The sequence below is a fragment of the Oncorhynchus clarkii genome, chromosome 13 (assembly GCF_045791955.1).
Source record: "Oncorhynchus clarkii lewisi isolate Uvic-CL-2024 chromosome 13, UVic_Ocla_1.0, whole genome shotgun sequence".
In the NCBI taxonomy this organism is placed as follows: Eukaryota; Metazoa; Chordata; class Actinopteri; order Salmoniformes; family Salmonidae; genus Oncorhynchus; species Oncorhynchus clarkii.
The window spans coordinates 10158033-10266843 of NC_092159.1; the positions used below are offsets into that span (position 1 = coordinate 10158033).

The window sequence follows — 108811 nt, forward strand, 5'->3', positions numbered from 1 at the left end:
ACGGGCCGGCGTCACGGCACCCACGGGCCGGCGTTACGGCACCCACGGGCCGGCGTTACGGCACCCACAGGCCAACTGGTACGGTGCCAAGCTAGATAACAGGCAGACCTGTCTTCTAGCTAAAGGCCCTTTAGAAGTCCTGGGTCGTATTCAAAGGGGCGGGCAGTGAAGAGAAACTGCTCCTCAGCTCAGAACAGGGTGACTGTGTCCTAAATGGCACCCACAGGCCGGCGTTACAGCACCCTGTACCCTGAATAGTGCACTATCTTTGACCAGAGTCCTATGGCACTACAAAAGGAATACACTGCCATTTGAGACACAGAGAGACAGTGACACACCTTGTAAAAAGGTCCCAGCAGCAATGAGGAAATGGTTATTTTGAAAATCTATGGAGGAAACAGCGAGAGATGGGAAGGAAGGAGCGCCAACACAAGTTCCTTTATCTGTCAGAGCACCGTTTCAACAAGGCAGGACTCCGGGCTGGGAAATCAACCAGATCAAATGAGGAAGTGGTAGTCTAACTATCCCATGAACACCAGTATCAGCCTTACAACAACCCAATGACTTGAAACATGTCCCTAGTAAATGAGTGACAGGAAAGTGTGCAACAGTCAAGATTGATTCTGAAAAGGTCAGAACAGTGAAAATACAGTGCCTTGCCTTCAGACAGTATTCACACCCCTGGACTTTTCACACATTTTGTTGTACTACATCCTCAACTTAAAATCGATTCAAATGTAGATGTTGTGTCACTGGCCGACACACACAATATCCCATAATGTAAAAGTGGAAATATTTTTGAAAAGTTTACAAATGACTCAAAAACGAAACGCTGAAATGTCAAGTGAATAAGTATTCAAACCCTTTGTTATGACAAGCCACAATACATTAAGGAGTAAAAATGTGCTTCAGTCACATAATAAAGTTACAAGGACTTAAACAATGTGCATAATAGTGTTTAACGTGATTTCTGAAAGACTACCTCATCTCTGTACCCCACACATACAGGTGTAAGGTCCCTCAGTCGAGCAGTGAATTTCAAACACTGATTCAACCACAAAGACCAGGGAGGTTTTCCAATGCCTCGCAAACAAGGGCACCTATTGGTAGATGGGAAAAAGAAAAAAAAGAAGCAGACATTGAATATCCTTTTGAGCCTGGTGAAGTTGTTAATTACACTTTGGATGATGTATCAGTAGACCCAGTCATTACAAAGATACTTCCTTCTCAGTTGCCGGAGAGGAAGGAAACCGCTCAGGGATTTCACCATGAGGCCAACGGTGACTTTAAAACAGGTGCAGAGTTTAACGGCTGTGATGGGAGAAAACTGAAGATGGATCAACAAACTTGTAGTTACTCCACAATACTAAACGAAATGACAGAGTGAAAAGAAGGATGCCTGTACAGAATTTAAAAAATAATCCAAAATATGCATCCTGTTTGCAACAAGACACTAAAGTAAAACTCCACAAAAATGTGGCAATGAAATTAACTGTATGTCCATAATATAAAAAGTGTTACGTTTGGGGCAAATCCATCACAACACATCCCTCACTGAGTACCACTTATTATTTTCAAGCATGGTGGTGGCTACATCATGTTATGGGTATGCTTGTCATCGGCAAGGAACAGGGAGTTTTTGGGGGGATAAAGCTAAAGCTGAATAGAGCTAAGTACAAGCAATAACCTATAGGAAAACCTGATTCAGTCTGCTGAGAGACCAATTCACCTTTCAGCAGGACAATAACCTAAAACACAAGGCCAAATATACACTGGAGTTGCTTACCAAGATGATATAGAATGTTCCTGAGTGGCCTAGTTACAGTTTTGACTTAAAAATCATCTTGAAAATCTATGGCAAGTCTTGAAAATGGCTGTCTAGCAATGATAAACAACCAATTTGACTGAGCTGGAAAAGTTTTTAATAATACATGCTTTTAGAGACTTACCCAGAAAGACACACAGCTGTAATTACAGCCAAATGTCAGTCTAACATTTATTGACTCAGTGGTGTGACTACTTATGTAAATGAGATATTTATGCATTTCATTTTCAATAAATTTGCAAACATCTCTAAGAACATGTTTCACTTTGTCAATATGGGGTATTGTGTGTAAATGGGTGAGAATAAAATGATTAAATACATTTTGAATTCAGTCTAACAACAAAATGTGGAATGAACCAAGGGGTATGAATTATTCCTGAAGGCACTGTAAATGACGGGCCTTATGGTCGGCCAGGGCTCCAAAGCTTTCAGCCATTAATAACTGATTTAAAGCAGACTGCCCAGAGCCAAAAGCAGAGACCACGGTATACAGTGGTAGTATGGGACAGTGGTATTCTAGACCAAAGGGTATGTATGGGTGTACCATGGTTGCACAGGACAGGGGTATTCTAGACCAAAGGGTATGTATGGGTGTACCATGGTTGCACAGGACAGGGGTATTCTAGACCAAAGGGTATGTATGGGTGTACCATGGTTGTACAGCACAGGGGTGGAAGCTTGAAGCCTGTGGAAGTCAGACTCTTACAGGATTCTTTATTAAAGGGCCAGTGCAGTCAAAATATTTTGTTTCCCTGTGTTTTACATCATATTGTACAGCAACTGATGAAGTTATTTCATGATAGTTGCTGGTTGAAAATACATTCTAGCATTAGAATGTACAGTACTAGAGGCCACCAAAGTAGGCAGAAATAAAAAGCTTAGCACCCCGAGCCCGGGGGAGCCTGCCTTGTTACTTTTTCTATCTGGCTGGCTACTCCATGTTCTTTCTGAAAACACTAGGTATTCTAGACCAACGGGTATGTGTGTATCATGATCGTATGGGGCGGGATTATAAGGTAACAGAGGTTATAGGTGTTCAGTTGAGGTTCTCATTCTCACCCTACAACCTATTAATCTGTCCAGGTGGTGAGAGATCAGGGGTGAGGACAGCCAACAGGTGCCAAACCCTGTTTAAACTCAATCTAGTTGGATCAGTCAGTGGCTGGACAAAGTTCAGATACACAACCTAGCTATGCAAATAGGGCATAGGATGAACCAAAAACTCCATGTTGAGTTGAGAATCAATGGCATCCATTCTATAAAATAGCTACATGTATCTGCAGTTCTGTTTCAGCGAACCCTCCAGCGGTAATAACTCAAGTAAAAGCTTGTAATCATGTGCAACAACAGCAGCCCAGCTGACATCAGTGAGTAGACAGAGGAGTCTATTGAGTATCTCCAATCCAGGGCCTTGTGACCAACATACACTTTAACCAACACTAACCAAATACTTTCCCTTCTCCTTGTGGATTATGAAACAAAGTGGTGATTATGCAATGATCTAGCCTAGCTTGGATACAAATATGGATTTGATGACAGCCATAACAACTATGTTCCTTTATAGCTTTTAGCTAGTATTACTGCTACAAAACAAACCTGTGTCATATAGTTCGATTGACAAGCTTCAATGCATTATAGTTTGGAGACTAGGAATGTATACAGTGTGAGGCAAGTGTGTACAACTAACTAGGCCCTACATGGGTACATAAGAGCACTTTGTGTGATACTTGGTTCCTCTCCTGTCGGTCAGCTAACTAACGCGAGTAATGATTAACCTTGGCTTAAAAGTACGACTACATTTTAAAAATAACAAACGAGCAGCCTAGATCATTATTTGGCGACATGTCACTTTCACCTTCGCTAGTTAGCAACCTACTCGAGCTCAGGCTTGGGCCTACCAACGGGATGTATGTCAACAACGGCTGAGATTCTGAATAACACCGTTAGCTAACAAACTAACTTAGTTAGCAATTTAAACAACTGCTGGTGGCTCCTCTGACAACGTACATGTCACCGGGGAATGTGTATATGTGTTATTTTAGCAACACTTGTGTGCAGACGTGCTGTATCTACACAATTAGTTAGCTAACTATTCCTCCCCTTTCCATTCTGGAATAATTGTGAACAGCTAACTAGCCTCAGACACCGGTAACTGACGCTACAAGCGTAGCTACATATTAGCAATCAAGCGCCTGGCTAAAGACTAATTCATTAATGTTGACTAGTTAGTTTTTTATAGTTTTTTTTATTTAACCTTTGTTCTTTTACCTTAACACAGTCGATGGGATACATTAGGCAGTGTTCCATGATGCCAGCCACGGCGCCGGCTAACATGTGTGTACTGGTGGCTACACCCTGGGGGAGCCCCTCGTAGTCTATTTCGGTCTCCGTAGCAGCCACCGTGGGCTCTGGGGCTGCTCGAAGTTGCAACACCGCAGTAAAGTCCGGTTCCGCTGTTATCCGTGGCGGTGACAGACCACCAACAAACCCCTCCGTAGCATCCAAAATCCTCCCGCCGAGCCATCGAATGTCTGCCCCTGCAGCTCCAGCAGCAACCCCGGCATCGACGCTTGGTGTGTCCACCCGCCTGGACACGAAACCATTCGCTTCCATGCAGATACGATATAGTAAAGTCCAAGCTGCGCGGTTATTCCTCGGTTTCGACACTTTCGCCGCCAATCTCTTGAGGGTTGTCGAGGATAGCTCCAGCCGATAACGGGCCCCACCAGACCGACACTGGCTCAAGGGGAGGCTAAAGTCGGCAAGGGGAATAATGCACTTGGCGGACTGGAGAGGGCTTGTCAGTGAGTCACGCCGGAAACGGTTACATGATTGTGTATTTCACCGGTCAAACATTATGAAATATGGAATGAATCCCAGCGATTGGCTGATTTGCAGTGTAATTATTCATAAAATAAGGCGGGAATAGACCAAAGGGGAGGGATGTGGAAGGCTGGCAGTGACAATTTTATAATCTCCATTTTGGTAACCACAGCAGTCACATGTTTTACTGTAGTTGTTTCCGAATCCAGGGTGTGTGTAATCACCACCAAGGTCAATCATTTGATTCAAATGACATGCATCGGCGCTTACTGCTCATTGGGTTTAGTTATATTAAAATGTGTCCCCAACATTGGCTTCGAAGGTCATCACTGTTCTGTCTACTGTGAAATTACTGCTTGAAATGATGCATGACAGGCTCACTGTGCATGCAATGGAAGCAATGCAAGAATGTAAATGTATGCAGATAAATAATATACATCAAAAGATACACAACAGCTATAGATTTTAAACTGACCAATATCAATATGCATTGGTCAAACATGAATGTACAAATCGCACGCACCACACGGGGGCATCATTCAGCACATTGGACAGCGACGTGTTCCGTGACGTGTCCACGTCGGCTACCGGAAGGTACGTCATCTGATGGATTTAAAGCTTTTTATTTTATTTTGCTGTATAAAGATTAATCTCGTTCGAAGAAAATTGATTTTTGTCGTTAATCTGTGACTCGGGGGTAGGATCCACCCGTGATTAAAACGACTGGTATGACGTGACGGACAGTGTTAATTTGTATCAAAGTGAGTTTGGAACGGTGACAATGTCACAATGTATGACTATATCTAGCCACCTGGCTACAGCTGTAACATTCACCGGAAGCCGGTTAGTTATCAGTATTGTTGTTCTAGTTTTAGTCAATCCAAATCGCTATGTTAATACAAATTCTCTGCACAGGCCACATATTCATTATTTGTTAAATTGCAGTCAGTGGGTGAATTGAGATTAGTTTAGCTTGTAGAGCTAACAATTTACTGGCAAGTAATACATCTTGCATAACGTAAAACACTGTTTAAATAATATATTAACTCGTTGGCAGAGCAACCTGGACTCAGGGGTAGACGTAACATGTGGGGGGGATGTATTAATGTGTGGATGCCCATCATCCATTTCGTATGATATGTTACGAATTGCAATTCGTTAGCTAGGTGGCTAACGTTAGCTAGGCTAGAAGTTAGGGTTAGGCGTAAAGTTAAATGGTAAGTGGAAGGGTTAGCTAACATGCAAAGTAGCTAATGGTAGTAAGTACTTGCAAGGTTGCCTAAACATCAAACTGTTGCCCGGGTTTCTCCATGGATATTCAGTTTGAAAGAAGTCGCTGTAAAAAAGACTCCATAGTCTCTACAGGCCAGAATGTTGATAAAACATGTATCTGAGGTTACTTACACGTTGTCCTTTTGTCGGAAAGTAGTGGGGATCAAATGTACACAGTAAAGTATTGTTAAATAAATAAAATACAATTGTTTTGCGGCACTGGTAGGTTCTGTCATGTGTATTTTCCATCTCCTGACGCATTTCATGTGATGCACAAAAATGTAACAGTAGCCGAATGTAACGTAAACATAGACCAAAGCACATTCCCTCACACTCAGCTGGAAGTGCTTGTGAAATTTGCCAGCTGATTGCGCGGGACAACATTCGGTCTGTGCTTGACATTCGGCCATTGTTGACATTTTGTGCAAGTTGCGTGCGAATTGCGTCTGCATTGAAAATACTAACTGATATACAGACCAGCGTACGGAAAGTCTAGTTAATAACACTACTTTGTACATATTTAGCCTCAGATTACCTTCTACATAAGGATACATCAGCGGACAACAGGTAATGTACATTCAAATTAATTTTTTCAACATTCTGACTTCTGATGGGACTGTTCACAAAAAGTGAGCCTACATGTTAACGTCAAGAAAGGAGTTGTCCGTGATGAGATTCGAACACGCAACCTTTGGGTTGTTAGAAGTTCGCGTTCTACGCCCACCCTGACCAACCACACTCTCTTCATTTTTTCCTTATGTGACCATGCCAAACGTAACATATACTAATTTGAGTTGCCCGGATTTTTGTTTACTATGTTACGTCTAGTCTATGAGACCAGTCTGTGCAGAGGTAGGAGGGTGCGTTTCTATTGCACATGAATGTACTGTATCTATTCCTGTTGACACTGCTTTGAACTCAACACATCTAGCTACTTGGCTGTTCCTTGGTGCCTCTGTGATTTACGAATGATAGGCCTAGCTACTTTTCTTCCGACGTGACTATCTCTATGTCCTTCTCTCCATATCACCAGGGGAAAGCAACACCTGGGTCCACGTAGTACGTTCCCAACCATGAGGAGGTGACAGCCAGATAACTCTGCTGCTAGGTCTTGCTGCTTGGACATATGGCAAGGTAACACACTCTTTATTTGTGGGTTGTATTATTAGCCAATCTAGCTCGAATCTCCACCCGCGTAGGATAACCATCCATCGAAATACAGGGATATGTCTAGAGCTGGACCAGGGGTGGTGTGTCTAGAGCTGGACCAGGGGTGGTGTGTCTGGAGAGCTGGACCAGGGGTGGTGTGTCTGGAGAGCTGGACCAGGGGTGGTGTATCTGGAGAGCTGGACCGGGGGTGGTGTGTCTGGAGAGCTGGACCGGGGGTGGTGTGTCTGGAGAGCTGGACCGGGGGTGGTGTGTCTGGAGAGCTGGACCGGGGGTGGTGTGTCTGGAGAGCTGGACCGGGGGTGCTGTGTCTGGAGAGCTGGACCGGGGGTGCTGTGTCTGGAGAGCTGGACCGGGGGTGGTGTGTCTGGAGAGCTGGACCGGGGGTGGTGTGTCTGGAGAGCTGGACCGGGGGTGGTGTGTCTGGAGAGCTGGACCGGGGGTGGTGTGTCTGGAGAGCTGGACCGGGGGTGGTGTGTCTGGTGAGCTGGACCGGGGGTGGTGTGTCTGGAGAGCTGGACCGGGGGTGGTGTGTCTGGAGAGCTGGACCGGGGGTGGTGTGTCTGGTGAGCTGGACCGGGGGTGGTGTGTCTGGAGAGCTGGACCGGGGGTGGTGTGTCTGGAGAGCTGGACCGGGGGTGGTGTGTCTGGAGAGCTGGACCGGGGGTGGTGTGTCTGGAGAGCTGGACCGGGGGTGGTGTGTCTGGAGAGCTGGACCGGGGGTGGTGTGTCTGGAGAGCTGGACCGGGGGTGGTGTGTCTGGAGAGCTGGACCGGGGGTGGTGTGTCTGGAGAGCTGGACCGGGGGTGGTGTGTCTGGAGAGCTGGACCGGGGGTGGTGTGTCTGGAGAGCTGGACCGGGGGTGGTGTGTCTGGAGAGCTGGACCGGGGGTGGTGTGTCTGGAGAGCTGGACCGGGGGTGGTGTGTCTGGAGAGCTGGACCGGGGGTGGTGTGTCTGGAGAGCTGGACCGGGGGTGGTGTGTCTGGAGAGCTGGACCGGGGGTGGTGTGTCTGGAGAGCTGGACCGGGGGTGGTGTGTCTGGAGAGCTGGACCGGGGGTGGTGTGTCCATAAACACTCTTCCCAGGTGATGGATCAGAGAGGATTAAAAAAAAATAGAACAAAAAGTGAATCGGCACACTGGTATAATAGTGTTTTCAAAGGACAACATCTGGACCACAAACTGGTTGTTCTTCAGAAGGACCACGAGGCAACACTAACTGGACTGCTGTGTTCACGTGATGGCAGGATGTGAACTTCAGCATGTGTTTAGGTGAAGAGGTCTAATGTTTATGATTGATTGAAATGTTACCACAGTGTTATGTTATACAGAACTAGTAAAGTAATAACTGTGCGTGTCTATGCGTTATGTTGTAGTAGGCTATATCTATGAAAGTAATGCAAACCTCCTCCTCCAGGATCACTTTCTCATGCCTGCCAGCCTCCTGGTACTGCAGTGTGTCCTTGCTGTCTCTGGGTTGTGTGCCCAGGCAAAGGGCCTTCTTCCTGGTGTTCCTCACCTGCTCTGCCCTGGTTTTCTTGGGGGTCTACCAGACTGAGCTCTGGGGGCCCCAGCGCCACAGGGGACACGTCAACAAGTGAGTGAGACGTCAGATGAACGGACAGACAGAATGACAAAGAGAGAGCGAGAGACAAACAGGCACACACACACAAAAACACACACACACACACACACACACACACACACACACACACACACACACACACACACACACACACACACACACACACACACACACACACACACACACACACACACACACACACACACACACACACACACACACACACACACACCAGGCAAAGTGTTTGCACTGCACTACTACTAAGTCAACCCAGACTCTGCATTCATAGTGTATGGTGTCTAACATGTTTCTCTCTCCATCTCCCGCTATCACCCCTAGATACCTCTCATCTGTGGAGACCATGGAGGCGACTGATGTCACCAACGCAGCTCTAAACTATGGGATCGTGGTGGACTGCGGCAGCAGTGGCTCCAGGGTGTATGTGTACTACTGGCCCCCCCACCATGGAAACCTCCACACCCTGCTGGACATCAGGCAGATGAGGGACCACGACCGCCACCCTGTGGTCAAGAAGATCAAACCTGGTGAGGGGGGTTAGGTGAGGAAAGAGTGGGGGTGGGGGAGAACAATGTAACTGTTGAATGACCAGGAGAAAAGGATGTTATCCTCTCCAATGCCGTTGCCACATTACAGCAGAAACGATTTGTCTTTACTCTGTCAGATGCCCCTCTACCTCTTTACCTCTGGTATAGGGAGAGCTAACATACAGTAAGTAGCTAGTTACCGGTAACTGCCAAAATACAGGAAGCGCCAACAGAAAGTGTCTTAGTAGGGCGTTGAGCCGTTACAACTGCCAGAACAGATTCTACAATCTGTGTCTGGAACTTTACTAGAGGGATCTTCCATTAGAAATTCCTTCATTTGATGTTTTGGGTAGTGGTGGAAAATGCTGTCTCAGGTGCAGCCCAAGAATCTCCCATAAGTGTTCAATTGGGTTGAGATCTGAACACACACACTTTCAACGCACTAAGCTCCTTTTGGACCCCTTTTTCAATGTCCCTGAGATCCTCTTGTTCTAGCCATGGTAGCCAAAATAATGAGCAACTGGGTGTTTTTCTACATGACCCTAAGCATGATGGGTTGTTAATTGCTTAATTAACTCAGGAACCACACTTGGGTGGAAAGCACCTGCTTTCAGTATACTTTGTGTCCCTCATTTACTCATGTCTTTCCTTTTTATTTTGGGAGTTACCTACATGTTCACCATGTAGGGGCGTGGCACCCCAGAAGAAGTTAGTTGTTGTCATACAGTGTGGAGGGTTTCTACCTGTTTTCCCATGTTGTCAGGCCACATGTCCTCAACCTGCTCCTTATCGCAACATTCTTTCCATTACCCCCTATTGGCCTGATACCTGAACACTGGGACTGAGTGGGACTGAGTGGGACCGGGGACTGAGTGGGACCGGGGACTGAGTGGGACCACAATTGCTAAGCAGTTAACAGCTGCTTTGTTCCCACTAAATGAACTGTAGAATTGCCAGAGAAATAGTGAATCTGCCTCTCTCTCGCTCTCTCGCTCTGTATTTCCATCATGGCGCTGAGCCATGGCAAGGCCACTGCCTCGTCCTCAACTCAGCTATCGCTAACCTCTCTCGCTTTTCTCTCTCTCCTTCCTTTCTCCCCTTTCCTCTCCAGGTATTTCCACCATGGCGCTGAGCCCAGCCAAGGCCAGTGACTACCTCCACCCCCTCCTTTCCTTCGCTGCCACCCATGTCCCCAGGAAGAAACACAAGGAGACTCCTCTCTATATCCTCTGTACTGCTGGCATGAGACTGCTGCCTGAGAGGTAGGCCTCAGCCCTCCACCTCCACTTTGTCAGGGTCCAACGGTCAGCAGGGGGTCAAGCACAGGATCCCCCCCCTAGAGATCTGTGGGAGGTTTAGAGCATTGATTTATACATCTCTAACAGTGGTTTAAAAAGTGTTTTTCTCCCCAGTCAGCAGGCTGCTATCCTGGAGGACTTGGTAAGAGATGTTCCAGTGGAGTTTGACTTCCTGTTCTCCAGCTCCCATGCAGAGGTGATCTCTGGGAAACAGGAAGGTGAGACAGAGAGCTGTGAGCCTGATGGGAATATGGTGCAGTTATACCTAGACACTGGTCGGTTCCTGGGATCACCCAAACATAAACTGCATGCACCACTAAGTGGCTTTGGATAAAAGTGTCTGCTGAATGTGTATATATTGGTGTGAAAAGGCCAAATGGTGTAATTGAACTAATATACTGCACCTGTCCTCTGTGTGCTTTGTGGCGTTAATGTTAACACTGCCTTTCTGCCCACAGGTGTGTATGCATGGATTGGTATTAACTTTGTGTTGGGACGCTTTGACCATGCAGAGTACGGTGAGTGTGAGGTTATGGCTTCGTTGATGATGTCGCTTGTTTGTCCACTGCAAAGGATGAGGCTGGATTTTGTTATGGCTTAGCTGTAGGCCTGAAACATGTCGCTAGCCACCATTTTATAGGGCGTTAGATGCCGTACATGGCGGCTATACCCATGTCTCAAGGCTAGGTTAAGGCCTTCGCAAACGACCATTTTGAGCCATGTTATGACACCATTTTGCCGTCCCAAACCAAATGTCCACGTCGTGGGCAAATTCTTAGGTTGTAAACGATTATCGTCCGTCTTGGCTCATTCAGTGCGACCGGGTCTAGTGAGTAACGCCACGTGCGGTCGTAGGCTCTGACAAAGTTCTAGCAGTGTCAGAATTGATTTGCCTTTATCGTATAGTGTGGCTGGTGTTACGAGCCGATCCCGGTGACTGACCAATAGGAACGCGGCCGGCACGGAGTATGCACACAACACGGTTATTGTGAATGTTCAGATGAATATAATAGTTTGATCTAAACGTTTAGCCTACATGCGCTGCAAGAAGAACGGTTTTCCTGATCATCCTGTTTACATGGACACATCTGAAATCAGGCTACCTGATGGCCATTTTCAGCATTTATCAATCAAAATAAACGTTCTACCACAGTGACCATGTTATTTTGGGGAAGCCTATTTGATTCTGAGTTCGGACATATAAAGTTTGTATGTGAAAAGTATTTCTAAGATGCATAGGGGGAGAGCCAGGGTGAAAGTAACGCACCCATTTGCTCAGATAACACAGAATTTAGAACGACGTGGTAAAGTCCGCATGTTCAGAGGAAAAAAACAGCCCGGTCCGAACATGTTTTGCCGAGTTATTAACAAAAAGTGGTTTTGAGTGACGTTTAAAAATACCGACCCGGAAGTGTTTTCCGGCTGTGGAGTTGTTTAGGAGTTTTACGGTTCCAAACATATTTATTTTTCTTCATCAATCTAGTGACTAAATGACATCACAGGTTCCAAGTATCATGCTAGCTAGTCTTGTGTGTACGCCTGGGAGAAGTTACAGGAGAGAAGGGTGGGACCAAAGTAACACAATGTAAACTGATGACCTGGAATAAAATCAACTCAACTTCTAAGCACGGGGCCATTGTCTCATTTCCCTCTAGTTCATATTGCTTTTATAATGTCAGAAAAACATTGACATGTGACGGAATGTTTGCAAATGATATGACATCATTACAATTCTGCCTTAATCAATTGACTTGACAGATCATCTTTTCAAACTTTTATCGGCAGGTTAGTGGTTAAAAATATATCTTATATATATTCTGGTGGTCAGTTATCTTCTGTCAAGCCTTGGAAATGTGATGAGCAGGATGATTTTGCCGTTTTGTGAAGAGAATGAAGTCGTTTATTCTATCAAGACACGAGAAGCGCCTGACAAGGACCGCTGCAGCGCACCTGATTGGTAGAGCTAATCATGAATAGTCAGTGATTATTGTGAACAACATCTCCTACTATGTACCATTAAAGTGAGATGAGAAAATGATGGTTAATATTATGTGATCCATTTTAGTCCCATGTTTAGTATTGTGGTTGGTTAATTTTCATAAATTACGAGCCTATAGCATTAATTATTCAAATTGACACAAAGATGAAATGATGACTGATGGTACATTTGTTGAAAGTAACGAGCATGACAAACTAGGACCATGGCGATACTGTAGATAATGTGCACTTCTCGCCAGCTGTTGTTTCCATCCCAAAGCTGTGTTCATCCCTCTCTGTTGGCAGGTACAAAAGTAACGTTGCCGTAGTTCTGTGTTCTCTTGTCTATTTCATTTCAACTCATTTACCCTAGAAGTGCTATTACCGTTGCTAATGGTAGAGGACATGTATAAGTTGTGTGTCATAAAATATGGTGTCTTTGGCTCTGTCGATCTCTGAGTAATTAGGGAAAAAACAGCGTTCCTTTCGTCCCGGTTCTCCCTTTCAGTTTTCACTGACTCACTTCACTCACATGCGCAGATCAAATCCAGAACTGAAGCAAGTTGTCAAATCTGGCCAGGATGATCAGTATTTTTATTTGGTAACATTGCGCAGTGTGACATGATAATCGTAAAAGACTGAATCCGACTAGTTAATTATGATGATGAACCAGATTTGACAGCATCTGATGGCTTGTTTGCCAAAGGGTGATGCCGGGGTTTGTGTATATGGACATGCATTTTTGAACAGACTGTTGGTTACCCATCGTTGACCTGACACTCAATTCTCCATTTTCCTAGAAGATGATGCAATGGTGGAGGTCACTACAGGGTCACAGAACCATCACCCAATTAGCCGGCGGCGTACAGTGGGCATCATGGACATGGGCGGAGCCTCGCTGCAGATAGCCTATGAGGTGCCTAGCGCGGTCCACTTCAGTTCACCTGAACAGGTAAGGAAGGATCCAGCTGAGCGCTCATATTCTCATTGTATTTGTGTGGTATGACTGGCTGTTGTGTATACTGGTAGGCCTGATGTTAGGGTTTAGTAAACCACACCATGTATTGGAGATAATGTCTGCGTCCTGATTCTCCACACCAGGGTCGTATTCATTAGGGCACACCATAGAGAAACGTTTTGTAACGGACAAAAGAACATGAGCATTTCTTATTGGACACATTCAGGTAGTCCTTCCCTGTTTCCACGTGAATTCTTCCATTTGGTGCCTTTATGAATCTCCCATTTATCGCAAATAATAATAACGGCAAGATCTTTACAAAGCTATTATTCAAGGAGTAGGGTAGTTGCTACTGATCGTGGGCCAGTTTAGCATTTAGCATGTATGTGGTTCTCTGTCTCCCTCTACAGGAGGAGTCGGGTAAGAGCCTGCTGGCAGAGTTTAACCTGGGCTGTGATTCAGAGCACACGCAGCACGTCTACCGTGTATATGTCACCACGTTCCTGGGCTTCGGGGGGAACATGGCTCGACAGCGCTACGAAGACCAGCTGGTCAACTCCACCATCACCAAGAACAGGTAGGACCGGCAGGGACACACACACGGACGCAGAGAGTGCGAGACACACACACACACACACACACACACACACACACACAGTGCCTGTTCAGACCCCTTGGCTTTTTTTCTTCATCAATCTACACACAATACCCCATAATGATAACGCCAACAGGTTTTTAGAAATGTTTGCTAAGTTATAAAAAACCAGTGGTGTAAAGTACGTAAGTAAAGATACTTTAAAGTACAACTTAAGTCGTTTTTTGGGGTGTCTGTACTTTACTCTACTATTTACATTTTTAAACTACTTACACTTTTATTTCACTACATTTCTAAAGAAAATAATGTACTTTTTACTCCAAACATTTTCCCTGACATCCAAAAGTATTCATTACATTTAGAAAATGGTCCAATTCACACACTAATCAAGAGAACATCCCTGGTCCTCCCTACTGCCTCTGATCTGGAGGACTCACTAAACAGAGAACATCCCTGGTCCTCCCTACTGCCTCTGATCTGGAGGACTCACTAAACAGAGAACATCCCTGGTCCTCCCTACTGCCTCTGATCTGGAGGACTCACTAAACAGAGAACATCCCTGGTCATCCCTACTGCCTCTGATCTGGAGGACTCACTAAACAGAGAACATCCCTGGTCCTCCCTACTGCCTCTGATCTGGCGGACTCACTAAACAGAGAACATCCCTGGTCCTCCCTACTGCCTCTGATCTGGAGGACTCACTAAACAGAGAACATCCCTGGTCCTCCCTACTGCCTCTGATCTGGAGGACTCACTAAACAGAGAACATCCCTGGTCCTCCCTACTGCCTCTGATCTGGAGGACTCACTAAACAGAGAACATCCCTGGTCCTCCCTACTGCCTCTGATCTGGAGGACTCACTAAACAGAGAACATCCCTGGTCATCCCTACTGCCTCTGATCTGGAGGACTCACTAAACAGAGAACATCCCTGGTCCTCCCTACTGCCTCTGATCTGGAGGACTCACTAAACAGAGAACATCCCTGGTCCTCCCTACTGCCTCTGATCTGGAGGACTCACTAAACAGAGAACATCCCTGGTCATCCCTACTGCCTCTGATCTGACGGACTCACTAAACAGAGAACATCCCTGGTCATCCCTACTGCCTCTGATCTGGAGGACTCACTAAACAGAGAACATCCCTGGTCATCCCTACTGCCTCTGATCTGACGGACTCACTAAACAGAGAACATCCCTGGTCCTCCCTACTGCCTCTGATCTGGAGGACTCACTAAACAGAGAACATCCCTGGTCCTCCCTACTGTCTCTGATCTGGAGGACTCACTAAACAGAGAACATCCCTGGTCATCCCTACTGCCTCTGATCTGACGGACTCACTAAACACAAATGCTTCATTTGTAAATGATGTCTGAGTGTTGGAGTGTGCCCCTGGCTATCCTTAAAGAAAGAAAATGGTGCTTCTCTGGTATGCTTAATATAAGGAATCTGAAATGATTTATGTTTTTACTTTTGATACTTAAGTATATTTAAAACCAAATAATTTGAGACTTTTCCTCAAGTAGAATTTTACTGGTTGACTGAACTTTTACTTGAGTCATTTTCTATGAAGTTTTCTTTACTTCTACTTAAGTATGACAATTGGGTACTTTTTCTACCACTGTAAAAAATAAAAAAACATATCACATTGAATAAGTATTCAGACCCTTTACTCAGTACTTTGTTGAAGCACCTTTGGCAGCAATTACAGCCTTCTTGGGTATGACTCTACAAGCTCGGCACAAATGGGAGTTTCTCCCATTCTTCTCTGCAGATCCTCTCAAGCTCTGTCAGGTTGTCAGCGTTGTTGCGCAGCTATTTTCAGGTCTCTCCAGAGATGATCGGGTTCAAGTCTGAACTCTGGCTGGGCCACTCAAGGACATTCAGAGACTTGTCCAGAAGCCACTCCTGCTTTGTCTTGACTGTGTGCTCAGGGTCGTTTTTATTTAACCTTTATTTAACTCAGTCAGTTAAGTCAGTTAAGAACAAATTCTTATTTACAATGATGACCTACCCCGGCCAAACCCAGACGACGCTGACCTACCCCGGCCAAACCCAGACGAAGCTGCCCTATGGGACTCCCAATCACGGCCGGATATGATGCAGCCTGGATTTGAACCCGGTACTGCAGTGACTCCTCTTGAACTGAGATGCGGTGTCTTAGACCACTGCGCCACTCGTTGTCCTGTTGGAAGGTGAAACTTCGCCCCAGTCTGAGGTCCTGAGTGCTCTGGAGCAGGTTTTCATTAAGGATCTCTCTGTACTTTTCTCTGTTTATCTTTGCCTTGATCCTGACTGGTCTCCCAGTCCCTGCTGCTGAAAAACATCCCGACAGCATGATGCTGCCACCACCATGCTTCACCGTAGGGATGGTGCCATGTTTCCTCCAGATGTGACGCTTGGCATTCATGCTGAAAAGTTCAATCTTGGTTTCATCAGACCAGATAATCTTGTTTCTCATGGTCTAGAGAGTCTTTAGGTGCCTTTTGGCAAACTCCAAGTGGGCTACTGAGGAGTGACTTCCGTCTAGCCAGTCTACTATAAATGCCTGATTGGTGGAGTGCTGCAGAGATGGTTGTCCTTCGGGAAGGTTCTCCCATCTCCAGAGAGGAACTCTAGAGTTCTTGGTCACCTCCCTGACCAAGGCCTTTCTCCCCCGGTTGCTTAGTTTGGCGGGGAGGCCAGCTCTAGGAAGAGCCTTGGTGTTTCTACGTTTCTTCCATTTTGAGAATGATGGAAGCCACTGGGTTTTTGGGGACCTTCAATGCTGCAAAAAAAATGTTGGTACCCTTCCCCAGATCTGTGACTCGACACAATCCTTTCTCGGAGCTCTGCTGGCAATTCCTTGGACCTCATGTCTTGGTTTTTGCTCTGACATACACTGTCAACTGTGGGACCTTTATATAGACAGGTTTGAGCCTTTCCAAATCATGTCCAATCAATTTAATTTACCACAGGTGGACTCTAATCAAGTTGTAGAAACATCTAAATTATGATCAATGGAAGCAGGATGCACCTGAGCTCAATTTCGAGTCTCATAGCAAAGGGTCTGAATACTTTTATGTGAATAAGGTATTTCTGTTTTTTATTTTTAATACATTTGCAAACATTTCTTAACCTGTTTTCACTTTGTCATTATGGGGTATTGTGTGTAGATTGCTGAGTTTAAAAAATAATAAAAATTAGAATAAGTCTAATGTAACAATTTGGAAAAAGTCAAGGGGTCTGAATACTTACCAAAGGCACTGTACATACATGCATACATACATACACAAGGCACACGCATATACAGACACATTCACACTTGCATAAACAGAGGGTCACATTCTTAAATTCATCACCTTCCTACAATTTCATCTCAACACCTTGAGTCTGAGAACTCAATGATTGATTGATCAACTGACTATCCCTTCCTTCGTGTCACTTCCTGGTTGTCCTCCAGGCTGACAGGCGATCAGACAGGCATGATGGAAGCCACACCCCTTGCGGACCCATGCCTCCCTGTCGGCCTATCAGACGTGGTGCGTCGGGACGGCCGTGCGGTCCACCTGAGAGGGCAGGGGGACTGGGCGCGGTGCCAGGGGGCAGTCAGGCCTTTCCTGGGTCTCCACAACGGCACCATGGGATCCCCCAGGGGGGTGTACCAGGCCCCCATCGACTACAGCAACTCAGAGTTCTACGGCTTCTCTGAGTTCTTCTACTGCACCGAGGATGTACTGAGGATGGGGGGACCGTACGACAGCGCTAAGTACTCCAAGGCTGCCACGGTAACCACAGCTCATCATTCTAGAACTTATCATGATCAGATATTCTAGACCTGGGTTTCCTCTGTCATTACCTAGGCAGGTTAGGTTTCTCCTCACTTAGCCCTCTTGTTCCCAATTTTTATTTATTTATTTTAAGTCTGGTTTCAACAAAAAAAAATCATTTGAAGATGCCTTTTTTTTTTCTTACTGCCTAAGAAATCTAAGGGAAAATATTGGTTTTGTGAAAGGCAAGAAAATTACTTTTGTCATTCTCTTCAAGTTAGCCTGGTGCCAGTCTGTTTGTGTCGTTACGCCACTCCTTGTCAGGTTTGGCATGACGAGGAGTTGGAACGATAGCACAAACAGATCTGGGAACAGGCTGTCACGCCACTCCTTGTCAGGTTTGGCATGACGAGGAGTTGGAACGATAGCACAAACAGATCTGGGAACAGGCTGTCTTTTAAGCTCTTATATCGCCAAGAGATCTTTCCAGGAGGTAACTCCGTTCTCTCCTGTCTGTCTGTCTGCAGGACTATTGTGCCACCAAGTGGTCAACACTCACCAAGCGTCTGGACAGCAAGCTGTTCTCTAAACAAGCAGACTCCTCCAGACTGAAGTAAGAAACCCTTCAACCCAGTTACCCAGTCTACCTCTGTACTCAATATGTCTAATAGATATTCATCTGTAACCCCAGTTACCAGTCTACCACTGTACTCAATATGTCTAATAGATATTCATCTGTAACCCAGTCTACCACTGTACTCAATGTCTAATAGACATTCATCTGTAACCCCAGTTACCCAGTCTACCACTGTGCTCAATATGTCTAATAGATATTCATCTGTAACCCAGTCTACCACTGTACTCAATGTCTAATAGATATTCATAATTAACCCCAGTTACCCAGTCTACCACTGTACTCAATATGTCTAATAGATATTCATCTACTACCATCTGTAAACCCAGTTACCCAGTCTACCGCTGTACTCAATATGTCTAATAGATATTCATCTGTAACCCCAGTTAACCAGTCTACCGCTGTACTCAATATGTCTAATAGATATTCATCTACTACCATCTGTCTGGAAATGCCTATCTAATAAAAATGGAATGCGTATTGTGCATACCTTACCTCAGCATACCTCACCTCATCAACCACCTCTCTCCCTGTCCAGGTACCAGTGTTTTAAGTCAGCCTGGATGTTCCAGGTTCTCCACTCAGGCTTCAGGTTCCCTAAGGACTACCCCAGCCTGAAGACTGCTCAGCTGGTCTATGACAAGGAGGTGCAGTGGACCCTGGGAGCCATCCTGTTTAAGACACGCTTCCTGCCTCTCAGGTCAGTAGGCACTTCTTGTGTGTGTCTGTCTGTCTGTGTGTCTGTCTGTTATTAATCCATCTCTCTCTCTCCTCTCTAACAGGGACCTCCAGGCAGAGTCATTTAAACAGGGCCACTCCAACTGGCTGCGTTCCTCCTTCGTCTACAACCACTACCTGTTTTTTGCCTGTATCCTGGTGGTCCTGCTGGCCATTCTGCTGTACATCCTCCGCCTCCGCAGGATCCACCAGCGAGAACAGAGGCAGGCAGAGGCCCTGGACCTGCTCTGGGTGGAGGAGGGGGAGGCTCTTCTGGCCTGATCCAGGATCAGTTTAGACTCTGAATCTTTCTTGACCTGAGGCCTTGGGTGTGGGGGGGTTACTGATCTAGGATGAGTCGAGATGCTCTCAGTAACTGGTGTTCATAGCCTGGTATGCACAGCTCTAGGATCAACCTTTCACCCTCTGAGTTGTAGGCTTGACTGGTGCTCTATTTGTTAAGAGGCACTGATCTAGGATCAGATTATCAACCCGCAAATCATGACCTTGACTGGGACCAACGCCCTGTTGGGACAATGATCTAGGACCAGCTTAGTCACGCTGAATCATAACGTTGACTATTGGCTAGAAATGCAATAGCAACGTCATCATACAACGGTTTTAATTACGGGGGTGCTGGACACTGCCGCTTTTTACAAATCTTTACACCCCAGATACAGATATCAACGTTGACCTGACCGTGAGCATCCTCGTAAAACAGAAAATATCAACCAAGGTCCAAATCACTATTTATAGTAACCTCTGACCTAGAGTGTTGATGTAAACATAAGTAGGAGGGGCCATGGAACTGGAACCTTCAAAAGGGGGAGGAGAATTGCAGGATGTGGGCGAAACATCATGAAGGGAGAACTAGATCGTTAAAACAACGAAACAGGAGAATCCCAACAGGTGAAAGCCTGAGGACCGAGCCATTCTATTTCTATTGTAGATAATTCACTGTTGCAGAGGGACCACTGTGTTGGCCTTTTTGTGTGAAGGAAGGTGAAGCTTGACGTTTGAGGCTGAAGTTGCCCTTAACCACAGATCTAGAATCAAGTAACCTACTCCTAATCCTAACCTTAACCATGAGGGGGATGCAAATAAAATCTGACCCTGTATCTGTGGTTAGTGGTAACTTCTAGCTACTCTTTGATGAAAAGGGTGCCTCTATGATTGTCTGTTTTGGACAGTATTGTAACCATGATGATAGTTTCTATCTGACCAGTATACTTCCTGTAAATCTCACAAACAGGAAGTGCATTAATTCCTTAATAATCCCACTGTGGGAATGCTTTTGTATTGAAAAACTACAATGAGGAATCAAACATGGGGTGGCAGGTAGCCTAGTGGGTTACAGCGTTGGGCCAGTAACCGAAAGGTTGCTTGATCGAATCCCCGAGCTGACAAGGGAAAAATCTGTCGTTCTGCCCCTGAACAAGGCAGTTAACTCACTGTTCCACAGGCGCCGAAAGACGTGGATGTCGATTAAGGCAGCCCACCCGTACCTCTCTGATTCAGAGGGGTTGGGTTAAATGTGGAAGACATTTCAGTTGAATGACTGGGACCACTGACTAGGTATCACCTTTCCCTTCTCAAAACATTTATTACAGGGGTTCATTGAATGTCCTTAACGTTTTTAAACTGTTTGTGTTGGTGCTGGGAACAGATTGTTCTGAGCCAGTTATGTTGATGACAAACTAGGAGTGAAACGGGTTGTCAGTGTTTAATGGATTGAAGTTGATGCCTTCTGATTGCATTGTGTTGAACTGTGGTACACACATACACACACACACACAACTGAACTCCCAAGTTGTGTGTTACGATGGGTCTATGTCAGACTGTCAATGTTAGTTACCCACCAGCTCCTCACCTGCCCTGTACTGTAAATATCCAATCAGACATCACTATCAGTCTGCTCTACTCCTCTTGATAATGTTGGGAGGTATTGCTGTTGTTAAATGAGATGCATTGAATTGCTAATCAAAGGAGCTATCTTGTTATTTTGAAGCTGTAGAATTTGAGTCGTCACAGTGCAAGTGGAAGTGTAGCGTCAGTGATTTTAATGTCAATTCATCACACTTCCTTTTCGCTTTGGACTCTTTCTCCGGCTGAAACCTTCAGGGCAGCATTTGAATGGGGTCTAATACCTTCCCTCGGTTTGACCTGTCAGGGCAGCATTTGAATGGGGTCTTATACCTTCCCTCGGTTTGACCTGTCAGGGCAGCATTTGAATGGGGTCTAATACCTTCCCTCGGTTTGACCTCTTGTCAGTGCAGCATTTGAATGGGGTCTAATACCTTCCCTCGGTTTGACCTCTTGTCAGTGCAGCATTTGAATGGGGTCTTATACCTTCCCTCGGTTTGACCTGTCAGGGCAGCATTTGAATGGGGTCTTATACCTTCCCTCGGTTTGACCTCTTGTCAGTGCAGCATTTGAATGGGGTCTTATACCTTCCCTCGGTTTGACCTCTTGTCAGTGCAGCATTTGAATGGGGTCTTATACCTTCCCTCGGTTTGACCTCTTGTCAGTGCAGCATTTGAATGGGGTCTTATACCTTCCCTCGGTTTGACCTCTTGTCAGTGCAGCATTTGAATGGGGTCTTATACCTTCCCTCGGTTTGACCTGTCAGTGCAGCATTTGAATGGGGTCTTATACCTTCCCTCGGTTTGACCTCTTGTCAGTGCAGCATTTTAATGGGGTCTTATACCTTCCCTCGGTTTGACCTCTTGTCAGTGCAGCATTTGAATGGGGTCTTATACCTTCCCTCGGTTTGACCTCTTGTCAGTGCAGCATTTGAATGGGGTCTTATACCTTCCCTCGGTTTGACCTGTCAGTGCAGCATTTGAATGGGGTCTTATACCTTCCCTCGGTTTGACCTGTCAGTGCAGCATTTGAATGGGGTCTTATACCTTCCCTCGGTTTGACCTGTCAGTGCAGCATTTGAATGGGGTCTAATACCTTCCCTCGGTTTGACCTGTCAGTGCAGCATTTGAATGGGGTCTTATACCTTCCCTCGGTTTGACCTCTTGTCAGTGCAGCATTTGAATGGGGTCTTATACCTTCCCTCGGTTTGACCTGTCAGTGCAGCATTTGAATGGGGTCTAATACCTTCCCTCGGTTTGACCTGTCAGTGCAGCATTTGAATGGGGTCTTATACCTTCCCTCGGTTTGACCTCTTGTCAGTGCAGCATTTGAATGGGGTCTTATACCTTCCCTCGGTTTGACCTGTCAGTGCAGCATTTGAATGGGGTCTAATACCTTCCCTCGGTTTGACCTGTCAGTGCAGCATTTGAATGGGGTCTTATACCTTCCCTCGGTTTGACCTCTTGTCAGTGCAGCATTTGAATGGGGTCTTATACCTTCCCTCGGTTTGACCTGTCAGTGCAGCATTTGAATGGGGTCTAATACCTTCCCTCGGTTTGACCTGTCAGTGCAGCATTTGAATGGGGTCTTATACCTTCCCTCGGTTTGACCTGTCAGGGCAGCATTTGAATGGGGTCTTATACCTTCCCTCGGTTTGACCTCTTGTCAGTGCAGCATTTGAATGGGGTCTTATACCTTCCCTCGGTTTGACCTCTTGTCAGTGCAGCATTTGAATGGGGTCTTATACCTTCCCTCGGTTTGACCTGTCAGTGCAGCATTTGAATGGGGTCTAATACCTTCCCTCGGTTTGACCTGTCAGTGCAGCATTTGAATGGGGTCTTATACCTTCCCTCGGTTTGACCTCTTGTCAGTGCAGCATTTGAATGGGGTCTTATACCTTCCCTCGGTTTGACCTGTCAGTGCAGCATTTGAATGGGGTCTAATACCTTCCCTCGGTTTGACCTGTCAGTGCAGCATTTGAATGGGGTCTAATACCTTCCCTCGGTTTGACCTCTTGTCAGTGCAGCATTTGAATGGGGTCTTATACCTTCCCTCGGTTTGACCCGTTTGTTTTGTTGTTAAAATCTACAAGAGGAAGGGGCCTCTAATTGTTGCAGCTCTATTTTGAATTTTGACTCTTCCTAAAGAAGGACCAATGATCAACTGGACCAAGTTTGTGTTCCAAATGGCACCCTATTCCCTATATAGTGCACTACTTTAGAGCAGGTCCCATAGGGCTTGGGTTAAAAGTATTGCACAATGTAGTAAATAGGGTGCCATTTGGGACGTAATCCTAACTGTCTTGTCGGTCTCTTATTGAGGAAAAATAACTACATGGATGTGGAAAACAAACATCTGTTTTAAATAAATCAATGTTTTAAAACATGTTGCTTCTCTCTGGGTACTTTCTCTTGGTATATGTTTAGGGCCAGGGTCGTATTCATTAGTGCACATAGTAGCAAAAATGTTTTGCAACGGAAAACCAAGTTTTCTTATTGAACAAGTTGAGGTAGTCCCTCCCTGTTTCATTCCATTTCTTCTGTTTGGTGTCTAGTGTATATGACTGAGCTGGTTTAGCAGGTCTTGGTAACGTGTGTCAATGTGCCCTGACATGAACCGAGGTTGGCAGCTGGCACTTTCCAGGGCATTCTGGGTGTTTATATCATCCAGGTACGAGAGACGGGTGCAGGTCGATGTGCCAACGGACCAAGGCTGACTCTCCCCGTTTTACTTTCTTCAGGGATGGAATTATCCAGAATAAAACTCTTGTGTTTGGCTTTCTCTCAGTTTGCTAACAATGTAGGAAAGGAAACAAGGAAAGGAAATAAGAAGGGGAAGCTTTAAGAAGATTTGGCCACTGTCCAAACAAATTCTTCTCTAGGGGAAACAAAAAGAGCACCCTTACCAACCTGTTTTCTTAAAAATAGACTTTAATACAACAGCTGCATATAAATATTAAAATATACATTATAATGGTGTACAGTACACTCACACAAAACAAAAAACAAATATTAGGCTTCTATTTGTACGGCACTTAGTACTCTTTTTTTTCTTGCTGCTTTTTAATGTTTTTAAAAATGTTATTCCATTCTGTATTTTGCCAATCCAAAGCGTTTATTGTACTATTGTAGGTTATTGAAAACAGAGGGGGGCTAGAGTTGTGAAGGGATATGGGGGGTGCTGTACATGACATGATGACACTGTGTTCTGGAATGTATCCTGTTTGTAGTCCAGAAGAGATTTTTGCAGTTCCAAAAGAGCTCCTTTTGTCCTAGAATCTGTGTTCTAGAATGTCCATTCCTCTTCTTACTTCGCTCTGTTAGAAAATCATTGGTTTGGGTATCATTTGTCTTCCTCTGTCTAAACCCCATCAGGACTGTCAGGGTAACAAACCCAGAGTCTCCGAGCTCTCCTGTCTCGGGGCGTCACGTCATCTTTGAAAAAGGAGAGGGCCTCCAGTCTCTGGGAGGACAATGTGTGTGTGTGTGTGTGAGAGAGTCTTCATTTCAGGACCAGTCACTGAGGGGGTCACTGTAGTCCCACCAGGGTCATCTTACATCCAAGCCCATTCAGGCTTTAAACAAAGCACACACATGCCTTCTTCGGCTCTCTCACACACACACACACACACACACTGATTGAGCTAAGGGGGAATTCACCTCCTTAGTTTCATCCATTTCAGACAGTGAATGGAGAGAATCGTGTTCTCCACCTACAGAAGACCAACTAGATTAGAACACGAGGTAATGCTCCATTCTTCCTGGTATGAACATGGAAAAAGTAGCAAGAATACTTTGTATTGTTGTCAACCTCGTTATAACATACTACAGTATAGGCCTAGACATTTGGCAGAAAAATGCATCCTACACGTGTAATACAGTGCTCAAACTTGTTGAACCATTTGTCAGTTCAAACTGGATTCAGCCCTTGTTGTCGATTGCTCAAAGGCATTCTAGAACTGGGTTTCTAAAGGCAGTATTATCAGGAAGGATCCGTCTCTGGGATCGGCTAGCTCTCCCTTTTGGTATGTCAGAGCCCACTCGTTTAGTTTCCCTTTAGTGTGAGGCTGTGTTAGACCAGGGAGCTGGGTAAATGGCTGGTCTGAAATGGGACCCTATTCCCTATAGGGGACTACTTTTGACCAGCGCCCTACAACCGGAGTCCTATGGGCCCTGGTGAAAAGTAGTGCACTATATCTTGAACAGGGAGTCAGTTCGGATGCACCCAATCTGTGATCGACCAGATGGCTGGCTTCTTGTCGTCCCCCCCCATATGCCAGGTGGCAAATCGGGCTGAAGGTGGAGCTCTGACTCGACTACTTTCCCCTGGCACCCCCCTTCTATTCAAGGTAAAACATAAACAGTGTTCTGAGAAGCAGAGTGAGTGGGAGGAATGCTAGCAGAGTGTAGAGAGAGTCCTTGCCAAGACCTCGCCGCCACTCCCGCTCCATCAAAGTTAACCCAAAACACAACCCATGAAACGGTACATGAACAGGAAGGGAAAAAACACATCCAGTTAGTGTAGGCCTAAGTGGGAGGAAAAAAACAGCAGTTTGTTAGTTATTTCTACAGTTGTTGTTGTTGTTGCAGAAAGCAGCAGGAGGGCAGTGCTAGTGCTCCTGCCAGAGAAGAGATCGTGTGACTATTCTGGCACGGTGTGTGTGTGTGTGTGTGTGGAGAAGAGAAGCCTCCCAGAGAGAGAAATATATAACCACAGTACAGTAACACTCACTCTCCACCATTTTACCAACACAGAGCGAGGCAATCAACCAAAGCTTGCATTCCAATTTCAATACTAACCAGCTTGAAAGACATGATAGAAATGACTTTATCAGGATCAGATTACAACCAGTTCTGGTAATAAACTAGTTGTAATTATTACTTCAACCAGCTTTTGCCCACTGGGTACACAACACTATATGCCCACTACATTGCTCCATAATACATAGTACAGTAGTATGCTAGTATGGACATTTGGAACACAGAAAGTCCTAACTTTGAGTCGAATTGACACTTAGTCATGTATTGAAATCAATGGGAAAATGTCACTTACGCGGAAGTTACTGTTCACCCCTAAAAGAGATGATGATTATCATACTAGCCACTGTGAGCTCAAATCACAACGTGTGTTTGTGAGTTCATCATGATACACATTATGAGTAACGTTAAAAAAACCATTCAGAGAGCATTGTGTTGTTTTGGGTTGATTTGGAAGAGGCCTGTCCCCTAGTAAAAGGTGTCTCAACGTAATGTCAGACCTGCCTGTCCATTTGGTCGTCCTCTCCAGTGTCTCTTCTTTTAATCCAGCCACCATCTGTCTTTGGCATCGTGTTCCCTTATAGTGCTCCGGGCTGCATTCAGGACTACCAAAGTTACACGGAAACGTTCCAGATTGAAGCCCGATAGGAGTTTTTCCGTTTTTGTACTGTGTAATAACCATCCTGTGTCCTCTTGCTCTGTTTTAAACTTTTTTTAAATGCTGCATTCCTTCTTTCCTCTCCTCCTTGAAAATCATATTAGTGATAATGTCAAGGAAGAGAAGGATGTTTTTTAAAAGTATTGAAACAGGACATTGGTGTTTCTATGTATCTTCACACCTCAGTATTGAGGACCAGCAGCAGCCGGTGCACCTGAGCACCAAATAGTTGAAGGTAAATTACCCTTTAGCCCGCTGGAGCGGCGTTCTAATGGATGGAACTTCCATAGGTGAGAATGGAATATTGGCTCTGGAGCGGCGTTCTAATGGATGGAACTTCCATAGGTGAGAATGGAACATTGGCTCTGGAACGCAGCCCGGGTTTCTCAAGCTTGGTTCTCTTTGAAAAAACAGAAGAGTATTGCTTAACATCGCCATGGCGATCTGTCTCTCCCACCTCTGAAATTGTCCTGCCGTGAATGTATTTATTTCTCCTCTTGTTTGGTTGCTTTGACTGTGTACATCGTTGGGGAAAACCCCACTGGGCACAGACGGCAATTCAATGTTTATTCCACGTTGGGTCAACATAAATTCATTGAAATGAAGTGGAAACAACGTTGATTAAACCAATCTGTGCCCAGTAGGTATGTTCATTGCTAGGTTGTTTTGTTCAGGCATACTGTACTGTAGGTTATGTGGCTCATAGATCTAGTAGGCACTACAAACACAACATTTGCCTTTCAACTTGAACACAACATTCCACTCTCTATGTTAACACATTTCCCTTTCAACGTTAAAGGCCCAGTGCAGACAACATTTTGATTTCCTGTGTTTTATATATATTTCCACTGCACGGCAAGAGGTACAGGAGCGCCAAGTCTAGGTCCAAAAGGCTCCTTAACAGCTTCTACCCCCAAGCCATAAGACTGCTGAACAAATTCAGGTACTTCATTTTCACTCAGAAATACTTGATATTAAGATAAAATGGCTGCATTGGACCTTTAACAAAGTTTCAACTTCAGCACAACATTGCCCTTTCTAGGTTAACACAACATTGCCCTTTCTAGGTTAACACAACATTGCCCTTTCTAGGTTAACACAACATTGCCCTTTCTAGGTTAACACAACATTGCCCTTTCTAGGTTAACACAACATTGCCCTTTCTAGGTTACCACAACATTGCCCTTTCTAGGTTAACACAACATTGCTCTTTCTATGTTAACACAACATTGCCCTTTCTAGGTTAACACATTGCTCTTTCTATGTTAACACAACATTGCCCTTTCTATGTTAACACAACATTGCCCTTTCTAGGTTAACACAACATTGCCCTTTCTAGGTTAACACAACGTTGCCCTTTCTAGGTTACCACAACGTTGCTCTTTCTAGGTTAACACAACATTGCCCTTTCTAGGTTAACACAACATTGCCCTTTCTAGGTTAACACAACATTGCCCTTTCAAGGTTACCACAACATTGCCCTTTCTAGGTTAACACAACATTGCCCTTTCTAGGTTAACACAACATTGCCCTTTCTAGGTTACCACAACGTTGCTCTTTCTAGGTTAACACAACATTGCCCTTTCTAGGTTAACACAACATTGCCCTTTCTAGGTTAACACAACATTGCCCTTTCAAGGTTACCACAACATTGCCCTTTCTAGGTTAACACAACATTGCCCTTTCTAGGTTAACACAACATTGCTCTTTCAAGGTTAGCAGAATGTTCTGCCACGTTGTTGCTCAGGTGAGAAGTTACATTTCACCAAAGCACCGTATAGTATACTGAACCAGAAACCATATTCACCATTTACAGACCCAGACAACAGTTTCTGTTGCTGAAAACCATGACCAAATACAACAAATAGGCTGTCAATCAATAATCATGTTTTTTTTTAAAAAGGTGCAGATACATGACTCTTTAGAAGGTGTTTGGTTGTACCCACCGCAGTGCAAATAGGTTTTGTGACTGGCGTGACCAACGACACTCTCTGGCCTTTAAAACACAATGTTCTCTGGTCTGCATCACGTCGGACTTCTGCTACAACACCACCTTTGGATTGGCCAACAAAGGCAGCACCATAGAGTTAGAAAGAGGGCTGTAGAAAAAAAAGGAGACCCTCTTTCTAACTCTATGGGCAGAACAGAACTCAGACACTCTAGTCGCTATAAGACCATCCCCACTTTGTGGGAGCATGGCTTTGTGAGTAAACAAAGCAACAAAACAGAAACAACTTTAAAGACAAATGTAACAAAAACGCTCCACCACAATAGCTGTTGACTCTTGTTGCCTTTAAGAAAGGAAGGTGCACTACAGGTTCACATTAGGAGTCGGACGAAGCAGAAGGCGTGGAGAAGGCGTGGAGAAGGCGTGGAGGACAGACACATCCCTTTGTGTTTTCTGTTTATATCGAACACAAACACCCAGACAGCGTTATGCTGTAGCGCTAAAGGCAGACCGATAGGAGCTTTCAGTCACTTCCATAGAGATGGGAAAGAGAGAACACCTAACTTTATGGGAAGTGCACCCTCTATTCATCTCTATGGGCATGTCCTGTATACGCTAGCCTTACCCAACACTCCTCTCAGATTGAAATGTTAACAGTGATTTAATGAATGTCTGATTGATGTATCAAATCAACCTTTTTTTGGCAATAATACAGGTAGCAAAAGACATCTTTTTCATAAAGGATGTGTGAGGGTAAACATTAAAACGATCAACGTTTTTTTTAAATGAATCAATTCAACATCATCTTCAGATTGATGATACAATGATTGGGTAACGGCAGTAGTAGGAGTGAGAGGGTTGGGTAACAGCAGTAGTAGGAGTGAGAGGGTTGGGTAACAGCAGTAGTAGGAGTGAGAGGGTTGGGTAACAGCAGTAGTAGGAGTGAGAGGGTTGGGTAACAACAGTAGTAGGAGTGAGAGGGTTGGGTAACAGCAGTAGTAGGAGTGAGAGGGTTGGGTAACAGCAGTAGTAGGAGTGAGAGGGTTGGGTAACAGCAGTAGTAGGAGTGAGAGGGTTGGGTAACAGCAGTAGTAGGAGTGAGAGGGTTGGGTAACAGCAGTAGTAGGAGTGAGAGGGTTGGGTAACAGCAGTAGTAGGAGTGAGAGGGTTGGGTAACGGCAGTAGTAGGAGTGAGAGGGTTGGGTAACAGCAGTAGTAGGAGTGAGAGGGTTGGGTAACGGCAGTAGTAGGAGTGAGAGGGTTGGGTAACGGCAGTAGTAGGAGTGAGAGGGTTGGGTAACGGCAGTAGTAGGAGTGAGAGGGTTGGGTAACGGCAGTAGTAGGAGTGAGAGGGTTGGGTAAAGGCAGGAGTAGGAGTGAGAGGGTTGGGTAACAGCAGTAGTAGGAGTGAGAGGGTTGGGTAACAGCAGTAGTAGGAGGGAGAGGGTTGGGTAGCAGTAGTAGTAGGAGGGTTGGATAACAGCAGTAGTAGGAGGGTTGGATAACAGCAGTAGTAGGAGGGTTGGATAACAGCAGTAGTAGGAGGGTTGGATAACAGCAGTAGTAGGAGTGAGAGGGTTGGGTAACAGCAGTAGTAGGAGTGAGAGGGTTGGATAACAGCAGTAGTAGGAGGGAGAGGGTTGGATAACAGCAGTAGTAGGAGGAGTGAGAGGGTTGGATAACAGCAGTAGTAGGAGGAGTGAGAGGGTTGGGTAACGGCAGTAGTAGGAGGGAGAGGGTTGGATAACAGCAGTAGTAGGAGTGAGAGGGTTGGGTAACAGCAGTAGTAGGAGGGAGAGGGTTGGATAACAGCAGTAGTAGGAGGGAGAGGGTTGGGTAACAGCAGTAGTAGGAGGGAGAGGGTTGGATAACAGCAGTAGTAGGAGGGAGAGGGTTGGATAACAGCAGTAGTAGGAGGGTTGGATAACAGCAGTAGTAGGAGGGAGAGGGTTGGATAACAGCAGTAGTAGGAGGGAGAGGGTTGGGTAACAGCAGTAGTAGGAGTGAGAGGGTTGGATAACAGCAGTAGTAGGAGTGAGAGGGTTGGGTAACAGCAGTTGTAGGAGTGAGAGGGTTGGGTAACAGCAGTAGTAGGAGTGAGAGGGTTGGGTAACGGCAGTAGTAGGAGTGAGAGGGTTGGGTAAAGGCAGTAGTAGGAGTGAGCGGGTTGGGTAACAGCAGTAGTAGGAGTGAGAGGGTTGGGTAACAGCAGTAGTAGGAGGGAGAGGGTTGGGTAGCAGCAGTAGTAGGAGGGTTGGATAACAGCAGTAGTAGGAGGGTTGGATAACAGCACTAGTAGGAGTGAGAGGGTTGGGTAACAGCAGTAGTAGTAGTGAGAGGGTTGGATAACAGCAGTAGTAGGAGGGAGAGGGTTGGATAACAGCAGTAGTAGGAGGAGTGAGAGGGTTGGATAACAGCAGTAGTAGGAGGAGTGAGAGGGTTGGGGAACGGCAGTAGTAGGCGGGAGAGGGTTGGATAACAGCAGTAGTAGGAGTGAGAGGGTTGGGTAACAGCAGTAGTAGGAGTGAGAGGGTTGGGTAACGGCAGTAGTAGGAGTGAGAGGGTTGGGTAAAGGCAGTAGTAGGAGTGAGCGGGTTGGGTAACAGCAGTAGTAGGAGTGAGAGGGTTGGGTAACAGCAGTAGTAGGAGGGAGAGGGTTGGGTAGCAGCAGTAGTAGGAGGGTTGGATAACAGCAGTAGTAGGAGGGTTGGATAACAGCAGTAGTAGGAGGGTTGGATAACAGCAGTAGTAGGAGTGAGAGGGTTGGGTAACAGCAGTAGTAGGAGTGAGAGGGTTGGATAACAGCAGTAGTAGGAGGGAGAGGGTTGGATAACAGCAGTAGTAGGAGGAGTGAGAGGGTTGGATAACAGCAGTAGTAGGAGGAGTGAGAGGGTTGGGTAACGGCAGTAGTAGGAGGGAGAGGGTTGGATAACAGCAGTAGTAGGAGTGAGAGGGTTGGGTAACAGCAGTAGTAGGAGGGAGAGGGTTGGATAACAGCAGTAGTAGGAGGGAGAGGGTTGGTAACAGCAGTAGTAGGAGGGAGAGGGTTGGATAACAGCAGTAGTAGGAGGGAGAGGGTTGGGTAACAGCAGTAGTAGGAGGGAGAGGGTTGGATAACAGCAGTAGTAGGAGGGAGAGGGTTGGATAACAGCAGTAGTAGGAGGGAGAGGGTTGGATAACAGCAGTAGTAGGAGGGTTGGATAACAGCAGTAGTAGGAGGGAGAGGGTTGGATAACAGCAGTAGTAGGAGGGAGAGGGTTGGGTAACCGCAGTAGTAGGAGGGAGAGGTTTGGATAACAGCAGTAGTAGGAGTGAGAGGGTTGGGTAACAGCAGTAGTAGGAGGGAGAGGGTTGGATAACAGCAGTAGTAGGAGTGAGAGGGTTGGGTAACAGCAGTAGTAGGAGGGAGACGGTTGGATAACAGCAGTAGTAGGAGTGAGAGGGTTGGGTAACAGCAGTAGTAGGAGGGAGAGGGTTGGATAACAGCAGTAGTAGGAGGGAGAGGGTTGGGTAACAGCAGTAGTAGGAGGGAGAGGGTTGGGTAACAGCCGATCACTTCAGCTTTCATTTCAGTTCTTTGAAATGTCAGCTGTTCGTGTCATCTTTGGTCGGTTGGATTTAATAGCTACTTTTTTTAAAGTACATTTTTCTTTCTTCTAACTCTGTGACGAAAGCTCCGCAAGTCTTAGCTGCTACAGTTGCTTTGATGTTTGGTGTGATCACAGTTCATCCTCTGTTCTCTGGTCGTTCTGAGAGAAGGAACTTGCATTTTCAGGGTCATGTTCATTAGGGCACCTAACAAAACGTTTTAAGATGTTTTGCAATGGAGAAAACAAACATTTGCGTTTCTTATTGGAGAAGTCCAGGTAATATTCCCTGTTTCAGTCATTTTTGTTACATTTAGTGCCTGATGAACAGGACCCAGGTATTTCTCAAAGGGGAATAGACAGGATACAGCTACAAATCAAAGTGCTCATTTATGCCCTCTGTGGCAAGCACCAATTATGTTGCTCGCTGGTCAAAAAAGGCTCATCCCACTGATGTTTACTAGCAGGGTTGATTCCAGGAGGGTGTAACCAAGCCTGCTAAACGTTGCAGATAGCAATGTTGTGAATAGAGAAGACATTACTCCTTACTCTAGATGTCAGAGATGCACATCTGTTCCATACAGTCTATTTCTTTCTGAACCTTGCAAGGAACGTTGTGGCCTACTGAACATGACCCCCCCCCCCCCTCCCCTCCAACTTCTCTCCTTACCCTACCCTCATGCCAACCCCTTGCCAACTTCTCTATCATCTACAAACAGTGCAATGTCTATTCATATAGGCACAATGGGATACCAATACAGTTTACTGAAGAAGGGAGAGATTAAACCAACCACACACATTCATACTACACACACACACACGCACACACACACACACAGCCACAGATCAGCTGACTCACACACACATGGTCAGCAGCTAGCCTGTGTTGGTGATTAGCTGAAGGTAAGAAGTTACAGAGCGCTACTGAAGAGACAGAAGGAAACAGAGCTGAAACAGAGGAGGTTTGAACTCAAACCTCAGTCTCCCCCACCTCCTCCATCTGCTCCTCCCTCTCTTTCTCCATCCCTTTCTCCATCCACCTATTCTCCAGGTGACAGAGTGTAGTGGGGGACGGTAGGAGTGGGTGGCTGTGTCCGAGGGGTGTCGCAGGGGAGCTGGTGGTGTTGGCCAGTCCATTAGGCAGCTGTCTCCTCTCCTGGTCCAGGGTGGGGCAGGGGAGCTGGTGGTGTTGGCCAGTCCATTAGGCAGCTGTCTCCTCTCCTGGTCCAGGGTGGGGCAGGGGAGCTGGTGGTGTTGGCCAGTCCATTAGGCAGCTGTCTCCTCTCCTGGTCCAGGGTGGGTCAGGGGTGATGGGGGGGGTACATTAGGCAGCTGTCCCCTCTCCTGGTCCAGGGGGGGTCAGGGGTGATGGGGGGTACATTAGGCAGCTGTCCCCTCTCCTGGTCCAGGGGGGGGATCAGGGGTGATGGGGGGTACATTAGGCAGCTGTCTCCTCTCCCGGTGCAGGGGGGGTCTGTGTGTCTTTGCCCTTGGCCCCAGCCTTGGTCAGCCCCCCTCCACTCACCTCCAGGATCCTCTGGACAAACTCTTTGGTCCGTCCAGCCACTAGAGGACCTGAGAACACACAGATGTTGAGGTTAGAATAGAGATACAAGATGTTCCTTCCTTTCCCTCCATCCACCTCCCTCTCTCCCTTCCTTTCCCTCCATCTACCTCTCTCCCTTCCTTTCCCTCCCCCCATCTTCCTCTCTCCCTTCCTTTCCCTCCCCCATCTTCCACTCTCCCTTCCTTTCCCTCCCTCCATCTTCCTCTCTCCCTTCCTTTTCCTCCCTCCATCTTCCTCTCTCCCTTCCTTTTCCTCCATCTTCCTCTCTCCCTTCCTTTCCCTCCCCCCATCTTCCTCTCTCCCTTCCTTTCCCTCCCCCCATCTTCCTCTCTCCCTTCCTTTCCCTCCCTCCATCTACCTCTCTCCCTTCCTTTGCCTCCCTCCATCTTCCTCTCTCCCTTCCTTTCCCTCCCTCCATCTTCCTCTCTCCCTTCCTTTCCCTCCATCTACCTCTCTCAATTCCTTTCCCTCCGTCCTCCCTCCCTGCTTCTCTCAATTCCTTTCCCTCCGTCCTCCCTCCCTGCTTCTCTCCCTTCCTTTCCCTCCGTCCATCTCTCTCACTTCCTTTCCCTGCCTCCATCTACCTCTCTCCCTTCCTTTCCCTCCGTCCCCTCCCTCCATCTTCCTCTCTCCCTTCCTTTCCCTCCCTCCATCTACCTCTCTCAATTCCTTTCCCTCCCTCCATCTACCTCTCTCCCTTCCTTTCCCTTCCTTCATCTACCTCTCTCCCTTCCTTTCCCTCCATCTACCTCTCTCCCTTCCTTTCCCTCCATCTTCCTCTCCCCCTGCCTTTCCCTCGGTCCCCTCCCTCTCTCTCCCCCTTCCTTTCCCTCGGTCCCCTCCCTCTCTCTCCCCCTTCCTTTCCCTCGGTCCCCTCCCTCTCTCTCCCCCTTCCTTTCCCTCGGTCCCCTCCCTTTCCCTTGGTCCCCTCCCTCTCTCTCCCCCTTCCTTTCCCTCGGTCCCCTCCCTCTCTCTCCCCCTTCCTTTCCCTCGGTCCCCTCCCTCTCTCTCCCCCTTCCTTTCCCTCGGTCCTCTCCCTTGGTCCCCTCCCTCTCCCTGCCTTTCCCTCGGTCCCCTCCCTCTCTCTCTCCCTGCCTTTCCCTCGGTCCCCTCCCTCTTTCTCTCCCTGCCTTTCCCTCGGTCCCCTCCCTCTCTCTCCCCCTGCCTTTCCCTCGGTCCCCTCCCTCTCTCTCCCCCTGCCTTTCCCTCGGTCCCCTCCCTCTCTCTCCCCCTTCCTTTCCCTCGGTCCCCTCCCTCTCTCTCCCCCTTCCTTTCCCTCGGTCCCCTCCCTCTCTCTCCCCCTTCCTTTCCCTCGGTCCCCTCCCTTTCCCTCAGTCCCCTCCCTCTCTCTCCCCCTTCCTTTCCCTCGGTCCCCTCCCTCTCTCTCAGTCCCCTCCCTCTCTCTCCCCCTTCCTTTCCCTCGGTCCCCTCCCTCTCTCTCCCCCTTCCTTTCCCTTCCCTGTCTCTCCCCCTTCCTTTCCCTCGGTCCCCTCCCTCTCTCCCCCCTTCCTTTCCCTCGGTCCCCTCCCTCTCTCTGTCCCCTCCCTCTCTCTGTCCCCTTCCTCTCTCTCCCTTCCCTGTCTCTCCCCCTTCCTTTCCCTCGGTCCCCTCCCTCTCTCTGTCCCCTTCCTCTCTCTCCCTTCCCTGTCTCTCCCCCTTCCTTTCCCTCGGTCCCCTCCCTCTCTCTCCCCCTTCCTTTCCCTCGGTCCCCTCCCTCCCTCTCCCCCTTCCTTTCCCTCGGTCCCCTCCCTCTCTCTCCCCCTTCCTTTCCCTCGGTCCCCTCCCTCTCTCTCCCCCTTCCTTTCCCTCGGTCCCCTCCCTCTCTCTCCCCCTTCCTTTCCCTCGGTCCCCTCCCTCTCTCTCCCCCTTCCTTTCCCTCGGTCCCCTCCCTCTCTCTCCCCCTTCCTTTCCCTCGGTCCCCTCCCTCTCTCTCCCCCTTCCTTTCCCTCGGTCCCCTCCCTCTCTCTCCCCCTTCCTTTCCCTCGGTCCCCTCCCTCTCTCTCCCCCTTCCTTTCCCTCGGTCCCCTCCCTCCCCCTTCCTTTCCCTCAGTCCCCTTCCTCTCTCTCCCCTCCCTCTCTCTCCCCTTTCCTTTCCCTCGGTCCCCTCCCTCTCTCTCCCCCTTCCTTTCCCTCAGTCCCCTCCCTCTCTCTCCCCTTTCCTTTCCCTCAGTCCCCTTCCTCTCTCTCCCCTCCCTCTCTCTCCCCCTTCCTTTCCCTCGGTCCCCTCCCTCTCTCTCCCCCTTCCTTTCCCTCGGTCCCCTCCCTCTCTCTCACTTCCCCTCCATCTCTCTCACTTCCTTTCCCTCCATCTCACTTCCTTTCCCTCCATCTCTCTCTCTCACTTCCTTTCCCTCCATCTCTCTCTCTCACTTCCTTTCCCTCCATCTCTCTCTCTCACTTCCTTTCCCTCCATCTCTCTCTCTCACTTCCTTTCCCTCCATCTCTCTCTCACTTCCTTTCCCTCCATCTCTCTCTCACTTCCTTTCCCTCCATCTCTCTCTCTCACTTCCTTTCCCTCCATCTCTCTCTCTCACTTCCTTTCCCTCCATCTCTCTCACTCACTTCCTTTCCCTCCATCTCACTTCCTTTCCCTCCATCTCTCTCTCTCACTTCCTTTCCCTCCATCTCTCTCTCTCACTTCCTTTCCCTCCATCTCTCTCTCTCACTTCCTTTCCCTCCATCTCTCTCTCTCACTTCCTTTCCCTCCATCTCTCTCTCACTTCCTTTCCCTCCATCTCTCTCTCTCACTTCCTTTCCCTCCATCTCTCTCTCTCACTTCCTTTCCCTCCATCTCTCTCACTCACTTCCTTTCCCTCCATCTCTCTCACTTCCTTTCCCTCCATCTCCCACCGCTGGATCCTTTAGTACAGGGATCATCAACTAGATTCAGGATAATATTTCTTGGGGCGGATGGTCAGGGGGCAGGAACATAATTACAAATAATTAGTAGACTAGAAATTTACCACAAGAAGCCCAAACATTCACTTTACTGGTCAAAAGTTTTAGAGCACCTACTCATTCAGGGGTTTTTCTTTAATTTTCTACATTGTACAATAATAGTGAGGACATAAACACTATGAAATAACACATATGGAATCATGTAGTAACCAAAAAAAAGTGTTAAACAAATCAAAATAAATTTTACATTTGAAATTCTTTAAATAGCCTGCTTTTGCCTTGATGACAGCTTTGTGCACTCTTGAAATTCTCTCAACCAGCTTCATGAGGTAGTCACCAGGAATACATTTAAAATAACAGGTGTAGCTTCTTAAAAGATAATTTGTGGAATGTATTTCCTTCTTAATGCATTTGAGCCCATCAGTTGTGTTGTGACATGGTAGGGGATATACAGAAGATAGCCTTATTTGGTAAAATATCCATATTATTAATATGGCAAGAACAGCTCAAATAAGCAAAGAGAAACAACAGTCCATCATTACTTTAAGACATGAAGGTCAGCCAATATGGAAAATGTCAAGAACTTTGAAAGTTCAAGTGCAGTCGCAAAAACCATCAAGTGCTGAGATGACACTGGCTCTCATGAGGACTGCCACAGGAAAGGAAGACCCAGAGTTACCTCTGCTGCAGAGGATAAGTTCATTAGAGTTACCAGCCTCAGAAATTGCAGCCCAAATCAATTATTTACAAAGTTCAAGTAACAGACACATCTCAACATCAATTGTTCAGAGGAGACTGTGTGAATCAGGCCTTCGTGGTCAAATTGCTGCAAAGAAACCACTACTAAAGGACACTAATAATATGAAGAGACTTGCTTGGGCCAAGAAACATGAGCAATGGACATTAGATCGGTGGAAATATGTCCTTTGGTCTGGAGTCCAAATTGGAGATTTTTGGTTCCAACCGCAGTGTCTTTGTGAGATGCGGTGTGGGTGAATGGATGATGTCCCCATGTGCATTTCCCATCGTGAAGCATGGAGGAGGTGTGATGGTGTGGGGGAGCTTTGCTGGTGACACTGCCTGTGATTTATTTAGAATTCAAGGCACACTTAACCAGCATGGCTACCACAGCATTCTGCAGCAACACGCCATCCCATCTGGTTTAGCCTTAGAGGGACTATCATTTGTTTTTCAACAGGACAATGACCCAACACACCTCCAGGCTGTGTAAGGGCTATTTTACCAAGATTGAGGTGGTTTGGGATGAGTTGGACCGCAGAGTGAAAAAAAAGCACTCCTTCAAGGCCATTGGAAAAGCATTCCAGGTGAAGCTGGTTGAGAGAATGCCAAGAGTGTGCAAAGCTGTCATCAAGGCAAAGGGTGGCTATTTGAAGAATGTTAAATATATTTAAATTTGTTTAACACTTTCTTTTTGTTACTAAATGATTCCATATGTGTTATTTCATAGTTTGATGTCTTCACTATTAGAAAATAGAAAACATAAAGAAAAACCCTGGAATGGTACTGTATAACAGTACTGTATAATATTTATCTAAAACATCATCATCTCACAAGCCTGGCTTACATTTCACATATACCGCTCTATTATGCGTGGGAATACTTTGGAACAGATTTCCAAAAATAAAAACACTTGGCTGGTGTTTTTACTCTTTTATGTCCAACAATAAAACATTTAAAAATAATTCCCAGAAAATCCCCTCCCCCCTCCCTCCCTCACCACTGGACTCTTTCAGTATGTCCTCCAGTCTCTGGGTCATCCCTCGTTCATCTTTGTCCACCTCCTCTCCGCTGCGCTCCACCCTCTGACCAATCACCTCCTTGATCCTCAGCAACGCCCCCAAAAGGTTCTCTACACACACACACACACACACACATAAAAATCTGTTGAAGTAGCAGTATACTATTCAGTTCATAGTATACTGAAATCAATGTGCTCTATTCGAATGGGCTTCAGTTGGCAGGTAGTTAGAAGATGGATAATGCAGCATGATGTACTACAGTTCCCATAATGCTCTCTGTCTCCTTAATACAGATAATAATCTCCCTGTAGGGGACACAGCCCTCCCCTCCCCTCCTCTCACACACATCCTTCGCTCCAGATTTCCTTCTATTGCCTCCAAAGGACAGGCTCTCTGGGAGACACTAAACACACGGACACACGGACACACACACACGGACACACGGACACACACACACACACACTACTTTGTAGAGTAATGGAGGTCAGGCTGTCCAGAGTTGGCAGGTGTCCCAGCTCCAGTCATTTCGAAGTGAACTCCCCAGTCCACTGCTTATACACATGGAAACATGAGGCTTGTATACACATATAAAATGAGAGAAAGGGAGGAAGAGAGAGGGGAGTGTGTATGTTTATGGGGTGGTGGGGGGTGAGAGAGAGAGCAAGGGAGGAAATGAAGAGAGGGAGCAAATGAGGTGAAACTCCTGCCTAGCCTCCAGCTCTTAGACCTCTGTTAGTGACGGATGGAGGGAAGGAAGGGGACTAAGGCCAAATCACAAGCCCCCGCCCGTTCAGGCAGCGGAATGTTGGCCCGCCTTCTGGAATGTTTGGAATTCCAGCAACAAAAGAGCTGTTGGGAAGATTCCAACAGGTTAACCCGGGGATGCCAGGTTTGACTGGGGAAGCGGAGGGGAAATTTGACTGGGGGAGAGGAGTGGGAGATTTGACTGGGGGAGAGGATGGAGAGCAGAGGGAGATTGTCAGGTCTGGATGGGACTGGGTAGGGGAGGGAGGTGGGGAAGTTGCCAGGTTTGGGCAGAGGAAAGGGGAGAAGAGGTTTTGAGTTGCCAGGTTTGGATTGGGGGAGGGTAGGGTTGCTAGGTTTATCTGGAGAGGAAAAGGAGGGTTAGGTCCAACTAGGGAAAGAGGGAGGGAGGGTTACACTTCAGCTCCGCTATAGGCGTTGTGCTGTGTTACATTCCCATCAGCGTTACTGTGACGTTCTACCTGATACACAGAGCGGGTTGTTTTACAGAGGAGAGGAGCAGCGGGGGGAGAGCGTCTTTGTTCTATGTTCCCCTACTGCTGTACCATAGAAACCATTATGCAGATGTACAATACAGAGATGTAGGATCTTCATTTGATCCGTCTTTTGTTGCTGAGAATTTTCCTGCACGGCAGGAAATGAAAACTTGCAGTGTATTCGAGGTTTACAAAGGCTTCTAAAGTTTGTAATTTCCACTTTAAAATGTCAGACTTATTTTGCCCTAATGTAAAAATGTATCAACCCCTACAAGAAATTATAATCCACATAATAATTCAGATTTCCTGTTGTTGCAGGATTATTTTCCCACTGTTGCAAACTCAAAATGAAGATCCTACATCTGTAGCTTTCCAATGGGCACACCACGTCATTTCAACATGGAAATGTGGGTAATACTTGGTTGAGACTAGGGGTGAAAGTAAGGCAGTACGGCATCCTGGCAAAATGAGTCTATCACCAGAATTAAAACTAAATGTCTAGAAAACTGTAGGATATTACACCCTTATTTATCATTACCGCATGTCAGATGCATGAGAAATGGACGTGAAAACGGGTGGTATAGCCTACGCTCCAAAATGCCAAGTGGGTGGACGAGAACACAGACATTTTGCCAAGGCAGAGAAGAGTGTCTGAAAGGCCCGCGGACAGCAGTGGACACATTCATTCTGTCTTTACACTTCTTGGTGTTTCGTGTAACAGACGTCTCTTTCTATTCTCCACTGCTGGGAGGTAATATGTTGTGAGTGGATGAGCGCAGGCAGCCTAGTGAAGGAGACCTGGGAAGGGATTCTTTTAGGAGCGCTGCTGGGAGGTAATATGTTGTGAGTGGATGAGCGCAGGCAGTCTAGTGAAGGAGACCTGGGAAGGGATTGTTTTAGGAGCGCTGCTGGGAGGTAATATGTTGTGAGTGGATGAGCGCAGGCAGCCTAGTGAAGGAGACCTGGGAAGGGATTGTTTTAGGAGCGCTGCTGGGAGGTAATATGTTGTGAGTGGATGAGCGCAGGCAGTCTAGTGAAGGAGACCTGGGAAGGGATTGTTTTAGGAGCGCTGCTGGGAGGTAATATGTTGTGAGTGGATGAGCGCAGGCAGCCTAGTGAAGGAGACCTGGGAAGGGATTGTTTTAGGAGCGCTGCTGGGAGGTAATATGTTGTGAGTGGATGAGCGCAGGCAGTCTAGTGAAGGAGACCTGGGAAGGGATTGTTTTAGGAGCGCTGCTGGGAGGTAATATGTTGTGAGTGGATGAGCACGGACAGCCTAGTGAAGGAGACCTGGGAAGGGATTGTTTTAGGAGCGCTGCTGGGAGGTAATATGTTGTGAGTGGATGAGCGCAGGCAGCCTAGTGAAGGGATTGTTTTAGGAGCGCTGCTGGGAGGTAATATGTTGTGAGTGGATGAGCGCAGGCAGCCTAGTGAAGGAGACCTGGGAAGGGATTGTTTTAGGAGCGCTGCTGGGAGGTAATATGTTGTGAGTGGATGAGCACGGACAGCCTAGTGAAGGAGACCTGGGAAGGGATTGTTTTAGGAGCGCTGCTGGGAGGTAATATGTTGTGAGTGGATGAGCACGGACAGCCTAGTGAAGGAGACCTGGGAAGGGATTGTTTTAGGAGCGCTGCTGGGAGGTAATATGTTGTGAGTGGATGAGCACGGACAGCCTAGTGAAGGAGACCTGGGAAGGGATTGTTTTAGGAGCGCTGCTGGGAGGTAATATGTTGTGAGTGGATGAGCGCAGGCAGTCTAGTGAAGGAGACCTGGGAAGGGATTGTTTTAGGAGCGCTGCTGGGAGGTAATATGTTGTGAGTGGATGAGCGCAGACAGCCTAGTGAAGGAGACCTGGGAAGGGATTGTTTTAGGAGCGCTGCTGGGAGGTAATATGTTGTGAGTGGATGAGCACGGACAGCCTAGTGAAGGAGACCTAGGAAGGGATTGTTTTAGGAGCGCTGCTGGGAGGTAATATGTTGTGAGTGGATGAGCGCAGGCAGCCTAGTGAAGGAGACCTGGGAAGGGATTGTTTTAGGAGCGCTGCTGGGAGGTAATATGTTGTGAGTGGATGAGCACGGACAGCCTAGTGAAGGAGACCTGGGAAGGGATTGTTTTAGGAGCGCTGCTGGGAGATAATATGTTGTGAGTGGATGAGCGCAGGCAGCCTAGTGAAGGAGACCTGGGAAGGGATTGTTTTAGGAGCGCTGCTGGGAGGTAATATGTTGTGAGTGGATGAGCACGGACAGCCTAGTGAAGGAGACCTGGGAAGGGATTGTTTTAGGAGCGCTTGCACACGTAGGAGGTCCCGACCCGGGAAGAAATGGATTCTACTTTCACCCCTGGTTCAGATGTTGTTCAATCAGATTTCAACCTTTATCTTCCCACTCAAAAAGACAGCCAGAAGTAGTGGAAATCCCAGTGTTATCACTATGCTTTCAACCAACCTCCTAAAAGCCAAATCCCAGTGTTATCACTATGCTTTCAACCAACCGCCTAAAAGCCAAATCCCAGTGTTTTCACTATGCTTTCAACCAACCACCTAAAAGACAAATCCCAGTGTTATCACTATGCTTTCAACCAACCTCCTAAAAGACAAATCCCAGTGTTATCACTATGCTTTCAACCAACCTCCTAAAAGACAAATCCCAGTGTTATCACTATGCTTTCAACCAACCTCCTAAAAGACAAATTCCAGTGTTATCACTATGCTTTCAACCAACCTCCTAAAAGACAAATCCCAGTGTTATCACTATGCTTTCAACCAACCGCCTAAAAAAGACAAATTCCAATTGGAAAACAACGTCCGATGTTTTAGTTAAGATGTCTAAATGTGTTTCACTGCACTTTCAACCATTTAAACGCACAACACAGTTCAAGTGGGAATACATAGTCAGAAATGAACGCGTTATCACTGTGCCTCATCTGACAGCACAACCAAATGACCTGGATTACAGATGGTGCAAGTCACCAACGCTGTTTGAGATTCTGTTCAGATTATTAGAGCAATCGTGAACATCTCCGCAGACCTGCGCGCTTTCTATGAAGACATGAGAAGACATGTATAGTTACTGTAGGCGAACCTCAACATGTGGCCATGGATGTGTTACTCCTTTTAAGGCTGAATAAATACTACTACGTTACTTTGTCAGACAGCCTTAACTTTAGGCTGTTTACGGTCTTACAGAACTAGTATTGAATTGTAATAACGCAGCCAGATATCAACATTTAAAGGATATCGAATGCTTGGATGGTTTAACCCGAGACACTGGATTAAAAAAAAGTGGATTTGTGGATTAGTTGGACATGTGAATCCAACATAGTATTTGTCAACTTGTTCGATAAGTTAAAAGGCTTTCTAAAAGTGATATTGAATTGTGTTGAGATGTAGATCTCTTTTTTTGCCACTGACTGAGTCTGGCTTTAATTCCAGTTTGTCTACAAATTAATCGTTTATGTGTTGGATTCACGTCTCAATCTCAACCAAGAATCAAAGTTAAGGAATAGGACTAAATCAAATCAAACTTGATGTAAAGTGCATTCTTTAACTTAGATTTCTGTTTGAGATGGAGACGTAAATCCAACATATTAGTGATTAACTTGGAGATAAAATTGAAATCAAACAAAGCTTGAATTGTCTATTTTTAGTTGGACCCTAGGTTGAATTGTCTAGTTGGACCCTAGGTTGAATTGTCTAGTTGGACCCTAGGTTGAATTGTCTAGTTGGACCCTAGGTTGAATTGTCTAGTTGGACCCTAGGTTAAATTGTCTAGTTGGACCCTAGGTTGAATTGTCTAGTTGGACCCTAGGTTGAATTGTCTATTTTTAGTTGGACCCTAGGTTGAATTGTCTAGTTGGACCCTAGGTTGAATTGTCTAGTTGGACCCTAGGTTGAATTGTCTATTTTTAGTTGAACCCTAGGTTGAATTGTCTATTTTTAGTTGAACCCTAGGTTGAATTGTCTATTTTTAGTTGGACCCTAGGTTGAATTGTCTATTTTTAGTTGAACCCTAGGTTGAATTGTCTATTTTTAGTTGAACCCTAGGTTGAATTGTCTAGTTGGACCCTAGGTTGAATTGTCTATTTTTAGTTGAACCCTAGGTTGAATTGTCTATTTTTAGTTGAACCCTAGGTTGAATTGTCTATTTGTAGTTGGACCCTCGGTTGAATTGTCTATTTTTAGTTGGACCCTCGGTTGAATTGTCTATTTTTAGTTGGACCCTAGGTTGAATTGTCTAGTTGAACCCTAGGTTGAATTGTCTAGTTGAACCCTAGGTTGAATTGTCTAGTTGGACCCTAGGTTGAATTGTCTAGTTGGACCCTAGGTTGAATTGTCTAGTTGGACCCTAGGTTGAATTGTCTAGTTGGACCCTAGGTTGAATTGTCTAGTTGAACCCTAGGTTGAATTGTCTAGTTGGACCCTAGGTTGAATTGTCTATTTGTAGTTGAACCCTAGGTTGAATTGTCTATTTTTAGTTGAACCCTAGGTTGAATTGTCTATTTTTAGTTGAACCCTCGGTTGAATTGAAACAATAGCTGTTGATGACTTTGCAAATGCTGTATAGGCCTTAATAGTCTCATTGATGATACATTTCATTTAATTTGTGCTGTTTAACCTACCCTTTGGAATGCATTTAGTTCTTAAGAGATCTCTCAATAATCATTCTCACCATAGCACATTGGTAGTAGTCAGTGACAAGGTTTCGATAGGGGAAGGAAAGGGAAAGGAGGCCTTTGTTGGCAGGTTTTGTAGAGGAAGGAAAGGGAGAGGAGGGTTAGGGTTGCCAGGTTTTGAAAGGAAGGAAAGGGAGAGGAGGGTTAGGGTTGCCAGGTGTGGAAAGGAATTTGAGGGAGAGGAGGGTTAGGGTTGCCATGTTTGGAAGGGGAAGAAAAGGGAGAGGATGGTTAGGGTTGCCATGTTTGGAAGGGGAAGAAAAGGGAGAGGAGGGTTAGGGTTGCCAGGTTTGGAAGGGGAAGAAAAGGGAGAGCAGGGTTAGGGTTGCCATGTTGGTACTAACCGTACTCCTGGTTGAGTCCCCACAGCTTGATCTTGTTGGCTTCGTGTTGCGCTTTCTTCTTCAACCGACAGGCCCTGTGAACACACAAGTACTGTCAGGACACACTCCATCAGATTAGATAGATAGAGATGGTGTTGTTCTGTGGGCCTAACAATGAATAAACTTCCCTCCCTCCCTCCGTACCTGGAAGCTAGTTTGTTCTTCTCTTTGCGTGAGCGTGCCCTGGCCACAACAGGCAGGTCGTTAACAGGACCCATCCCATCTATGGTGGCGTTGAGTTTCTGCAGCTGTTCGCCGATGTTTGTGAGCTTCACAGGGTTAGGGGTCAGGTCGCTGGCGTCCGTCTTCCTCGCTTTGCGCCTTCCTTTCTTTCCTGAGGAGAGAGGGATGAGTTACGAACCAGCAGCACTAAGCACTCACAATAACTTCATTATAATGACTGCAGAGGGAGAAGAAGTGACGAGGTAGGGTGCCTACCCTCTCTAGGTAGTGTACTAGGTAGTTTACAAGATGTGTGCTAAGTAGTTCTAGTGTGCTTACCCTCTCTGCGGTATAGGGTACTAGGTAGGGTGCTAGTGTGCTTACCCTCTCTGTGGTATAGGGTACTAGGTAGGGTGCTAGTGTGCTTACCCTCTCTGCGGTATAGGGTACTAGGTAGGGTGCTAGAGCTCCAGGAGAGGGACCATCGGACCTCCCCTCCAGTCTTCTTCTGTCTCCCAGAGTCCCGTGCGTGAGCGTGGCGGTACTCCCAGAAACACCTTCTCTTCTGGGGCCGTTCCCCTGGACCACCCCCCCGCTCTGGTTCCACCTCTGGAGAGGGACAGGGATGTCAGAGATGATACACAGACACACACACATGTAGACACACACATGTAGACACACACACGTAGACACACACACACACAGCCCCCCCGAATAGAAAAATATGTTAACATTTGCGCACACACAACTAAATGCTCCTATATAAAAATAAACCCACACACACAAGAAGATCTGCATAGGCAGCAGGTTCTTTCCCAATACATAATCCACTCCAGGGCTCTCAACATTCCTCCAGTCAGCACTCATGTCCCTGTTCCCTGTAAACTGGGCTTCACCCCCTGGCTTTCAACTGGAGGCTGTCTGACTCAGACTGAGAGCCTTCACTGCTTGGTTATGTAGCTAGTGGTGTGTGTGTGTGTGGGGGGAGACCAGGGTCATCCAGTCTGTCTCAAACACCTTGACTTATAGAGGGAGTAACACAGACAGACACACACCACCGGACAAAGAGACACACACACACACCACAGACCAGGCACACATACCGCTCACTCTCGCTCTCACATACACAGCCAGACCAGTGGAGGCTGCTGGGGAGGACAGATCATAACAATGTCTGGAACGGAGAAAATGGAAACCATGTTTGATCTATGGGACCATTCCACTGATTCTGCTCCAGCCTTTACCACCAGTCTGTCCTCCCCAATTAAGGTGCCACCAACCTCCTGTGAGCCAGACAAACACACACACACACTCCGCCAGACAAACACACACACCGCCAGACAAACACACACACACACACAAACACACACACACACACACACTCCGCCAGACAAACACACACACACACACACACACACACACACTCCGCCAGACAAACACACACACACACACTCCGCCAGACAAACACACACACACAATCCGCCAGACAAACACACACACACACACACACACACACACACACACACACACACACACTCCGCCAGACAAACACACACACCACACACACACTCCGCCAGACAAACACACACACACACACACACACTCCGCCAGACAAACACACACACACACACACACTCCGCCAGACAAACACACACACACACACACTCCGCCAGACAAACACACACACACTCCGCCAGACAAACACACACACACTCCGACAGACAAACACACACACACTCCGCCAGACAAACACACACACACAGACACACACTCCGCCAGACAAACACACACACACTCCGCCAGACAAACACACACACACACACACACACTCCGCCAGACAAACACACACACACACACACACACACTCCGCCAGACAAACACACACACACACTCCGCCAGACAAACACACACACACACACACACACACACACACACACACACACACACACACACACTCCGCCAGACAAACACACACACACACACACACTCCGCCAGACAAACACACACACACACACACTCCGCCAGACAAACACACACACACACACACTCCGCCAGACAAACACACACACACACACACACACACACACTCCGCCAGACAAACACACACACACACACACACACTCCGCCAGACAAACACACACTCCGCCAGACAAACACACACACACACACACACACACTCCGCCAGACAAACACACACACACAGACACACACTCCGCCAGACAAACACACACACACAGACACACACTCCGCCAGACAAACACACACACACAGACACACACTCCGCCAGACAAACACACACACACACACACACACACACACTCCGCCAGACAAACACACACACACACACACTCCGCCAGACAAACACACACACACACACACTCCGCCAGACAAACACACACACACACACACACACACACTCCGCCAGACAAACACACACACACACACACACACACACTCCGCCAGACAAACACACACACACACACACACACACACTCCGCCAGACAAACACACACACACACACACACTCCGCCAGACAAACACACACACACACACACTCCGCCAGACAAACACACACTCCGCCAGACAAACACACACTCCGCCAGACAAACACACACACACACACACACACACACACACTCCGCCAGACAAACACACACACACACACACTCCGCCAGACAAACACACACACACACACACTCCGCCAGACAAACACACACACACTCCGCCAGACAAACACACACACACACACACACACTCCGCCAGACAAACACACACACACACACTCCGCCAGACAAACACACACACACACACACACACTCCGCCAGACAAACACACACACACACACACCCACTCCGCCAGACAAACACACACACACACACTCCGCCAGACACACACACACACTCCGCCAGACAAACACACACACACTCCGCCAGACAAACACACACACACACTCCGCCAGACAAACACACACACTCCGCCAGACAAACACACACACACACCACGCCAGACAAACACACACACACACACACACACACACACGCACACACACACACACGCACACACACACACACTCCGCCAGACAAACACACACACACACTCCGCCAGACAAGCACACACACACACACACACACACACACACACTCCGCCAGAAAAACACACACACACACACACACTCCGCCAGACAAACATACACACACCGCCAGACAAACACACACACCACCAGACAAACACACACACCGCCAGACAAACACACTGCCAGACAAACACACTGTCTTAATGTCTTGTCTGATATCAAATGGCTGAGATTGGCTCAAACAAAACATTTCAAATTTGCAGGAATGACAGAAGATACGCAGAAGAAAATAGAGTAGAAAAAGTGACATAGCTATGACCTAATAGGTCATATCAAAGCTCTGAGACATTCCAGATGACATCATAAACTCCAGAACTCCAGAATCCAGAACTCCATAATCCAGAACTCACCAAATTCTGTTTCTGACGAGCTGGACAGTTCTGCTTCCACCGCAGTCTCATCCCCTGCTCCGTCCTCCCCTTCCTCCTCCTCCTCCTCCTCTTCTTCCTCCTCCTCCTCCAACAATACCTCTTCTTGTTCTTCCCTCTCCTCCTCCTCCCTCTCTCCCTCCTCCTGCCCCTCGACCTCCTCTTCTGTCTCTGTCTCAGAGCTGGGGCTGGAGGGCGAGGGTCTATCCCCCCCCTGGGTCAGAGAGTAGTTGTGTTCCAACACTGACCCCCCCGGAAGAATCCCAGACGTCTCCGTCACCGCGGCAACGACTTCCGCCGCTGCCAACACAGCTGCGGCAACCTCCTCCTCCTCTGCCACCTGGTACACCTCCACCGTAGGAACCCTCATCCCCCCATCCTGTCCTCCTTTTTCTGTCACCCTTTCCATCGCCATGGTAACATCAAGTCCCACCTGCTCTCTGACCACCCTGCCTCTCTGGGCGTGGCCTAGACAGGGGTCGGGGGTCATTGTGATGCCGTTTCCGTGGAGATGCGTTACCATCATCGTGGTTACATGTGATGTCTGCTGCTGAGCTATGGCCTGTGCCTTCCTCTTCCTCCTCTCCTCCTCCTCTTCCTCCCGGGTCCCGCTCCAACGGCCCATCAGCACGGCGTCCTCGGTGCTCGCCAGCTCCCCCCCGAGGCCCAGCTTGGTGTAGCGCGTGATGTCATCCAGCGCCGACACGTCCCAACGCTCCACGTGCAGCTCCTCGCCGAAGCCCCCGTCGTCCACCAGGTCGCTTAGCAACTCGAAGGGCCGTTTCCGCGGCGTCGCTGGAGAGCCCAGCATCAGGAGCACGCTCTGAGGTAAGGAGGTAGGGAGAGAGGGATGGAGGCAAGGAGAGGGGTGGGGAGGGAGGGAGGGAGGGAGGGAGGGAGGGAGGGAGGGAGGGGAGCATTGTTCATTGTTGACATGGCTAGAATGTGTCGTTACTTTACATTGATCTATATTACAGACATAGAAATGGAGTCTTGTTCATTACAGCTCTGTGGTGACGTCACCATAATAAACAACAGGTATATCTGTTCACACTGTTATTACTATGTTCTGTCAGTGTAATAGACAGTGTAATAACATGCAGTCCAGGCAGTGTGGTAGTAGAGCAGAATACAAGGACAAGACAGACACATTATAAACACATGTTCATGTGTCAGACACCTGGACCTTAGAAGCAATTACAAGCAGTTAGTGAGTTAGTTACCTGGTCATATTCGGTCCTGCCCCCTAGAGGGGAGACAGCCAGGGGGTAGGGGCTGAGGAGACAGCCACGGCTCCCATACGCCTCGCCAAACGCAGGCTCCATCCCATTCATGCCCGGCTATAAGACACACACACAGACACACATTACTCTGCTGAGCTACCATTTTCACGAGCTTCATTACAAACAGAATAGAACGTCCGTCTAAATATATTGTCTGTAATCAGAATCTCTGTTGTACATGTCTTATTACCGGACAAGATATTTAGACAGTCAATTAATATCGATATTCAACTTGGAAAGCAATTTCATCACCTTCACTCAAATAAAACAGCTAAAAAAACGACTCAGTACAGCACAGAATATACAGAGATCAGTGGTGTACCTGAGGCATGCCCAAGGCGGTGGGTGGTGTTAGGAGGTGGTCAGGATGCCGTTGGAGCGTTCAGCAGGAACACAACACACTGCTCACTGACTGATGTTGAGGATTAGGATGGAGGAGGAAGTCTCCTGGGTCGGACCAGATATGGACCATCTGTGACCTCACGGGGTCAGGGGTGAGAGGTCAAGGCTTTAGGGTCGACAGATTCACTTCACATGACGCGGTGCTCGCTGCTCACTGTTGGGACCGCTAAAGGGGGAGAGGAGACAGGGAGAGAAAGGCATCATGGGGTCAATAGTCTAAACAAGATATGTGAGAGAAGTCATCTAAGGACATATAAGCAATGCTCTTGGGGCCAGTTTCCCCAGATATACAGTGCATTTTTCCACGTTTTGTTACGTTATTAGCCTAATTCTAAAATTGATTAAATCATTTTTTTTCCCTCTTCAATCTACACACAATACTCCATACCCCAATACCCCACTACGGAGTTGTCTTGGCTGTGTGCTTAGGTTCGTTGTCTTGTTGGAAGGTGAACCTTTGCCCCAGTCTGAGGTCCTGGGTGCTCCGGAGGAGGTTTTCATCAAGAATCTCTCTGTACTGTGCTCCGTTCATCTTTCCCTTGATCCTGACATGTCTCCCAGTCCCTGTCTCTGAAAAACATCCCCACAGTACGATGCTGCCACCACCATGCTTCACCGTAGGTATGGTGCCGGGTTTCCTCCAGACGTGATGTTGCCACCACCATGCTTCACCGTAGGGATGGTGCCGGGTTTCCTCCAGACATGATGCTGCCACCACCATGCTTCACCGTAGGGATGGTGCCGGGTTTCCTCCAGACATGATGCTGCCACCACCATGCTTCACCGTAGGGATGGTGCTGGGTTTCCTCCAGACGTGATACTTGGCATTCAGGCCAAAGAGTTCAATCTTTGATTAATCAGACCAGATAATCTTGTTTCTCATGGTCTGAGTCCTTCAGGTGCCTTTTGGCAAACTTCAAGCAGGCTGTCATGTTGCTTTTACTGAGGAGTGGCTTCTGTCTGGCCACTCTACCATAAAGGCCTGATTGAGAGAGATGGTTGACCTTCTGGAAGGTTCTCGCATCTCCATAGAGGAACTCTGTCAGAGTGAACATCGGGTTCTTGGTCACCTCCCTGACCAAGGCCCTTCTCCCCCGGTTGCTCAGTTTGGCCGGGCGACCAGCTCTAGGAGTCTTGGTGGTTCCAAACTTCTTCCATTTAAGAATAATGGAGGCCACTGTGTTCTTGGGGACCTTCAATGCTGCAGAAATGCTTTGGTACCCTTCCCCAGATCTGCTCCTCAACACATTCTTGTCTCTGAGCTCTATGGACAATTCTTTCGACCTCATGGCTTGGTTTTTCCTCTGACATGCACTGTCAACTATGGGACCTTATTTAGACAGGTGTGTGCCTTTACAAATTATGTCCAAGCAATTGAATTTACCACAGGTGGACTCCAATCAAGTTGTAGAAACATCTCAATTATGATAAATGGAAACAGGATACAGCTGAGCTCAATTTCGAGTATGATGGCAAAGGATCTGAATACTTATTGAAATAAGGTATCTGTTTTTTTTATTTTTTTTATTATACATTTGTGAAAAATTATAAAAACCTGTTTTTCGCTTTGTCATTATGGGGTATTGTATGTAGAATGAAGAGGAATATGTTATATTCAATCCATTTTAGAATCTTGCAGACACCTGATTTACACATATTACATTGACTAACAAATTCTGTGTTTTCAGATCAGACCAGAAGAAGGAGAGGAGACAGGGTGAAGGCTATTGTGACCCACACATAGAGCGTATGTCCTTAGGTGACTCCTCAACGTTCACACAGCACTCCAAATATAGATAGATACGATGCAGAGAAAAGAGCACAGCCATATATACAGTACCAGTCAAAAGTTGGGACACACCTACTCATTTATAGGTTTTTCTTTATTTGGACTATTTTCCACATTGTAGAATAATAGTGAATACATCAACACTATATATACAGAAGATAGCCCTATTTAGTAAAATACCAAGCCCATATTATGTCAAGAACAGGTCAAATAAGCAAAGAGAAACTACAGTCCATCATTACTTCAAGACACGAAGGTCAATCAATCATTTCTCTTTGCTTATGGACTTTACCAAATAGGGCCATCTTCTGTATACCCCCCTACCTTGTCATAACACAACTGACTGGCTCAAACGCATTAAGAAGACAATACATTTTACAAATTAACTTTTAACAAGGAACACCTGTTAATTGAAATGCATTCCAGGTAACTACCTCATGAAGCTGGTTGAGAGATAGCCAAGAGTGTGCAAAGCTGTCATCAAGGCAAATGGTGACTCATTGAAGAATCTCAAATATAAAATCTATTTTGATTTGTTTAACACTTTTTTGGTTACTACATGATTCCATGTGTGTTATTTCATAGTTTTGATATTGTCACTATTATTCTACAATGTAGATAATTGTAAAAAAATAAAGAAAAACCCGAGAATGTAGGTGTGTCCAAACTTCTGACTGGTTAATGTTAATATATATATATGGCCCTGGTATAGAGGAGAGGGAGGCATTTGAGATATTTTATGACTATTGAGATCCGCCCCTAGAGTGTGGCTATGTGATTATAGGTGACTCATAAAGTTTAATACAGCATTCCTGATGTAGATAAGATTCGTAGTGATCCACCCATAAGGCTGTCCCACAGTGCTCCACTAAGAACAGACAACATCCTACACCCATAAGGCTGTCCCACAGTGCTCCACTAAGAACAGACAACATCCTACACCCATAAGGCTGTCCCACAGTGCTCCACTAAGAACAGACAACATCCTACACCCATAAGGCTGTCCCACAGTGCTCCACTAAGAACAGACAACATCCTACACCCATAAGGCTGTCCCACAGTGCTCCACTAAGAACAGACAACATCCTACACCCATAAGGCTGTCCCACAGTGCTCCACTAAGAACAGACAACATCCTACACCCATAAGGCTGTCCCACAGTGCTCCACTAAGAACAGACAACATCCTACACCCAGAAGGCTGTCCCACAGTGCTCCACTAAGAACAGACAACATCCTACACCCATAAGGCTGTCCCACAGTGCTCCACTAAGAACAGACAACGTGGAATGTATAAAACAAAAGAATGTAATGTATAGAATGTAATGTATAGAATGTAATGTATAGAATGTAATGTATAGAATGTAATGTATAGAATGTAATGTATGAACATGCACACCAGGGTTTCCGTTAGCCCGTAATAGCTGGCTTTTGGACAATACAAAACTGAAAACCTGATAAATTTAAATTGCCGCCGACCAATTTTTGGGGAGGGGAAAAAAAATCCTATTGCAAAATAACGTTTTTTTGCCAATTCATTAATGGAAATACCAGTTGATGGAAGTACATTTGACAGGTCATACTTATCGGTCTAGGTTCATTTGCATAATTTTGTGGAATTAAATTGACGCTTTTTATCACACGAAACAGCAAACAGGTACAGAACCTAGTTGGAGCAGAAAATCTGTCCGACAGCAAGAGAGCTGCTGCTCCTCAAACAGCTTGTTGTTGCTGCTGCTCCTCAAACAGCCTGTTGCTGCTGCTGCTCCTCAAACAGCTTGTTGTTGCTGCTGCTCCTCAAACAGCTTGTTGTTGCTGCTGCTACTCAAACAGCTTGTTGTTGCTGCTGCTCCTCAAACAGCTTGTTGTTGCTGCTGCTCCTCAAACAGCTTGTTGTTGCTGCTGCTCCTCAAACAGCTTGTTGTTGCTGCTGCTCCTCAAACAGCTTGTTGTTGCTGCTGCTCCTCAAACAGCTTGTTGTTGCTGCTGCTCCTCAAACAGCTTGTTGTTGCTGCTGCTCCTCAAACAGCTTGTTGTTTCTGCTGCTCCTCAAACAGCTTGTTGCTGCTGCTGCTCCTCAAACAGCTTGTTGTTGTTGCTGCTCCTCAAACAGCTTGTTGTTTCTGCTGCTCCTCAAACAGCTTGTTGCTGCTGCTGATCCTCAAACAGCTTGTTGCTGCTGCTGCTCCTCAAACAGCTTGTTGCTGCTGCTGCTCCTCAAACAGCTTGTTGTTTCTGCTGCTCCTCAAACAGCTTGTTGTTTCTGCTGCTCCTCAAACAGCTTGTTGTTTCTGCTGCTCCTCAAACAGCTTGTTGTTGCTGCTGCTCCTCAAACAGCTTGTTGCTGCTGGAGTGAAACATGCTTTAATAAGCCCAATCATTGCACAACTATCCTAAATACAATTGTGTGTTAAAAACAGTTTTGATGGCCACAATTAAAAAGAGATACTATTTGTATTTGTCAACTGGTAATTAAAGCACGTTTCCCGTTCACCGTTCCAGTGCATAGGAAACAGTAGGGAGGCTATCAGCGTGTCACCCACCACTTTACAATGAGCTGGAGGCAGCATGCATTTTGAAAACATATCCTTCGTTGTTTGAAACCTGAAAGTTTTACTTCATATTATGAGGCATGTCTTACCTTGCTTCAAAGTAGTCAAAATCCCACCGTACAAAAGCGGAAGCAGTTGTTTATTTTATAAAGACTTCCATATTGCCCTTTATCAACAAGCGAAACGTTCTGATCTGTTGCATCAGCCTCATTGCTTTTTGAAGTCGTCTTCAAAGTGTGCATCAGAATTCAGTAAGAAGGATGAGCGTCATTGCATCCTCGAGTTTCATCAAATCAAATGTATTTATATAACTTACATCAGCTGATATCTCAAAGTGCTGTACAGAAACCCAGCCTAAAACACCAAGCAATGCAGGTGTAGAAGAGGTTCATGCTCTGTTAGGATGAATAACCATAATCTGAATGTGATTTGTGTCATTCTGAGCACCGTGGGTAGACACCCGGATCAGGGTACAATGCAGATGGGCCCGGTGCATTTCTCAAATGTCCGGTCAATTAAAAATGCTGCCGGTCAAAAGCCCGGCATCACATTTTACTAATGGACACACACACACACACACACACACACACGATAATCCGAGGTGTTAAGAGAAATAGCAGCGGTAAGAACAGATCAAGGATCAGTCCACCCTGACCTCAACACAGGTCACCACTGACCTTAGAACTGTTCTTAAGGAACAACAACATCATGCTACGCTTCTGAGCTGACCTAAGGCACATAGGAATGAGGAAACAAAGTGCGTGCGTGTGTGTGTGTGTAGAAACTAAGACAGGCTATAGCTGTGGAAGATTCTGATGTGTTGACATCATATACGTTATGTAGCCATTAACCAATCCAGAGTCACCAAACTCGTTTCACCTCCCTGTGACCCCTGTACTATTGACACGATGTGTCACTCTACCTATGCTGCTGTGTTTCATGTGGTGTCTCCATTTAGCATCCCAAATACACCCTATTCCCTATTTAGTGCCCTATTGCTATGGAGCGATTTCAGTGCCAAAAGAAACTGTATTTGAATTCAACACATCTGAATTTGCATTTAGATATTGTAGTTGAATTCGATATTATTTAATTTGTAATGCTCAAATTGAATCATTGAATTAATACATTTAACTCGTATTTAATGATTTGAAACTGGAATTAATGAATATTGCATTCAATTAAAAATTATATTTCTATGTATTTGAATATTCAAACGCAATATGTATATATTCAGTTTCAATATGGTAGATATTGCATTGGTTGTCTGTATCAAGTCTACAAACTATAAATTCAGTGTTACCCATTCAACTTAGACACATTCAGATTCCGTTTTCAAATTCTGTTCAGAGACAACATCCTGATACTTTGCCAGCCAGGAAAGGTAGAGGAGAACAGATAGAATCAAACGCTCTCTGTGGTAAACAGAAGGTAGTGGTACGGACAGAGGGGTTTGTTTGGTCTGGCTGTTTTCTGAAGCCAATGTGGCATGTTGAACGCATGTTCTTCCTATGAATTTCACTCTAGAGTTTGAATGATTTGGGCTATAAGCTATTATGACCCCATTCCCGAAAGCTACGACTCCCTGGAACATGGACGCGTCTTCTGTTCCCTTCTGTGGTGATCACAGGCCGCGCAGGATACGTTAGCAGGGCGTGTGGGCCCCATAAGAATATAATTGAATAGCCTTGTCATGGTTCTTCTAAGGATAGCTTTTCCACTTCCTATTCTTGTGACTGACTGGGTGCGAACCGGATCTACTGCATATCACAAGACTGTGTTATCCCACTTAGCTAAAGCCCATAGGGATGTGTTCAATTCGTGAATTCAAATATATTCTATTCAAATGCAAATAACTGATAGAAATTCAAAATGATGGAATTCAAATGAAACTTCTGTTGGCACTGAAATCTCTCCATATATGGACCCTGGTCAAAAGTAATGCACTATATAGGGAATAGGGTGCCATTGCTATAGTAGCCTGGATATTAAAACAATGCATGTATTTTGTCTAGCTGCCTACTAGGCTTCATGGGGTAACTACCTGCCTGTACTGTAGCCTACTAATGTTATACAGTACCATAGATTAGTGGATCTCAAAAGATCTCCTCAGGGACCCCCAAGCACCTTCCAAGTATTTCATCTATTTCAGAGCTAGCATACCTGATTCAACTGATCAACTAATCATCATACCCTCGACTAGGTGAATCAGGTGAGCTAGTTCAAGGCTACAACAGAAGTGTGAAACGTCTGAGGTTCCCCGGGGAGAGGTTTGAGAACCAATGCCCTAGATAGATAGAGATAGAGATAGAGATATATATATATATAAAAAAGTGCAGTGTGGTTCCTGCCTAATACTAATCCTAATCCGAACTGTAAACTGCTCTGGATATGAGCTCACACTAAATTACTCAAATGTCCAATTGAATGCCTACGCTGCAATGCATACCTGCCTACAGCCTACCATAGTAGTCTGAATATAAAAACAACAATCTATCAATCATTTGTTGAGTGTTGATATAACTTAGACCGAGTCCAAAGGCCACTGGTGCCAGCCAACCAGGTCATAAGCACAGCCTTACTGAGACATTCCAGCCTGGACACTGGGACACTAGCACCCTATTACCTATACATTCGAACCAGGGCCCATAGGGAATAGGGTGCCATTTGGGATGCACTCGGAGGCTCCCATAGGGACAGCTCTAGGATCAGTTCAGCATCTAACTAGAAACCCAAACCATGTAGACGTTTCCCCTCAGGGACACACCTAGGATCAGTTTACATGTCCCCTAAATGCCGATCTTGGGTCAGTTTTGCACCCCCCTCTAGCTGACCTAAGATCGATACCCAGGGGAAAACTTCACCCCAAAGCTCTAACGAGGGTCGATGACAGAGGGGAAACTTAAAACTGATCTTAGATCAGTGTCAATGGGACAATTTATCGAATTCCTGAAACAACGTTCCGGGTAGACATAGCCAATTAGGGACAGATATAGGATCAGTTTACCTTCCCCCCTAACCTTCAACATGAAGAGGAGGGAACTAATAACTGACAATAGATCAGTCTCTAGAGAGGCTACTTAAACCTATATCTGTAAAACAATAGCAGTACATGAAAGGACCAGAAGGACTCTAATGACCCAGTCAAATGTGACCCGTTTCAGGAAAGCTAGCCGCATGTCACATGACACTATTTCACAGGAGAGGCATTTGAAGGTCTTTTTTTTAAACATATTGATCAAAATGTGTTTTTTGGCAGAAATGCCTTCTGGAACATGTGAACTTTCATGTGCCTTAATAACAAACGTGTATTCCATTGGTAAATACGAGTAAAATTGTTAAATTATGAGCCTAAGATAAAACGTTACCTATCGAGAACTACAAAAGTTTTGCTACTTTTCTCAACAAAATTGATTCACTGAATTTAGCAGGCGGTATCGACAGATCAGTTTGAAAAAGTTGCGGTGAGATACTTTCTGCACACGCCACGGTCAGTGTGAACCGAGTGACTTGACACAACGCTGGCCAAACAAGATGCAACTACAAACAAAACGGTGTTAAAAGTTTCCAGTCTGCCGTGAAGCATTCATCCATGTACATGGTTAAGAGTCTAGCTACATTTTCAGATATTATACGTTTCTAATTTAGTCAGAAAGTAATTTTCATTGCAAGTTAAAGCGTAATATTAGCTACCTAGCAAACGTCAGCTTGCTGGCTCGCTAGCTAATGTTACGTGTATGATCTGTGTAGTAATATTACCAGAATCAGAAATCCATTTGCATTGCTAGTTATAGCCTAATGTTAGCTAGGTAGCTAACATTGAACCTAGTTGGTTAGCTTTAGCTACCTGCAGATTCATACTACTCATACTATGACAATCAGTTTGTGTTCATTGTTTAGGTAGCTAGCTTCACGTCTAAACAAAAGTTAGCCAGGTGTGTCTGGGGGTGATTACGGCCATCTATTGTATTTCATGGATATGTGTACATGTCTAGACAATAGTGACTCATCTACGTAGCTAGATGTGGCTGGGGGTGGTTATTGCATTTCTTTCACATGACTCATCAATTTAGACAAGTGTGTCTGGGTAATAATTATAAAATATATTTTTATTGTTTTTGATATTGCTACTATGCAAGTAACCATTTCACTGTACCATTTACACCTTCTGCATCCTGTGCAACTTAGATTTGATACAGAGTGTGTTTACCAGAAGGTGAGAAGGTGATGCGAAGAACAACCTGATCTGCACTAAAGTCTGATTAGGATATAGGACTAGATAAAGTGTATTTTTATCTGGAGTTTTTCCTTATTGTAGGCTACTACTTTTACCACTTTTAGTCTTGCAATCTGTGGTTGTTTACTACACTACTCACTCTGTTTAGCACATGGCCTCACATGTGAATCGTTAAAGAGATGGGTGGGGCTAAGTCTTAACTTATTATGGATGGGGGGCAGTATTGAGTAGCTTGGATGAATAAGGTGCCCAGAGTAAACTCCCTGCTACTCAGGCCCATAAGCTAAGATATGCATGTTATTAGTAGCTTTGGATAGAAAACACTGAAGTTTCTAAAACTTTTTGAATGATGTCTGTGAGCATAACATAACTTATATGGCAGGCAAAAGCCTGAGAAAAAATCCAACCAGGAAGTGGGAAATCTGAGGTTTGTAGGTTTTCCAAGATACAGTGTACATTTGGTCCGATTGCACTTCCTAAGGCTTCCACTAGATGTCAACAGTCTTTAGAACCTTGTTTCAGGCTTCTACTGTGAAGGGGGATCGAATAAGAGCTGTTTGACTAAGAGGTCTGGCAGAATGCCTTGAGCTAAATCATGCGTGCAGCCGTGAGAGCGAGCTGCGTTCCTTTTCTTTTCTAAAGACAGAGGAATTGTCCGGTTGAAACATTATTTAAGACTTATGTTAAAAACATCCTAAAGATTGATTCTATACATCGTTTGACATGTTTCTACGAATTGTAATATAACTGTTTTGACTTTTTGTCTGGACTAAGTGCCTGCGCCTCGTGAATTTGGATTTGTGAACTAAATGCGTGAACAAAAATGAGGTATTTGGACATAAATGGACTTTATCGAACAAAACAAACATTTATTGTGGAACTGGGATTCCTGGGAGTGCATTCTGATGAAGATCATCAAAGGTAAGTGAATATTTATAATGCTATTTCTGACTTCTGTTGACTCCACAACATGGAGGGTATCTGTATGGCTTGTTTTGGTGCCTGAGCACTGTACTCAGATTATTGCATGGTGTGCTTTTTCCGTAAATATTTTTTTACATCTGTCACAGCGGTTACATTAAGGAGAGGTATATCTTTAATTCCATGTATAACACTTGTATTTTCATCAACATTTATGATGAGTATTTCTGTAAATTGATGTGGCTCTCTGCAAAATCACCGGATGTTTTGGAAGCAAAACATTACTGCACGTAACGCGCCAATGTAAACTGAGATTTCTGGATATAAATATGAACTTTATCGAACAAAACATGCATGTATTGTGTAACATGAAGTCCTATTAGTGTCATCTGATGAAGATCAAAGGTTAGTGATTAATTTGATCTCTATTTCTGCTTTTTGTGACTCCTCTCTTTGGCTGGAAAAATGGCTGTGTTTTTCTGTGACTAGGTGCTGACCTAAAATAATTGCATGGTATGCTTTCGTCGTAAAGCCTTTTTGAAATCGGACACTGTGGTGGGATTAACAACAGGTTTATCTTTAAAATGGTGTTATAATACTTGTATGTTTGAGGAATTTTAATTATGAGATTTCTGTTGTTTGAATTTGGCGCCCTGAACTTTCACTGGGTGTTGTCAAATCGATCCCATTAACGGGATTTCAGCCGTAATAAGTTTTAAGAGGATTTGAACAATGCTGAATGGGTGTAGACAAAGAAAACCTCTCCAGTAGGTGTACCAAAATATTCAAGAGCCATTTTCTCAAAAACGGGTCTAGAAGTTCATCAACTTCCATTGTTCCTCAATGGCAGTGTATGATACACCATTTTCTAACTCTGAGTCTCTACTTGTATCCAATGTAAAAAAAATAAAAATAAACACATTTCAAATTTTGCTACATAAGACCGAATCCAGGTAGTAGGTCACAAATGAGGACAACACCAGGGCCTGTATTCATAAAGCATCTCAGAGTTGGAGTGCTGATTTAGGATCAGTTTAGGCTTTGAGACCATATTGAATAAGATACCCCAGTAGGCTACTACAAATAAATCACACTGTATAGAGATCAGGAAAGGTTATAACCAAGGTTCCCATCTCCTTGAAGCTATTAGAAGGTCATGGGCCCTACTGGCCCTAGTCAAAAGATGTGCACTACATAGGGAATAGGATTCCATGTGGGACGCAAGCCCAATAGGACAAGATCAGTAGGCTATATGCTACAAAATAACACCACAGCTTACTTAGGGCAGTGGTTTTCAAACCAATCTTTTGGAACCCCAGACATTTCACAATGTTGTTGTAGCCCTGAACTAGCTCACATAATTCCCCTAATTAAGGACTTGATTATTAGTTGATAAGTTATTATCAAGGTTCCCAGACATCCCCTTGAAGTTATCAATAGGTTATGAATTAGGCCTAATATATACTCTATATACCTGTATATGAGACAATTATCCAACATAAACAACATATCATATTGTGTGCGTGGCTCCAGACCGGATTCCAGTCTCCGTTCAGGAAATACCCGATCCCTGATGTTGGTGAATGGTGGACTAGTCTACACCCGACCTTGGCCGACCCTGAACAGAATATAGGCTACACCATATCACTAGAGCAACAACATATACGACCTCTGTGTGATTTTACACATATTTAATGTCTCGGAGGCCTGGAGAATAATATAGGTCAAAAGGCAGTGTGACATATTGGACATAGCCACATAGCCTATACGCTATAGGCCTACAATAATTTGACCATACACATAGCCTATGCACTTCAGACAAAATCTCTATAAAGCCTACCATTAGTAGTCCTACTAATAACGCAATACTGTTTACATGCCACTCTTAGGTTGCATAACACGTTATATAGACTAAACAAAAAGTGTGAATAATAAGTAGGTTAGACATTTACACATTTAATAAAAGTGTCAAAAAAGTGCACCTGCTAGTCGGGACAGAGAGAGAGACGAGCAGTCCAGACAGCTCGTGATGTCAGCGTGGAACCGATCGACTCGCGTGCACCGAGTAGCCTACACAGCCACGAGAGAAGACCGGAGGCCAGCCCGATCAGTGAGACTGTCTGTGGAAAGCCAATTTGCCAAATTGGGTCCGACGCACGCACTGTCTATTCGTCTGGGGAAATACTTTAATGTATAATGTTATTTTCCCATCTTAACGAATATTACTGGAATACTTTTGGTGAAACGGTGGTTTATTTCAGGACTAACTGGTGCCCAGCTTTCGTCCCCTCTCTTTCTCTTCCCGTGTTTATTTACTCCTGAATGAAAGATAAACAAACTAACCTATTTCGTTCTCATCCGCGCTTGTTTGCGTGCCCATCCGACGATCCCTTAATTAAGCTGTTTCCTCATCACCTCACCCTAACGATAAACCCCATCATAATAACACACAACATGTGAACTTGGGGCAGCGTCTTGGTCTCACAGTGGTCTGGTCTGGTCTGACTGCACCACTGGACGATCACTGCACAACAACAAAGATAAAGAACCGTCTAGAGAGAGAGGAGGGTGCTATGGCAGACAGCAGGGTCCCGCATGGCATGAGACCGAGCGAGGGAGAACACACGACCCTCAAAACCCGATGGCTGCGCTCAAGCAAGGCATCTCACATCGCAAATAATGTTTTAATTTGTTTAAAATTGTAATAACATCTCTAAAATACCGGGCCAATATGATAAAACTCGATTTGACAGACAATGATAATCCCAAAATTCTCGCGCACCGCACACCACCCCCCAAAAATAAATTTGGGGCGCAGCTGGCACCATGCAACGCCGGATGTCCATTATTAATTTTTAATACCGCACGAAACGCCAGATTTAGAAAGCGTGTGGAGTGGCTTCGCACGCCACAATGGAGCCTACATTACAGTCTACATTCTTTATAGTCATGACCTAAAAAAAAACGAATAGGTTGCGAGTAAAATATTTCGATATAAAATAAGTTACCTCGTTTCCCCTTTTGTCATTTCTTACACCTGACTGTGTAGGCTACAGTAGCCTAACCGACGCGAATGTGACCGACAGTGACAGTAGCCTAACCGATTCGAATGTGTACAGTAACAGCCAGTGACAATAGCCTACGGCCAAAGTTGAAAGCGTTTTCAGGAGATCGAAAAGCATGCACCGCTCTCAATATGTAGTTGAACCCTCCTCCCTAAATATACTTTGTATCGGTTCTACTAAAAATCATTTAACAAAATAATAGCGCAAATACTTAGCCGAAATACGAGGTAAATCCAAGAGGGGATAACTACCAACTTCAGTAAATTACAAAGCTTAAGTGACTAGCTACATAGCTATACCTTATTAGGTTTCGTCCGTGTCCCCTTGAAAGAATCCTCTTCAGACAAGTAGGCTACAAGGTTACTAACCCACACCAGTGTAAAATGTCTGCCTTAACCACTCCAAAGATTATTACGCACATACAAGTGTGATAACACGGCGAAAGTGATAATACCCAAAACACATCATTTATCCTGACATAAAGGAAGTTAGTTTTAAACAGCTGGTGTCGAGCTAGTCCATAGTTGATCAAACGGGGACATCAAGGCTGTACAGGATAATGTCTGATCCAAAACAGAGCAGATTTCGAAATGAGACCAGACACAATTAATACATTTTGAATGATTAACTCCATAATGCCTAGATAAACCTAATCCTATTTTATAGAAGCTCGTAAATAACTTACACATCTCCACGGAGCGGTCTAACCCCCTTACGCATCACATGGTGTCGCCCGTATGACTCACAATTAAAAAAGAGCGAACTGGTAGCCTAGTCTACTTTCAATTTTTCGGCGGAATGATAATACTTTAGTTTCTCATCCGCTTTTTGGAGGGGAGGGGAGGGCGTGAACATTGTTCCGAGGATGTTATATGTTTTGTTATTGTGCTTACATGTTAATGGTAGGATGGAATACACACTCGGTTAAATTTGACACGGCCTCCTCTTAAAAGCGAAAGGACCGAGACACGCGCGCTCGGCTCGCAGAGCAACGGAGGAAAACTCCTGATGCAAAATGGAAACTGTGTCAACTGGTAAACACAGGCTCTCGGTGCACGAGGGCATACAAGTTCATGGCAGCGCTCAATTCTAGTGGTCGAGTTCGTTTTGCAAGGCCCGGTGCCCCGGTTTGCAGGATTTTGCTTATTTTAGATCACTCTCTTGGGCCTTAAGTGACGTCTTCATTCAACCGGGGCAACGGACCATGCAAAACGAACTCGCCTAGTGAAAACGGATATGGCTGGCGTAACGTCAGAGCTGGGGCGGGTTCATGTGAACCATCTTTAGGACACGGTGAAGAATGAGGGACTGAACCCGTTGAACCGCACGACTACTTACTGTACCGGGGGCTCTAGCCTGCTTCCTGCTGCCCCGCTCTATAGGCAGATAATTACATTAAATCCGAGAATATAGGTCAGATTCCTATTAAAATGTAATGTTAAAAGTGTCTAGCCTAGCTAGCCTACTCTGCTACATGCAGACCAGTATCACAATGATAAGCAGCCCAGATCTACAGACAGTAATCATATGTTCCTTTTCTATTTTAAATCTGAATGCCACACAAAAGTAGGTAGCCACTTGTCTGTGTGTGTGCAGAACGTCAAGTTACATTACCATGAATAATACAACAGTTTAGTGTGTGTGTGAGAGAGAGAGAGAGTACGTTATCTTTCATTAATTATAGAACAGTTTAGTGTGGTGTGAGTGACAGAGAGAGACAGACACAGCGAGTGTGCGTTTGTTTGTGAGAGAGGGTGTGTACTTGTGTGTACTGTGAGAAACACAGCGAGAGAGAGTGTGTGCACGTTCATGCGCGCCTGTGTGTGCTATACGTACAGCATGTCCTCTCCCAGTCGGCAGTAGATATAGGCCACAGCATATGACACATTCCATATGCAATGGAGAGAACAACGCAGCTGACAGAGAATGATCACAGACATTTTGGCAAAGTGGGTGGGGTTATATCCTGCCGGTTTTGACCTTTCTAGGGAGTTTTTCCTAGCCACCGCGCTCCTACACCTGCATTGCTTGCTGTTTGGGGTTTTAGGCTGGGTTTCTGTACAGCACTTTGTGGCGCCAGGTGATATAAGAAGAGCTATATAAATACATTTGATTTGATTTTAATCCAATCACTGAACAAGCCTGTCAGAACCATAGATATTCTAGAGTGTGTCAGTCTGTGTTCTGATTCTATCTCTATGGCCAGAACTGTGGAACATGGTAACTATGAGACACCAAGGCCATTTCATTCTGTTGAAAACAATAGTCATAGCCCAGGTGGGTTGTTGTTTAAAATGAGACAGAGAGGTTTAGACTGTTGAAAGTGTGTGCGTGCGTGTGTGTGTGTGTGTGTGTGTGTGTGTGTGTGTGTGTGTGCGTGTTTGAGATTGTTGAAGACCAAATAGGAATTTCAAAGTAAAAACTTCCCTCCACTGTCTACAGTTCATCTCATATAGTCCTGTATCTTCCTCAGTCATCATTGTCTGTAGGGTGCCATTTGGGATACAACGATTTTCCATCACCTTCACAGCAGCAGCAGGCCCATAATGTTGGGTAATCACAACTGTCTGATCCTAGATGATGAATGATGTCTGTAATTTTATGTAACCCTGTAATCCCTAATCCGCTGGTTGCACAAATGGTTCAATTGTTTTTTTCCCCTCTATAGCCGTAAGGCTAGAGGTTTCCTTTAGCTATAACCTTAACGGCCATTCTAACTGTGTAAATGTCCCTTTAAACTCCATTCTAACTGTGTAAATGTCCCTTTAAACTTCATTCTAACTGTGTAAATGTCCCTTTAAACTCCATTCTAACTGTGTAAATGTCAACTTTAACTGTACAAAGTCCATTCTAACTGTCTAAACGTCCCTTTAAACTCCATTCTAACTGTGTAAATGTCCCTTTAAACTCCATTCTAACTGTGTAAACGTCCCTTTAAACTCCATTCTGTGTAAATGTCCCTTTAAACTCCATTCTAACTGTGTAAATGTCCCTTTAAACTCCATTCTAACTGTCTAAATGTCAACTTTAACTGTACAAACCTCCATTCTAACTGTGTAAATGAATGGTAAAGAACAGTGCTCATAATATTCAGGTGTGTGTGTGTCTGTACGATAGAGACAAGTGTCAGGTGCAGGCTGAGGAGGATTCAGAAGGAGACATGACACAGTGTACCAGACATTGAAATAGGGTTTTTACTAAGGGATTCACATGGACAATGTCACTGTATACACCTACACATTAGATCACACTTACACAAGGCCTGAGTCAGACAAGTCTTTTTCCAGTGTCAAAAACACACACATCTATACGCTCAATGTTTCCATGGTGACCACAATGAACGAGCTGTTGTGCCCGTTGCAACCTAGGTCTAGTGTTCGTAATAATGGACCGAGGCTTCCACATATCCACATATCTACATAGCTGGAATACATAGAACAGAGGACTCTCATGTAAACTGATCTATTCATGTCAGCCCTGGGCTGAATCATGTCTACTTCGGGGAGCGTCCTAAATTACCCCCTATTCCCTACATAGTGCACTACTTTTGATCAGAGCCCAATGGGCCCTGATTAAAAGGAGTGCGCTATAGAGTATAGGCAATAGGTTGCCATTGGGGACGTGGACTTGATCTATCACTTTTGATCCCTCTGTAAACCGCCACCACAACGATCAACAAGGCTTAAAGGAAAACACAACATCATTTGGTCTTTCTCAAAAGTAGCTGTATATTGATGTATCTTTCTTGACTTTTTGGCTGAGCTGAGGAACAAGCTGTCTCAGAGATAGGAGGCCCTAGCCTGGTCCCAGATGTGTTTGTGCCATCGTGCCAACTACATTGGTGTGATTGTCAAGCCAAACATGTTTAGTATGACAGCGAATGACAAGGAGTTGGCATGGTGGCACTAACAAGACTGGCACTCAGGCTAAGATGGCTTCTCTCTGGGTGGGGGTGGAGGGAGGGCAGGGAAGGTTGTTGTGGCTGGCTGGAGCTGGGGTACCTTCCTACAGAAAGCATCACACATCGTTTACACAAGAAGGGGGCAGAGGCTGATAGCAAGCACATGCAGCGTTTGGAGTCAATTCAAGTTCAACTCAAGTTTATTTAGGAATGGAAATGTTTCAATTCATAATTATGATTTCTCAGTTCATTTTATAGGGACATTTTCATTCAATTCCTGAATTGATGGGAGTTAATTGTTGAGTTGGAATTGAGTCCTCCAACCCTGTCCCTGCAGCAAGACTAGTTGTATTGTGGTCGACGACAAACACTGGCTGATATTGTGATCATGATCACCATGGTAACTAGGAGGACCTAGGGTTGAAAAATTCTAGGAAATTTCCCCAAATTCCCAGGTTTCCAGAAATCCCAGTAGGGATATTCTTGGAATTAGAAGGGAATGTGTAGGAAATCTGGGTATCCTCCAACCAGGATTTCTGACCAGGGAATTTGGGGAAAGTTTCTGGAATTTTGCAACCCTAGGAGGACCGTAACGATCCTGGAGAGCGACGATGGGAAAGGAGAGAGGCTAGAGTAAGGAGTTGTCCTAGTGGTTGAGATTTTAAAGACGCTTAAAATGGAGTGGGGCTCTCGAGTGTAGTTTCTCATGGCCGTTGGCCAGCCAACCACTCCTGGTAATGTACTAGTATTTACACACAGAATGACTCAACAATAATCATCAAAGTAACATAATACAGACACTGACTCCACATAACATAACAGTCAACTTATGTAAGAGCCAGGACGTCAGTAAAAATAAATACTACACTTCTATTAAGACTTTCTTATGATGATAATAACAACAACAACATGTAGAGGAATTGTAAACAATAACAATAACAGGTCAACTAAACCTCCACGATTACACGTTTTAACTGTAGCTAGAGACGCAAATGACATCTATATGCGACCTGGTAATATCGGGTTTATCAGTGTGAGCTATGCCTTCCAGTGCATTATCAAAACAAATACATTGTTTTGCTCAAAAATAGAACATTTCTCACCTGTAAGGATTATATGTAACACATACAATTATATTATATCATTTGATATGTCATATTAATTTCATACCTGCTTTCCCATAAATAGAATTCTGCATGCATTCTACAACACGTTGGAACAGCAGCAGCATGATGGCCTAGATATATGTTTCATACAATCCTTACATATATAGTGTCATATACTTTTCTGTCTAAGGAGTATTATACATCGCTTATCTATGTTGTCACAGATTTGATCCCAACATTAGAACATGATTGTTTAAAACCTCTTAAGGATCGGACCCTTTCCCCCCCACCAAAATTTCACCTAAAATGACATACCCAAATCGAACTGCTTGTAACTCAGGACCTGACACAAGGATATGCATATTCTTGATACCATTTGAAAGGAAACACTTTGAAGTTTGTGGAAATGTGAAATGAATGTAGGAGAATATAACACATTAGTTCTGGTAAAAGATAATACAAAGAAAAAACCAATATGTTTTTTTGTATTGTTTTTTTACCATCATCTTTGAAATGCAAGAGAAGGGCCAAAACGTATCATTCCAGCCCAGGCACAATTTAGATATTGGCCACTAGATGGCAGCAATGTATGTGCAAAGTTTTAGACTGATCCAATGAACCATTGCATTCTGTTCAACATTTTGTATCAAGACTGGCCAAATGTGCCTAATTGGTTTATTCATAACTTTTCAAGTTCCTAGCTGTGCACTCTCCTCAAACAATAGCATGGTATTCTTTCACTGTAATAGCTACTGTAAATTGGACAGTGCAGATTCTCTCCTATCGGACTTCTGCAGGTTCAGATGGCGATGCAAAACATTCTGACAACGTTGCAGTGACGTAACAAAGACATTGGGATGGAGGGATAGAGGAATGTAGCCGGGGATGTAAAGAGGAGGGTATAGACGGGTTCAGGAGTCAAGTTGTAAAAGAATCCAGTCCAGGATGGATGAAGGGAATGAAGATATGTGATCAACGGAGCATCAAAGAGAACCCAACCCTGAAGAGAGAAAGAGAGGAGCCATTATAAACTCTATATACCTAGTTTATTCATGATTATTCTTTTTACAATTATTTTTGCTTGGTTTTCTGTGTTTTATTGAGCTAGGCCAGTGAAGAGAAGACAGGAAAGGTAGGAGAGACTGCGAGTCTGAATGACAGTAGGTCAGATTCCAACCCATGCCATCTCTGGTATCCTAGGCTGTGTGTGTCAGGGTTCGCGGCCCTGACACATTAACGCTTATTCTTGAAAGCTATTATACAGTGCTATGTCAGGCGTTATAATTAGACAGTAGGACTGACCTGGTGTTACTCCCAGAAGTAGCGGAGGTACCAGATAGTCTCGTTCTTCAGTTGAGGTCCAAACAGAGGGTTGGCCTGGGCTAGGATGGCTATCAGCCAGCTGCACACACACACACACACACACACACACACACACACACACACACACACACACACACACACACACACACACACACACACACACACACACACACACACACACACACACACACACACACACACACACACACACACACACACACACACACACACACACACACAGTAGAGAACCCGGCATTAACTTATACAGCAACTAGAGAACCTGACATTAACTTATACAGTAAGTAGACTTAGAGATAACATAGAGTAGAGAACCTGACATTAACTTATACAGTAAGTAGACTTAGAGATAACAGAGTAGAGAACCTGACATTAACTTATACAGTAAGTAGACTTAGAGATAACATAGAGTAGAGAACCTGACATTAACTTATACAGTAAGTAGACTTAGAGATAACATAGAGTAGAGAACCTGACAGGACACCCATACTCACAATAACCAACAACAAACAGCTGTCAAGATCAAACTAGTGATGACAACCCTGTGAACAGAAAGAGTTCATACACATTACCATATCAGCTATCATCGCAAGCACACACTATAACCTGCTTAATATGAACGACATCTTTGATATACAGTAGCTACTACTGTGACAACTGCATTGCGAGCGGGCCAACAGCAGGGATGAGAGAGAGAGAGGATCGATGCGTATAAGGCTTCTGTCCAGGGCCCACTGTTTCCATCCCGTTCATTCATTACAATCCGAGATGTAGGAACATATCCTTACAATGCAAAATATTTGCCTTAAAAAAAAGCTAATATAAATATTTACCAGATTACCATTAATCAGATTACCATTATACACAATTTTTAGCTTCTGTTATGCGTTTGTATGGATAACGGTAGGTAGGACACCTACCCTCGGTTTGGTCCTTTGGGCACGAAAAAGGGTGCTACAATACCAACGAGCGCCCATAACGTGGTGAAACAGATCATCGGCAGCGCGAAAGAGCCCATCGTTACACCGAATAGATCACCGGTTGAAAGATAAATAAATATCAAATTGTGTCCTTAGCTAGAACAACAGCATCAACGGGTCCACTGCGTTCCTTATCAAGAACCCCCTTGCAGTTTTCTCCCGCCTTCTCCCATTAAAACGCCTCCGATTGGCCGGGAGCGTTGTGATTGCAGTCTTTGATTGGTTTAGATGGTGTGTCCGTCAGTATTAAGAGAGGAGCGACTGGCTAGTGGAATGCGTATAGGCCTAGTCTGACAGCAGATCGGAAGTGAAATGTAACAGTAACAAATTGTTGACACAATGTAACAATGTTGCCGAGTTAAAAGTAAGTATAGTTTGGACCACACTTTTTCCTAAAATTAATACACTGGTCACTGTAATGGCCTTGGTTATAGCTAATTATAAACTGGGTAATTCGAGCCCTGAATGCTAATTGGCTGTGGTAAATCAGACTGTATACCAGGGGTATGACAAAGTATGTAATTTTACTGCTCTAATTACATTGGTAACCACTTTATAATATCAATAAGGCACCTCGGGGGCTTGTGACATATGGCCAATATACCACGGCTACGGGCTGTATCCAGGCACTCCGCATTGTGCTTGCATAAGAACAGGCATTAGCCGTGGTATATTGGCCATATACCACACCTCCCCTGGCCTTGTTGTGTAATTATAAACTGGGTGGTTCAAGCCCTAATTGCTGATTGGCTGAAAGCCGTGGTCTATCAGACCGTATACCATGGTATGACAAAACATGCATTTTTACTGCTGTAATTTAGTTGGTAACCAGTTTATAATAGCAATAAGGCACCTCAGGGGTTTTAGAATATATGGCCAATATACCACAGCTTTGGGCTGTGTTTTAGCGCTCCGCGATGCGTGGTACCTAAGAACAGTCTTTAGCCATGGTAAAGCCATGGTATTGGCGATATACCACACCCCCTTATGGCCTTGTTGCTTAAATATAATATGCTTAATCCGTAGGTTATTTTCAATGTGTTGCCACATTTAATAGCATAAATGCCAAGGAACAAACAACATGTGACTGAATGCTAAGTAGCCATGTTCCCAGCTGCTGTCATGCTGTAGCGCAAGTCAACAGCATGAATTAACCCATTCACCACAGACACGGATTTAGTTTTGTACTGCAGGATATCTACATCTTTTCTCATACACTGAGTATACCAAACAACAAGAACACCTTCCTAATGTTGAGTTGGGCCTTCATCACAGCCTCAGTTCGTCAGGGCATGGACTGACTCCACAAGGTGTCAAACGTGTTCCACAGGGATGCTTCAAATGCCTCCCACAGTTGTGTCAAGTTGACTGGATGTCCTTCTGGTGGTGGACCATTCCTGAAAAAACCCAGCAGTGTTGCAGTTCTTGACACAAACCAATGTGTGTGGCACCTACTACCATATCCTGTTCAAAGGCACTTTTCTTGCCCATTCACCCTCTGAATGACACACACACACACACACACACACACACACACACACACACACACACACACACACACACACACACACACACACACACACACACACACACACACACACACACACACACTTAATGTCTCAATTGTCTCAAGGCTTAAAAATCCTTCTTTAACCTGTCTCCTCCCCTTCATCTACACTGATTGAAGTGGTTTTAACAAGTGACATCAATAAGGGATCGTAGCTTTCACGAGAATTCACCTGGTCAGTCTGTCATGGAAATAGCAGGTGTTCTTAATGTTTTGTATACTCAGTGTATATATATATATATGTATATATATATATATACAGTGCCTTGCGAAAGTATTCGGCCCCCTTGAACTTTGCGACCTTTTGCCACATTTCAGGCTTCAAACATAAAGATATAAAACTGTATTTTTTTGTGAAGAATAAACAACAAGTGGGACACAATCATGAAGTGGAACGACATTTATTGGATATTTCAAACTTTTTTAACAAATCAAAAACTGAAAAATTGGGCGTGCAAAATTATTCAGCCCCTTTACTTTCAGTGCAGCAAACACTCTCCAGAAGTTCAGTGAGGATCTCTGAATGATCCAATGTTGACCTAAATGACTAATGATGATAAATACAATCCACCTGTGTGTAATCAAGTCTCCGTATAAATGCACCTGCACTGTGATAGTCTCAGAGGTCCGTCAAAAGCGCAGAGAGCATCATGAAGAACAAGGAACACACCAGGCAGGTCCGAGATACTGTTGTGAAGAAGTTTAAAGCCGGATTTGGATACAAAAAGATTTCCCAAGCTTTAAACATCCCAAGGAGCACTGTGCAAGCGATAATATTGAAATGGAAGGAGTATCAGACCACTGCAAATCTACCAAGACCTGGCCGTCCCTCTAAACTTTCAGCTCATACAAGGAGAAGACTGATCAGAGATGCAGCCAAGAGGCCCATGATCACTCTGGATGAACTGCAGAGATCTACAGCTGAGGTGGGAGACTCTGTCCATAGGACAACAATCAGTCGTATATTGCACAAATCTGGCCTTTATGGAAGAGTGGCAAGAAGAAAGCCATTTCTTAAAGATATCCATAAAAAGTGTCGTTTAAAGTTTGCCACAAGCCACCTGGGAGACACACCAAACATGTGGAAGAAGGTGCTCTGGTCAGATGAAACCAAAATTGAACTTTTTGGCAACAATGCAAAACGTTATGTTTGGCGTAAAAGCAACACAGCTGAACACACCATCCCCACTGTCAAACATGGTGGTGGCAGCATCATGGTTTGGGCCTGCTTTTCTTCAGTAGGGACAGGGAAGATGGTTAAAATTGATGGGAAGATGGATGGAGCCAAATACAGGACCATTCTGGAAGAAAACCTGATGGAGTCTGCAAAAGACCTGAGACTGGGACGGAGATTTGTCTTCCAACAAGACAATGATCCAAAACATAAAGCAAAATCTACAATGGAATGGTTCAAAAATAAACATATCCAGGTGTTAGAATGGCCAAGTCAAAGTCCAGACCTGAATCCAATCGAGAATCTGTGGAAAGAACTGAAAACTGCTGTTCACAAATGCTCTCCATCCAACCTCACTGAGCTCAAGCTGTTTTGCAAGGAGGAATGGGAAAACATTTCAGTCTCTCGATGTGCAAAACTGATAGAGACATACCCCAAGCGACTTACAGCTGTAATCGCAGCAAAAGGTGGCGCTACAAAGTATTAACTTAAGGGGGCTGAATAATTTTGCACGCCCAATTTTTCAGTTTTTGATTTGTTAAAAAAGTTTGAAATATCCAATAAATGTCGTTCCACTTCATGATTGTGTCCCACTTGTTGTTGATTCTTCACAAAAAAATACAGTTTTATATCTTTATGTTTGAAGCCTGAAATGTGGCAAAAGGTCGCAAAGTTCAAGGGGGCCGAATACTTTCGCAAGGCACTGTATATGTATATATATATATATATATATACTAAATATAGCTGGACAATGTTAGTAATGGAATCATAACAGCATAATTTCTCTTCACACCAGATTAGTTCCTTTTCTCCAGGATCTCCAGCACTACTTTCAATTGAATTGAATTCAATTTAATTTGGGGTAAAAAATAATGCATCCAACAAGATGTGCATTTGTTTACTGAAGGATAACACGTGAAAGCATTATATAGGCCCAATGAAAACACTTATTTCCATAGTGGTCCTGGATGCTAGCCTGGGTACCGGTCTTTTTGGGGTAACATCCTTGTCGCGGCTGTCATTTGGCAAAAAAGACATGGAGTGTCAGGGAGTGTTTCTCCTTTGCCAAGATAATCTATCTACCTGACAGGTGTGGCATATCAAGAAGCTGATTAAACGGCAATCATAATTACACAGGTGCACCTTGTGCTGGGGATAATAAAAGGCCACTAAAATGTGCAGTTTTGTCACAAAACACAATGCCACAGATGTTTCAAGCTTTGAGGGAGCGTGAAATTTGCATACTGACAGCAGGGATGTCCACGCCAGCCCAACCTACACATCCAGCGTCTTCACCAGCGGGATCGTCTGAGACCAGCCACCCGGGCAGATGATGAAACTTAGGAGTCTGTCTGTAATAAAACACTTTTGTGGGGAAACACTCATTCTGATTGGCTGGGCCTGGCTCCCCAGTGGGTGGGGCTATGCCTTCCCAGGCCCAGCCATGGCTGAGCCCCTTCCCAGCCACGTGAAATACAGTTATATCAACTGTAACTCAGAAAAATCATTGAAATGTTTGCATGTTGCTTTTATATTTTTGTTCAGTATATATTGAAAGCAGGTGCTTCCACACAGGTGTGGTTTCTGAGTTGATTAAGGAATTAACATCCCATCATGCTTAGGGTCATGCATAAAAAATGCTGGGCAGGGCATGAGACAGCAGTTTCCACCACCGTCAAAAAAACACAAAATTCTGGAGTTTATTGTGAAAGAATGGTGTCGCATCCCTCCAATATAGAGTTCCAGAGACTTGTAGAATCTATGCCAAGGCACATTGAAGCTGTTCTGGCTCGTGGTGCCCCAGCACCCTATTAAGACACTGTGTGTTGGTGTTTCCTTTATTTTGGCAGTTACCTGTATGCGCTCCATTGTATCAACTGTAGGGTTGTACTGCCAAACTACATTCTGTACATTTCCTTTTCAGACAAAGGGCATAGTGTTACATCACCTCCTGTTGAAACCTAGCCAACCTAGCTAGCCTCTCTCTTTTCTCTCTCTCTCTCTCTCTCTCTCTCTCTCTCTCTCTCTCTCTTTCTCTCTCTCTTTCTTTCTCTCTCTCTTTCTCTCTCTCTCTCTCTCTCTCTCTCTCTCTCTCTCTCTCTCTCTCTCTCTCTCTCTCTCTCTGTATCTATCTACAGTGGGGCAAAAAAGTATTTAGTCAGCCACAAATTGTGCAATATCTCCCACTTAAAAAGATGAGAGGCCTGTAAATTTCCATCATAGGTAAACTTCAACTATGACAGACAAAATGAGGAAAAAAAATCCAGAAAATCACATTGTAGGATTTTTAATGAATTTATTTGCAAATTATGGTGGAAAATAAGTATTTGGTCACCTACAAACAAACAACATTTCTGGCTCTCACAGACCTGTAGAAAAAGAGAGAGGGAAAAGAGAGGCTCCTTTGTCCTCCACTCATTACCTGTATTAATGGCACCCGTTTGAACTTGTTATCAGTATAAAAGACACCTGTCCACAACCTCAAACAGTCACACTCCAAACTCCACTATGGCCAAGACCAAAGAGCTGTTAAAGGACACCAGAAACAAAATTGTAGACCTGCACCAGGCAGGGAAGACTGAATCTGCAATAGGTAAGCAGCTTGGTTTGAAGAAATCAACTGTGGGAGCAATTATTAGGAAATGGAAGACATACAAAACCACTGATAATCTCCCTCGATCTCACCCCGTGGGGTCAAAATGATCACAAGAACGGTGAGCAAAAATCCCAGAACCACACGGGGGGACCTAGTGAATGACTTGCAGAGAGCTGGGACCAAAGTAACAAAGCCTACCATCAGTAACACACTACGCCGCCAGGGACTCAAATCCTGCAGTGCCAGACGTGTCCCCCTGCTTAAGCCAGTACATGTCCAGGCCTGTCTGAAGTTTGCTAGAGAGCATTTGGATGATCCAGAAGAAGATTGGGAGAATGGCATATGGTCAGATGAAACCAAAATATAACTTTTTTGGTAAAAACTCAACTCGTCGTGTTTGGAGGACAAAGAATGCTGAGTTGCATCCAAAGAACACCATACCTACTGTGAAGCATGGGGGTGGAAACATCATGTTTTGGGGCTGTTTTTCTGCAAAGGGACCAGGACGACTGTGCCGTGTAAAGGAAAGAATGAATGGGGCCATGTATCGTGAAATTTTGAGTGAAAACCTCCTTCCATCAGCAAGGGCATTGAAGATGAAACGTGGCTGGGTCTTTCAGCATGACAATGATCCCAAACACACTGCCCGGGCAATGAAGGAGTGGCTTCGTAAGAAGCATTTCAAGGTCCTGGAGTGACCTAGCCAGTCTCCAGATCTCAACCCCATAGAAAATCTTTGGAGGGAGTTGAAAGTCCGTGTTGCCCAGCAACAGCCCCAAAACATCACTGCTCTAGAGGAGATCTGCATGGAGGAATGGGCCAAAATACCAGCAACAGTGTGTGAAAACCTTGTGAAGACTTACAGAAAACGTTTGACCTCTGTCATTGCCAACAAAGGGTATATAACAAAGTATTGAGAAACTTTTGTTATTGACCAAATACTTATTTTCCACCATAATTTGCATGTAAATTCATTAAAAATCACTACAATGCGATTTTCTGGATTTTTTTTTTCATTTTGTCTGTCATAGTTGAAGTATAACTGATGAAAATTACAGGCCTCTCTCATCTTTTAAGTGGGAGAACTTGCATAATTGGTGGCTGACTGAATACTTTTTTGTCCCAATGTCTGTCTGTCTGTCTGTCTGTCTGTCTGTCTGTCTGTCTGTCTGTCTCTCTGTATCTCTCTTTCTTTCTGTATCTCTCTTTCTCTTCTCTGTCTCTCTATATATATACATATATACAGTACCAGTCAAAGGTGTGGACACACCTACTCATTCCTGAGTTTTCTTTATTTTTACTATTTTCTACATTCTGTACATTTCCTTTTCAGACAAAGGGCATAGTGTTACATCACCTCCCGTTGAAACCTAGCCAGACTCTCTCTCTATCTCATCATCTGTCTGGTATGACGCCATGTCAACATGACATCTCCTATGCTTTAACAGACATGCTACAATGTCATAAGAATGTCACAAAAAAACCTGTAGGCAACAAACAGAGATTTTATTGACATTTTATGGCATAAATCATCCCCATACATTTCCAGAAATGCTATGGACAGCAAAGGAAACCTAATAGACCAACATTGAAGATGTGGATTAAGTCTAGTCCAGGAATAAAAAGCATTCTCATTACAGATTTTAAATTGAAATAACTTTTTAGTCCTGGACTTGGTGTCTGGGAAACAGGGCCGAATTTAAGTAAATAAATGGTTGAATGAACTCTGACCTACAAAGCAAACCAATCCATGTTTAGATCAGGGGTAGGCAACGAGGTTCAGAGGCGGGATGATTTTTGTCGGAGCAGATGGTTGGGGGTCCGGTACATAATAGTAATTTGGTTGTCTGCTTTCCCCCTGCCGCAAGGTACTACCAAGGACACCTTGACTTGTGTGTACACTGTGACATTCAACACTGTGTGCTTGTTAAGTGTATTGTCCTTTAAATGGCGCAGTGTTCTGTTACCTTGTGACGTGTGGCACCGCCCACCACTGGGGAACACATCACACACGCTACACACACACACACACACACGCTGCACACACACACTGCACACACACACACACACACACACACACACACACACACACACACACACACACACACACACACACTTGAGTCTGTTTGTTTTGTCCATAGAATTTTAAATATTCAGATGTCACTGCATCCTTCCAAGTTCTTTGTGTCATCTCTAGCTGTGTAAACACATTATCAGCAGTAAAACACCAGTCTCTAGACCCATAGAAAAGCCTCTCCACACCAGGGTCTCTAGCCCCATAGAAAAGCCTCTCCACACCAGGGTCTCTAGCCCCATAGAAAAGCCTGTCCACACCAGGGTCTCTAGCCCCATAGAAAAGCCTCTCCACACCAGGGTCTCTAGCCCCATAGAAAAGCCTCTCCACACCAGGGTCTCTAGCCCCATAGAAAAGCCTCTCCACACCAGGGTCTCCAGCCCCATAGAAAAGCCTGTCCACACCAGGGTCTCTAGCCCCATATAAAAGCCTGTCCACACCAGGGCTGCAATAGGAAAATGATAGTAGAGGATTTAGTCATATTAACCGCCGGATTAATGGTTATCATGTCACTGCAAGAATGGTGATGGTCATTCCTTCATTCTAGAATCAACTCTTTTTTTCTATGGGTTTTACATTCATCATCTCTCTGTATTGCTCTCTCTCGCTCTATCTGTCTCTCTCCCACTCCCTCTGTCTACCTACTTCTTCCCTCGCTCGTTCTTTCTCTATGACAGTGAACTATCGCCACCTAGTGGTTTAAGGGATACTTTACTGGTCTGACTATGGACTCCAGGCTGTAACTTTACCCGGGTTGTTTACCGGACACAGATCATGTCAATGTACTAGAATAAATTCGTATAACACTACAGTATATTGTAGCGTTCAGTTTTTTCACCAAATGTCCTTTAGGTAAGTAGGAACTGAAGTTTCAATATCCCGAAACAAGCATATCAAAACATGTTTCATTTCAAAGCTCCCCTGATAGTTTTAATGAAATTCACATCACAGTCCGCGGTTAATTTTAAGTTTCAGCTTTCATTTATTCGTCTTCAGATGATATCTGAGTTTCATTATTGCTTTGCCAAGAGAGTGGTCGTGGCAGGCAGACACATGCCCACATGCAGGAAACGTTGCGGTCAAGCTAGTCTCGTGTAGCCCTACCTAACTATACAAGCTACGCATGCGCAACCACATTTAGGAACACGGTATCAGGTGGAACTCGGATTTGGACGAGAGAGCGCTCGTAAAGCTTAGTGTAGTGGCGCATAGATTCTGTCTGTCGGATAGCTTGATCATTTACGAGTGTCAGATGTAGCTCGTCCGCATTCAGGAAACGGCGCAGATAAAGGCAGTTGAACCAACAACGAAGATCGATTCACCCGGCGGTTAAACTGTGGGGTAACCGCGGTCAATACTGGCCCTTTTATCTAGTTTTAAAGTTATATACTTTCAGTGTTTTGTATATTTTGTATTCGAGTTGATAATGCTGGATGGTCGAACTGATGAAGTTCACAAGAGACATTTGCCGACTGCTGGGTATTGGAGGCGGTAAGTAAAAGTAACTGCGAGGCCACTTTAAAGTTATTGAACTCATAAATGTCTATGTATTTTACGTGTGTAGTGTTTATCGATGATCGATTTCTCGCTGGCGAGTCTACTCGACTGAAGACAAGTTACACAAGTTAAAATGCTCCTATGCTGTGTGATAACCTATTGTGATCACAAATAGGAGTGATATTATTTTGTTTATGTTAGTCATGTATGTTCCTATAAAAGGTTGCCTTGTATTTAAAGCGGCAGTCCGCAGTTGAAACCATAACAATTCTGAGGGATGAAGTTGGAAAAATTTAATTGCTCTCAAATTCATAGTTCAGTTACGGATGTAAGGACGGATGAGCCGTGAAATCAAAATGATAGTTTTATTCATTTTTTGAGCCTGTATAGTGTTTGTTTACATATACTTTGTTTACAAACATTGGAGTAAAACAAGCTTATATTTTGGGTTCTGATGGGGTGCAACAGTTGAACTAAGCATTAAAGTCCAAAAATGTATCTAGGAACTGCAGATTGGTCCTTTTTTAAATCAAGTATATTTGCTTTTGGGTTCCCGAGTGGCACAGCGGTCTAAGGCACTGCATCTCAGTGCTAGAGTCGTCACTACAGACCCTGGTTTGATTCCAGGCTGTATCACAACTGGCCGTGATTGGATGATCCATAAGGTGGTGCACAATTGACCCAGCGTCGTCCTGGTTAGGGTTTGGCCGCTGTAGGCCGTCATTGTAAATAAGAATTTGCTCTTAACTGACTTGCCTTGTTAAATAAATAAAAATAAAACCTTATTTTTGCTCTCTCACTCACATAATCAGTAAGTTTCTTCTTCAGTCCTTTGTGTAGGCTTTTCTGTCTCTGCTCTATCTGCATGTGCCGACACGCCACATCGGAATCTGAGACTTTGTTTCCATTATGCTTACAAGACACGGTGCAGTGCACATAGCTCAGGGGACACAGTCCTCTTGGCTCCAGGGTTGTGTGTCTTTGTGGGTAGCTCAGATGGTAGACCATGGGGCCTGTAATTCCAGGGTAGTAGGTTCGATTCCTGGGACCACCCATATGTAAATTGTATGCACGAATGACTGAAAGTCGCTTTGGATAAAAGAGTGTGCTACATGGCATACAGTGCCTTGCGAAAGTATTCGGCCCCCTTGAACTTTGCGACCTTTTGCCACATTTCAGGCTTCAAACATAAAGATAAAACTGTATTTTTTTTGTGAAGAATCAACAACAAGTGGGACACAATCATGAAGTGGAAGGACATTTATTGGATATTTCAAACTTTTTTAACAAATCAAAAACTGAAAAATTGGGCGTGCAAAATTATTCAGCCCCCTTAAGTTAATACTTTGTAGCGCCACCTTTTGCTGCGATTACAGCTGTAAGTCGCTTGGGGTATGTCTCTATCAGTTTTGCACATCGAGAGACTGACATTTTTTCCCATTCCTCCTTGCAAAACAGCTCGAGCTCAGTGAGGTTGGATGGAGAGCATTTGTGAACAGCAGTTTTCAGTTCTTTCCACAGATTCTCGATTGGATTCAGGACTCCATCAGGTTTTCTTCCAGAATGGTCCTGTATTTTGCTCCCTCCATCTTCCCATCAATTTTAACCATCTTCCCTGTCCCTGCTGAAGAAAAGCAGGCCCAAACCATGATGCTGCCACCACCATGTTTGACAGTGGGGATGGTGTGTTCAGCTGTGTTGCTTTTACGCCAAACATAACGTTTTGCATTGTTGCCAAAAAGTTCAATTTTGGTTTCATCTGACCAGAGCACCTTCTTCCACATGTTTGGTGTGTCTCCCAGGTGGCTTGTGGCAAACTTTAAACGACACTTTTTATGGATATCTTTAAGAAATGGCTTTCTTCTTGCCACTCTTCCATAAAGGCCAGATTTGTGCAATATACGACTGATTGTTGTCCTATGGACAGAGTCTCCCACCTCAGCTGTAGATCTCTGCAGTTCATCCAGAGTGATCATGGGCCTCTTGGCTGCATCTCTGATCAGTCTTCTCCTTGTATGAGCTGAAAGTTTAGAGGGACGGCCAGGTCTTGGTAGATTTGCAGTGGTCTGATACTCCTTCCATTTCAATATTATCGCTTGCACAGTGCTCCTTGGGATGTTTAAAACTTGGGAAATCTTTTTGTATCAAAATCCAGCTTTAAACTTCTTCACAACAGTATCTCGGACCTGCCTGGTGTGTTCCTTGTTCTTCATGATGCTCTCTGCGCTTTTGACGGACCTCTGAGACTATCACAGTGCAGGTGCATTTATACGGAGACTTGATTACACACAGGTGGATTGTATTTATCATCATTAGTCATTTAGGTCAACATTGGATCATTCAGAGATCCTCACTGAACTTCTGGAGAGAGTTTGCTGCACTGAAAGTAAAGGGGCTGAATAATTTTGCACGCCCAATTTTTCAGTTTTTGATTTGTTAAAAAAGTTTGAAATATCCAATAAATGTCGTTCCACTTCATGATTGTGTCCCACTTGTTGTTGATCCTTCACAAAAAAATACAGTTTTATATCTTTATGTTTGAAGCCTGAAATGTGGCAAAAGGTCGCAAAGTTCAAGGGGGCCGAATACTTTCGCAAGGCACTGTATTTTATGACATTAACTCTGGATGAAACTCTACCCTAAATGTAAGAGAACAAATTCATGACTAATTCCAATAGAACGCAGTCACCAGTAATTCCCAGACTCTTGTTTAAATCTAAAGGCCTTCTATTCCCTAGTTCCTGGTTTAGTCTTTTGTCTCAAATGGGTGTCGTGGTGGTGAATTCAGGATGCTTCTTCTATAAGCCAAGGCCACAGAGGACTGTAGTGTGTATAAGCCTATGCCACAGAGGACTGTAGTGTGTGTATAAGCCAAGGCCACAGAGGACTGTAGTGTGTGTGTATAAGCCAAGGCCACAGAGGACTGTAGTGTGTGTATAAGCCAAGGCCACAGAGGACTGTAGTGTGTATAAGCCAAGGCCACAGAGGTCTGTAGTGTGTATATGCCAAGGTCACAGAGGACTGTAGTGTGTATAAGCCTATGCCACAGAGGACTGTAGTGTGTGTATAAGCCAAGGCCACAGAGGACTGTAGTGTGTGTATAAGCCAAGGCCACAGAGGACTGTAGTGTGTGTATAAGCCAAGGCCACAGAGGACTGTAGTGTGTGTATAAGCCAAGGCCACAGAGGACTGTAGTGTGTGTAAGCCTAGGCCACAGAGGACTGTAGTGTGTGTATAAGCCAAGGCCACAGAGGACTGTAGTGTGTGTAAGCCTAGGCCACAGAGGACAGTAGTGTGTGTATAAGCCAAGGCCACAGAGGACTGTAGTGTGTATACGCCAATGCCACAGAGGACTGTAGTGTGTGGATAAGCCAAGGCCACAGAGGACTGTAGTGTGTGGATAAGCCAAGGCCACAGAGGACTGTAGTGTGTGGATAAGCCAAGGCCACAGAGGACTGTAGTGTGTGTATAAGCCAAGGCCACAGAGGACTGTAGTGTGTGTATAAGCCAAGGCCACAGAGGACTGTAGTGTGTAGCTAGGCCTGGGCTACTCACTAACTGACATTGCTCAAGATACTCTACATGACCAAGATGCACTCTACATGACCAAGATGCACTCTACATGACCAAGATGCACTCTACATGGCCAAGATGCACTCTACATGGCCAAGATGCACTCTACATGGCCAAGATGCACTCTACATGGCCAAGATGCACTCTACATGGCCAAGATGCACTCTGCTAGACCAAGATGCACTGCAATTGACCAAGATGCACTCTACATGACCAAGATATAGGAATCAAACCTGCAATAATTGGGCCATGCTTTTAACAAAATGTCAATACACACTTCTGTGAAACACATAATGAACCCTTGTATGTAGATGCCTGTAATGTTCCACACTTCCACAGTAGACTAACAACATGTATTTAAACAGTAATAATCCACACGCTAATTGTTACCCCCGATCAACAAGTTGCTAGAGAGAGAGAGAGAGAGCGGGCCGGCTGAGATATACATAACATTCCTCTCTTCCACAGTAAACTAGTAAACTAGTTAAACGTCATTCCCAGGCTATTTTCAGCACCTCTGATTCTGTCAGATGAAGGTGTTGCAACAGCATCCGAGCAGAGAGTCAGCAGACAATCTGGACGTGTCATCAGTCTACCAGGTCATCGTTGTTGTTGTGGTATTCAAATAAGAGGCACCTGATCGCTGTCATCACACTGAAGAGGCCGTGTAGGTTTGACGATAACATCTGGGGCTGGCCGCGTTCCAAATGGCACCCTGTTCCCTGTGCACTCTCTGGTGGAATGTAGTGCACTATGTAGGGAATGGAGTGCCCTTTGGGACGCGCCTGGAGGAAGTCTTTTACTTTCAGTTTGATTGTCCTCTGACTTTTAGCTGAGAAATCCTCTTCCGTGATGACTCACTCATGTTTGGTCAAACCAGAAGGGTGTCTTTGTCATAAGAGAATAGAGGGAATAGATTAGAACTGATCCATTATACGACAGGGGAAACATGGATTTATTGCTGACACAGACAGAACCCACCCGTCTGTTTCATTGGGCCGATGGTGGTGATGAGGGTGGTATGGAGACGGGTTGTGTTGTGTGTATTATTTTTTGTTGACTGTGTGGTGGCTAACTACTAACAAACTGTTCCGTTTTGATTTGACTCTCTTCTGTCTTCTTCTCTGGTCTGTCAGCCCAAGGCATTCTGGGTGATGGGGGAGGGGTAATATGTCTCTGAGTGGCAGGAAACCACAGGCATGCAGCCACCACTCTGTTGAGAGAGAGAGAGAGAGAGAGAGACAGAGAGAGAGACAGAGAGAGAGACACAGAGAGATAGAGAGACACAGAGAGAGAGAGAGAGAGAGACAGAGAGAGAATTATAAATACCACCAATATTTATCTGTTTATCGTCCCCCGCTATTCAAACTATTTGCACATTGTTAAAACATAGCTGATAATATAACACTTGAAATGTCTATTTTCTTCAACCTTTTTAAGTGCGATGTTTACTGTTCATTTCAAATAGTTTTTTGTTTGATGTTGTTCAATACATTTCTTCTTACTTGTTTATTTCACTTGCTTTGGCAATGTAAACATACAGTATGTTTCCATGGCAATAAAACCCAATGTACACATACAGTATGTTTCCATGGCAATAAAACCCAATGTACACATACAGTATGTTTCCATGGCAATAAAACCCAATGTAAACATACAGTATGTTTCCATGGCAATAAAACCCAATGTACACATACAGTATGTTTCCATGGCAATAAAACCCAATGTAAACATACAGTATGTTTCCATGGCAATAAAACCCAATGTACACATACAGTATGTTTCCATGGCAATAAAACCCAATGTACACATACAGTATGTTTCCATGGCAATAAAACCCAATGTACACATACAGTATGTTTCCATGGCAATAAAACCCAATGTAAACATACAGTATGTTTCCTTGGCAATAAAACCCAATGTAAACATACAGTATGTTTCCTTGGCAATAAAACCCAATGTAAACAGACAGTATGTTTCCATGGCAATAAAACCCAATGTAAACATACAGTATGTTTCCTTGGCAATAAAACCCAATGTAAACAGACAGTATGTTTCCATGGCAATAAAACCCAATGTAAACATACAGTATGTTTCCTTGGCAATAAAACCCAATGTAAACAGACAGTATGTTTCCATGGCAATAAAACCCAATGTAAACATACAGTATGTTTCCTTGGCAATAAAACCCAATGTAAACAGACAGTATGTTTCCATGGCAATAAAACCCAATGTAAACATACAGTATGTTTCCTTGGCAATAAAACCCAATGTAAACATACAGTATGTTTCCATGGCAATAAAACCCAATGTAAACATACAGTATGTTTCCTTGGCAATAAAACCCAATGTAAACATACAGTATGTTTCCTTGGCAATAATACCCAATGTAAACATACAGTATGTTTCCTTGGCAATAAAACCCAATGTAAACAGACAGTATGTTTCCATGGCAATAAAACCCAATGTACACATACAGTATGTTTTCATGGCAATAAAACCCAATGTAAACATACAGTATGTTTCCATGGCAATAAAACCCAATGTAAACATACAGTATGTTTCCATGCCAATAAAACCCAATGTAAACATACAGTATGTTTCCATGGCAATAAAACCCAATGTAAACATACAGTATGTTTCCATGCCAATAAAACCCAATGTAAACATACAGTATGTTTCCATGCCAATAAAACCCAATGTAAACATACAGTATGTTTCCATGGCAATAAAACCCTTTGAATTAAATTGAGAGAGGCAGAGAGAGAGAGATGTTCAGAGAGAGAAGGAGTGGCAGAGGGAGTGAGGCTGAGAGCATGGCAGAGAGAGAAGGAGTGGCAGAGGGAGTGAGGCTGAGAGCATGGCAGAGCGAGAAGAGAGAGAGAGAGGGGGAGGTAAAGTCCTTTCCCATCATTTTTCTGTTCCCTATCAAAGTAGTGCAACACAAACAGCTTCTCTGCTGGCCTTGGGAACCAGATTCACAACGTGGTTTTCATATCGCACAAGAAAGAAGGGTCGTTTTTCTGACAATGCTGCTGCTGCTTGTTTCTTAGCAGTGTAAGTCGTGTTTCAGTCATTGTTTATTTCTAACAGGCTCAGTAAAAATTTATGAAAAAAAAGACACAAAACTAACTAATATAAACTAATATGAGACGTTTAGACGAGGGTCGTTAAGTAGGGCACTGAAAAGTTTTGAAACGGAAATGAGTTTCTTATTTGAAGAGATCAGGAAGTACCTTCTAGCTTCTAAAAGTTTCCCCAGTTTTGTGACTACTGAACATGACCCAGGGAGGAGCCGTTGTGTGTTTAAGGGGAGTGAGCCGTTGTTGACCGAGGTAATCCAACATTCCAGAATGTTCGATAGAAATGCATTGTGTAGATATGATTGTCTATCTATCATGTCGAATAGGGCATGCTCTATATTATTCATTGCATTTCTATCTGCAATGTTCTGAACGTTTCACCTTACGGAACAAGAGCCCAGATGTCAGCCAGCCAGTCAGTCAGCCAGTCAGCCAGTCAGCCAGCCAGTCAGTCAGTCAGCTAGTCAGAAGTGCTGACAACGGCATGCAGGCTTAGCTCTCTGTCCTTGTGAGAAGCAAACATACTGGTTGGATCAGGCCCTTTTCCTGTGCTAACTTTGCAACTTGATTACTCCATTATGAAGATGGAGAATGTCTCATTCCACACATGGTTTAACACTTGCGTCAAGATGAGGTTGTTTGAGGCTGTTTTGAGTATATTTGTCATGGTTGGAGTTGAGTTGGTCTGCATCTCAAATGGCTCCCTGCTCCCTTTATAGTGCACTACTTTTGCCCAGGGCCGATAGGGCTTCGGCATGCTTTGGTTCAGCTGGCGCCTAGCCCCACTCTGCCAGGTGAACCGAACGAGTGTGCTCGCGTACTCCCTTAAAAGACCTTTGCTTAAAAGAAACAGAAAACGGTAATAGTATGTTTTGTTCATCTGGAGTCGCCGCAGCCAGTCTACACTTCCTCAAAATAGTTAGAATTCATCGAACTCATGAAATCTGTCATTCATTTGGACTTTTTTTTTTCCTAAGGAGATCTTAGTCAAACAATTGTCCATTTAACTAAGATGTTTGGTGCAGTATTTTTCAAGGGGAAGGGAAAGGGGATACCTAGTCAGTTGTACATCTGAATGCATTTTACCGAAATGTGTCTTCCACATTTAACCCAACCCCTCTGAATCAGAGAGGTGCAGGGGGCTGCCTTGTTGTTGGCTAACTGCCTTGCTCAAGGGCAGAACGGCAGATTTTTCCACCTTAGGGATTCGACCCAGTGACCTTTCTGGCTCAATGCCCTTAACTGCTAGGAAATGAGTGTTCTATAAATTAAGTGTTCTAACAGACACTTCATTGAAGAATCCCTACTGTTGACCAATAACCGATGAAGGGGTGTCGACTTCGGATTGCCTTGTGAAATGTTGTGCGCCCGTACAGCCACAAAAACACCTGCCGAAGACCAAAACAAACAAAAACATCACAGAAATACATGCACAAACTGTTTCTGCTGGGAAGAACACAGAGGCCTTTACATAGGGTAAAATAACATCCTATTACTTATAGGCCTGTTGGGTCCCAGAGGTCACACGCACGGACGCATATACACACACACACACACACACAGACAGGCACCACACACACACACACACACAGACAGGCACACACACACACACACACGCACAGACACACACACACACACACACACAGACACACACAGGCACACACACACAGACACAGGCACACACGTTCCTCCTCTCTCCCGTTGCTCCTCTCTGGGTGTGTTTGAGTCTGGCTGCTAATGCCAAACAGATAGAGTTTCTCTTCCTTCCTCAGGCCCAGGCGACAGGCCTGCTGCTGGTTGGTCGGTGGTGGTTCTATTTCTGGACTTACAGGGATCCTTCTTTGAGGCTGTGTCCCAAATGGCAATATTTCCCTATTTAGTGCACTTCCTTCGACCAGGGGCCATAGGGGAGTGGTAGAGGATAGGGTTTCATTTGGGACGCACGCCAGTTCTTCCGTCTCTGAACATCTGTTCTGGCTGCCGTCACCTCACAGGCTGACCGAGGTGCATGGAATCACAAGGCAAACATATTCCTTTAGCCACTCCCCCCGCTGTTTTGTTTCCTGTCGAGAGAGAGAGAGAGAGAGAATTTGAAAACGAATTAAACAAATCCAGCATTGATAACACCCATATCTTCTAGGTGAAATACCGCAGTGTGTAATCACAGCAGCGAGATGTGTGGCCTGTTGCCATGAGAAAAGGGAAGCCAGTGGAGCACAAACAGCATTAGAAATACCACCAATATTTATCTGTTTATCATACCCATACTACAAATATTTGCACATTGCTAAAACATAGCTGATAATAACACTTGCATTGTCTATATTTTTTCAACCTTTTTGAGTGCGACGTTCACTTGTAATTTCTAATCGTTTTTTGTTGAAGTTGTTCAATTAGTTTCTTCTCACGTTTGTTTGTTTATTTCACTTGCTTTGGCAATGTAAACATACAGTATGTCCCCATGCCAATAAAACCCAATGTAAACATACAGTATGTCCCCATGCCAATAAAACCCAATGTAAACATACAGTATGTCCCCATGCCAATAAAACCCAATGTAAACATACAGTATGTCCCCATGCCAATAAAACCCAATGTAAACATACAGTATGTTCCCCATGCCAATAAAACCCAATGTAAACATACAGTATGTTCCCCATGCCAATAAAACCCAATGTAAACATACAGTATGTCCCCATGCCAATAAAACCCAATGTAAACATACAGTATGTCCCCATGCCAATAAAACCCAATGTAAACATACAGTATGTCCCCATGCCAATAAAACCCAATGTAAACATACAGTATGTCCCCATGCCAATAAAACCCAATGTAAACATACAGTATGTTCCCCATGCCAATAAAACCCAATGTAAACATACAGTATGTCCCCATGCCAATAAAACCCAATGTAAACATACAGTATGTCCCCATGCCAATAAAACCCAATGTAAACATACAGTATGTCCCCATGCCAATAAAACCCAATGTAAACATACAGTATGTCCCCATGCCAATAAAACCCAATGTAAACATACAGTATGTCCCCATGCCAATAAAACCCAATGTAAACATACAGTATGTCCCCATGCCAATAAAACCCAATGTAAACAAACATACAGTATGTCCCCATGCCAATAAAACCCAATGTAAACATACAGTATGTCCCCATGCCAATAAAACCCAATGTAAACATACAGTATGTTCCCCATGCCAATAAAACCCAATGTAAACATACAGTATGTCCCCATGCCAATAAAACCCAATGTAAACAGACAGTATGTTTCCATGCCAATAAAACCCAATGTAAACATACAGTATGTCCCCATGCCAATAAAACCCAATGTAAACATACAGTATGTCCCCATGCCAATAAAACCCAATGTAAACATACAGTATGTCCCCATGCCAATGAAACCCAATGTAAACATACAGTATGTTCCCCATGCCAATAAAACCCAATGTAAACATACAGTATGTTCCCCATGCCAATAAAACCCAATGTAAACATACAGTATGTCCCCATGCCAATAAAACCCAATGTAAACATACAGTATGTCCCCATGCCAATAAAACCCAATGTAAACATACAGTATGTTCCCCATGCCAATAAAACCCAATGTAAACATACAGTATGTCCCCATGCCAATAAAACCCAATGTAAACAGACAGTATGTTTCCATGCCAATAAAACCCAATGTAAACATACAGTATGTCCCCATGCCAATAAAACCCAATGTAAACATACAGTATGTTCCCCATGCCAATAAAACCCAATGTAAACATACAGTATGTCCCCATGCCAATAAAACCCAATGTAAACATACAGTATGTCCCCATGCCAATAAAACCCAATGTAAACATACAGTATGTCCCCATGCCAATAAAACCCAATGTAAACATACAGTATGTCCCCATGCCAATAAAACCCAATGTAAACATACAGTATGTTCCCCATGCCAATAAAACCCAATGTAAACATACAGTATGTTCCCCATGCCAATAAAACCCAATGTAAACATACAGTATGTCCCCATGCCAATAAAACCCAATGTAAACATACAGTATGTCCCCATGCCAATAAAACCCAATGTAAACATACAGTATGTCCCCATGCCAATAAAACCCAATGTAAACATACAGTATGTCCCCATGCCAATAAAACCCAATGTAAACATACAGTATGTTCCCCATGCCAATAAAACCCAATGTAAACATACAGTATGTCCCCATGCCAATAAAACCCAATGTAAACATACAGTATGTCCCCATGCCAATAAAACCCAATGTAAACATACAGTATGTCCCCATGCCAATAAAACCCAATGTAAACATACAGTATGTCCCCATGCCAATGAAACCCAATGTAAACATACAGTATGTTCCCCATGCCAATAAAACCCAATGTAAACATACAGTATGTTCCCCATGCCAATAAAACCCAATGTAAACATACAGTATGTCCCCATGCCAATAAAACCCAATGTAAACATACAGTATGTCCCCATGCCAATAAAACCCAATGTAAACATACAGTATGTTCCCCATGCCAATAAAACCCAATGTAAACATACAGTATGTCCCCATGCCAATAAAACCCAATGTAAACAGACAGTATGTTTCCATGCCAATAAAACCCAATGTAAACATACAGTATGTCCCCATGCCAATAAAACTATTCAGCATCACTACGTCAAGGGAAATATAGTATTCTTTCTAACAACAACATCTATATATATTTCAGGATGTTGTGTATCCCTGGAAAGAATCAGAATCCATTCAAACATGGATATATCTGGGCTGCTGCCTCCTTCTCCTCCTCCTCATCTTTCTCTTCCTCTGTCTGTTTCTCCTCCCTGTTCTCTTTGTTCTCCTCCTGCAAAGTCTCTAACTTTCTCAGTGAGACCAACCTGTAAAGATCATTTTACAAAAGTAAAACTAAACAAACACCAAAGTGATTTATTTGGTTAATTTGTGTTCGATCTCTGGTTATGTGTGTTTCTAGATGGGCCAGGTGAGCAGGAGGAGATGGAGCGGGGAGGAGGAAGAGGAGGAAGAGGGGGTCCAGGTCCAGCCGCGGGTGGAGAGGTCCTGAGTGGGGAGGAGGAGTTGAGTGAGGAGGAGAAGACCAGAAGGAGAGCAGAGAGACGCAGGGCTAAGAGAAAGGTGAGTGGAACACACACACACCCACTTGTACTACGTCACACCTATACCACATCATAATCAACCTGGTAACACTTCAAATGAAGTTTCTCTTCTACCTGTGGAACCTGTAATAACACTGTCATTACTACAGTAACATTGTTGCTACATAGTCATTAAGAAATGTCTGTGTAATTAATGTTAATGAATATTTAATGACGTAATAGTGTTGAATAATGGAGTTTGTTTTTGATATTGCACCAGAGAAATAAGGAACCGGTGACTATTTGTTTATCTCTGTCATACCTGGTCTACCTGTCATTATCTTTATTATACCTGGTCCACCTGTCATCATTCCTGGTCTACCTGTCATTATCTCTATCGTACCTGGTCCACCTGTCATTATCTCTGTCGTACCTGGTCCACCTGTCATCATCTCTGTCGTACCTGGTCCACCTGCCATCATCTCTGTCGTACCTGGTCCACCTGCCATCATCATCCCTGTCGTACCTGGTCCACCTGCCATCATCTCTGTCGTACCTGGTCCACCTGCCATCATCATCTCTGTCGTACCTGGTCCACCTGCCATCATCATCTCTGTCGTACCTGGTCCACCTGCCATCATCATCTCTATCGTACCTGGTCCACCTGTCATTATCTCTGTCGTACCTGGTCCACCTCTCATTATCTCTATCGTACCTGGTCCACCTGTCATTATCTCTGTCATACCTGGTCCACCTCTCATTATCTCTATCGTACCTGGTCCACCTGTCATTATCTCTGTCGTACCTGGTCCACCTGTCATTATCTCTGTCGTACCTGGTCCACCTGTCATTATCTCTGTCGTACCTGGTCCACCTGCCATCATCTCTGTCGTACCTGGTCCACCTGTCATTATCTCTGTCGTACCTGGTCCACCTGTCATCATCCCTGTCGTACCTGGTCCACCTGTCATCATCTCTGTCGTACCTGGTCCACCTGCCATCATCTCTGTCATACCTGGTCCACCTGCCATCATCTCTGTCGTACCTGGTCCACCTGCCATCATCTCTGTCGTACCTTGTCCAACCGCCATCATCATCTCTGTCGTACCTGGTCCATCTGCCATCATCATCTCTGTCGTACCTGGTCCACCTGCCATCATCATCTCTGTCGTACCTGGTCCACCTGGCATCATCATCTCTGTCGTACCTGGTCCACCTGCCATCATCATCTCTGTCGTACCTGGTCCACCTGCCATCATCATCTCTGTCGTACCTGGTCCACCTGCCATCATCATCTCTGTCGTACCTGGTCCACCTGCCATCATCATCTCTGTCGTACCTGGTCCACCTGCCATCATCATCTCTGTCGTACCTGGTCCACCTGCCATAGTCATCTCTGTTGTACCTGGTCCACCTGCCATCATCATCTCTATCGTACCTGGTCCACCTGCCATAGTCATCTCTGTCGTACCTGGTCCACCTGCCATAGTCATCTCTGTCGTACCTGGTCCACCTGCCATAATCATCTCTGTCGTACCTGGTCCACCTGCCATCGTCATCTCTGTCGTACCTGGTCCACCTGCCATCGTCATCTCTGTCGTACCTGGTCCACCTGCCATCGTCATCTCTGTCGTACCTGGTCCACCCTCAACACACCTTTTACCATTCTCTCTTTACAGAGACAGAAAGAACGAAAGAAACTGGAGAAGGAGAAGAGCACGGATGCTGAGCAGGAGGGAGAAGCGTCAGAGTCTGAGAGTGAAAGTGAGGAGGAGAAGGAGGTAGAGAGTGTAGTACCTCCTGCCAAGAACAAGCCCACGCCTCCTCTCGCTGTATCTGGGAACAAGAGCAACCGCCAGCCCCCTGTCAGGACCCCAGAGGAGGTAGGGAAGGGAGGGAGGGAAGGATATGGAAGGCAGGGAGGTATGGAGGGGAAGATCCACCAGAGAAATAGATATAGGATGATAGAAAGTATTTCTTTGTCTCTTTCTGTCCATTATATCTGCGTCCCAAATGGCACCCCATTCCCTATATAATGCCCTACTTCTGACCAGAGCTATATGATTCTATGGGCCCTGGTCATAAGCAGTGCATTATAAGGGTGCCGTTTTGGTTTATATCTCCTCCTCTAGGAGCCAGAGTGGGACGTCCGCAGTGCGTTTGTGGCCAACGCTGCCAGTCACATCAGACCCAAAGCCAGGACCAGTGCAGGCCACGCCTCTAGAGAGAACAAGGAGAACGAGTCTAGGACCAGCGAGGTGCGGAGAGCTGGATACACACACACACACACACACACACACACACGCGCACACAGAAGCAGTGTTAACTGAGTTGTCTCATTTCAGGTGGAGAGTTCAGACCCTGTGAAGAAGAAGGGAGCTTCACTAACAGGTGACATGATCACAATTGTCTCAGAATGATTATTTCTATTCACTGAAATGACCCCAGTTTAACACTGTATGTTTGTGTTCTCCTCCAGAGAAGGGTATTCAGCTGTTTAAGCAGGGCCAGTACTCTCAGGCTGTGGACATGTTCTCTGAGGCTATCCACTGTGACCCCAAAGACCACAGGTACACCTTAAAGCTTGACCTCTGACCCTAAATACAACGTATCGCACCACTATGCTCTCTGACCTGAAATTAGATTTCTGTCAACTTGTGTTTTAATGTGTCCTCTCTCTCTCTCTCTTTCTTCCTTCCCTCTCTCGATATCTGTCTCTCTGTCTCTTTCTCTTTCAGGTTCTTTGGGAATCGTTCATACTGCTACTGGTGTCTGGAGCTCTACCCCTCTGCCCTATCAGACGCTCAGAGGTCCATCCAGCTCGCCCCTGATTGGCCAAAGGGATACTTCCGCAAGGGGAGTGCACTGATGGGGTTGAAGGTCAGTATCTGAGCTCTCTACTGTCAACGTGAACATTCCTGTGTGTGTGTGTGTGTGTGTGTGTGTGTCTGTCTGTCTGTCTGTGAAATCTGACTCAATCTTCCTCCCCTCTTCTCTCTCCAGCGGTATGGTGAGGCAGAGGGGGCCATGCAGCAGGTGTTGAAGCTGGATCAGGACTGTGAGGAGGCCTCCATTGAGCTCTTCAACTGCAAGGTCCTGCAGCTCATGGTGAGGGGAGACTGGGGTCAGGGGTCAAATCAAATCATATTAGTCACTTGCGCCGAATACAACAGGTGTAGTAGACCTTACAGTGAAATGCTTACTTCCGAACCCCTAACCAACAATGTAGTTAAAAAGAAATGAATATGAAGAAATAAAAGTAACAAGTAATTAAAGAGCATCAGTAAAATAACAAGAGCGAGACTATATACGGAGGGGGTACCGGTACAGAGTCAATGTGCAGGGGCACCGGTTAGTTTAGGTAATATGTACATGTAGGTAGAGTTATTTAAGTGCATAGATGATAACAACAGAGTAGCAGCAGTGTAAAAGAGAGGGGGGGGGGGGGGCAATGCAAATAGTCTGGGTAGCCATTTGATTAGATGTTCAGGAGTCTTATGGCTTGGGGGTAGAAGTTGTTTAGAAGCCTCTTGGACCTACACTTGGCGCTCCGGTACCGCTTGCCCTGTGGTAGCAGAGAAAACAGTCTATGACTAAGGTGGCTGGAATCTGACCATTTTTAGGGCCTTCCTCTGACACCGCCAGGTATAGAGGTCCTGGGTGGCAGGAAGCTTGGCCCCAGTGATGTACTTAGCCTTTCGCACTACCCTCTATAGTGCCTTGCGGTCGGAGGCTGAAAAGTTGCCATACCAGGCAGTGATGCAACCAGTCAGGATGCTCTCGATGGTGCAGCTGTAGAACCTTTTGAGGATCTGAGGACCCATGTCAAATCTTTTCAGTCTTATGAGGGGAAATGGGTTTTGTTGTGCTCTCTTCACGACTGTCTTGGTGTGCTTGGACCATGTTAGTTTGTTGGTGATGTGGACACCAAAGAACTTGAAGCTCTCAACCTGCTCCACTACAGCCCCATTGGTGAGAATGCCCCGTGCTCGGTCCTCTTTTTCCTGTAGTCCTCAATCATCTACTTTGTCTTGATCACGTTGAGGGAGAGGTTGTTGTCCTGGCACCACACTGCCAGGTCTCTGACCTCCTCCCTATAGGCTGTCTGGTCGTTGTCGGTGATCAGTGCTACCACTGTTGTGTCATTGGCAAACGTAATGATGGTGTTGGAGTCGTGCCTAGCCATGCAGTCATGAGTGAACAGGGAATACAGGTGGGGACTGAACACGCACCCCTGAGGGGCCCCCGTGTTGAGGATGTGTTGTTACCTACCCTTACCACCTGGGGGCGGCCCGTCAGGAAGACCAGGATCCAGTTGCAGAGGAGGTGTTAGTCCCAGGGTCCTTAGCTTATTGATAAGCTTTGAGGGAACTATGATGTTGAACTGTGAGCTGTAGTCAATGAGAATAGCATTCTCACATAGGTGTTCCTTTTGTCCAGGTGGGAGAGGGCAGTGTGGAGTGCAATAGAGATTGCATCATCTGTGGATCTGTTGGTGTGATATGCAAATTGGAGTGGGTCTAGGGTTTCTAGAATAATGGTGTTGATGTGAGTCATGACCAGCCTTTCAAAGCACTTTATGCCTACAGACGTGAGTGCTACGGGTTGGAAGTAATTTAGGCAGGTTACCTTAGTGTTCTTGGGCACAGGCACTATGTTGGTCTGCTTAAAACATGTTGGTATTACAGACTTGGACAGGGAGAGGTTGAAAATGTCAGTGAAGACACTTGCCAGTTGGTCAGCGCATGCTCGGAGTACACGTCCTGGTAATCTATCTGGCCCTGCGGCCTTGTGAATGTTGACCTGTTTAAAGGTCTTACTCACATTGGCTGCAGAGAGCGTGATCACACAGTCATCTGGAACAGCTTGTGCTCTCATGCATGTTTCAGTGTTATTTGCCTCGAAGCGAGCATAGAAGTAGTTTAGCTCTTCTGGTTAGGCTCGTGTCACTGGGCAGTTCTCCACTGTGCTTCCCTTTGTAGTCTGTAATGGTTTGCAAGCCCTGCCACATCCAATGAGTGTCAGAGCCATTGTAGTACGATTCGATCTTAGTCCTGTATTGACGCTTTGCCTGTTTGATGGTTCGTCGGAGGGCATAGCGGGATTTCTTATAAGCTTCCGTGTTAGAGTCCCGCTCCTTGTGAGGATTGAGTGAGGATGAGGATGAGTGAGGATGTTGCCTGTAATCCATGGCTTCTGGTTGGGGTATGTACGTACGGTCACTGTGGGGACGATGTACTTATTGATGAAGCCAACGACTGAGGTGGTGTACTGCTCAATGCCATTGGAGGAATCCCGGAACATATTCCAGTCTGTGCTAGCAAAGTCCTAGTCCTGCTAGTCCTGTAGATTAGCATCTGCTTCATCTGACCACTTTTTTTATTGATCGAGTCACTGGTGCTTCAGGCTTTCATTTTTGCTTGTAAGCAGGAATCAGGAGGATAGAATTATGGTCAGATTTGCCATTTGGCAAATCTGACCATACGTACATTTGTATGCGTCTTTGTGTGTGGAGTAAAGTTGGTCCAGTTTTTTTCCCCCTCTGGTTGTACATTTAACATGCTGATAGAAATTTGGCAAGACTGATTTAAGTTTCCCTGCATTAAAGTCCCCAGCCACTAGGAGCGCCACCTCTGGGTGAGCATTTTCCTGTTTGCTTATGGCGGAATACAGCTCATTCAGTGTGGTCTTAGTGCCAGTGGTGGTGGTATGTAGACAGCTGTGAAAAATACAGATTATAACTCTCTAGGTAGACAGTGTGGTCTACAGCTTATCATGAGATACTCTACTTCAGGTGAGCAAAACCTTGAGACTTCCTTAGATATGGTGCACCAGGAGTTATTTACAAAAATACATAGTCCGCCGCCCCTTGTCTTTTATTTTTTTAATTTAACTAGGCAAGTCAGTAAAGAACACATTTTTATTTTCAATGACGGCCTAGGACTGAACTGAACTGCCTTGTTCAGGAGCAGAACGACAGATTTATTCTACCTTGTCAGCTCCTGGATTTGATCTTACAACCTTTCGGTTACTAGTCCAACGCTCTAACCACTAGGCTACCTGCCGCCCCAGGTCTGAACGACGACGCTGTTCTTTCCCGCCGATACAGCATATAACCAGCCACCTGTTGATAATGTCGTCGTTCAGCCACGGCTCTGTGAAGCATAAAATATTACAGTCCTGTATGTCCCGTTGGTAGTTTAATCTTCCGCGTAGGTCATCGATTTTATTTTCAAGAGTTTGCACGTTTGCTAACCGAATGAAAGGAATTGTAGGTTTAGTCGATCGCCTATGATCGGGTCAGGCTCTAGTCTTTTGTTATACAATAACTTTGGTGTTGATTGGTGAACTTGTGATGAGATTTTTTGTCTTTTCTGTTTTGTTTCTGAGATCTGATCTGATATCAGTTTACCAATTCACCCCTTCTCTCTCCTGTAGGATCTGGGTTTTGAAGAGGGGCAGAGTGTGTTGCTGTTGGAGAAGTTTACCACAGTGCAGGCTGCTCTCGGCTCCCCTGAGGCTGACAGAGGTATTGGGGACAGGCTGCTCTACCAGGGGACATAGTATAGACATGCTGCACTACCAGACCCCATCACAGGGGGCGTAGTATAGACATGCTGCACTTCCAGACCCCACCACAGGGGGCATAGTATAGACAGGCTACTCTACCAGACACCACCACAGGGGGCGTCGTATAGACAGGTTGCACTACCAGACCCCACCACAGGGGGCGTAGTATAGACAGGTTGCACTACAAGACCCCACCACAGGGGGGCGTAGTATAGACAGGTTGCACTATCAGACCCCACCACAGGGGCGTAGTATAGACAGGTTGCACTACCAGACCCCACCACAAGGGGGCGTAGTTTAGACAGGTTGCACTACCAGACCCCACCACAAGGGGGCGTAGTTTAGGCAGGTTGCACTCTCAGACCCCACCACAGGGGACATAGTATAGACATGCTGCACTACCAGACCCCACCACAGGGGGCATAGTATAGACAGGCTGCTCTACCAGACCCCACCACAGGGGGCGTAGTATAGACATGCTGCACTACCAGACCCCACCACAGGGAGCGTAGTATAGACAGGCTGCTCTACCAGACCCCACCACAGGGGGCGTAGTATAGACAGGTTGCACTACCAGACCCCACCACAGGGGGCGTAGTATACAGGTTGCACTACCAGACCCCACCACAGGGGGCGTAGTATAGACAGGTTGCACTACCAGACCCCACCACATGGGGGCGTAGTATAGACAGGTTGCACTACCAGACCCCACCACAGGGGGCGTAGTATAGACAGGTTGCACTACCAGACCCCACCACATGGGGGCGTAGTATAGACAGGTTGCACTACCAGACCCCACCACAGGGGGCGTAGTATAGACAGGTTGCACTACCAGACCCCACCACATGGGGGCGTAGTATAGACAGGTTGCACTACCAGACCCCACCACAGGGGGCATAGTATAGACAGGCTGCTCTACCAGACCCCACCACAGGGGGCATAGTATAGACAGGTTGCACTACCAGACCCCACCACATGGGGGCGTAGTATAGACAGGTTGCACTACCAGACCCCACCACAGGGGGTGCAGTATAGACAGGTTGCACTACCAGACCCCACCACAGGGGGTGCAGTATAGACAGGTTGCACTACCAGACCCCACCACAGGGGGCGTAGTATAGACATGCTGCACTACCAGACCCCACCACAGGGGGCATAGTATAGACAGGCTGCTCTACCAGACCCCACCACAGGGGACATAGCCATTGCATTTAAAGAGTTTGATTTACCAAATATACTACAACAATATAGAGATACTTACTGTACATCTGACATTGATTTGTTGTGATGTTCCATAGTAAAGTGAACCTTTTCCTCTTCTTTCTGCAGTGGTGGACCTCTCCTCCCCTCAGGACTCTACTGGGTGAGTATGTTGAACTGGGTATCATACCTGGGTTGTTAGTGTGACTCTCTACCATGTTATCCCACTGAGCTAAAGTCTAGGCATTAGCTTCGGGAGCTAACATGAATCTTCATGTCTCAGACAAGGTTATCTCGTCATTTGAGACCAGCTTTGTTGAGGCCACCGCCACTCTGTTTGTTATCTTGTCATTTGAGACCAGCTTTGTTGAGGCCACCGCCACTCTGTTGGTTATCTTGTCATTTGAGACCAGCTTTGTTGAGGCCACCGCCACTCTGTTGGTTATCTTGTCATTTGAGACCAGCTTTGTTGAGGCCACCGCCACTCTGTTGGTTATCTTGTCATTTGAGACCAGCTTTGTTGAGGCCACCGCCACTCTGTTGGTTATCTTGTCATTTGAGACCAGCTTTGTTGAGGCCACCACCACTCTGTTGGTTATCTTGTCATTTGAGCCCAGCTTTGTTGAGGCCACCACCACTCTGTTGGTTATCTTGTCATTTGAGACCAGCTTTGTTGAGGCCACCACCACTCTGTTTGTTATTCGTCACCTAAATGGTCCTGTGGTAATTATTACCACATTCTGATTCTCTCTTCTATTGGTCAACTTGTGGAGAAAGAAATAGCCTATACCAAACACTCTGGGACAGTTGTGGGAAGATAGATCACAAATTCATAGTCGATCACCAAGCATTTCTGTGAAAAACCCAACGATAAAGCCTTGTGTTCCTATAAACATTTTGAGGTTTCGCGCTGTTGATGGTAGGTGCACTTGATTCAGCAGCCCTAGTGCCAGGAAGGCGAAGTGTTTCCATTTTAAACCATTTCATGTGTCTAAAGGTAGAACTCCGCCTACTCGGCAGGCCCAGAGAGCAAATCAAGTGCACCTATAGGTCTACCGCTGCCCAATCAGATAGCTCAGATCACAGAGTCTGCACAGTTTCCTCGCTCCATAGACTGTAAAAAGAAGCCTTGAACTCACAGCAAAGTTGATCCTGTGAGATTTCAAAACGTTTAAAACCACGAGTAGAGAGACAACGAATACAGCAGAGAGCTGCTTTTTTCTTGACTGAGTTCATGTTTAAGTTGTTATTCAGCACTGTCAACACTTAGTTCATCCATTTTATAAGCCATAAAATGCAAGTGTTTTCAATAAGCTTGCGTCGTTGTTATTTCTCTGGTCATAGGAGTAACAACATTTTATTGGTTCATGAGGCAGAAGTAATGCAGCGCGACTTAAGCCTCACCTTAAGCCTCGCCATCAGCTGGAAGACTGTGTCCCCTTTTCTCAGCTGAAGGAGGGACAGAGGAGGGACGGTGAGTCGGGTGAGAGGCAGCCTCCGCTGCTCCTTCCCTCCCCTCAGACTGACCATCAGATGCAGGCCATCAGTACAGTACAAAAAATAAGCAAATTATTATGCTCACTCAGCTGTGCCTCACAAGCAATAGAACAAATGATCTATTACCAGTGTGATCATATACCTACAATTTTTGAAATGGTCTGAGAAGAACAACATTGGCAGGCCAATTCAAGCGCAGCCAATATGCAGTGATGATATATAGGGCCTATAGCCTACTGTACAAACCTCATTGCTACAGAACTGTGTTTAATTAGTTCATGTTGCAAAGGCTTATGTTTAAGTCATGTTTTTAAAAATCTGAGCGGTAGATCTCAGCTTGCATTTTGACTCTGTGATCTTGACTCAGAAAAGGTTGTTGACCGCTGGTTTAGATTAAAATGTTTAACTCTTTCCTCACATTATAAATGCAACAATGTGCACAAGGCAGTAGGCGATGCGTGAATGTTTGTTCCATAATGACATTAGCGGGAGAACACCGTTGTCAAAAGGGCACTGCACATGCGAGCGGTTTCATGTGACAGAGATGAAAATGTCTGTTAGAAATTTTGAAAGAGGGGACATCTGATATGCAACAACTAGCATGGGTTGCTGGTATGACTAGGATTGTGCCTTTGTTTACTGGACGAGAAGAAAATAATTGCCTCCACAGTCTGATTTTGGCTAGTCTTACTTTGTGTCAAAGTAAGACATGCCTAATAATGTGTAGTAAAACCATGGCTTGGAACCGGTTTGGGGAACAGACCCCGAAAATGAAGAACAGAACCAGAACTAAGAACGAAAGTGATCTATACTGTACCGGAACAGAACTGTTATTTTAAAAGCATGGGAACTGGTTAATAATGTTATTTTCTTTCTGGGCATTTTTTTCCAGTCCCACCAAAAACGCAACAAAGTGCCTATGCATAGCCCTTACTCTGTTACTCAGAAACTTAACCCAGTGTCTGCCTGCCTGCCAGCTGAAAATTGTGTGTGTGTGTGTGTGTAGGCTAACTGCCCCTCCCTCTGAAGCATAGTCTACTGTAGCTACTGACGTTACACGCTTGATTAAAATATTTTTTATTCGAGAAGAATGGATTAACCTTTTCATTGCTAGTTAAGGATACTATAGTACTATATACATGTTTTTATTTGAATTCTGGTGCTGCTCTGCACACAAGCTTGTTAGCTAGGTACATAGCTCTGGTCTAGCTCTCAAACTTTAGGCAGAATTATGTGTATTCAGATTCGGAAGACTAATGTCCGCAGAGAGGCAATTCATTTTGCAGCAGTCATAAAACATCACATATAACAAATACATAGCAAAGGATATTTTCAAGCAAATAGGCAGGCAGGGTACGGCAGTTTCCTAGTGCACTGTAGTGGAACTGGAAGTCATGATCAAGGGTTTGTTCAGTTTCCTAGTGTACTGTAGTGGAACTGGAAGTCATGATCAAGGGTTTGTTCTGATCCAATGTTAGTTAAGCCAACTCTCTGAAGTTCAGACATTCAAAGTTCCTTCATAGAAGCTTCTCCTCCGCAGGTATGATTCTGTGGGCCTAATTCAGATATTGCATGTCATCACTTTATGACCAACTCCCTTCTCACCAGTGTATTTTCAGTCACATCTAGCACCCTTCTCTACACTTGTCTGTCCAATGCATGTACTTAGCTTGTCCGCTGCATAGCAAGCTGCTCTCTCCATTGGGGAAGTCATTTAATGTCGAGCTAAATGTAAAAATATATATATATATTTTAGAAGTTTAAAAAATAACGATATAAACAGTTACTTTTGTTTGAACCGGTTCAGAACCTTATTTTGCTGGTCGGAACAAACAAAATCATGGTTCTGTTCAGAACGAATAGATTGGAAAATGATTTTGGTTCCAACCCCTGATTTAAAACGTTCAGGTTTCAATCAATTAATTAAGTATGTTTTCAAAATGCCTACTGCCTCCATCTCATTGCAAAGTGGTGTGTGACGAGGCGATGAAGCCGTCTTGTTAATTTGCTGTTTGAGGAGCTGTAGCAGCATCTCTCCTGCTGTCTGACAGATTTACCTCTCAGAGGCTCTGTAGGCTGTACGCCTGATAAATAAAATGCATTACGAATATACTGTACACACGTGCCAATTTAATTCCACTGAAATATGCAAATGAACCTATAGACTGATAAGCATGACCAGTCAAATGTATTTAGATCATCTGGTATTTCCATCAATGAATAACGCTTTTTAGCCTGTTTCACAATGGGATTTTTTTCTTCTTCTCCCGGACAATTGGCCAATGGTAATTTTATTTATCGGATTTTCATTTTTTTTAATCGGCCAAAAGCCGGCTATTACTGGCTAATGGAAACCCTGCCCTATTCCCTATATTGTGCACTTCTTTCGACGAGCCCTATAGGCCTTGGTCAAAAGTAATGAACTACAGTTGAAGTCGGAAGTTTACATACACCTTCGCCAAATACATTTAAACTCAGTTTTTCATAATTCCTGACATTTAATCCCAGTAAAAAATCCCTGTTTTAGGTAGGATCACCACTTTATGTTAAGAATGTGAAATGTCAGAATAATAGCAGAGAGAATAATTTATTTCAGCTTTTATTTCTTTCATCACATTCCCAGTGGGTCAGAAGTTTACATACATTCAATTAGTATTTGGTAGCATTCCCTTTAAATGGTTTAACTTGGGTGAAACGTTTCAGGTAGCCTTCCACAAGCTTCCCACAATAAGTTGGGTGAGTTTTGGCCCATTCCTCCTGACAGAGCTGGTGTAACGGAGTCAGGTTTTTAGGCCTCCTTGCTCGCACACACTTTCAGTTCTGCCCACAAATGTTCTATAGGATTGAGGTCAGAGCTTTGTGATGGCCACTTCAATACCTTCGTTGTCCTTAAGGCATTTTGCTTTGGAAATATGGTTGGGGTCATTGTCCATTTGGAAGACCCATTTGTGACAAAGCTTTAACTTTAACTGATGTCTTGAGCTGTTGCTTCAATATATCCACTCATGATGCCATCCATTTTGTGAAGGACACCAGTCCCTCCTGCAGCAAAGCACCCCCACAACATGATGCTGCCACCCCTGTGCTTCACGGTTGGGATGGTATTCTTTGGCTTGCAAGCCTCCCCCTTTTTCCTCCAAACATAACGATGGTCATTATGGCCAAACAGATCTATTTCTGTTTCATCAGACCAGAGGACATTTCTCCAAAAAGTACGATCTTTGTCCCCATGTGCAGTTGCAAACCGTAGTGTGGCTTTTTTATGGCGGTTTTGGAGCAGTGGCTTCTTCCTTGCTGAGTGGCCTTTCAGGTTATGTCAATATAGGATTCTTACTGTGGATATAGATACTTTTGTACCTGTTTCCTCCAGCATCTTCACACGGTCCTTTGCTGTTGTTCTGGGATTGATTTGCACTTTTGGCACCGAAGTACGTTCATCTCTAGGAGACAGAACGCGTCTCCTTCCTGAACGGTATGACGGCTGCGTGGTCCCATGGTGTTTATACTTGCGTACTATTCTTTGTACAGATGAACGTGGTACCTTCTGGCGTTTGGAAATTGCTCCCAAGGATGAATCAGACTTGTGGAGGTCTACCATTTTTTTCTGATGTCCTGGCTGATTTCTTTTGATTTTCCCATGATGTCAAGCAAAGAGGCATTGAGTTTGAAGGATTGGCCTTGAAATATATCCACAGGTACAACTCCAATTGACTCAAATTATGTTAATTAGCCTATCAGAAGCTTTTAAGCCATGACATCATTTTCTGGAATTTTCCAAGCTGTTTAAAGGCACAGTCAACTTAGTGTATGTAAACTTTTGACCCACTGGAATTGTGATACCGTGAACTATAAGTGAAATAATCTGTCTGTAAACAATTGTTGGACAAATTACTTGTCATGCACAAAGTAGATATCCTAACCGACTTACCAAAACTATAGTTTGTTAACAAGAAATGTGTTGAGTGGTTGAAAACGAGTTTTAATGACTCCAACCTATGTGTATGTAAACTTCCGACTCCAACTGTATGTAGGGAATAGGGTGCCATTTAGGTTGCATTCATAATGTTGTGGTGTTATGTTGCTGTAATGAATGTGTTTTTCCTCTTATCCTCAGGTCCCCCTGTCCCTCTCTCTGGGTGGGGAACGTCACCGTGGACCTCACTGAGAAGCACATATGGGACCTTTTCAAAACGTACGACCACCATGCCCCATTTCCATCTGTTTTAGTTCAGTAGCCTGACCTATCTATCTCCATATCCACTGCTTAGGCTTCTCTTGCTGTGACTTTCTTTGTTTCTGACATGGTGTGTGGAGATAATCATCAAGAAACATAACATTAACACCTTAAATGGTTCACTCAAAATGGCCGCCGGTCCACCATTCTAACACTATGACATTTATCTGTTTGTTGAGTTGGAATGGTGATCATTATTCTTTTACGTTCTAATTCTATGTTTTTACTGTAGGTGTGGGGAAATAGAGAGAATGTAGAACTCAGAATTAGTATCAATGTTCTGTACCATAGGTGTGGTGAGATAGAGAGTATCAGAGTTCTACACGAGAGATTCTGTGCCTTTGTCAACTTCAAGAATGCCAACATGGCCGCTCGCGCCTTGGAGAGGCTCCAGGTGAGTGATGGGATGAAACATAATGCTGTCTAAATGCCTTCAACTATGTGAGTTGTGCTTTCAATTCCTCAGCTTGAACTTTAGGAGTGTGTACTTTTGGGACTATGCTATTGTACCTTTGCAACTATGCTATTGTTTCCATTGCACTTGTGGGACTATGCTTTTGGTTCCATTGTACCTTTGGGACTATGCTATTGTACTTTTGGGAGTATGCTTTTGGTTCTATTGTCCGATTGGAAATATGCTTTGGGTTCCATTGTACTTTTGGGACATTGATTATTTAACCAGGCAAGTCAATTATTAATAACAAATTATTATTTACAATGACTGTGAGACTAAAGGCCTTGTGTGAGTACGGATAACCCCTCAAAAAACAGTTTAAATCTAATTAACATAATAGTCCAAATCGCCTAAAAACCTGTCCGTTCAAGATAGAGATATCAGTCCAACGCAAAAGTGGCAGAGCGAGAGCGATGTTTGTCAGACCATGAGACATCCCGAAAAACGAAAACATCTGTACAAAAACATGATTTAAAAATAAGTTTGACTAAAAGGACAACACAGACAGAAGACACTGGCAACAGCTCAAATACACCAGCAAACAGTGTGTGTGTGTGTAGTGTAAAACAACAGGCTTCCTTACATAAAGCAATGCAAACTAGTGACATGGGGTGACAACTAGAAACAGCTACACGGCTCAACAACCTGTTCATCTATTTAACCTTTGAACTCCTCCAGGGACACCAGGTCCTGGTGTTTTAGGTTGGCCCGGAGGGAATTCAAGATCAGGAGCTGAGTAATGAAAGGGACTATTAGCATAAAACACGATTGAGATCTGAGCTTGTATTATGTGTTCTCATTTTGAGCTAGAAGAGCAATGTTTCTTAACTGAATAAGAATGTACCAGGGTTTGAGGCTGCGTGTTGCTACTGATGTCCACCTGACAGCACTGTAGAGATCACAATGGTGAGTTAGACGTCTCTGCATGATACACAGAGTCAAGAGCCTTCAGTGTAGAGCTTGAGTCTTGCACATAAATAGTATCAAAATTGTTCAACACAGAGAGAACTCCCTTCTGGCAGCAAAGGAAAAACAATCTTTGTGCCGGTAATTAAACCCAATACGTTGTTATTGTTTCCATTGTACTTTTGGGACTATGCTATTGGTCCTATTGCATGTAGTATTTTGAATGTGCCTGCTGTTTGTCCTCCTGTCCAGGGTGTGGAGCTGGAGAGCACCAGGCTGGTAATCAGGTACCCAGACCGCTGGATGCAGAGAACCCCTCCCTCTCCTCAGAGGACCAACTCTATCGGCCTCAACACCTCCTCAGCCTCCCAGTACGACTCCACAGGGTAAAGACATCCGTCTGTCATTCAACACATCATTATGAGTTATTCTAAAGTGTTACCAATCATCTCATATTAACTTTTGAAATGTACAAAGTGATGGAAGGAGGAAGCAGGACCACAGGTGCAGGTGTTTGTGTTTTCATACTGTTTGTCTCTCTCTCTCCCAGGACCAGGAGGATGGCTCCCATCAATGGTGACGAGTGTTTCTTCTGGAGGACCACTGGCTGTTTCTATGGTGACAGGTGTCGCTTCAAACACAAGCCTGACCAGAGAGGAAGAGACAGGAAACCATGGCAACCCTGACCACCATGACAACCCTGACCACCACGCAGGGACTGGATAGTACAGAGGGAGGAGAATGATGAGGATGAGGGACTGTGTCCCTACTTTAAAAGGGAACAGGAAGCTGGGGATGAGGGGGGGGGTGTCACCCCGTTTGTAGTCCTCTGGCACAGACCACAGATCCCAGACAGAACACTCGACAAATATACTGAGTGTGTGAAGTGTCAATCAAAGTGAAGAGGAGTGCACCTCTGATTTCCTTCCCCCTCTCCCTCGGCCTGAGCTGTGAAACATGGAAATGACATCATCATTAGAAGTTGAAGGGATCTTTGCCCAGTGAACCGCCTCTATGATGACCATGTTGTAGACACTAAGGGAGCTGACATCTGTTGTTATCATGTGTTTTACTGTGTATGTATGGTCATGTGACCTGAATGTGTCACTTTGAGACTCAGTGCCAGCCTGATGCCATAGGGTGCCAAGTAACTGTCCCTACAGGGGATAAATAAACAATGCTTTTTAATTGAATATGGGGCATGTTCCAGGCAGACTAAATTGCAGTCACCTGCCTTCTCTCACAACACCTGGATAAGTGTTTGTTTAAGATGTCAGCTGACCCAATCATGATATAGCAAACTGATGCAGGACTGCACAGTCAGTGACGTGGCACACAACCATGAGTCAGTCTGGAACGTCACCAGTGTCCATGGGGTGTGCTAACATCCAGACCACTTTAAATGAAACAAGTAGTGTACTACTGTGGATATTGGAACAAGACCCATAACACCTTCCTAATATTGAGTTGCGCCTCCCCCTTTCACCCTCAGAACAGCCTCAGTTCGTCAGGGCATGGACTCTACAAGGTGTTGAAAGCATTCCACAGGGATGCTGCCCCATGTTGACTCCAATGCTTCCCACAGTTGTGTCAAGTTGACTGGATGTCCTTTGGGTGGTGGACCATTCTTGATACACACGGGAAACTGTTGAGTGTGAAAAACCCAGCAGCGTTGTAGTTCTTGACACACTCAAAGCAGTGCGCCTGGCACCTCATACTCTACCCCATTCAAAGGCACTTAAATCTTTTGTCTTGCCCGTTCACCCTCTGAATGGCACACATACACAACCCATGTCTCAATGCTTAAACATCCTTCTTTAACCTGACTCCTCCCCTTCATCTTTAACCTGACTCCTCCCCTTCATCTACACCGATTTGAAGTGGATTTAACAAGTGATCATAGCTTTCACCTGGATTCACCTGGTCATTTATGTTATAGAAATTGCAGGTATTCCTAATATTTTGTACACACTGTTCGCTCGGTGGACTAATACATGTCTGTTCAGTGGACTAATACATGTCTGTTCAGTGGACTAATACATGTCTGTTCAGTGGACTAATACATGTCTGTTCAGTGGACTAATACATGTCTGTTCAGTGGACTAATACATGTCTGTTCAGTGGACTAATACATGTCTGTTCAGTGGACTAATACATGTCTGTTCAGTGGACTAATACATGTCTGTTCAGTGGACTAGTACATGTCTGTTCAGTGGACTAATACATGTCTGTTCAGTGGACTAATACATGTCTGTTCAGTGGACTAATACATGTCTGTTCAGTGGACTAATACATGTCTGTTCAGTGGACTAATACATGTCTGTTCAGTGGACTAATACATGTCTGTTCAGTGGACTAATACATGTCTGTTCAGTGGACTAATACATGTCTGTTCAGTGGACTAATACATGTCTGTTCAGTGGACTAGTACATGTCTGTTCAGTGGACTAGTACATGTCTGTTCAGTGGACTAATACATGTCTGTTCAGTGGACTAATACATGTCTGTTCAGTGGACTAATACATGTCTGTTCAGTGGACTAATTCAATTCAAGTTGACTAAAGTGACAATATGAGGAGCACAGAATGATTGATTGAGAGCCTCAATGTAAAAAGACAATCTGTCTGTATCCTCTCAGCATGTGGGGGAGCTGAGTGTACAAATGACTTACTGTTTTATTATGTTAATCAGTTGTATTCATTCATAATAAAATACAGTTTTATCAGATCAGATGAAGTTTCATTATTAAATGTACATTTTATCTGCTGCCACGTGTTGTATATTTATATTTACGTTTCCCTCTGATTGAATTGTCTGAATTCACTTGTCGAGTGACAGAAAAAAACAACATTGATGAAAGACGTGAATCCCTCTACTGGCAAAGACTTAGACCGTATCTAGGAAAACGATTTAGGCTTTGACTGTTCCTCTCTGCCCCTGTTCCTCTCTGCCCCTGTTCCTCTCTGCCCCTGTTCCTCTCTGCCCCTGTTCCTCTCTGCCCCTGTTCCTCTCTGCCCCTGATCCTCTCTGCCCCTGTTCCTCTCTCCCCCTGTTCCTCTCTCCCCCTGTTCCTCTCTGCCCCTGTTCCTCTCTGCCCCTGTTCCTCTCTCCCCCTGTTCCTCTCTCCCCCTGTTCCTCTCTCCCCCTGTTCCTCTCTGCCCCTGTTCCTCTCTGCCCCTGTTCCTCTCTCCCCCTGTTCCTCTCTGCCCCTGTTCCTCTCTGCCCCTGGCCCCAGTCCTTTTTTGTCTGCGTCCCTTTTCTCCACCCTTCCCGAAGTGTGCACTAACAATCACCAATCACACACGCACACAGAGGCAGTGTTGACTGAGTTGTCTCATTTCAGGTGGAGAGTTCAGACCCTGTGAAGAAGGGAGCTTCACTAACAGGTGACATGAACACAATTGTCTCAGAATGATTATTTCTATTCACTGAAATGACCCCAGTTTAACACTGTATGTGTGTGTTCTCCTCCAGAGAAGGGTATTCAGTTGTTTAAGCAGGGCCAGTACTCTCAGGCTGTGAACATGTTCTCTGAGGCTATCCACT

General features: G+C 44.9%; 5 protein-coding genes across 9 annotated transcripts in view; 2 read left to right on the forward strand and 3 right to left on the reverse strand.

Moving 5' to 3' along the window:
* LOC139424366 (mitoferrin-2-like) overlaps positions 1–4643 on the reverse strand; it is an 18133-nt gene extending 13490 nt beyond the window's left edge. Inside the window, exon 1 of the mRNA XM_071176113.1 lies at positions 4094–4643. Within this exon, the coding sequence (XP_071032214.1) occupies positions 4094–4438 (345 nt within the window). The 5' untranslated portion in view covers positions 4439–4643. The remainder of the gene's footprint in view (positions 1–4093) is intronic.
* Positions 4644–5260: 617 nt separating this feature from the next.
* Positions 5261–21126, forward strand: LOC139424367 (ectonucleoside triphosphate diphosphohydrolase 7-like). 2 transcript variants are annotated; one of them, XM_071176114.1, is made up of 13 exons: positions 5261–5409; positions 6954–7054; positions 8505–8684; positions 9012–9217; positions 10329–10479; positions 10630–10733; positions 10974–11033; positions 13293–13444; positions 13861–14027; positions 17485–17809; positions 18319–18404; positions 18964–19125; positions 19208–21126. In XM_071176114.1, the coding sequence occupies exons 2-13, from the start codon at positions 7047–7049 to the stop codon at positions 19422–19424; spliced, it is 1818 nt and encodes a 605-aa protein (XP_071032215.1). In that variant the 5' UTR covers positions 5261–5409; positions 6954–7046; the 3' UTR covers positions 19425–21126. The 2 variants fall into 2 exon arrangements, with proteins under 2 accessions (XP_071032215.1, XP_071032216.1); XM_071176115.1 differs by having other exon boundaries at positions 13296–13444.
* A 10871-nt stretch (positions 21127–31997) lies between these two features.
* Positions 31998–63220, reverse strand: LOC139424368 (CREB3 regulatory factor-like). Of its 4 annotated transcripts, none has more exons than XM_071176118.1 (9): positions 61665–61854; positions 49744–49989; positions 49362–49478; positions 48121–48961; positions 45067–45246; positions 44620–44809; positions 44437–44510; positions 38159–38290; positions 31998–33530 (listed from the first exon to the last, which is right to left on the reverse strand). In XM_071176118.1, the coding sequence occupies exons 2-9, from the start codon at positions 49750–49752 to the stop codon at positions 33394–33396; spliced, it is 1680 nt and encodes a 559-aa protein (XP_071032219.1). In that variant the 5' UTR covers positions 49753–49989; positions 61665–61854; the 3' UTR covers positions 31998–33393. The 4 variants fall into 4 exon arrangements, with proteins under 4 accessions (XP_071032219.1, XP_071032221.1, XP_071032218.1 ...); XM_071176120.1 differs by lacking the exon at positions 61665–61854 and adding an exon at positions 63072–63220 and having other exon boundaries at positions 32013–33530; XM_071176117.1 differs by lacking the exon at positions 61665–61854 and adding an exon at positions 62686–62891 and having other exon boundaries at positions 32013–33530.
* A 2337-nt stretch (positions 63221–65557) lies between these two features.
* On the reverse strand, positions 65558–69864 carry LOC139424369 (ATPase H+ transporting V0 subunit e2). Its single transcript, XM_071176121.1, has 4 exons — positions 69655–69864; positions 69229–69276; positions 68696–68795; positions 65558–68393 (listed from the first exon to the last, which is right to left on the reverse strand). Exons 1-3 carry the CDS (start codon positions 69750–69752, stop codon positions 68702–68704), a joined length of 240 nt encoding a protein of 79 aa, XP_071032222.1. The 5' UTR covers positions 69753–69864; the 3' UTR covers positions 65558–68393; positions 68696–68701.
* Positions 69865–78258: 8394 nt separating this feature from the next.
* On the forward strand, positions 78259–107995 carry LOC139424391 (uncharacterized). Its single transcript, XM_071176163.1, has 14 exons — positions 78259–78616; positions 90284–90444; positions 92084–92287; positions 92537–92662; positions 92750–92795; positions 92884–92974; positions 93143–93284; positions 93408–93512; positions 96843–96933; positions 98304–98337; positions 103786–103863; positions 104197–104299; positions 105518–105651; positions 105816–107995. The coding sequence occupies exons 1-14, from the start codon at positions 78559–78561 to the stop codon at positions 105949–105951; spliced, it is 1509 nt and encodes a 502-aa protein (XP_071032264.1). The 5' UTR covers positions 78259–78558; the 3' UTR covers positions 105952–107995.
* The last annotated feature ends 816 nt before the right edge of the window (positions 107996–108811 follow it).

Excerpts from the sequence above, each read along its gene's own strand:
- LOC139424367 (XM_071176114.1), top strand. Across the intron at positions 11,034-13,292 it reads CTTTGACCATGCAGAGTACG|AAGATGATGCAATGGTGGAG; the intron begins GTGAGTGTGAGG and ends CCATTTTCCTAG. Across the intron at positions 17,810-18,318 it reads AGTACTCCAAGGCTGCCACG|GACTATTGTGCCACCAAGTG; the intron begins GTAACCACAGCT and ends GTCTGTCTGCAG.
- LOC139424368 (XM_071176118.1), bottom strand. Across the intron at positions 45,247-48,120 it reads CTCGTCAGAAACAGAATTTG|AGGTGGAACCAGAGCGGGGG; the intron begins GTGAGTTCTGGA and ends GTCCCTCTCCAG. Across the intron at positions 44,511-44,619 it reads AAGAACAAACTAGCTTCCAG|GGCCTGTCGGTTGAAGAAGA; the intron begins GTACGGAGGGAG and ends GTGTGTTCACAG.
- LOC139424369 (XM_071176121.1), bottom strand. The coding sequence starts at position 69,752 with ATGGGCTCTTTCGCGCTGCCGATGATCTGTTTCACCACGTTATGGGCG. Across the intron at positions 69,277-69,654 it reads CCCAAAGGACCAAACCGAGG|GGTTGTCATCACTAGTTTGA; the intron begins GTAGGTGTCCTA and ends TTCTGTTCACAG. Across the intron at positions 68,796-69,228 it reads GCTGTTTGTTGTTGGTTATT|CTGGCTGATAGCCATCCTAG; the intron begins GTGAGTATGGGT and ends GTGTGTGTGCAG.
- LOC139424391 (XM_071176163.1), top strand. The coding sequence starts at position 78,559 with ATGGTCGAACTGATGAAGTTCACAAGAGACATTTGCCGACTGCTGGGT. Across the intron at positions 92,975-93,142 it reads TGTGACCCCAAAGACCACAG|GTTCTTTGGGAATCGTTCAT; the intron begins GTACACCTTAAA and ends TTTCTCTTTCAG. Across the intron at positions 105,652-105,815 it reads TCCCAGTACGACTCCACAGG|GACCAGGAGGATGGCTCCCA; the intron begins GTAAAGACATCC and ends TCTCTCTCCCAG.